Here is a 112,347-nt window from a genome sequence, read left to right on the forward strand (position 1 = left end):
ACGGTATGTTCCTCGTTAACTCCCGACCTGCATCTGTTTTGTTTGATTCTGGAGCTTCGTATTCTTTTATCACCATTCAGTATGTTGCAAAGCATGGATTACCTATGGTTATGATGAAGAATAATATGTTTATTAGCTCACCTGGAGGGAATTTGAAGGCAAAATATATATGTCTTAGGATGAGGCTTAGCATAAGGGGGGTAGAATTCCCCACGAACCTTATAGTTTTGGAAACCAATGGTATAGACGTAATCCTTGGAATGGATTGGTTAGGCAAGTTCAATGGAGTTATAGAATGTGCCAGGAGGGCAGTTCACCTAACCAATGGAGAAGGTACCAAGGTGGAGTTCGTAGCCACGGAACAAGCAACAGAGGATCGGTCTCTCTATTCACTTGAAGGAACAACCATTGAGCAGATCAAGATAGTTTGTGAGTTTCCCGATGTCTTCCCCGACGAATTGCCAGGTATGCCACCTGATCGAGAAGTCGAGTTTGTCATTGAGTTGGTACCTGGTATGGCCCCTATAGCAAAAAGGCCATATAGGATTTCGGCTAACGACCTAGTCGAATTAAAGAAGCAAATTCAAGAGCAGTTAAGCAAAGGTTTTATTAGACCCAGTGCATCACCTTGGGGAGCCCCAGTTCTCTTCATAGATAAGAAGGATGGTAGCCGAAGGATGTGTGTAGATTACAGGGCACTTAATGAGGTAACCATTAAGAACAAGTAAACGTTGCCCCGGATTGAGGATTTGTTTGATCAGATGAGAGGAGCCCAGGTGTTCTCCAAGATTGATCTAAGATCAGGATACTATCAGTTGAAGATTCGACCGTCGGATGTACCAAAGACGGCTTTCAGTACTCGATATGGGCTATACGAGTATACAGTTATGTCATTCGAATTAACTAATGCCCCAGCCTACTTCATGAATCTCATGAACAAGGTATTCATGGATTATTTGGATAAGTTTGTGGTGGTGTTCATTGACGATATTCTAATTTTCTCCAGAAGCAAAGAAGAACACGAAGGACATTTGAGAATTGTGCTACAGACACTCAGAGAACATCAGCTGTATGCTAAGCTTAGCAAGTGTGATTTTTGGTTAGATCAAGTCGCGTTCCTTGGCCATATCTTGACCGCCGGAGGTGTAGCGATAGACCCTAGTAAAGTGAAGGATGTACTGAATTGGTTACCACCGACCAACGTATCAGAAATCAGAAGTTTCCTTGGATTAGCAGGGTACTATCGCCGCTTCATAGAAGGGTTCTCTAGGATAGCCCGACCTCTTATCTCTTTGCTTCAGAAGAATGTGGTGTTTAAATGGAATCCTGCTTGTCAGGCAAGTTTTGAGGAGTTGAAGAAGACATTGACTACGGTCCCAGTGCTAGTACTACCTGATATTAGCAAGAACTTTGACATCTACTGTGATGCTTCGCGACAAGGACTTGGATGTGTTCTCATGCAAGAAGGTCGAGTCGTGGCCTATGCATCAAGACAATTAAGGAAGCATGAAGAGCACTACCCCACCCATGATTTAGAACTAGCAGCTGTGGTTCATGCTCTGAAGATTTGGAGGCATTACCTCATTGGAAAATGATGTGAAATATACACGGATCATAAGAGCTTGAAGTATATTTTCACTCAACCGGATCTAAACCTTTGTCAGCGCAGATGGTTGGAGTTAATTAAAGATTATGATGTGGGAATACACTATCACCCAGGAAAAGCAAATGTCGTGGCCGACGCCTTGAGCCGGAAAGGTTACTGTAATTCAATGATGGTTCAAGATAACCAACCTGGGTTATGGAAAGAGTTCAAAAAGCTCATCCTTGGATTTGTGGCAGACATGGAAACAACCACCATGGAATTAGATTGTACCCTTGAACAAGAAATTCGGAAAGGTCAATTGGAGGATGAGAAGCTCAAGGGAATTAGACAGCTTATTAAGGAGGATAAAGCTCCAGGTTTCACGGAAGATAGTCAAGGAACAATATGGTTCAAAAAGAGAGTTTGCGTACCTAACCGAGAGGATATTAAAAAGATGATTATGAGAGAAGCTCACGAATTAGCTTACTCCATTCACCCTAGGAGTACCAAGATGTACCATGATCTTAAGGATCGTTATTGGTGGTATGGAATGAAAAGAGAAGTTGCAGAATATGTAGCTCTGTGTGATACTTGTCAAAAGGTCAAAGCAGAGCATCAGAGACCAGCAGGTTTGCTGCAATCCTTGAAGATACCTGAGTGGAAGTGGGAAGAAATTGGAATGGATTTTATCGTTGGATTGCCCCGTACCCAGAGTGGATATGACTCTATTTGGGTGGTAATTGATCGCTTCACAAAGGTCGCCCATTTCATCCCAGTAAAAACCACGTATAGTGGAGCTAAACTAGCAGAGCTGTATATGTCAAGAATAGTATGTCTGTATGGAATACCAAAGAAGATTGTTTCGGATAGAGGAACTCAGTTTACCTCTAAGTTCTGGCAGAAGCTACATGAGTCTATGGACACGAAGTGGAATTTTAGTTCTGCCTATCACCCTCAAACAGATGGTCAAATAGAAAGGGTAAATCAAATATTGGAAGATATGCTGAGAGCATGTGCTCTTAAGTATGGAAAAAGTTTGGACAAAAGTTTACCTTATGCAGAGTTCTCGTATAACAACAGCTATCAGACAAGCCTCCAAATGTCTCCCTTTGAAGCCTTGTATGGGAGGAAATGTAGAACACCGCTGTTCTGGAATGAGACGGGAGAGAGTCAGGTTTTTGGCCCAGAAGTTCTACGAGATGCAGAAAGACAAGTTCAGGTGATTCGGGAAAATCTGAGGATTGCACAGTCCAGCCAGAAAAGCTATGCGGATAATAGACGAAGAGAATTGGTTTTCGAAATTAGGGATTTCGTCTATCTTAAGGTCTCGCCAATGAGGGGTCTCCGTAGATTTAAGGTTAAAGGAAAGTTGTCACCAAGATTCATCAGACCTTTCAAGATATTGGATAAAAGGGGAGAAGTGGCTTATCAGTTAGATTTACCACCTCAGCTGTCAGATGTGCATGATGTTTTTTCATGTCTCCTAGTTGAAGAAGTGTCTTCGAGTACGAGAAGAGCAATTACCTATGGAAGAATTAGACGTTCAGGAAGATCTCTCCTATATAGAATACCCTGAGAAGATTCTTGAAAGATCGGAAAGAGTAACCAGAACCAAGGTAATCCCAATGTGCAAAGTACAATGGAGTCACCACTCGGAAGACGAAGCAACTTGGGAAAGGGAAGAAGATCTGAAAGCGGAGTTTCCTCATCTCTTCTCTGTTCCAGGTGAATCTCGAGGGCGAGATTCATTCCAAGGGGGGTAGGTTTGTAACACCCTAATTTTTCTAATTCCAAATTGTTCTCAATATTTGTTAAAGTTCAAATGAGTTTAAATATTTTATTTTAAAAAGAGAAGAAAACCCTATTTTATATGAAAGAAAAAGAAAATGACATAGGATATAAGTGAATATCTTGCATTCATGCTGAATTAGGCAAATAAGATTTTTATTTGATTTTTGATGAATTTGTTTGAAGAGTTTTTGCCAGGATTTTGAATTTCAATTTGGATTTGAATTCATAGGAAAAAGAAAAAAAATAAAATCCCTTGTGGGCCGTCTTTTCTCTTTTTGGCCCGTTTTCCCCTCGGCTTCGGCCCAGCCGTCGCCGGTTTCTCCTCCCACCTAGGCCGCCTGCCTCGGCCCATCCCCGCGCGCCATCCCCGCATGCCGAACCGCCCACCCGAGTCGCTGACATGCGGGTCCCGCATGTCAGGACCTTCTTCCTCCTTCAGTCGGACTCCGACTCAGAGATGGGAACGCGCCGGCCGCTGATTTCCGTTCGAATCCGAGGCCAAACCGAACCCGAGAGCTTCTAGAGAGATGCCAAATCAAACCCCCGGGATCCCCTCTATCTCTAGCCGACCTTATCTCTAAGGAAATCGCGGATTTGAGCTCGGATGCATCTCCCCGCCGCCGTGTCCGAGTTGATCTCACTGCGCCGTCGCCCTGGACACCCCGAGCTGCCTATATAAGCAGAGACTCCCTCCCCGAACGCATCTCAACCAGAGTTCGCCAAAACCCGAGCCTTAGACGCTGAGTTCAGAGCTCGCCGCGCTGCCCTCGCCACCGCTTTGACCGAGCTTGCCGACACGCCGCTCCAGAGCATCGCAGCACATCCCGAGCCCACCATCGCGAGTGCCTGCCACCACAGAAGCTTTTCCCACCGTCGATTTGATCTCTGTGCCACCGGAGAGCCTTCTCCGACGAGCTCCCGAAGCAGCCGCCGCCCCCTTCCGTCGCCGACCACCTTCCCGTGACGCGCCGCCTCCGGTAAGCCCCAAAACGAGATCGCCGTTCCCTCCTGATGCTTTTCCGCCGCTTGTCGTCGTGGTCCGAGGCCGGCAACGAGGTTTGCGCTTGTCTCCGGTGAGACGCCGCCGTGCCCGAGCTCGGCTCCACCGAAGAACACCCTGCCGACCGCCTAAACCTTCCCCAGCCGTAGGATCCGAAGCCCTCGGCCCAGATTAGATCTGTTCTTACCCCTTCGGTCAACCAATCAGAAGCTGCCACGTGTTGCCACTTAACCCAGTCAGCAGCCATGCCATGTCACCCATCCACCTCAGCCGCCACCTCAACCTTTCTGCTGATGTGTCACCCCTGTCACCATGCCACGTCAGCCTGAGCTACCCAGTCAGTAATTCAAACCTTTTTCAGTATAAAAATAAATCTGATAATTCCTTTAATTGGTAATTTTTCAATTTAGCCCCTAAACTTTTCTGAAATAACAAAAAGAGCCCTATCTTTTTACAGTTAGGTCCCTATACTTTTTCATAATTACATTTTGGTCCCTCTATTTTTACAAAAAGGTCCCTGGACTTTCTGATAATTCAATTTAAGTCCTTTTCTTTTTTTCCAGATTTAACCCTAGACTTGTTTTAACCCTAACTTTTCCATCGTAACTTCGATTTAAGCGATTCTTGCGTCGATGGATTCGTTTTTCAGTGCTCTTTCTTTTTAGCCAGTTTTTATCTTGTTGTTCTTTTGTTTTGTGCTCTGTTCTTAGTGTATCTTGTTTGTTTGTTTGCCGGTAATTGTGCGATTAGCCGATAACGTCTCGGATCAATTTGAAGAACATCAAGACCAGGAGCAAGAATACACTGAGCAGCAGCAAGGAGAAGGCAAGTGTCCTTGATCATATTGAACCTACATTTTAAATGTTTTGTTTTACAAAACTGCATGCAATGTCTGTCAATATGATGGGTAGTCACCTATGTTAGGGTTTTTCCCGAGATATTCCCTTATCATCCCTTGGAACCTAGATGGTTTATGGTTAGGAGTCTTTTATGGGTAGATTGCTTAGCCTTGCTTTTGGGATATTGGGAAGTGTCATAATTTTGACTAATGAACATATGCAGTAATGATGGTTAATATGATAATATTTTAGCAACATGGAACCTTAGGTCTTGAGCATAGGGATGTTGGTGATAGTTATCATGGTTATGACGTTGGTTTAGTGTTTGCTCAAGTAACCTAAGTAAGGACCGGTTCGTGGAGCCACCAGCCAAGAAGTAACGTACCAACCACGAGGCTGATATGGGTAAGGTGTGACATACTGATTAGAGTCTGTCTAGTGTGCGTTGGGTCAGCACAAAAGGGGGCTTCTGGGTAGGAGCTTTGCTTGCGTAAAGCCTGGCGGTGAAACCTAGTGGGCAAACATGCACTGGATTAGTCTCTGGTTAGTGGAAAGTGTCATACAGTGATTCTTGACGGCACACCATTGGCGTGTGTTAAGTGTCTTGCAAACACGGCAACATGGAATTCTCTGACTCGTGGGTAAAGTTGGACAAACTCTGCAGAATGTAAAACTGTTATAACAGCCGTGCTCACGGATATGAGAGACTTGGATCCTCACATGATTAGATGGTGGTTTGGTTTTGGTTCTGGTACAGGGAGTACTAGATGTTGTGGTTTTGGTCTTAGTACAGGGAGTACTAGACGGTTGTGGTATGCAGGGTGGGGAACCTTGTATGCTAAATGATGGATAGTTGGGTTACATTCACTTAATACATGTCTAATGCTTTTGAGTCCAAATGAGTTTTCATTACTCGCATTTACGCAAATAATACCTTATGTTAGCCTACTCTTGATATAAGCCTGCATGTCATTATTTTCCCACACTTGCTGAGTACATTATGTGCTCACCCTTGCTTTCTCCTACCAAAAACATATGCTGCTCAGTGGAAGACTTTGAGGATTTCCAAGACGACGACCTGGTGTTCTAAGGAGCGTATCATCCAGTCGGTGCCTGTGGAGTTTTGGTCGCCAATGCTTTCATTCCGCTGCCGTCGTTTAGATGATGTCGTTTAGGTTAATTTTGAAGTTGCTTAGGTGAAGTATTTTATTGTAAGAGGTGAACGTTTAATTGAATAAAGTATTGCTTTTGTTATTTCACCTATGACATCCTTATGTGTGTTAAACTTCCTGGGCACACATAAGCCGCACTTGGTTTTGGCCGTTAAAACCGGGTGTGACATCTACTGTGACATGTTTCAAGTGTCATGAAGAAGGTCACATGTCCTTCCAATGCAAGAAAGTCAAGAAGGAGATCAAGGAGAAGAAGAAGATGATGAACTGTTCAAATAAGACCTCTAACATCTACACCAAACTCAACTACAAGATTAAAACCAAGAGCAACCACTATAAACTCAAGAAAAAGGAAAGTAGTAAAGTGGTTGCACATATGGTTGAGAGAAAGGACCAGAGGTGGAACCAAGCTATTTATGTGTCTAAGGAAGTCTTCACCAACATGAAGGGGTTCTAACCGGTTTGGGTTCCAAAGAAGACTTAAAGTCCACGGGTCGCCTTAGGGGATTTGGAGACTTGACGCACAAAATGAAGTGAATGTTCAAGCAACGAAGTCAAATGTACAGGATTGGACACATTGATAAAAATATTGATCATCATATACCCAAAATCCCTCATCAAAGGTAAAAAAGGTAATGTTAGCTAGATTTTTATTCATACGTTTTGTTTTGTATCTAGTACATTTGCCTTGTCTAGGATTGCATGTGCATATTTTATTTCTTTGCAATGCCTAGTGTAGTTTTTCATATGGTAGGTTGCTTGTACTTCTCTCTATCCTATAAGCAACCTACATAGTTTATTATTAGTTGTAGTCTCTTTTTATGACACTTATTTTCAAGTCTTTTATTTATGTGCCATGAGTCCAATCTATATGATAAATTCTCTATTATTATTAATGATAGGTGCATATCTCTCATAAGTATTTGACACTTATATGCACACATTTAGGGAGAGCATATCCTATAGGTTGTGATATTAAGACTAACATGTGTTACAAGTGGTATCTTTTGTAGTCTCACGGAGAAATCTACAAGTCCACATATGTATGCAATGCTTATTCATCAATTGATATTATTGTCAATTCATTTTATCTCTTAAGCTACCTCTATATATACTATGGCTTAAAATTCCTATCTCTACATATTATCTATGTTGTGAATATATTTCACTGGTATCATATGTATACACATAAATAGGAGGAGTTTATCATATTATGTGAGTTTCATGAACTGCGATCCATGTGTTTTCATTTCAAATGGTATCAATGTAGATCATTTCAATTGTATTCCTACAGTTAGCATGCATACATACGATTGGTATCATTTACCCTGCAGTTGATATCATTCCTTTTAATTGGATGTCTACAAGTGTTATCATCTTGTTGGAACGTAGTTCATGAAGATCTCTCCTATATTCTCTATCATTTTTCCTCGAGTTCAACATGTATTTGTAGCCTTTTTTAGATCGTTGATAAATGGAGAGAATTTTGATGAACAAATCAGGTTCAAGTTGCGTGATGCAAGATTGTTGACAAATGAAGAAGTATGATGCAAAAAATGCACATAGAAGGATTAAAGTGATATCAAGGCAAGAAGTGCACAAAACAAAGAGTTCTTGTATGGGTCGATCAAGGGAGACAATGATGATGGAGAAATTAGAGAATTGTCTCCATGACACTCACAACAAAAAAGAGATAAAAGTAAAGGTAAGAACAAGGTATTATAAAGATGAGATCTTTTTTTATAATTGATCCATCTTCAGTTGGTATTTTTGGTACACTTTCAATTGGTATTATTAGTTTCGGTACAATTAGTATCATTGGTTGTTCTTACCATGCATCCAAGCAAAGTGGTACGGTCTTATGCACTTTATAAATTGTTGTCATTCATTATTTATGCACTTAACATTTGATATCATTTATGTTTTGCCACTTGATTTGGTTGTGTTATCATCAATCATAAAAAAGGAGGAGGTTATAGCGAACATGACCCTTTTAGGCATGTACGCGATTTTGGTGATTAATGACAATATAGTCAATAGGAGTAACATGTTTGTCAAGTATATGCTTTAGTAGGTCTCACGGATGCAATACATGAAGAAGCCACCAAAGCCGAACTCAAGAAAATTTGAACCGGACGAGCTCAGAGAAAAATTGCACTCATCGGATGGTCTGGTGCTTAGATACAGAAGGAAAAGTTAAAGAACACAACAGATGGTCCGGTGCTTGTATACATGCCGGAGTGTTTTGATACAGAAGAAAAAGTTAAAGAACACAACAGATGGTCCGGTGTTGAGGTGATGTACACACATGAGTATTTTTTTTAAGAGGTGCATTCTCGTAGCAGAGTAGTTGTACACAACGGATGGTCCAGCGATGAAGAGGAGTATACATAAGAGGCTTCACCAGAGTATTTTTTAGAATATTTTTAATGAAGAGTGGAGTTGTACATACCGGATGGTCCGGTGATCAGAAGATTATATACACCAGACAAATATATAGTGAGAAGTGAGGCTCAAGTATACACATCGGGTAATCTAGTGATAGAGTTTAAGGTAACACCGGAATATCCAGTGTTCACAATGAGTTTGAGTGTGGGTCCAATGACTAGTTTCTATTGTTGTACATTCCGGATCATCTGGGGTTCACAATCTTTTTAGGCCATTAGAGCAATAGCTAGTTTGTGGGTTTGAGGCTATAAATACCCCTCACTCGGCCATTTGAGGGTGCTAGAGTTAAAGGAAGCTCATAGATACTTGAGAAGACATCAAAGATACCAAAGTACTAAAAGCGATCATTTAAGATAATTAAGCATAAGCTAGGTGTTGCTGCCTAGAGAGGGGATCAAGCAGTGATACGTCAGTACCTTGGAGTTTTGGTGACTCGATGGCACCGTGAGCCTTAGTAGCTCATGCTTATTAACACTTTGACTTAGTGTGGAGCAGCGGCAAGACGCTTTGTGTAGGGATGTGAAGACCATTGTCTTAGTGGCTCAAGCTTCGAAGTAAAGATAGCGACAAGTGACCGGAAGGGAGGTTTATAGTAAGACCTTGCCTTGGCAGCTTATTAGCTCAACCTACTTGAGGCTTAGGTGGCTCAAAGGTCGTGACCGGGTACTATCCGAGAGCTATAGCCTAAGTGACTGCTCTAACATAGACTAAGGGTGGCGTTTATACCATCGATACCATATGATAAAAATCTATTATGCCAAATTTGCTCTCTCTACTATCTTTATATTTTCGTATTTACATACTTGTAATCCATCTTTGCATGTTTAACTTTCTAAAATAGTTTACTAGGATTAGCTATAAGTTGTAAACCTTTTTAAACGGTAAAGTAGACACACTAGATGAACTTATAGCACGTTTAGATAAAATTGATATAGATTTATATTATAAAGGTTTTAAAACCGATTAGTTTTAAATGTTCTAATTCAACATCCTCTTACGAAATCACAGATCCCTTTATGTAGGGCCTGTTTGGTTCGTGTATAAATTTGCCATATCTAAGATTAATTAAGTATGGCTTAATAAATTCTTAGTCACAATTATGACAAAGTAAGTAAAAAAAACACTAAGTGTATGACTTAGAATCCACAAGCTAATAAAATATAACTTGTTATAATTGTGACAGTAAACTAAATAGTTATTTAAAAATCTATGATGTAACTAATCTTAAACTTCATCAACTTAGACCAGAAACAGTCATACTGTAAATTGTGCCCGTGCGAAAAATATAAAATGCTTTGTAAGCTGTGGAATTGCGCTTTCATCGCTTTCATCCGGTAACTAAAGTACACCTTCAGGTGTCAGACGCATTTGGCCCCTAGCCCCTACATGCAATCTACCCTACTTAAAAAAGTTGTAAAGCATGTTGTTCTGCCAGAATATTCCTCTACGATTCCTCTGCCACCCCGTCCACCGCTAGCCAGCATGATCTCCTCTCGATCCCTCCTCTGCCCATCTCCTCGACCGCACGATACCTCGCGGATCCTTCGCATCACCTATTCTCCTCTCGATCCGCCAAAATCCCCAACCCCGCCCCCGCCCTCTCGTCGTCGTCGCCTCTCCCGCCACGCAAGCGCCGCCTCTCCCCTTCCCCATCTGCAACGCGCTCCGCGTCCCGGTACCGCTCCCCTCGCGGTCGTCGCAGCAGGAGCAGAAGCCGCAACAGCAAAAGGGGATCGCTAGCACCGTGAAAAACCAACCAGCCCTAGTGTTGCACCGATCGCGCCGCGGCGGTGACCTCCCCCCCAATCCTCCCCGTCTCTCCCAGTCCAATTCCATCCTCATCCGCCGCCCACCGCCATGGACGACTGCTCCTCTAGCCTCCCCCTCTCCCTGCCACCGCCGCCGTAGGTCTACCTCCGCCACCCCGTGCCGCCGCCCACCCCTGCTCCTCCCAAGGTCCACTTCATCCGCTTCTAAGGTATTCTCCTTTGATCTGCTACAACCAGGGCCCCTTCATTTGATTCTGCTTCTTAAGTTCTTGATTACGATGACTGGTGCATAGTATATTACTTTCCACAATTATTCTTCTGAAAACTGTGTGTCGCTTAGTCCTTCGTCAAATTGATCTCCCCTGTAGATAAATCGCTTGCCCTCTGTTTTACTGCCGTTTCATAATTTCCTTATCCATGGGTACCTATCTTCTCAATCTACAAAGAGAACAAAGAAATTAGCAGTGTCATATTCTCTTAAGAAGAATTCTCTCCTCTGGTTTTAAAAAGTTAGAGAATACAGTTCACTTGAACTCCGCACCTTTCGCAATAGCTAAGTTTGCATGAGTGTGGTGTCTTTTGGAGCCGGGTGTCGATTTCTTTTGATTAGAAGCAGGGAGCTGAGGTGCCCATTTATGTGCATATGTTCTACTTACACTACTAAAAAGGATTAGATCTGACAATTGATTTGCGTCACTGCCCTTATGAAGGAACTGCTAGGTGGCTGACGATTAAATTAGAGCTTAGCTGGTTCGCATCTCGCTGAAGGAACTGCAGTTGCTGGAACTGCAATGAAGGCGAATTTTCTTGCTTGTGTATTACGAGTTCTCTAATTTAATCGTCATTGGTCCATTTCTGTTGGCTTTACATTTCTGTTGTGGAGATTTAGTCATTTGCATTGCAAATCCTCTGAACTGCATTATCTGTTATGCTGAAAATAAACATTGCTTTTAGCACCAGGTGCTTGAGTAGGGCCACTTCTTTACTTGCTTTTATAGCATATGAAGACTGTGGCATAAAGTCTCGAGTTCCATTGTAGATTTCCAAAGCTAGCATATATAGTCGCAGTCAGAGATCTAGAGCTATATTGTTAGTTTATTTACTGAAGTGTAATTTGTCAATGCGACAGTTTGGTTGGCTAATTGCCTTTGCTACCATAAAATCCTCTCTTTATCATATAATTGACATGCACAAAGGATATTGCAATTACTTAGTGTTCCGGTGGCACTGAACTGGTGTTAATTAGCCTATCTTGTTAAAGTACCAAGAATGATCTTGGCTTCAATTATTGAAGTTGCATTCTGTCAAAAAGGACTCAAAAGTAATTTTTTTCTTTACAGGAACGAATTTGCAGTTCAATATACTTTTGCTGTTTTGCAGGAATGGAATATGCTTATTCAATCACCGACGACTACAGATTGGTATTGTCTCAGCAGCCAAAGATGGTTGGAATATGAGACTTCAGTATTTTAGCCACTAAAGGTAGATCTACCACCCTTCAGCAGGACGGTACCAAACACAAGGAACAAACAAAAGGTAGTTCAAATACTCACAATGTTTGTCATGAAGCCCATTTTCGCTAAGAGCGTATATAACGTCTCTCGGCTTTCTTGATGAATTTGGAATTTGAGGCATTACTGATTTGGTATCGTATTCAAATCAATGATGGTGACAAGTGCATAATTCAATAACAGTAACCTCCAGTTCCCAGAATGTAGATAAGTCCTGGCTGTTAATAAGAACCCAAAAGCAACATATCCTTCTCCGTCCTGGACTAATAGGTCCATGTTCAGTTCCATGAGCATCTGCTATCATCACACACTTCCACTACCAAGTTTTCAAAGCTGCTAATAATGCTGTCGAAACGGTTTAGCTGTGTGAGCTGGTGAGTTAGCTATAAAAATGTAGTAGGACCTGCTGGTCTCAGTGAATCTGAGGGCAACTTTCCTCCTGGTACAAAAAAGCAAAGGGATTAAATTTACACATGAACTTCACCATTCTTTTTGGAAAAATTTATAATGGGCAAACATTTTTGTAAATGAAGCTAATTCTTTATTGTAATTTTTAGCTGTGATGAACTTATAGAATTGGTTGATTTTTTAGTCTTATCCTCAAGCTAGCTTGTTAGAGTTTGACTGTTATAGATAGGAACGTAATCTTTATTGTCAGTCTTTAAATCCATGTACATTATCTTAAAGCTTAGCCTATTCTATGAATTGTTTTGCTAATGTAGAATGGTTGGTGTGACCTTTATTTTGGTTGACTTGAAAATTTACAATATGATTGTACATACGCTAAGCTGATGCCTTGACATTGGTTTATTATCCTTAACAAAACAAGAGCATCTTGATTTCAGAAACTTTGATGACTGAGTGTATAATCACTGGTAGTCTGTCTCGCAGATGTCAACATCCAGCAAGTCCGGGGGGCGCACACCACTCGGAAACATAACCAACACTACTGGTACAAGTATTGCAAAACTACTTCTGCCTACTTCGAGTTCATTATATATATAAATAACATTTGATGCTCCGTGACTAAATACATGTTGTACCTTTTCAGATAGGGTTGGCAATAGCAATGTTGATCCACCAAAGACATCCAGTTCACTGACACCCCTTGCAGATCCTAAAGAAAGTAAGAGGCAACAGGACAGGGAACGGTATGCGCTGAAAAGGGATGAAATTCTAAAGAAGCAACGTGAAGCATATCATTATAAGAAAGCACAAGCCCATTTGAAAGATGCCGAACAGCATCAAACTCAGACAGCAAAGAACTCTATTCAATTTCCAGGTACTTTGAATTCTAACCAACAGACATTATTATTTATCGAGCTAAGTACATGTTGGGTTATTTTAATGATGATGCCATGTTCTTGCATGTGGATGCATCTTACAAATGCGACACACAATATTAGATTCCTGATGATAGCATGTGATTCCATTTTAGGAAATAAGCGTGCTCGCAATGCATCGCATCTTATTAGCATGCCAGAAGAGCCAATACAGCTACGATGTACCCCTGATAGCATCAAGACTGTAACCATTGATAATTGTGCCACTCACACTCCACCACCTAATAATTTGATGGGAGAGTTAACAATCGAGCAAATTGAAGCTAAACGAGTGAGAGAATGTGCACGATATGCAAATCTGACACCTGAACAAAAGCAAGTGATACATGATCGTCAAAAGGTCTCCGAGGTATTGCGACGTAGCACCCTAAGTGAGGAGCAGATTGAAGCAAGTCGTGAACGTCGGAGGGTGCATAATATGACACCCGAGGAGAAGCAGGCAAAGAGAGATCGCGAAAAAGCAAGAAGAGAGTTGCGGCGCAACACTTTGAGCCAAGATTCCATCGCCATGCAGAACCCAATGTATATCCCTGAGGTGGTTCCCCTTACTATGGATGCATCTGATCCTCATGGATCCAGAGTCACAAATGATTGGTCAATTCCTCCGGTCCAACCAACACCTGTTTACATCCAGTTAGCTTCAGATCAGATGCCAGACATGAAGAATGCCAATCAAATAACACGCAGACAACGTGTAACACCTGGAGAAAGGATAGCATTGCTAGCCCGTCGTAATGAGCACTTTGCAAGTAGACGGGACAAGAAAGCTTATGCCTCAATAGAAGAAAATCCAACTTTAACTATAGAAGATACCAATGGTTTAGATCCTCCACCGCAGTCAGGTGTCGTTAACAACGGTAATGTTTTCACTTGTATTGATCTTTCCTCAAATTCCATTAGAACATATACCCTGATGTATTGTACTCGTGTTGTTATTGACAGAAAATACCTCTTTAACCCCTCAAACTACCAACGTCAAGGCGCCAACAACACGTCCACCAATTAGCGATGATGGTAATTTCCTTGATTGTATTCATTTTGTAATTCAAAAAAAATACAATCAGGGCTATCATATATACTTATACAAATCTGTATGATGCGATAGGTGATGATGATGGCGTCGTATTCGATGAGGACTTTGAAGAGGAGGAGGGCTACATGTTCGCTGGTCAAGGTACATTTTTGGCATTGTTTCGCCTTACATCCATATCTTCTACGTCCTTATCTAACTCGTTCATGCTAAAAATCACTTCAGACGGGGATACCGATGATGAGGATATCGAATTCGATGAAGCTAAAGATGCCTCAGCTACTACCTCTAGCATACCCGATCCATATGACCACGTGTATGACAATATACCCCAAGCCACGCACATGTTGAAGCCTGTTGAAAACTGCAAGCATTGCAACGCGAAGAAGTTCGAGCATGAGACAAATGGGTTCTGCTGCCGTAATGGAAAGATTAAACTATGTACCCCAGAAACACCACCTGAGCTCATGAGGCTCTGGTTGAGTTCAGACGCTGATGCTAGGCACTACCGTGAAAGCATTAGGTTTTTCAATGGTCATTTCTCATTCACTTCACTATACTGTAACCTTGACGGTGAGACCACTGACATGAGAAAAAGTGGTATTTACACGTTTCGTGCCCACGGCCAAATGTACCACAACATACGGTCGTTTGGTATAGACGAGACCGAACCCAAGCACTTGGAGCTTTACTTCTACGATGATGATCCCAGTCTAGAGCACCGGTATCGCCGTTGCCGCGAAGAGCAGTACCAGCAAGACAAGGAACTTATCAGAAAGCTGGTTGACATACTTCGTGACAACCCGTACTCTGAACAACTCAGGAGTATGGGACAGGTTGAGGACCTTGATGACTACCGTGTGACACTGAACTTTGATCATAGGTTGGACCAGAGAACATATAACATGCCAGCCACTTCGGAGGTGGCCGCTGTTTGGGTTGAGGGGAGCGAACGCTGAAGGCACTTTGAGAATAGCGTTATCCTGCAAGGGAAGAACAAGCAAATATATGGCATCCGATCGTATCATGGATGCTATGATGCTCTGTCATACCCTCTCTTTTTCCCTAGAGGCGAACTCGGCTGGCATCCCGATATCCCAAAGGTCGGTGTGTCCATCAATGCGGTTACCGCGGCTCGTGCGGCTCGTATGGCTCGTGGTAATAATCATGAGGACCCAGGTTAGTGTTCTCAAAAGATGATGTTTGCACCGTCAATTCTTGGCATAGTACTCGTTGATGTCCAACACTAACTTTGAATGTCATATGCTCTGTGCAGATTTTAATGGTAGGCTATGCGTGTCTGTGCGGGATTACTATTGCTACAAATTCTAGATACGGCCAGGGATATTCAACCCAATACTGTTTGGCAAGTGTCTTTTTCAGCAGTTCGCGGTCGACACATACATCAAGATCGAAAGCTCGCGGCTGGACTACATATGGGCTCATCAGAAGGAGTTAAGGGCGGACCTGTACCAAGGCTTGGTGGACAGCGTGCATGCCGGGGAGGGTAGAGCGGACGTAGTTGGAAAATGGACCGTGCTGGCTACATCATTTATCAGTGAACCTCGGGATAATAGGCATCGATACATGGATGCTATGGCTTTAGTGCGAAAGTATGGGAAGCCGGATGTCTTCCTCACAATGACATGCAATCCAAGCTGGGATGAGATCACACGCGAGCTCTAACCTAGCCAAATACCCCAGGATCGTCCGGATCTCGTCGTGCGTGTTTTCAGGGCGAAGCTAGAGGAACTAAAAAAGCAGTTGCTTGATAAGCACATGCTTGGCAAGGTGAAGGCCTACGTCTATGTGGTTGAGTTCCAAAAGAGGGGTCTACCGCATGCCCACTTCCTGCTCATCATGAAGGGGCGGTACAAGCTCACATGTCCAGAGCAATATGATTGTATCATCTCTGCCGAGCTCCCGGACAAGCGTAACTACCCAGAGCTATACAAGATGGTTGTCAAGCATATGATGCATGGCCCTTGCGGTGTGCTGAACCATGATTGCCCGTGCACGAAGGACCGTCCGTCATGCAAGAATCATTACCCGCGGTCTTTCAACATGACTACCTTACAAGGAAAGGACTCCTACCCGGTGTATAGGAGACGTGATGATGGCCGGCATGCAATGGTTCGAAAACACGAGCTAGACAATAGGTGGGTTGTCCCATACAACCCTTACCTCCTACGGCTGTTCAACTGTCACATCAATGTTGAGGTATGCTCGAGCATAAAGGTCGTTAAATACCTATTCAAGTACATATACAAGGGCCATGACCGGGCGTCTGTGTCTGTGAACGAGGCTGACAAGGCTGACAGGAACGGCAATATCGATGAGATCAGGCAGTATAGGGACGCGAGATGGGTGACCCCCCCGGAAGCCTTGTGGAGGATATACGGCTTTGACCTGAGCAAGAACTCACCACCTGTGATGCAACTACAACTTCATCTCCCGAATATGCACATGGTTTCGTTTCAAGAGGGCCAAGATATCCAAGAAGTGCTCAATCGGGAAGATGCTGATAAGTCAATGCTGACAGAGTATTTCAAGGCGAACAAAGTACATGAGCATGCTCGGGGTATCTTGTACCGAGATTTTCCCGAGTGGTATACTTGGCAGAAAGGCAAAAATAAAAAATTCTAGCAACGAAGGAGACGAGAAGGTGGACAAGTTGGTAGGATCATGTCAGCTCTTCCAGTCGAGGGGGAACGCTACTATTTGCGGGTTCTCCTAAACCACGTGACTGGCACCACCTCCTTTGATGACCTAAGGAAGGTTTACGGCAAGATCCTACCTACCTTTCGTGAAGCCGCAGAGAGAAGGGGCCTGATCGAGGCAGACAACACATTGGATGAGTGTCTTACGGAAGCCGAGTTGTTTCAGATGCCACCATCGCTCCGAAGGCTCTTCGCAACAATATTGGTATTCTGTGAGCCTAGCGACGTGCGTGGACTCTGGAACAAGCACTTTGAGGCAATGTCTGAAGACTATCGCCGCAGCAATCCATGCACACTCGCGACCCAACAAATGGTTTTAATAGATATCAGAAACATGCTACAGTCAATGGGTAAAGATATACGATCATTCCCTCTTCCTGAGATCGACGAGGCACATGACACGGCAAACGGTGTGCCTAGGGAGATCTTTGAGGAGTCTACGATTGAGCTTGACCATGAGGACGCAACTCTGTTGGACTCCCTCAACACCGAGCAGAGGGCCGCCTATGATGAGATTCTATCTACTGTTGACAGTGACGAGGGCGGTGTGTTTTTTATGGATGGACCAGGAGGGACAGGGAAGACTTTTCTGTACAAGGCGTTGCTTGCAACGATACGAGGGTAGGGGAAGATTGCCGTGGCAACAGCTACATCCGGTGTTGCAGCTTCCATAATTCCTGGTGGAAGAACCGCGCACTCGTGCTTCAAGATACCACTGAGTGTTGACGATGGTGTGTTCTGTAGCTTCACTAAACAGAGTGGAACTGCCAAGCTTCTGCGAACAACTTCACTCATTATTTGGGACGAAGCCTCCATGACTAAGAGACAAGCGGTGGAGGCGTTGGACAACAGCATGCGTGAAATAATGAGCCGACCAGAATTGCCATTCGGTGGGAAGACGGTTGTGTTTGGTGGAGATTTCAGGCAGGTCCTCCCTGTTGTTCGAAAGGGGTCAAGGGCTCAGATAATTGATGCATCGCTGCGTAGGTCGTACCTATGGGATTGCATGCGTCACCTAAAGGTTGTACGCAACATGAGGACACAAACTGACCCGTGGTTTGCGGAATACCTACTGCGCATCGGTGGTGGCACTGAGGAGGTCGATGGTGATGGCGATGTATGTCTTCCTGATGATATATGCATGCCGTATACAGGGGAGGACACAGACCTTGATAAACTGATAGACAACGTTTTTCCAATGCTTGATGATAATATGTCGGATCCAAACTACATCACCTCGCGAGCCATCTTGTCCACACGAAACGATTGTGTGGACCAGGTTAATATGAAGATGACCGATCGCTTCCGAGGGGAGGAGGTGGTGTATCATAGCTTTGATCGTGCAGAAGATGATCCCCATAACTACTACCCCCTGAGTTTCTTAACTCGCTGACACCTAATGGGCTGCCTCCACACATTCTGAAGCTCAAGATGAACTGTCCTATCATATTACTTAGGAACATTGACCTCACGAAAGGACTTTGCAATGGGACGAGGTTGGTGGTCAGGGGGTTCCAGAGAAATGCCATCAATGCAGAGATTGTGCTAGGGCAACATGCTGGAAAGAGGGTTTTTCTACCTCGGATCCCCCTATGCCCCTCAGATGATGAGATGTTCCCTTTCCAATTTAAAAGGAAGCAGTTTCCTGTCAGGCCCAGCTTCACTATGACAGTCAACAAGGCACAGGGGCAGACCATCCCCAACGTCGATATTTACCTGCCCGAGCCGGTGTTCTCTCACGGTCAGTTATATGTTACGCTATCTAGGGCCATCGTGAGGGCGAACATCAGGATTCTCGCCGTTCCGGCTAATAACAAAAAAAAGAAGTGCTCAAAGCAAAGTGGGATATACACGAGGAACATCGTCTACAAAGAGGTCCTTACGGGATAGGCGAGGTTTATAAACTCATATAGTATATATAGTTAAATGCCCGTGCGTTGCAACGGGAATCGAAAATTTTCACGAGATAATACAAATGACCGAAACATGTTCTAAAATAACATAACCATGTCCTTGTTATTTTTGTTTGAATTAACATGAGTAAAATTCCTGCTATAGTTGAAGCAAGAGGCAGAGTGTTTGTTTCAAGCTAGAAACAAGATTTGCAGAGGATAAGTTGGAGGATCCAAGACTGGCAAGTGATAGTAGCAATGACCTAACACATTCGGTAAAAAACGAAAATTTGTCTAGCTTGCCCTCTGTTGCAACTTGCAAGTGAAACATCAAGCAGCCCAGGAAAGAAACGAAAGAAAGAAAGAACTGCAATTTTTTTTGACATGGCGATATACTTTGATGAATAGTAATTACAGTAGCGTCTTTTCCCTGTTTTGTGTTCTAGCGTCTTTTATTTCATACTAATTTCTTTAGTACAAACAACAAGCGGATGCAAACAGAAAAAAGAAAAATGATTCAGAGCATCCGCTGGAAGCCCATGTATCGATGATGCATACTTGTAGCACTTCTTGAATTAGTCTACAACTCTATATGTAGCACTGTTAGAGGTAGCATGTCTTGCTGCTCATCCAAATAAGCTTGCACGTGTCCAATTTCATCTACAAAGTCCTCCTGATTAACTTCAAAATGAAGATACACATTATGTTCTGGCTGTAGCAAGATCTCTCCTACTTAAAAAGCAGTAATGCATGTATGATCTGCCAGAATATTCCTCTGCCTCTACGAGATTCCCCTACGATTCCTTTGCCCCCCTCCTCTATGCGCCCATCACACGCATCGTCGTCCGATTCGTCCTCACAGTCCACTCACCGCAATGGATCGGACGCCGCGAATCTGCCTTCCACCCACCCAATGCCCGTCTCCCGCCGCCGCCGCCAGGGCGGGCCTCACTCCCGGACCCACAACCACCGAATGCTCCTCCGTCGTGTCGCCGCAGCAGCGAAGCGCTTCTCCTCTTTAACCCACGCGCGAGCCCTCCGGCACGAGCGCGCCACCCGACGTAGCCACGCCACCACCTCCTCCTCGTCCCCACGCCGCCGCGGACACCGCTGCGCGCCGCCGGCCTCCGCCAAGGAACTCACGACCACTGCCACGCCCCGCCTGTTCCCGGACTACAACCCGCCCCGCCCGGACTCGCCGGACGATGACGCCCTCACGAGTCACCTTGCAGCCACCGTGCTTGCCTCGCCGGACCCTGCCTCTCTCCCGCCCCTCCCCTTCCTCCCGCTCCTCCGCCCGATCCATCTCCTCCTCGCGCTCCCGCTCCTCACCTCCCACCCGCACCTCACCCTCCTCCTCCTCCTCTTCCCCTCCCACCCCCAGCAACACCCGCACCCTCACCTCCTCCTGTGCTTCACCGTTGCCGCCCACCTTGCCGTCCGCGACGCTGGTGCCGCGCACACCATCCTCGTGCGAGCCTTCCGCTTCCCGTCCCCTCACTGGTATTTCATCGAGCACTTCATCTCCACCTACAGGGCCTTCTCCTCCGACCCCGCCTGTGGTTATTGGCAGCGGTGTTGCTGCCCTAAGGTATGCACTAGAAGTTTCAAAGCACGGCTCTGTTGCTATTATTACCAAAGCAGAGCCTCATGAGAGCAACACAAACTATGCACAAGGTGGTGTTAGTGCTGTTCTATGCCCCTCTAATTCTGTAGAAAGTCACATGAAAGACACAATTGTTGCAGGAGCTTACCTGTGTGATGAAGAGACTGTCAGGATAAGTTTAGCATCCATGATCCCATCATCACTACAATAATTGCTTTTTCATTGCCTCACCATTTTTTTCAATGCATTTTCCCGTGAATCCTTGCTTGCAAACTATTTCTTTCACTGCATTGCACAGTTGTTAACTCATATTTCTTGATTACTAACCTTCATTTTGCCTTTCAGGTAGTATGCACAGAAGATGGTAGACTGCACTTTGCAAGGGAAGGTGGACATTCTCACAACAGAATTGTTCATTCTGCTGATACGACTGGAAGCGAGATCGAAAGAGCACTACTTCAAGCAGTTAACAATGATGATAGCATATCTTTGTTTGGTCACCACTTTTCCATCGATCTATTGACATGTCAGGTTAGCATTTGTTGTTCTTATGCCAATCACTTGTTACTTGGCATGTTATATATATCTTTACTGTCAATCAAGACATCTTTTGAACAGTAGTTTTATTTATTTGATGGATAATACTTTTGTTGATCTCTTTCTCTTGTATGTTTCTTTACCTGCACTTGTTGTATGCATGTACTTGCATGTGTTTTCCTTCTGAAAGCCGCCTGCTATTTAGGTGTTATCCTTCGTCGTCATATAAAGTGATAGCTACCAAATAGCCTTTGACTGTATGAAAAGTAGCGATGAACTGGTGATTGGCCAGAATAATGATTATCTCTTCATTTGTAGTGACTTTACAAGGAACAAAAAGGTGAAACTTGCTTATAATTAATGGCCCTAAGTTTAAAGTAGTCTAGGATGAATATAGTTGTTAAAGTCTCTTCATTTGTAGTGACTTTACAAGGAACAAAAAGGTGAAACTTATGTCTCTTCATTTGTAGTCTCTTCAGTGCTATTTTGGAAAATCGATTAATGTATTCTCAATAATATATAACGCATGGGCAGAAAACTATAAGTATAAATGTTCCATCTTAGTATATGTTTAAAGTTCTCTTTGTCGATGCAAGAATGATCAACCTTTGATATGCATGCTTTCATGGTAGCTGTTCAGTCATTTGACATTACCAGTGTACTCCAAATGAATTTTGTGTGCACCAAATTAGTCTTTTGCTTTTGATGCATTGATCACTTGAAGTATTAATTCTTAGTTGCAATTTCGTGGTAACATGCTGGTTTTAGGTGCCTTGTGAAAAGATCAACCTGTCGAATATAATTAATCTGATCCTTTTCATTACAAAAGTTGTTTCCTCCATTGAAAGTTTATCGATGGCGGTAATGGCATCGACGCTGCACTCTCTATTGGATCTCTTGTCAGGCTTCATACTCTGGTTTACAACACATGCTATGAAAAAGCCCAACAAGTACAGCTATCCAATTGGAAAGAGGCGCATGCAGCCAGTGGTAAGGGCCTTGTTTAGTAAACAGTGTCACTTTGGTAGAGTTCGCATTATGTGTTTAAGATGATCGTGTTTGTCTGTTTTGCATCACAAATGAAAGCCTATGTAGTTCTCAAAATTTGTCTTCATGTCCAGTCACAGAATCAACTTACTTACAAAAAGGCTTTATTTTTTTATACAATTGTCAACCCCCTACCTTACATAAGTGTGTTTCAGCCTGAAATGCTACACTGAATTTCACATTATAATCTGATCATTCAGAGTATCTACTTATGTCACATGACAATGTACACGCTAACTGTCTGAACAACTTGAAATTGTAGGGCATAATTGTTTTTGCATCGGTGATGGGCACACTTGGCTTCCAAGTGCTGATTGAATCAGGGCGCCAACTTATTACGCAGGTACACGATCTGCTGTTATGACAACAAACCTTTGCCCAAAACTTTGCCTTCTTTAGCTCTCTGTCTTTTTAAAAAAAGAATTAGTCACCGTTGGAAGAAAAACATAACGATTGATGCAAGCAAACATACTTTCACCTGTCATGACGCACACGAAAATATTCATTATCCGTCGCAATACATGTGAAAATATTCATCCCCTGCCGCGACGCACATGAAAATATTTATTCCCCGTTGCAACCCACTTGAAAATATCCGTTCCCCGTTGCAACGCACGGGCACGTAACTATTCAGGTCAAAAGCTGGTTGTCCCCCATTAACTGAAGCTTCAGATGAGGAATTTTGTAAAGAGAGAGAGGTACTGCTTTGACTTCCTTGATCTGCCTGTAAGTTAGGTTCCTTTCGAAGTGCATCATCATTCAAGTTGACCAGGCCGTCCTCAGCATCAATGACTTGATCTTCCTCTGAACAAGGTCATCCATTTGCATGTTAGCCACAGGTTAATTGAGATCAACACCTGGACTGTATTTAGAATAGCAAGAGAGTATAATCCTATATTCCATTTTCCTTGACACACTTCAAGAAATAATTTATGCTCAAGCATGTTCGATTAGATTTTCACCTTGGCAGTCATGAACTTTTTTTCTCTGTCCTTTTTATATCTATTTAGATTATTCCCTTTATTGGATTTGCGCTGGCAAAGTTCTTGTTCTACTCGACAGTAACTATTATACTTAAGGTAGAGGCCACTATCCTCTTGTGGGCAAACTCACGAACTTCCTGAAAAATATTACAAAACAGGGCCATTTTTGTCTGTTCCAGATATGCGGAGCAACCATGCTAAATCTCTCACTCTTGACCTCAGACATGTGGGCCGTTCTAATCCGTATCTTTGCTTAGCATGAGAAGGTATGAACACAAGACTTCCTTTCTCCATTTGTTTACTGCAGTAATCATTTATAAATTGATCTGAGGGACGCAAACTTTGCGCATCTGCAGGTTGATTGGATGTACTTCGTTGCTTTTGCCGGCACAGCAGCTGGCCTCGTGATATACTCATGCAAATACTGTCCCTTTTACCTATGTAATATGTGCTAAACCTCTGTTCTCTCTGGATTACAAACTAAGAAGCTTGACACTTTTTATCTGCAGCTGTGCCCCATTTGCATGTATAAATCGAAGGACCTCGCGTTTGGATGTGGACATCAGGTGCAGAAACCTTTCATCAACTATACACAATGTTTTCGCTACATATTTCCTGTTCTGCAATCTGCATGCTAGATTGATAATATATATGTGTCTGCAGACTTGCGATATGGAACGCTGCCCTCTATGCCGGCAGCACATAACACAAAGATCAGGCTCTACTGATGCCATGAAGCTTTTGGAAGAAACTCCTACGCAAAATGTTCAGACCAGCTTTAATTGTACTGATCTTTGTCTTGTAATTGGTGTCTTGGTCTTAAGTAGATAGTGCTGCTGTCACTGTCCCAGTAAGGCACAACTGCAGTTTAACTATAGAAGTTAGTGTTAAAAAAGCGCACCAAAAAATAATGTACATATTCCTCCCTTTCTTCTGTACATCATCCTGGATGAGACAATGAATATTGTCTGACCATGCATATTGTCTGTACATCATCCTGGATGAGACAATGAATATTGTCTGGAGGAGACAATGAGACAATGAATATTGTCTGTATATCATCCTGGATGAGACAATGAATATTGTCCCTTTTCAGTTGCAGTTATCTCCCCTACTTAAAAAAACGTAACAATCCTTCCTCCCACCTCAACGTTTTCTTCCGCTCTCAACTTTTTATGGCCCCCTTCCTTTTATTTCGCTCTACCACCCTCAAATGTGTTTATGATGTGGAATAAGCTTCAAGCTTTGGGAGGACGCTGCGCCATGCATCAGCAATATCTTTGGCTAGCTTAGCCTGACCTTTGGCAAATTCATGGAATGCGAGTCCAATATCAAGCTGTTTTTTGCTCCTGGAAACGAGCAAACTCTTCATTCATTATTCTAACTATGTGTTCAAACCTCTTTGTGGCCTCCTCGCTGCCTGCTTTCCACTGTACGCACAAGACATCATAGCTAAGCTGGATGTCAAGACCCTCTGTTTCCATCAGCCTGGTAAGATCATTGTTTACTTTCTCATGGTCCATTAAATGCATCATTCTTGAAGATATCATTCAGTTCAACTTACCAATAGCAACATAATGTAAAGTGTAAACACTAAAAGATGAGACATCAAACATGTAAATGCAATCTGATCAAATTAAACACTATAGGATTCCATGTCCACGAACAAGAAAGGAATATCACTTGAGTTTCTCATGCTTCGATGCTGGAGAAAATGGGGGCAATAGCCCCTTTCTGACTTTAGTAAGTTCTAAAGGGTGATGGGTGTAAATATTTACTATTTTCTTTCATAAGTATTGAAATTAAAATTATGCATGTAGAACCTCCTCTACATTCTTGCTGTAGCATACATACGGTCATCAAATTGTTGAAGAATCTCCTTAAAAAGGTCAAAATAGTTAGATGGTTCATTAGTTCAACTACCTTGACCATTTTCCTTTCATTTTGAAATGAAACCTCACCCACCTATAAAACCTAAATAAAAGGCAGGTAAATTTTATACAAAACAATCATGCTCATTTTCTAAAAAAAAAAGGCTCAACCCGCGAAAGGGTAGGGAGCCAAAGCTCAACCCACGCCAAATCAGCCTGTCGAGCTTTAGGGCAAGGAGAATTTGATGCCTTACAGGAGTTCAAGGAGGTTGTGTGGGCTCTGTTATTTAAGTATGCTAATGCCCTTGTTAATTCGCGAGGTGGTACAAAACTTATGCAGGAGCGTTGTGTGTTGCTCGCGGACGGTTCCGTGCGGCCCACGAAGCCCAAAGTCTCAGGTCCGTTGGATCCAATCGAATGGTCACAGTCACCCAACACGGAACAAAAACAATCTGTCATGAAACCCTAATCCATTCACCACCGTTCACTCCCGAAAAACACGCGACTGAAGTTGCACGGCGGCACGGTGGACCTTCTCACCGGCGTGCGCGTGCAGCGAAGATGCTGCGCGCGGCTCCGTCGAGGTGATCCACCGTGGCGCAAAACGCGCGCGATCAAAAGCATGGCGACTCAAGCAGTGGAGCGGAGTGGATGCGGGAGCTAAGGAGCGTCCGTGCCAACATCAAGGTGAGGGCGTTGCAGCGACGATGGCGTGCACTGCCGGAACAGTAAGAAGCAAAAGAAAATCCGTTTTTGTGCCCACTGATCAACTTCTAGGTTTTGGGATTTGGTGTTAATGGGGATTAGGGTTTCAGGAATTGGGAAATTTTCTTAGGGTTTTGCAATTTTTGGAACTCCCCTCCTTCTTAGGAATAATCGATGCAATCTCTGTTGGATAGGAAAATAAAGGTACGGTGTGGTAACAGAATCCGCATAAAAAGGAGGATAACCGATGCGTTCCCAAAGGTAAGGCATCCATATTTATCTTCTTCTTTTTTACTTTTTGATTCATCGGCCAAAATTACCCTAACAGACTGCGGACTAATTGCTATAACAACATTTTGGCGCCTGTTAGCCCGCAAAAAATTGTCTTTTGGTGCCACATGTGTCTATATTTATGGCTGATTCAGCTGGGTCATTTTTTCATCTCCACGCATCCAGCCAAGTGTCCAACTAAGCAGCGAGATGGTGGTGCCCTGTCGTCTGCATGCGAGCAGGAGGGTACAGGCCATGCCTCCATTTCCTGGAAGCTATTCCATGAGTAGGCAAGTAGAATCCTCCATACCTATACACATGCATAGCATTTTGTTATTAGTTTGATTCTGTTCTGGAGCTAATAGCTTTTCTCTTTGCACATATAGATCTCTGCAGTTCCATGAGGTGCAGATGGATCACATGTACCAGCGGTGCTAGATCGTGCGCGCAAAGGTCATCTGGAAAGCGCCGATGCGGGAGGGTTTTGATGGTCGTCCACTGCTAAGGGCCATTCTAATGGATCAATTGGTAAGTTAAATCTTCATATGACATTGTAATCATGTAAAAATGCTTTGCAAATTTTGAAGGAGAACAATTCATGATCAGCAATTTTAGGGGTTAAACTTTTGCAGTTCTCTGATTAGTTTAGACTGTTTGGTGCCCTTTGTTACTGATTTGTGTGCTAGGTCTTCGCTATAGGAGTTATACCTATTTCTTACTTGTGATTATTTGTAGGATTTACAATCTATATTCTTGGAGGTGCTGATATTCAGAATATTTGGCTTCTCCTGAACCATATAGACTGACTACTAAAGATATATTAATATATTAAACAAGACATTATGCTCATACTGAGGGGCTTTGATGAACTCGATGTTTTTTCAAAAGTAATAGCTAATTTTTCTGTGCTCACAACTTGATACTATAAAATAGTGCATTTTATTATCTAATATGTTGGTCCAGCTTCATCTTGATGTTTGTAATCTTACTTAGTGATGTTTCTTAGAAGTTTTGCACACAATGATTAATTCTTGGATTCTCTCCAGGGGTCAGATGTGTCTGTTTTTGAATCATGATGAGTAGTCGGGGAATAGCAACATGCAGGATACATATACTTGTTTGGATTGCTGCTGCCACACCAAGTCACCAACAATGTGATTGTAACATGAGTGCCTGTCCTGAAACCATTTAGTCTTAGTAGCAAGTAGCTTTAGCTATCAGGATGTATCTATGTGCATGTGGGTTAGTATTAAACTATGACATCTTGTGGATGAGTTGATCTTTGGTTATTCGGATGTGGGGGTGGAAAAAGTATATGCCGAGCAATTCTGGTCTATGTGGCAAAAATATGGAGCTGTATCCATAGTGCTTTATTTTTAGCCCTTAAAGAAATAGTCCGATATTCCTCCAATATATATGAACGTAGCTCGACAAAGTTGACCTTTTCTTTTTGTCTGCTAATTCTTGTGTTCTGTAAACAACCTATTAGATTAGCTGTTGCAATGCCTAAACAAACAAAATGGGCATAATACAGAAAGATATATGCTACAATGGGAACATAACCCAGCTCACTTGTTGCTGCTCAGTTGTGGCTGCTTTCTCAATCAATTGTTGCTGCTCAGTTTAGACTTCACTTTAGTTATTAAATGGTTTTCATTTTTTTATAAATGGACTAGAGGGCTGACTTGGCATTTGTTTTTGTGAATGAGTTAAGTATATAATTCAAACTGTTGGCTTGGTGAAATTGTGACATATATTCTTTGCAAATGTATTTTGCCTTATTAGTTTTCATGAAGCTTATTGTCCTTAATACAAATGTATTTGTGGCAGATTGGTGTTTCTGTTGTGGATAGGTTTACCTACTATTGTCCTTAATACTGTACGTACTGATCAATATAGGAAATTCTAGGCCACGTGACAATTTATCATCAGCTTCTGCATGTGTCATTTACTATTTATCATGTATGTTGTAATTTGAAAGTTCATATGCAGTGGTTTCATATGAAAGATCATCTAACATCTGATCAAATATATCCCTGATTAGGAGCATCATATTATATAGTGTATCAATTTTTATGCCTTGTATGGGACTAGAATGGAGGCCATCGTGTGTGGGTCTGATGCTGAAAGGTTCAATCAGGGACTCCGTGATAATCACATATATGACTTTGCCAACATCGGGTTTGAACCAACTGTGACGCCGTACAGATTTTTTTGGTACCTAGACTCTGAGTACTACATGTCTATGATCACTCATACTACTGTGAACAACCTGGCAAGGCGTATAGAGTTCCCAATATGTCCAAGTGTTTTCATGGACTTCAACAACGTCTACTCACGCCCCCACAGGACGATAGCAGGTATAAAGTCATAAATACATTGCACTGATTTTTTCTGATATAATACAATATATCCATAAATAACTCATTCCTTTTTACATTTTTGTGTGTATAGATGTTGTAGGTTTAGTGCTTCATGTGACGGATATTCAATATCGGTGGTCGTTCCCTAGAAACATTCCTGTTAAAGACATGGCGCTTATGAACACAAGGTTAGTTGTCTTCCAAAATTTCTTGCCTTTCGAATGCTGTAAATGTAGACAAGTTCAAGATCCTGTATTCACCATACGGGAAAGTGTTGTCTCCGATTTTAATTTTCATGTTTCTTGCTAGATATATTTTGATAATTAATGATGTGCATAGTAGTTCTGATGAATTTAGTTTTAAATTCATTACTTGCTTTTTCATTCAATAGTTCTAATTGGCTCTTTAGGATAAACATTGGATACGTTATATTAGTCTAACGTACAGCTGAGTTAAAAGCACTTGTACTGTTTTTCCTACCTCATTGTATCCAGAATTGCTTTAACTTGAGAAAACTTCCTACTGGTCATCTTTCATAGTGAGTACTAGAAACTTGTTTCCTCAAGTTTCATTCACCTTTATATTCACTTCAAGACTATAACAATTCTAATTCATTTCTTTCCTCGATTTAATATTAGTTGAAAACTGCACTTTGGATTCATCTAATGGATTATTCTGTGATTTGGTGCAGTTAGACTCGAGGCCAATCTAATAGTCTTTTATAAAGTCAGTGTTGAAGGGATTCTTGTGTTTGTCCATGTAGTAACATTCTATTTATTGTGTCCTTATGGTTTCCACCACTTTTGGGCGTTGTCAATTCCTTGTACCAGTTTCTTATCATGGTTCAAACATTTGTAAATGTAGAGAAGTTCAGGATCCTGTATTTCTTAGCTACAGTTAAATATTGATAACAGGTTTGAGGTTGTTTTTCTGCGCGTATGGGACATGCACATTGCACGCCATATCACACGTTTCAGAAGGGCCGAGGCCGAGCTCCATTGTTTGGCCGCCACATTTGTAAAGATAAACAGGAATATCGGTAAAATAGAATTCCAATTCATATTAGATTGGAAAAGTTTCATCTATATCAATATTCATTTCGATTTTATATAATTTTATCCATCCTCAGGTGGTGTGGCGACCACCTATGCGATCCATCTCATTTTCCAGCCTACTATTGCCCAAGCAAAGGAGCTAGAGGGTGAGGAATCCTACCATTCACATGACTCGATCTATAATGTGTTATTTTCTAATTTTTCTTGTAAATGTGTCATTGCAGATCTATGTGAGATTTTGATTAACAGGCAGCAGGTGTTGAGGCAGATTCGTCATCAAGTTCAAGTGATGTTGGTGAACAGAGAGAATGGTAATATCAACCAACACGTTCAAATCATGAACCAGTAGTCAGAATTGTTAGTGTTGGATCCACTAGGTAGAATAAACATTTTATTCATTCCCGTAGCTGCAACTTGTGAGTCAAAATAAGGGTCTTATGCTTGATGCCCCTCATGATACAGTAGAAGCTTAGTACGTTTGAGGAGTAAAGGGTTCTACTTGTTGGGAGTTGTCTAATGCACTTTGCTCTATTATAGTTAAGAACTGGGTGTCAAAGTTTGGAGTTTGCTTTATCTGGATACCTCTATTTCCTGTCAAATTTTGAATTATGGTACTATGTTATTCCTTTTTCCAATGAATGCTACATAACTGTCTCATGATCAATCTTTTTGCGAGAAAGTTTGAAATGGCTTGTCGTTCGTTGACAATGCAAGCTGGTTCTGGGCTTTCTGGCCCTGTCATGTGTATGGTGTGGCATGAATCTACAATGGTTGGATGGGGGTGAAGAAGTAGAGCCTTAATACCCACCTTTGTTCCAATCTAGATCCTGTCTACACCATACAGGAGCCATTGTAGATTCATGCCACACCATACACATGACAGGACCAGAAAGCCCAACGACGAGCCATTTCATGCCATACATATGGTGTGGCATGAATCTACAAGTGTGACAAAATAATGGGATCACAAGGTCCAGCTTCCAGAGGTATGAGATGGGATCCTGATACTAATAGTGATTATACTTTTTAACTGCAAGTGGAAAATTAATCATCTTTGCTAGCGCATTTTTGACTATAGGAATTTGTTTGTCTATCTGACATTCAAAAAACACCATCAGGTCCAAGTTAGATCTGGGGTCGATGTGTTTCGAATTGTGATTATGTCCCCTCCTTATGTGGGGATGGTTATTGGTTATAGGACTTGTTTCTATTTTACCAACAGAAAATGGGGATGTCCATAGGACTTGTTTCTGTTTTACTCCCCATCTGCTTGCAGATCCTTGTCTTTTGATCAGAGGGTTATAATGTTACTGTATGGATAAGTGATTCTTCATTTGCTACAATTGGGACAACTTCTAGGCAAAATCGTGGTGTACTGGTTTGGATAGCCTGTGGAGAATGATAGTTTCAACGGTTCATCACTGTTTAGTATTGTAGAATAGTACAAATTTGACGTGAGTAAATGTGAGACATCATGTATGACAAAAATTGAAGCAAATTTACTCACTTCACGTGCTCATCTGCATAGTGCAAAGTACATAGAAAGGGAAAGAGGCAACTTCCGGGTTTGATGAATGCTAGGGGATTTGTAAGATAAATGATAGCTGATAGGAATAACTATCCAGCCATGATAGAAAGTAGAAACTGATTTCATATGCAGCATGGAGCGCTTAAAGTTTCCTCCATGATTTACAGAAGTTGTTTCCATTGGAGTGCACACACAGCATCACTTGCTGAAATATAGTAGTCTGCTAGCACCTTTTGCTGCTTAGTGTTCTGAGGTGCATCATTTTGCTTATTCAGTACTACAATTTTTTGGAATTAGTTTGCTGTCCGTGATAATACTTGTGCATTCAGCTAAGTTTTCATTGTTGCGATTCGTGCAGGTTGCGATCCCTGTTGTTCCTACCGTGAGGGTGGTCATCACCTTCACCAAGTTCGCTCCTCTCATTGAGCCAAAGGATTTCTTCATGGCGATGTGAAGCCCCAGCCTCTTGGCGATCTTAGGGCCAGGAAGCATCATGGCGAAGCTCGACACCCACAAGAGCTCCTATCTGAAGTGGAGCTCCAAGAACTCCAGATCAAAGTTTCTGAATCTGTCGCAGGTCGCGGATAACGCCGACCCCTTCACGATCCCAAGCTGACTACACCTGGGTTAACAACACTGGGTCCAAGAGCCATGACAAGAAGTCATCCAAGTCTAAGAAGGGCAAAGGCAAAGAGACCTAAACAATGATCCAATGGTATTGACTTAGTGAAAGCTTATGTATAAGCCAGCGCCCAGAATCTGTAATTACCAAGCATATGGGATGTGCCTCTTAGGCTCTTAGAGTGTAATCCGAAAGGCGTGACAGTTTAGCTGCCAGGACAGGGATTAGAGTGTTAAACTAGGCCTGCCATTTTCCTTTCGCTTCTGTTCTTGTTTTCACTGATTGTTCAGCAATGTGTTGTAAAACTGGGCACTTCCAAGATGCAAGAATTCCTTTGTCGCCTGCACCAGAGTCATACTGCCTCCTCTGCTCCTCCTCTGCTCGAACAGGGGAATGCCTCCTCTGTTGCAAAACAAAATTTGATTTATATGTACTTTCATGGTTGTACGTGTGCTATATTACTTTTGTTTAACAAATTTTTCCTTCCTTGAGTCAAATCCCCTTTGCTTTTCCTTTTTTTCTTCCTTTTCCTTACGGCCTGTTTCTTTTCTCCTCTTGGGCCGAGCTCGCTCCCTCCTCCCTTCTCACCCCACCTCCCCGACTGGGCCGGCCGAAGGCCAGGCCCAGCTCCCGCGCGAGTGCCTGCTGCCGCCTCCGCCAGCCCACTCCGAAGGTGCCCGAGCTCCCTCCGCCTTTGCGTCACGCGTCGTTGCCGTGTGGGGCCCGTCCTCTTCCTCCATCTCCGACCCGAGCATGCCACGCCGCCTCTAGTCCGAGCCGGCCACGAACACTGCTGCCCTCCCCGAGCCCAAATCCCAACAAAACTGGCCTAATCCCAACTCCCCATGAGATATCCCCGCCTATATAGGTCCGGGCCCCCTCCCCTCGATCTGTTTTGCCCCAGACCGAGCCGCCGCAATTGCTGCTCGGCCGAGCTTCGACGCCGTGCCGAAGCAGCACCTTTTGCCATCGCCGAGCCATCCTTGAGCTTCTCCATCACGCTCCAAGCACGCTGGTGCGCTCTTCTTCACATCTCGGCCACCGGAGCACTGCTGTCGACGAGGAACTGAAAGCCACCGCCGCCTCTTCCGTCGCCAGCACGTTCTGCCGCCTTCCCGAAGTCGCCGACGCCCTAGGTGGTCTGCCACCCCTCCGTGATGCTTTTCTGCCGCTTCCCGTCGTCACCGGCAAGACAGAGCGCCGATCCGCCGAGCCTTCGGCCATGCGCCGCCGTGCCCGAGCACTCCGCCGCCGGTCATCTCCTTCTCCAGCCGCCCTCTCTCTCCTGGCCGTTGGATCTAAAACCCGCGGCCGAGATTAGATCTAACTACCCCTTCACCACCCAATCACGATATGACACGTGGATTCATAATCCAGTCAGCCGCCACCCAGCGTCACGTCATCGTCCACACCATCGCCACATCAGCTGCAATGTCGACGTGTCATGCCATGTCAGCAGAGTTTTTACCCAGTCAATTCAGATTTATTTTAAATCTGGAAATTTGGTATTTTTGCACTTTACCCCCTAATCTTTCATGTATTTACGAAAAAGTCCATGTCTTCTTACAGTTGAACCCTTATACTTTTGTTTATTTACAAATAGATCCCTATGTTTTTGAAAAAAGCCCCTGTCCTTGCTGTTTTAATCAAACTATGTCATTTTTCTTTTTCAGATTTAACCCTAAACTTGTTTTTAGCGTAACTTTCTCGTTCTAGCTCCGATTTAAGCGATTTTCGCGTTCATGACGGCGTGTATTATCTTTTAATGTCTTTTTCATAGATGTTAGCTATTGTTTGGTGCATTGTTCTTAGATAGTATTATTGTTTGATGTTAACTATTTTTGCCCGCTAATTTTCAAATTGAAGTTATCTCTGAACTTTCTGTTAGCTTACTTCTTGTAGAGGTGTTGAGACTTGAGAGTCACATGCAGACATTCTCCTATATAACTCTCATCTTATGCCTTTTCATGCATTTCATCGTCAAGGGCTTGTACAGGAAACGGGACTGTAACTAGAGTTATGTCGCTGCATAACAAACCCAAGAAGGCTCTATCGACTGGAATTATCCCGCAAGGTACTTATTTCCACTATATTTTGTGTCCTTTTTTATTTGCTACATTAGTCCCTTATGCATTTGATTTTTTGCAGATTATATTTGCACCCAAAATGATCTTGACATTATTCTACCCATTAAAAACACGCCTTCTTTACCTGGAAAAGAAGTACTTGTGCTCATCGATGATGCTCTCGTAGACAGGAGGCATTTGGAATGCCTTTTTCAGCCGAGTGCATTCTTGAATAACGAGGTAATAAGTACATCTATTAAAAGCAAATATATGTACAAATATTTACTTCTGTTATCTAATCGTTGTTGTTAACTTACAAGTACAGGTCATAAATGCGTACATTTGCTTATTAAGGACTCAAGAGCATCTGCAGCGTAGGTCCGGTGGTACGGTCTACCTGGAGACTACTTATGTCTCCACCCTTCTGAAGCGGGATGGTGATAATGACATTAAAATGGAGGATCTATATGCTACATATGACACCATTGAAAATAGCACCATCGAACGAAGGGTGGAAAGATACTTGGATTATGACATGGTAAAAATTAACTTCTAATTTACGATTTTTCTTGTTAACATATATATGTGCCTAATACTACAAGTGTAAAAATTATTTAGGTATTTATTCCAATAAACATCGAGGGAATCCACTGGTATCTTGTTGTGATTGACGCCAGAAAGTGTGAGATACAGGTGCTCGATTCGATGGGTCTTGTATATGACCGCGAAGACCTCAGTACTGTGAGTATTGTTACTAAAGTAATATTTCTCTATTAATATTTATATGGACGCATCTCAATTCCAAGCGGTCTTGAACATAAACATACAAATCGGTCTCAAACATAAACGTAAGCGCAAGCATATTTTTGTCTAGGGGTCACACAGAGAAACACGAGAACTCCAATACGGATACTCATAGCTGTCTGCACATGAGAGCTCATGAGCTCCTATACATATCTTTGCTAATATATTATATATATATATATATATATATATATATATATATATATATATATATATATATATATATATATAGCTGAAGGGATTGCAGAGGCAAATAGACCTTGTATCACAGCTGAAGGAGCTTAAAAACCACAAGTGGCAGAACCTTCAGGTTGCTTCATGGCCGGTTAGACAGATACAATTCGAAAAGATGATGCAGACGGACGGGTACATCTCAAAAATTTTGTTTACCCAAATTTTCCTTCCACTGTTGAAATGAACATGTGCATGACATTCTACTTTGATACTGTAGCTGTTCATGCGGTCTTTTCATGTTAAACTACATGGAATACTGGACAGGGGATGTGCTATCCGACAATGTAACTCAGGTATATCATACAGGGTCATGATAGTTTGTTACCTGTTTAATCATATATTCTGAAAAAAAAATTAACGATATTACTACTATGCAGGATGATATGATACAATTCAGGACAAAATTAGCTGCTATTTTGTTATCATCAGAACTAAATAAGAGGAAAGGACATCCATTAGTCGAAGAGAACGACGAAGAAAGTGGAAGTCCAGATGATGTTGTGATGCTAGAAAGTCCTCCTAATCTATACAAAAGGTCACACCAATCCATTCAATCTAAAGTCATGAATGCAAATGAGTATGCCGATGAATCTAGAGACCAGTATTCATTGTGTGCCCTTTCCATGGTGGACATGCCGATGGGCAAAGAAGAATTGACAGACGTCGTATGCAACTATATCATGTCAATTGATGATGCTGAGACATTGGAGTAAGCTTCTTATGCTCCTTTTATTAATAATATAATGTACTTTATTTTGATGCTCATATTCTTAGTCACAATTGATCTTTTTACAGGACATAATGGGTACAAAGTTTGAAGTCTTACCTGATTTCCTTAAGTGTCAAGCAACTCCAAGCATCATTAAAGATGGATCAACCCATGTCCAATGTTTGTTTCAATATGGGTGTTCAGATTCTCGCATACACAGAATACAAGATATTGAAAAGTTCCAAGAAAATGGTTTCAAAGCACTATATGGATCTACAATTTTGCGTGAGTTTTTATATTCTCGTAAGCACTCATTACCCATATTTTAAAAATCTTTGTTTTCTCCCCGACGTTGATTGATTTTGGACGAGACCCAAAGTATAGAAAAGAGCTCGATGTTCGAGAGTTGGCCAAATCGTTAGAAAGCTGGCCCTTTATGAACTATGATGTCTCACGTTGCAAATTTGTAAGGCTGCTTCCCTTTGTCCATTGGTGCCGTTGTCTTCGCTATCCTAATGCCTACATTTTTTGCAGATTCTTATGCCATTTGTACAACATGGCATGTTCTTGCTTTTTGTGTTCGACCAGGAGGACAGAACTATGACTGTACTTGACTCCAATCCTATTTTAGATTAGTGTAAAGATATGCCATACAAGCAGTACGCACATAAAATTATTCATATTACCAAGTACTATATGCTTGCCATGAGAGTAGCACGCCCTGGGTGGAACGACGATGTTTATAGATGGCAGCATATACTCCCAGTTGATACTCCAACGGATATATACGGGTAACTTGCTTTGAACGTCACTGGAAGCAATAACCAATAAATATATTTATCTAACACAGAGTTTACATTTCATTCTACGTAGGTATTTATTATCTGGTTATTTCATTTTGCAATTCATGTGCGCATGGAATGGTAAAAAGCTACACACGCCAATCTACACGGTGAGCATATTACTTTGTCGCACCGTCGTATGTACTTTTCAAGTTAAAATACTATACTTTACATATGAGATATATTTACATTTACATATATATGATGCATGTGCAGGATGACCAAGCACTGAGGAGACACTTTTTGATCAACCTATTAACGTATGATGGGAATTCGTGTCGATATGTAATACCTGCAGGTGTACGAGAATATCTTAGTCATATCGTGGACAAGACGATTTGAAAGAGATAGTTGTAGAAATAAATCTATTCCTATGGACTTATTTATTTGTATTCAAAGTTAATTCACAGTTATATTTGAAATCCAAGTTGCAAGCTCTATCTGAAAGCGATTTTGTTATTTATCATGAGGCTATGTACTTAGCTAGTCCTATATAAATTTAAGGTCATCTTATTCAATTTTAATTTCTGTTGTCACGTACGGACACTCAATTAGTCGACGTACAACAGAAAAAGAAATAGCATTGCAAACACAGAGGAAAAAGGAAACGGATATAAATTGATCCGCTGACTCGGTAAATCTCAGGACTCCGGTCAGGCAAATTCGGCTCAGGGTGGCGAGCCAAACAAGCCCGAGGGCCGGACGTCCCTGAGCGCCCCGGCCCCGACAACCCGCACGCCGATCGCCGACGCGCCGGTGCAGCCTTTACCATGGTCTCCCTCGAACCCTTCAATCGGTAAGCCCCGAGTCCCCGACCCCACTCCTCCCTCGAAACCCTAGCCGCTGCCGCAGCGCCCGCTGGCTCGTCGCTGACCTCCGCGGGCTTGATTGATTTTGTACCGAGGCAGGCTGGTGAGGCTGGCGGCGCGCGCCTTCTAGGACGACATCTCCATGAAGGGCGACAACCAGCCCAAGACCTCCCGGGGGCCGTGGTTGTCCTCGACGCCTCACCAGGTACCAGAGAGAACCGTTCTGCGCCTTCTATCTTCTGAATGAATTTGGTGTGCATGAGAAGCTTAATTACAGTATGGGTGGTGCGGTGGATGATTGTTTTGGTTGATTTGCAGTCTTCGAGGGGCTTGTTTGGTTGCTAGCCAGAGCCAACCGTACCAACTGTGGGTAATGCCCAAGCAAGTTGGCTATCAAATTTTGCAAAGTTTAGTTGTCATGCCTACAATTTGGCCAGGACGGAAAAAGAAAAAAATTGGTAGGGCAAGTTGGGGTACCATCGAGACAGCTCCTTGCATGTTCACCCTGCCTTCACCTGCAGTCAACGCACTTGGCATGCCCGTCCACTGAAGCAACGCTCTGATGCTTTCTCTTTCAGATACTTATTAATTCCCTTTGGTGTATACCTCTTTGTTTGTTGGACCTGTTGATTTATGCAAAAAAAATCTTCCTACACCCTCAGACGCCAGTGGGTCCGGGAGGAAGATTTGGCTAAAGCATTGAAGCTCCACTCAAAACAGCAGCGGTGTATTCTCCGTTTCTTTGAAGAAGAGAAACTAGTCACGAGAGATCACAGGAAGGAGGTTAGATTTATCTTTATTGATCTGTTATTGCAGTTACATTGCTGCCATTCTGAATTCTTGTGGTAGATATGATCAACTTTAAACACCAGCTGATGACAATATATTCTTGTTGTTTATTTACTTAGATGTCGCTAAGTTGTAAAGAAGATAGTTCAACACTTGCTTGAGAAATTTTCGTATGAGGCTGATCAAGTAACCACTGAATGTACGTGGCCAGAAAGTTGATGATTAACTGCAGGCTATGTAATACATGCCAAATATGTTTTCTAACACTTATTAAAATAATTATTTTTGTGAATATCTGAAAGCTTGCCTGCAACTATATTATGATTTTAAATGTTTTGTGTTGCCAGTTCTGTGGTTGGTTGTCTTATTTTGTGATTTTGTATTTTTCTTTGTTGCTGCAGTCAGCAAAAGGAGCAAAAGTATATAATGCTGCTGCCGCAGCTGCCAGTGATGGTCAACCAATCACTAAGGAGGGAGAAGAGAAAGTAAAGATGCACACACATTCGTACTGCTGCTTGGATTATGCTCAGGTTAGTTATCTGAAACCTATGGCATTAAGATATTATTGCTTGTTTAAATAAAAGAGCGAATTTTTAAAAAATAAGGAGATATTTCTATGGTGCCTTTATTTACTTAAAGGAAGTATATACTTTCTAAATACATTCATTTTCTAGACTGTTGATAACTCTTCAGGATTCTTTTTTTCGTTTCTTAACGAAACGTCATTCTGACTGGCCTTGATTTCAAAGACGGAGAAATTCTAGTGTTGCTATCATGAGTCGATCCTGCTTTCTGTTTAGCCTTGTAGAAAAATGTTTGACCTCTATTATTTTGTAAAGTTTTCTTTTAAAGGTAGCTTTAATTGGGACTAGTCAGGGGTGAGTGCAAAAGATATATAGAGGATCATGTGTAAAAAAGGTAGTGTGGTTTAACATATTTCATCATAGGGAGATTTTGCTACAGGACACTAATAAAAGTTGCCCTTTCTGTAGGACACAGTCAAAAAAAATTTATTTGCTGCAGGACACTAGGTACAGCAAAGGAGCGAGTGTCCTACAGCAAATTTCAAGAAAAATTAGTGTCCCCCAGCAAAATTTTCCTTCAGCGTTTATTGCTGTAGTTCACGCATGTATAATGTTCAGTTAATTATCCAAGTATGGGCCACATTTTTATTTTCTTTGTATTTTTTACTATCTTCTTTCATATATTAGAAATTTTAGAAAGTCATACTGCAGTAACCTATCCCTACCTGACCTCTGGTGCTTATGTGCTAACAATATATTAACGTTGTGAATACTGAATAGCTGAACTCAAGTTTGCGTCCTTCATTTTTCTTGTTGAACAATAATTAGAACTAGTGTGAGCAAAATGTCATGTTAACGAACCTTCTCATCTATACATACCCTTGATGACTTTAATATACTCTTTTTGGACATGTTCGCATGTATGCTGGTGATATTGATGATATTTCTTTCGTTTCTGTTCCTCTGAGCTTGAAACTCTTTGATCAAATACTAAAACTTATATTGGTTATTGCTGGAATGTAGTTACCATTCACATTCTCATTCATTGGTTGATATTTACTGTACATGAAGCTTACATAATATTAAGAACATTTTGTCCCCATTCGTCTTTGTTCTGTTTTTTGCTGTTCCATAGTCCAATGTAAATTATATTTGACTGATGTATGTCCTCCCAAAACACAGATCTGTGATGTTGTAAGGTACCGGATACACCGCATGAAGAAAAAAATGAAGGATGAATTGGACAGCAGAAATACAATTCAACACTATATGTGTCCTAGCTGTAATAAAAGGTAAGTAGGTGTTTGTCTAGTTTATTCATGCCGGATAGGAAACTGGGACGCTGAGTTAACTTTGTCTTCTGATCTGCAGGTACTCAGCCTTTGATGCACTACAGCTGGTAAGCTACACGGATGAGTACTTCCATTGTGAAACTTGCAATGGTGAACTGGTTCCAGAGAGTGACAAGCTTGCTTCTGAGTTAATGGGAGATGGCGATGACAATGCAAGAAAGCGTAGGCGTGAGAAATTGAAGGACATGCAGCAAATAATTGATGTTAGTAACTTAGTATTCAATTCTTTGTAGAACTCTTAACGCCCAAATTTATATACATAATCCAAATATTACGAAAGGAAACAAAAATGTTCTGAGTTTTCAACATGCTAGCATAACTGCTGCTGAGAAGAGGTGGCTGCATAGAAGAAAATATTTTTTTTTGAACTGTTGGTTGAATTTCTCAATGATACATGTGACTCTTCTCTTAGTTTTTGCCTAACAGATGCTTTTGCTTTGCTATAACCTCTAGAGGTTACACGTTCTTCAATATTGATATTAATAGTATATCATAACTAGCATATATCTTACCGTTATTTTAAGAGGTTTTGCTTTGTTGCTGTACTTATAAAACCTATCATATTATGTCCTTCACTGTCTGCTTACAGTTCAATGGAATTTGATTCATCTCTTGCAGTTCCAGTATAGTGAAGAAATATTTTGACCGGTATGAGTAGAAGTACTTGGATGAGAAATTCAGAATATTAGTCTCTTTGGTAAGAAGAACACTGTATTATGTCCTTTTTGGGAAAAGAATGTATCCTGTTCTATATGCAACTTTTTGAATGTGATTTGCCCTGTATATGATATCAACAGGTGTCTCAGAACCTTGGTGATCTTAGTGTTGGGGATGATCTCCCGCCCCTCCCTCCCTCTTCGGAGGGTATCACGAAGTTTACTGGAAATATTGCATATCATTGCAGCTTTGTTTCAGGGACTTCATCTGCAATCGGCGAAGATCATGAAGCGACGTCGGTCGAAGGGTGTAGGCGCGCCCGCATCTTCGATCTCCCGTACCGGCGAAGACGAGGGCGATCTTCGACCAACGAGCGAAGTCCATGCCCGCGGTCATGGGCGATCGCGGCAGGCGAAGATACGAGCTGACCCTCGCTCGAGGGATGAATGCCATCTGACGGACATCCGAGTGGAGAAGGCTTCGGTACATCTTCTGAGGCAGAGATCGCTGTGGGACAGTGGGCCCATTTTCGGTCGATCGGGGTAGGGTTGTAATTATGTAATTATGCTCATTTGTACCATAATGCCCCCGGATATTTCAAGAATATAGTAGGTGAGGGGGTAGGATTTGTAAACCGCACCTGTGGTGGCCGGGTACAGGCTATAAATAGGGCCACATTGTACCCGAAAAGGGCATCGAAAGGCTGTTTCACCTCTAACACGTGTCATTCTGAGGGCCCTTCGATATTCCCGTATCCGAAGGCTCATCTTGTTTGGGATTTTGGTCCCAACAGTTGGCGCTGTTCGTGGGAATCTGAACATTTCGACGACATGCCACCCAAGAAGAAATCGAAGCCAGCCGGAACAGTGGAAGCATTGCCAGAACCTCTAGCTGTAGCTTGACCTTCGACCGAAAGACCCCTTCGGCCATGCCAGGATCAAGTAATGCTTCGGCTGGTGGAGCTTCCGGCGGACGAGAGCAACGTTGCGGAGTTGAAGTAGCGCCACAAGGACCCGGTGATGGTCGCCATGGCGAAGCATTCCGGGTTAATGCGGAGCCGATGCGGGTCATGGAACCAATAGATCGTACACACTTCGAGCCTCCGGTAAAAGAAGGCGAAAGGGCGCGAAATGAAGAATGGGAAGACCTTGACGACTTCGCAGAGTATGAAAAATGAAACAAATGAAGAGAGAACAACCAGGCAAGAAGCCGAAGAGTTGGAAAGGCAGATAGCGCAGAAGAAGCGCATGTTAGATGGCCTGGCAGCAAGTCGAAAAGCCGTAGAATACCGCAGGCGGGCAGATGAAGCTAGGAAAACATTGAAAAAAAATCCAAGAGGAAATCGATATGCTGCACCAAGCGGAAGGCATGTCTCGCCACGTGACGTCGCCGGGAGACATGGCACGAACTTTGCAGGACCTTCGGCGGAGGTCATCCACGGGAGACCCAGAGTCCCCATTGGCCATGGATCTACAAAATCAGCCATGGTCGCCAGGGTTTAAGATGCCCAGAGTGGTTATGTTTGATGGAGAGTCAGACCCAAGGGAATTTGTAATGCGCTTCGAAGCGGCTGTGGAGTCTGCCGGAGGGGATGGTACAACATTGGCGAAAGCCTTTGTATTGGCCATAAAAGGGATAGCAAGATCTTGGTACTCCGCGTTGCCCCCGGGATCCATATATTCATGGGAGCAATTGCGTAGTGTACTGAACAGCAATTTCCAGGGAAATCGAGCAGACAAAATTACCGCAACCGACCTCTTCGCGCTGAAACAGCAACCAACAGAAACCTTGCAGAGCTACATGCGCCGCTTCGTGCACATACGTTGTCAAGTGAAGGGGCTGAGCGAAGATACAATCATCGATGCGGCAATACAGGGCATCAGAGGAGGGCTATTAGCAAGAAAGCTCACGAGAAAAAGACCCGGAAGCGTGCAAGAGCTGCTTAACAAGATGGAAGAGTACTCAAGATCTTAGCTCAATCATCTCCGAAGGAAAAACTGAAAGTGCATCTAGGCCCCCTAAGTGGGTTTTGGCTTATTGATGACAAAACGATTAAGGAACTAACATGCTTATCTAAGTTATGAACAGGTTTAAGCATTAGTGAAAAGATAAGTGACGTTTGACGCCCGTCGAAACAAATGGAGAATCAACGAAGAGTACTCAATAGGATTTAAATTCTTTTATTTTTGAAATTGAGTTTAGGATAGCCGCTCTATTAAGAGGGTTGCATTTGATTGCTTGGTTAGTGTCTCAATGCTCAAGATATCTCTTAGAACCAACTAGTTGAGAGACACAATCACTCACGGACACCGAGTTTATTCTGAAAAAATTCACTGCGTCCGTATACTCCGGTGTTCACCGGATACTCCGGTACTCAGTATTTAGCCCGGAGTCTCCGAGGTAGACTCCGGCAGAGAGTCTCGGTTACGGTTTATTTTTATTGGAAAAAGACCGGAGTCTCCGGAGTAAGTGATTTAGTGTTAACCGGAGTCTCCGAGGGAGACTCCGGCAGAGACTCTCAGTTAGCTTTTAATATTTTTGATAAAAAAGACCGGAGTCTCTGGTGTGCACCGGATACTCCGGTACCTGGAGAGGCCGGAGGGTCCGGCCAGTCTCCGGACTTAATGTTTTTGGAAGCCCTGTCAGGACCGGAGACTCCGGTGTTCACCGGAGACTCCGGTAATTTAACAGAACTGTAACGGCTAGTTCTGACACGTTCTATGGCCGTTCTGACGCTATTTTTTGATTTAGGGCCGGATACTCCGGTGTTCACCGGATACTCCGGTCAGTTCTGACAAAACAGTAACGGCTAGTTTTTGAGAGAGGGCTATAAATGCTCCCACATCCCATGACATTTAGTGCTTGCTGTTGCTGGTGAACTTTAGACCTCTTGAGTACCCTCCAACCACCTCTAGTGCAAAGTTTGCAAATTTTTAGAGAGTTTCTGTTTGGAGAGGGTTCAAGCCACTTGAGCATTGAGTTCTTCATCGAGCATTTGCTGCGATCATTTCTCTTGAAGCTTTGTGCTTCTAGATGGCAAGGCGTCGCCCGTAAAGCACCCAAACTTGTGGAGTGCCACGGGAAGTTTGTAAACATCTTCGAATTGAGTAAGAATTTCTAGCTTGATCTTGGTGGTCGCTAGAAGATGATAGGGTTGGAAAAGACCCGGCTCTTTGTGAGCTCCTCAATGGAGACGTAGGCACTTCTTTGTGAGGTGTTCGAACTCCGGGATAATCTCTCGTGTTCATATTTGTGCAATTTGCTTTATTGTGTGAAATTTGTGATTTGTCATACAAATTGCTTTAGTGATCATTTTGCTAGTGTTAAGTGTTATTCTAGCTCTGTGATATCCAGTAGACCTAGCTTCAACCTTAGATTCTAGCTATTAGCTTTAATTCGTAGTTGTTCTAAAATTCCTGTATAGACCGGAGACTCCGAACTAGACCGGATACTCCGGACCATACCGGAGTATCCGACCTTCACCGGAGTATCTGGCAGATTTAATCCGCTGTTTTAGTTTTAATTTTCAGAAAAGCCTATTCACCCCTCCTCAAGGCACTTTCAATTGGTATCAGAGCCTAACCTCCTACAAGGCTTCACCGCTTGGAGGAAATCATTATGTCGACATCCGGAAGTCCGAGGGGTTTTAAAGATGATCCATCAAGGAGTGACGATGGTAATGGTAAAGGAAAGGGAAGTGAAATTCCTTTCAATTATGACCGTTTGAATTCTTCAAGCAACTATATTTTCGTGCCTTCCGGGCGTGCACCATTCTTCAATGGTACACATTATGCCGCTTGGAGGCACAAAATGAAAATGCATTTAATCTCTCTTCATCCAAGTATTTGGAAGATTGTTTGCACAGGTTTTGAGTTACCGGAGGAAGATCAAGAGCTCACCTCAAGTGAAGAACAAAATATGCATCGCAATGCTCAAGCCACAAGTGTGTTGCTTAGTGCTTTGAGTCTGGAAGAATTTAATAAAGTGGATGGACTTGAAGAAGCTAAGCAAATTTGGGATACACTTCAAGTTGCTCATGAAGGGACTACAAGTGTGAGAGAATCCAAAATAGAGTTGCTTGAGGGAAAGCTAGGAAGATTTGTGATGGAGGATCATGAAACTCCTCAAGCAATGTATGATCGGATGATGGTGCTTGTGAACAAGCTAAGAGGGCTCGGAAGCGAGGACATTGATGATCACAAAGTGGTGAAGAGATTGCTTAGAGCATTTGCTCCTAGAAATCCCACTTTGGTGACGCTCCTCCGAGAGAAAAGGGACTACAAGAGGCTCACACCAAGCGATGTGCTTGGAAGGATTCTTGCTCATGAGCTCATGGAAGAAGAAGCAAATGAAGTAAAGATTCATGCAAAACAAAGCTCAACCTCAAAGAACAAGAAGGTTGGATTCAAGGCAAGCAAAAGCAAGCAAGTCCAAGAATCAAGTACAAGTGAAGATGAAAGTTCCGAAGATGAAGAAATGGCCTTCTTTGTGAAAAAGTTCAAAAAATTCATGAGAAAGGGAGGCTATTCAAAATACAAGAGAGACATGTCCAAGAAGAAAACATCAAGGAGGGCATGCTATGAATGTGACAAAGTTGATCACTTCATAGCCGATTGTCCAAACAAGAAGAAAGGAAAGGACAAAGAAGACAACAAAATCAAGCCATACAAGAAGGACAAGAACAAGATGTACAAGAAAAAGTATTCGGGCCAAGCACACATTAGAGAAGAGTGGGATTCAAACTCCGACTCCGACTTCGATGATGAAGGAGTCGCCACCATTGCCATTCATGAGCCTACACCAAGAAAATCACTCTTAATGAGTGATGATGATGACGACTCTCCGAAGTGCTTCATGGCTAAAAGCCGCAAGGTAAAATCTCAATCCAAGCTTTTAGATAGTGATAGTGAGTATGATAGTGATTATGATAACTTGTTCAAAGGTTTGAATAAAAATGTTATGGCTAAAATAAAGGAGCTAATGGATACAATAGATAGTCATGAAGAGACCCTCGAGAGACAAGAAGACTTACTCATCCTTGAAAAGGAGAGAAACCTTGAACTCGAAGGAGCTCTTTGCTAAAGAGAAGGAAAAAATTGAGAAATTATCTAAAGATTATGATTTAGCCAATTCCTCAATTGCCGACCTTAAGAGTAATAATTTCTTGCTTCAAGAGAAATTATCTTGTTTAGATGAAAATTATAAAACTCTTGAAACACAAATTGATATCCTTAAGAGAGGCTCATCCAACTCTAGTGAAGCAAATTTACTATCTAGTGCATCTACTAGCAATGGATGCTCTTGTTGTTTCAACTTTGATATAAATGCTTGTACAACTAATGTTGAATCCTTGCAAGCGTTACAAAAGGAAAATGAGAGGCTAAATGTCTTGGTCAAATATGGGTGCATCAAAACCTATAAATCAAAAGATGCACTTTACAAGACCATCCAAGCTAAAGACAACAAGCAAAAGAGAGGTCTTGGATTTGACCAATACACGAGCAAGCCAAATGGTCGTGTGCTATTGAATGGAGTGGAATGCCTCAAGTTTGTCAAAGGAGGCAATCAAGTTAATGACACAGCTCAAACAAGGCAACCGAAGGCTCATGCTTCCCGATGTTCATTTTATGCCTCATATATGCTTAAGAGCGACCACTGTGGTAAAGTGGTTGCTCTCTATATTGGTCCCCGCACAAGAGATAGAATTGTTAAAAGGAATGTGTGGGTGCCAAAAGTGCTTGTGACTAACGCTAAAGAACCCAAACAAATTTGGGTACCTAAAATAAAGGCATAATTTTGTTTTGTAGGCATACTCCTCCGGTGGATCAAGTTGGGTCATTGATAGTGGATGTATAAATCACATGACCGGAGAAAAGAGTATGTTTTCCTCCTTTGAAGAAAATGGAGGACCTCATGAAAACATCATTTTTGGCAATAATGGAAAAGGAGAGGTAATAGGCCTAGGTAAAATCGCCATCTTAAATGATCATTCTATTTCAAATATCTTGTTAGTCAAATCTCTTAATTACAATTTATTATCCGTATCCCAATTATGTGAGATAGGTTATAATTGTCTTTTTACAAATGAGGGTGTGATTGTCTCTAGAAGGGAAGACGCCTCAATAGCCTTCACCGGTAAGTTGAAAGGTAAACTTTATCTTGTTGATTTTTCAACGGATGAAGTGAAGCCTAAAACTTGCTTGATGGCTAAGTCTAGCATGGGTTGGCTTTGGCATCGCCGACTTGCTCATGTTGGCATGAGGAATTTGTCTAAACTTCAAAAGGGCGAACACATCCTAGGACTAACAAATGTGTCTTTTGAGAAAAATAGAATTTGTAGTGCTTGTCAAGCGGGAAAACAAGTTGGAGCATCTCATCCTGTGAAAAATGTGATGACAACTACAAGACCATTGGAACTCCTCCACATGGACTTATTTGGGCCAATCACCTACATAAGTATTGGAGGTAACAAATATGGTTTAGTTATTGTTGATGACTTTTCATGTTTCACTTGGGTATTCTTCTTGCATGATAAAAACAAAACACAAGCTATTTTCAAGAAGTTTGTAAGAAGAGCCCAAAATGAGTTCGAAGTGAAGATCAAGAGAGTGAGAAGCGACAATGGAAGCGAGTTCAAGAGCATACAAGTTGAAGAGTTTCTTGATGAAGAGGGAATCAAGCATGAATTCTCGGCTCCCTACTCCCCTCAACAAAATAGAATAGTCGAGAGAAAGAATATGACTCTAATTGAGTCCGCAAGAACAATGCTTGATGAATTCAAGGTATCGGATAAATTTTGGGCGGAAGCAATCAACACCGCATGCCACGTCATCAACCGGTTGTATTTACACAAGATATTGAACAAGACCGCATATGAGCTTCTAACCGGTAACAAACCAAACATTTCCTACTTTAAGGTCTTTGGTAACAAATGCTTTATTTTAAATAAGAAAGCTAGAAGTTCAAAATTTGCTCCAAAAGTAGATGAAGGCTTTATGCTTGGTTATGGATTAAATGCCTACGCCTACCATATTTTCAACAAAACCACCGAGTGCGTTGAAATTGTAAGAGACGTAACATTTGATGAATCTAATGGCTCCCAAGTGGAGCAAGTTGATCCTAATGTGCTAGGTGACGAAGAAATGCCAAGCGAAGCAATTAATAAGATGGCAATTGGCGAAATCAAGCTCTTAGAGCAACAAAAGATTCAAGAGGCTCAAAATGATCAAGATCAACCATCTTCATCAATGCAAGTAGAACCATCAACATCAACTCAAGATCAAGACGACAAAAGACCACAAGACCAACATCAAGACCTTGAAGACCCAAATAATTTTTTGGATGACGAAGTGGAAGACATTCAACATCAATCACAAGTGCCACACCCACGCGTTCATCAAAGCATCCAAAGAGATCACCCCGTGGATAACATACTTGGTGATATACAAAAGGGGGTAACTACTCGTTCAAAAATTGCAAATTTTTGTGAATTTTACTCTTTTGTTTCCTCTTTGGAGCCTTTGAAGGTAGAAGAAGCGCTTGATGATCCGGATTGGGTGATGGCTATGCAAGAAGAATTGAACAACTTCAAAAGAAATGAAGTTTGGTCTTTGGTGGAAAGGCCAAAGCAAAATATGATTGGGACAAAATGGGTCTTCCGCAACAAACAAGATGAAAATGGGATAGTAACAAGGAACAAAGCTCGCTTGGTTGCTCAAGGGTTCACTCAAATCGAAGATTTGGATTTTGGTGAGACATACGCTCCCGTAGCTAGGCTTGAGTCAATTCGTATTTTATTAGCCTATGCTACTCACCATGATTTCAAGCTATATCAAATGGATGTGAAGAGCGCATTTCTCAATGGACCAATCTCCGAATTGGTATATATGGAGCAACCGTCCGGCTTTGAAGATCCCAAGCATCCCGGACATATTTTCAAACTCCATAAGGCGCTCTATGGGCTAAAGCAAGCTCCTAGAGCATGGTATGAATGCCTTAGAAATTTTCTTGTAAAAAAGGGCTTTGAAATAGGCAAAGCCGACTCTACTCTTTTTACTAAGAATGTTGATAATGATTTATTTGTTTGCCAAATATATATCGATGACATTATATTTGGTTCTACTAATCAACAATTTTGTGAAGACTTTAGTAGGATCATGACAAGGAGATTTGAGATATCCATGATGGGAGAATTGAAGTTTTTTCTCGGATTTCAAATCAAACAACTCAAGAAAGGAACCTTCATTTGCCAAACCAAGTATATCAAAGACATGCTCAAGAAGTTTGGCATGGAGAATGCCAAACCAATCAAGACGCCCATGCAAACTAATGGACATCATGATCTCAATGGAGAAGGCAAAAGCGTGGATCAAAAGGTATATCGTTCCATGATATGCTATTTGCTTTATTTATGTGCATCTAGGCCCGATATCATGCTTAGTGTGTGCATGTGTGCAAGATTTCAAGCCGCTCCCAAAGAATGCCATTTAATGGCCGTTAAGAGAATTCTTCGATATTTAGTTCATACTCCATACCTTGGCTTATGGTATCCTAAAGGGTCATCCTTCGACCTTATCGGTTATTCGGACTCTGATTATACCGGTTGCAAAGTAGATAGAAAAAGCACTTCGGGAACCTGCCAATTCTTGGGTAGGTCCTTAGTGTCATGGTCATCCAAGAAATAAAATTCCGTAGCTCTATCTACCGCCGAAGCCGAATATGTTGCCGCGAGAGCTTGTTGTGCTCAACTCCTATGGATGAGGCAAACTCTAAGAGACTATGGCCACAAAACATCCAAAATTCCACTTTTGTGTGATAATGAGAGTGCCATCAAAATAGCCAACAATCCCGTACAATACTCAAGAACCAAGCACATAGACATTAGACATCATTTCTTGAGAGATCATGCAACAAAAGGGGATATCGATATTCGCCATGTGATAACCGAAAGACAATTAGCCGATATCCTCACTAAGCCACTAGACGAGCAAAGGTTTTGCGAGTTGAGAAGTGAATTAAATATCCTAGATTTTCGAAACGTGGCTTGAATTGTTGCATACATTTGCTTGTTATAGATTTATAGCTTTCTTAGCTAAGAGTTTGCGAAAACTGCATTTTTGAGTGATTTTCTCAAAATTATTTGGCTCTTTGATCTCTCGATCATGATTTGCAATTTGTGATCATAGTTATGTAATGATGCTTGTTGGCTGATCACATTTAGCAAATTAGTCCTCATGTTCAACAATTCTCACCCAAAAAACTCCTCCCTAAATCTCAGCTCTAAATCTATTTTGTCACAGTTCCAGGTTTCGGAATGTCCGATGTTCACCGGAGTATCCGGACCTGACACTGTTCACAGCTCAAGTTGATTCTAGTCCTGGTTCCAGTTACCGGATAGTCCGGTCTTCACCGGAGTCTCCGGTACAAGTGTCAAGACCGGAGTCTCCGGTACAAGTGTCAGGACCGGAGTCTCCGGTCTGCACTGGAGTCTCCGGTGTCTCTAGATTCCTACATAACTCCCCTACCCGAACAGTTCTTCCTTTTCATCTACTCTCAACTCCTCTCTCCCAAAAGCACCCTCTCCGGCGATTTTTGAGAAACAACCAAGGAGCTTCAAGATTTTCATAGTTTCTCACTTGGATTCAAGGCCGGAACCTCCGGAGATTCCTATTCATCAAGATCCCCAGAGGATTTGAGCTCAAAAGGGTTTTTGCAATAGCCGGAGATCATTTTGTGAAGGGTCATACTTTCGAAAGGAAAAAGAAACAAAAGAGTGACCCTCGCGCTCAAGAAGCAAGAGCACCGGCACATTCGGAAGATTGTGGAAGTGGACACGCAAGCGGTGAAAGAGTCCGCAAAGTGGCCTCAAGCAGAGGCATCCACATTGAAGAAGGAGGAGCCACTAAACAATATGAAAGGGACATTGTGACCGTATGCCGGACCAAAACTCAAGCTATGAGAGGCCGAGAAAGTGGAAGGGGAAATGGCTTAGCTAAAGTGACAGCGGGAAGAGGAAAAGGAGGAATGCCCTCTAGGGAAGAGAGAGGCAAAGGTGTTACTCAAGAACACTCGTCTGAGTTCGAGGATAATGAAGAAGAGCAGGCTGATGAAGTTATTGGACCATTGAAACTTCATAGACCTCGGAGAACTGCTAGCATCATTGACACTCCAAAACAGACAATGAACTACATGAAGCATGTATCCAGGGTTGTTAGTGAAAGGTTGAACAACCCATATGATTATGAGAAAAATGTTGCAGATCATCGGTTCTGGAATGATTTTCAAGCAGATTTCTATGAGACAGTGATTTTGGCCAAGAAGAAGCCGATTACTCCTATGCAATGGATTGACTGGAACTATATGGCTCAGAAAGATGACCCTGTGTTCAATGAGGTCATTGCAGCTTGTGAGAGCAAGAAGGTCAAAAATATTATGGCTTTCAGGTATGATTGGTGCGAGGAAGTTATCGCACAGTTCTATGCTACAGTGTGGTTTGAGGGATCTGAAAATCCCGTTATGCACTGGATGATAGAAGGAGTTAAGTACAGAATTAGCTTTAAAGGTTTCGCTCACTACTTCCATCTTGATGCTAGAGATACATCCAAAGATCAAATTCACAATGAGAATCAGCTGACTTTGGAAGAAATTGGGTTCATGTATCTAAATCATGGACGAGTTGAGTTCGGAAAGCTTACAGGGATGAGGCCTTTCTATCGTTGCTTAAACTCCATGTTTTGACTCACCTTGGCGCCTAAGAGTGGGGATGCAACAACAGTGCAGAGTATCTCCAGAAACCTCCTCGCCGCCATGTCCAATGACCATGCCCCCTTCAGTGTGGCGCACTTTCTTTGGGAAGAAATTGTATTTACATCCAAGTCGCCAATCAAAAGCTGTGGATATGCCCCTTACCTAATGTTTATCATTGAGAGGGTGTCCAAGAAGACCTTTGTGAAGGAAGTCAAGCATGAACCCTATCGGATGAGGCCCTTGAACATCCGAGCTCCTTCTCCATCACCATCACCTCCTCGTGCTCCTCCTAGCTCAAGACAGTTTGCCTCAAGACGTGCTCCTCCTCGAGGGTCATCATTCATCAAAAGCACTCTCAAAGCAATCTTCAAAGTTTGCACTCACAATGCTACTCAAATCAAGGAGCAAGGTGTTCGCTTAAAGAAAATGGAGAAGCGTCAGAAGGAGATGTACACCTCCATGAACCTTCAGCCACCTTGTTCACCCATTGCTTTGGATGAAGCGGAGAGTGCACCGGTTGAGTTTGAAAACCCTTGGGCATGGTATGATGAAGCACAAGCAGCTGCAGAGAGCTCTCAACAACAAGTGCAAGATGACTCCTCCGACGCCACTCCTGGCAACGACTCTGAAGGAAGTGATGAAGAAGAAGAAGACGATGATGATGATGAAGATGGCAGCAGCGATTAGGCTCTCTCTTTTTGGTGCTTGATGCCAAAGGGGGAGAGAAAGTTATCCATTCCTTAGTTCCCTTAGTTTTCTAGTTTTGGACTCTGTTTAATTCCTATCGTTGTTGGACAATTGGACTATTGTTTATGATGAACCTTGTGCTCGCTAAAATTTGTAAGACTTTTATGTTAGTGTGATGATTGTCGTACTTTCTTAAGTTAAGTGTGTTCCATGTCCTACCATAAAGCATTTTATTATCTTAAGATTGTATCCCACGGATTCTAGGATATAGGGGGAGCTCTTGCGAATTTAAATCTCAAATATGTGCATTTGTGTATAACTCGAGTTTAAACCAATGCACACATTTAGGGGGAGCTCACCATATCTTCTAGAATTCAAAATCCTATTTCATATATCTTTGTGTAAGCTTTAATCATGTTGTCATCAATCACCAAAAAGGGGGAGATTGAAAGTGCATCTAGACCACCTAAGAGGGATTTTGGCTTATTGATGACAAAACAATTAAGGAACTAACATCCTTATCTAAGTTATGAACAGGTTTAAGCATTAGTGAAAAGATAAGTGACGTTTGACGCCCGTCGAAACAAATGGAGAATCAACGAAGAGTACTTAATAGGATTTAAATTCTTTTATTTTTGAAATTGAGTCTTGGATAGCTGCTCTATTAAGAGGGTTGCATTTGATTGCTTGGTTAGTGTCTCAATGCTCAAGATATCCCTTAGAACCAACTAGTTGAGAGACACAATCACTCACGGACACCAAGTTTATTCTGAAAAAATTCACTGAGTCCGGATACTCCGGTGTTCACCGGATACTCTGGTACTCAGTATTTAGCCCGGAGTCTCTGAGGTAGACTACGGCAGAGAGTCTCGGTTACGGTTTATTTTTATTGGAAAAAGACCGGAGTCTCCGGTGTTCACCGGATACTCCGGTAATATATGGGTTAACAGACCGGAGTCTCCGAGGGAGACTCCGCCAGAGAGTCTCGGTTAAGGTGTTTATTTTAATTAAAAAGGACCGGAGTCTCCGGTGTTCACTGGATACTCCGGTATTGATTTAGTGTTAACCGGAGACTCCGAGGGAGACTCCGGCAGAGACTCTCGGTTAGCTTTTAACCTTTTTGATAAAAAAGATCGGAGTCTCCGGTGTGCACCGGATACTCCGGTACCTGGAGAGGCCGGAGGGTCCGGCCAGTCTCCGAACTTAATGTTTTTGGAAGCCCTGTCAGGACCGGAGACTCCGGTGTTCACCGGAGACTCCGGTAATTTAACAGAACTGTAACGGCTATGTCGGAGGATGAACTACTGTCGCAGGGATCCCGAGAGACCCCTTTTTAGAGATTCGGCCGGGGGGATGATCCTGGATAAGCTTGTTGGGAAATAAGCGGGAACGGAAACAAATGCAATGGCTGGTGGGAGATGATCGCCCTGATGCGAGAAAAATGGGTGCACTGGGGTTTAACAGGTTCGGGCCGCACGGAGGCGTAACACCCTACTCCTGTGTGAGTGTTATATCTGCCCTTGAAGGGAATTCTTCAAGGATGTATGTGATTACAAGAGAGAGACACTTACTGAGAGCTTGAGGCTCTCGTGTTCTAGCTTGGCTTGAGCGGGTTTGAGCGTCTGCGTCCTCTTCTTCACACACCACACCTTTTGGTCCCCTTTTTACGTGTTCTCCATCCTTTCCTTTTATAGGCGCGCCAACCTCAACATATCTTGAATGGGAAAGAGGGGATGCGAATGCCAAGGTGCCACGGAGAAAGGCGTAATCATTTCGTCTTGGCGAAGTGACAGGGGCGGTGGAGAAATGCGGCGCGCATCCGACCACCCGCCACTGTGGAAGCCCTCGGGCGCCATAAAGGGGGCCCACCGGGCAGCCTCAGAGGTGCCCGGTGCGCCCACCCTGTCTTGTTCTTCTGCCAGGGCAGGGTGGCAGGCGGAGCGCTTCGATTCTGGCAACGTTATCCCGAGGCACCCGGATGAAACGGGACGGGACCCGTGCATTTAATGGACCCACGCCCCCCTGCCAGTGCATGGCAGGATCTGACACTGGGGCGTGGGCAGCTGAGAATGTCAGGATGTCAGGATGTCAGGCCGCGCGTGCCTATTAAATGCGGCATTGGGCCTTTGACTGGATGACACCCTAACGACGGGACCCTTCGGGTCGTCGAATGATCTTGCGCGAACCTTCGGGGAACCGAGTCCTCGGGGGTTGCCACGTGCAGCCCCGAGCACTCTCTCCCGAGCACTTCGGTGGGACCTTCGGGGAACCGAGTCCTCGGGGGCTGCCACGTGCAGCCCCGAGCACTCTCTCCCGAGCACTTCGGTGGGACCTTCGGGGCACCGAGTCCTCGGGGGCTGCCACGTGCAGCCCCGAGCACTCTCTCCCGAGCACTTCGGTGGGACCTTCGGGGCACCGAGTCCTCGGGGGCTGCCACGTGCAGCCTCGAGCACTCTCTCCCGAGCACTTGGTGGGACCTTCGGGGAACCGAGTCCTCGGGGGCTGCCACGTGCAGTCCCGAGCACTCTCTCCCGAGCACTTGGTGGGACCTTCGGGGCACCGAGTCCTCGGGGGTTGCCATGTGCAGCCCCGCGCACTCTCTCCCGAGCACTTCCTTCCCGGTATTTGGGCTCTGCGGATCATCGGGGAACTAGGGTGCTCGGGAACCAGAGGCGGTGGCCCCGAGCACCTTCTCCCGGGAGTTAGCTTCTTCTTACCTTGCAGGGTGGTGACATGTGGCGGATGGCCGGCCTGGTCTCGGGAGTTAGGGACCCCTGGTTCTGAATACACCGACAGTAGCCCCCGGGCCCGTTGGTAGCCGACGGGACGGAGACTGCGAATGGGCCCTTCGTCGCGACCGAGGCCGAGGCTGGCGCGGACGCCATGTGGCAAGCTTTCGAGAGGTGGCCCTTGCGGACCTAGACCTCAAGTACGCTCCAACGGGAAAATGAGTGGACGCGTGTCTACACAACTTCCGAAGGGTATGATGACCATACGGGCGGCACGCGCGGTCGCCGCGCAGATCGAGGAAAATACGCCTGGCAGCCGCTGACATCGCGCGATCGGTGGGAGATTTGCCTGGCAGTTGCGTCGATCGAGGCGACGCTTCGCCGAGCGAACCGTTTTGGGCGGCAGTTTTTGAACTTTGAGATATAAAAGGGGGAATGGATCGGTCCGTTCCCCTCTTTACGCTCTCTCGCACTTGTGCTCCTGCCTTCTTTGTGCTCCGAAGCCCTCAGGAAACTCCCAGGCGACCGGAGCGTTCTCCCTTCTCTCTCTCTTCACCACCAAAAACACCCTCCATCCTGTCGAGATGACGAGGGTTGGAGGAGGACGCCGGGACAAGACTTCGGACAGCATCTTGCCGGAGTCTCGTCTGAGGAACGAGGAGGCGGCGGACAAGATTAGGAAGCTGCTGGTACCGGAGGGTCAGGAAGGTGCTGTGGTGGTGAGGCCGGCGACTCTGACGCCGGCGACGACCGTCCCTGGGCGGACCGTCCTATTCACTTCCTTCGTGGCGGCGGGGTTAGTGCCGCCGTTCTCCGCCTTCTTCCTGCAAGTGCTGGAGACGTACGGCATTCAAATGGTGCACCTAAGCCCCAATTCCGTCGTGGCGTTGGCGGTCTTCGCGCATCTCTGCGAAATGTTCGTGGGGGTGATGCTGTCGGCGACGCTGCTTCGCCATTTCTTCGTCCTTCGGCCGGTGGGGAAGAAGAGGGGGTTCTCCACGGCGGACGTCGCGGGGTGCTGCAACCTTCGGCTCCGGGAAGGCCTGGGGGACCATTACATTCCCCAGGTGCTGCGCAGCAAGTGGGAGGAATGGCGACGGGACTGGTTCTTCGTCGACATCGATCCCCACGAGCGCCTCGAATTGCCAGAGAAGGCGGCGGAACCTCGGCGATCGACGTGGGAGGCGCCGCCGCCAGAAGACGCGAGGCTGAAGCCGGTGCTGGAGCGCATCTTGGAGCTGCGCGAGTCCGGGCTGACCTCCGTCATGGTGGTGGCGGATTTTCTGCGCCATCGGTTGGCGCCTCTACGAGAACGGGCCCGGCCGAGCTGGTTCTACACCGGGCCGGAGGACATCACCAGGACCCAGATTGGCGCGAGCTGGGATCTGGGGCCGGCGGAACTGCGGGGGATGACAAGGGTAATCACCGGAACGGAGGACATGGGCCGGGCGGAACTCCCGTGGCCGGAGATGGCACTCTGTGCCAACCCCAACCGGGTGGCCATCATGAGGCGGCTGCCGGAGTTCGACGCCCAGGGGCCCGTGGACCGGCCAAGAAGCCGGAGTCCTGAGGCCTCCGAACTCCCCGGGCTGGAGGAACTACTTGGCGAGGAGGTCGCCGGCAGTTCGGCGCAGGCTGGCGAAGGGGTCGCCGCAGGCGGCAGCCGCCGCGCCAGAGAGGAGGGCGCCACTGAAGTCGTAGAGGAGGTGGCGCCGGGAGACCGGGGAAAGCGTCCCAGGGCCCTAATTCTAGTACCGGACTCTCCGCCGTCGCCGACGGCGGCGGCGGCGTTCCCGGTGGTGGCGCCGCGGCTGGTGCGGATGGGGGCGGCGCCGGCGCCAGAGACCCGCGCGGCTGATCCGGAGCCCCGCGCGGCGGCACCCGAGGCCCGCGCAGCGGCCACGCTGAACACCCAGCGGAAGAGGCGGCAGGAGGAGTCTGGACCGACGGCACCGGACCCGGACATTAGGCTCCCAGCGGCCAAGTGGCAGTATCGGTGAGCCTCCTTTCTTGCTTTTTCCTGGGCATTTCTGGCCCGAACTAAGTTTTTGACATTTTTCATCTGTCTCCCGTAGGCCGACCGCAGCCCGGAGGCCAGCGATGAGACCTTCATATTCCGCCATGTTGTTGGATGCACGGAACTGCAACTGTACGACGTACCGGAGCTCTTCACCTGTTGGGGAGGTGAGAACCACTCCGGCCCCTGCGCCTTTAAGCGAGAGGGAACCGTGGAAGTGCATGACCCAGTACCCGGGCGCGTCGCGCCCGGGATAGGTGGAGATCTCTTCTGGGACGACGCAGGGGACGGGCGTCCATTCTGCCAAGAAGTCGGAGAGTGCCTGGCTTTTGATTGCCTGGCGACAGACGAAGTGTAGGTCGAACTCCGCCAGCTCGACCGCCCATTTGACAACGCGCCCGGTGCCCTCCCGGTTCCGGAGAATGGGTCCCAGTGGATAAGTGGTAACCACCAAGACCTTGTGCGCCTGAAAGTAGTGGCGCAGCTTCCGGGAGGTGATGAGCACGGCATAGAGTAGCTTCTGCGCCTGGGGATACCTTGTCTTGGCTTCCCGGAGGACTTCACTGACGAAGTATACCGGTCGCTGCATCCGGCAGGCCCGGACGGTGGCCCTACTCGGGGGGCTGCCGCAGCCCCCAGGGTCGGCGGCATGGTCGAGGCTGGCCGGGTACTCGGGCTCGATTCCTTGACTGGGAAGAGCAGTGTGCTCGGGTTCGACCCCTTGCCCAGGGGGAGCCACAAGGACAAGTGAGTGGTCGGGGGCCTCTGGGAGCTGGGACCCAGCACCCGGCCCCGAACATTCGTCGCGCTCCACCACCAGCACTATGCTCACGACCTGTGGAGTGGCCGAAACATAAAGTAGTAGGGGCTCACCTTGGGAGGGAGCCACCAACACGGGTGGCGAAGTAAGGTACTTCTTTAAGTCACGGAAGGCCTGCTCGGCCTCCGGCGTCCAGTCAAAACATCCGGATTTCTTCAGAAGCTTGAAGAGGGGGAGCCCTCGCTCCCCGAGCTTGGAGATGAAGCGCCCGAGGGCTGCCATGCAGCCGGCGAGGCGCTGGACCTCCTTGAGTCGAACCGGGGGTCGCATCTGCTCGATGGCCCGGATCTTCTCTGGATTGACCTCGATCCCTCGGCCAGAGACCAAGAAACCAAGGAGCTTGCCCGCCAGCACCCCGAAGACACATTTCTCCGGGTTGAGCTTGAGGCGGGTAGAGCGGAGACTGTTGAAAGTCTCGGCAAGGTCCTCGAGCAGGGTGGCGCGGTCTCGGGTTTTGACCACGAGATCGTCGATGTAAGCCTCGACGTTGCGGCCAACCTGCGAGTTAAGAGTGATACGAATAGCGCGCTGGAAAGAGGATCCAGCGTTGCGCAGGCCGAAAGGCATTGACATGTAGCAATAAGTCCCCACCGGGGTGGTAAAAGCAGTTTTTTCCTCGTCCCCTATGGCCATGCGAATCTGGTGATACCCAGAGTTTGCATCTAGGAAGCATAAAAGATCACATCCCGCAGTTGAATCTATAATTTGATCAATGCGAGGTAAGGGGAAGGGATCTTTAGGGCAAGCCTTGTTAAGGTCGGTGTAGTCCACGCACATGCGAAGCTTGCCGTTGGCCTTTGGGACGATGACTGGGTTTGCTAGCCAGTCGGGGTGGAGGACTTCTCGGATGAATCCGGCGTCGAGGAGCCTGCTGACCTGCTCGCGGATAAACTCCTGGCACTCTGGCGCTCTGGCGCCTGCCGCCGGACCTTCTGCTTCACCGGGCGGGCATCCGGACGCACGGCCAAGTGATGCTCGATCACCTCCCTAGGGATCCCGGGCATGTCGGACGGTTGCCAGGCAAACACGTCTATGCTGGCCCGGAGGAAGGCGACGAGCGCGCTTTCCTATTTGCTGCCCAGGTCGCTGCCGATACGGACAACCTGGGTAGCGTCTTCGCCCACCACGACCTCCTTCGTTGGAACATGATGAGGACATCGACACCTATATATCAGCCCAGACGCCATCCACTCCAGCCCAGGTGCCATCTCCATCAGCCCAAGTCCACACGCCATCTCCATCAATCCAGGCGCCACCAGCTAGGCCAATGACTCGGGCCCGTGCACGAGAATTAAAGATTGTTTTGGTGCTGAAGAATGAAGGCCCAGAAGCTCAGTTTGACCAACAGAAGGCCTAAAGACTGATGTGGACCAACTTGGGCCAATCTGGCCAAGGCGGCCCAAAGGAGGGCGCCCCTAGGGGTGCGTGCCTCTCCCTCTCCTAGCTGGCCCTAGGGGCTGCGCCCCCTCTTTTCCACCCTATAAAACCAGGGGCTGCGCCCCCTATTTTACTTGAGTTTTGTTTAATTGATAGCCTAGCTACAATCCGTCCTTCGACGTGAATTCAGAACTCCACCTTCGTGCAATACATCAGATTGCTCGCCTCTAATTCTTGCTCGTTCTTCGATTGCTTGCAAGAATTGATCCTCGTGATCAGGTTGATCTTGTTTACCGCAAGGTTAATATCCATCGGAAGTTGGTTCAGCGATTGCATTGGCGCTTCGGGCTTGCTCGTCGTAGTCGGATCGTGAGGGTCGACGTCCACTAATCGAAATTATCATCACTCGCCGAAAGATCGGGCACTCTACACCTATCAGAACAGAGGTGTCGGCGGCGAGTCGGGGTTTGGATGAAGAGGGTCCCGGGCCCCCTGTAGAGCCATCGACCTCGGCCTGTGCTGAGACCAGAGCCATGTATGATTGTTCAGCGCAGGAGACGGCGCCGCCGGAGTCGGCGATCACAGAGATAGAGCCTGCGGGGCCGGGCATCTTAACCGTAAGGTATGCATAATGCACGGCCATCATAAACTTTGCAAGCGCCGGACGCCCGAGGATGGCGATGTAGGGGAGAGGGAGTTCCGCGACATCGAAGAGGATGCATTCCGTGCGGAAGTTGTCCCGGCTCCCGAACGTGACAGGCAACTCAACCTGCCCGAGGGGCAGGGAGTGCCCAGGGGTCACTCCACAGAAGGGGAGCGACGGCTTTAGGCGTCGGGAGGATACCTGCAGTTTCTCAAAAGCCTCTTTGGAAAGGAGGTTGAGGCCGGCACCACCGTCGATCAGCACTCTGCCGACCTTAACATTGCAGATAGTGGGAGACACTACCAGAGGTAGCCGTCCCACGGCTGCAGTACTGGCGGGGTGATCAGCCATGCTGAACGTGATCGGAGCATCCAACCACCTCAGGGGTCTTGTGGCCTCCTCGCTCGGGGTTGCCGAGCACACCTCGCGTCGCATGATCTTGATGCCACGACGCGAGCAGGGTGTGTAAGCGCCCCCGTCGATGAAGGCAACGGCATGCTCGGGCTCCTGGAAGCCGAGCTCGGCATTGTTGGGGGTGACCTCAATATCGCCTCCTCCGCGGGACTCGTCGCGCTCCCTCTGGCGCTGCTCCACGAGTCCTTTGACCGTAAGACACTCCGTGAGGTCGTGCCATCTGGTCTGGTGTATAGGACACCATTTACCTGGCTCGGGCCCCGCGGGAACGGGGGCCCTCGCTGGAACAGGAACTCGACCGGGGGCCGGGGCTCTTGCTGGAGCCGAGGCCCTGGTGGGTATGGAGGCCCGAGGAGGAGCCCGAGCAGGGGCCCTGGCGGGGCGTCGATCGACACCCGGCCGGCGCTCTTGCCGGTGGTCGGGCTCTTGCGGCACCCTATGAGCAGGGACCTGGGCTGGCTCAATGGGAGCGGCCTCACGCTTCCTCCTCTTCTTCTTTTCCCGCTTGTCGGAGCGGGAAGAACTTGGCTGGTCGGAGGTGGGGCGAGGAGCATGCCACGCCCTGGCCTCCGCAGCCTTGGCGCACTTATCGGCCAGTGCGAAGAGTTCCGCAGGGGTCTCGATCTCGTGCGTACCTAGCTTTTCGAGCATCCGCTCATCGCGGACGCCTGCCGGAAAGCAACAATAACAGCATGGGGGGGCCACTCGAGGAATGGTGTTGCGAACCTGGCTGAAGCGCTGTATAAAGCGCCGTAGCGTTTCCCCCTCCTGCTGTTGGACGGCATGAAGGTCGCACTCCAAACCGGAGCGCGTAAACGTGCCTTGAAAGTTGGCCACGAACTGGTGGCACAGGTCATCCCAGGAGCCGATAGACCCTGGGGGTAAGTTCATAAGCCAAGAGCGGGCGGAGCCCCTCAGGGCAACATGAAAGTAGTTTACCATCACCTTTTCGCTGCCTCCGGCCGCTTGGACGGCCGTCGTGTAGATTTGGAGGAACTCGACGGGGTCGATGGACCCGTCGTACTTCTCCGGCAGCTCGGGGCGGAACTTGGAAGGCCACCTGACCCGGCGGAGCTCGGCGGTGAAGGCACGGCAGCCGGTGCCGTATCCCGCAGCGCGAGCGGTGGTCCTTGGTGACGAGTGGCGGTGAACCGGGGATCCCAGGTGGCCTTGGGCCGAGAGAGAGGAAGCCTGGTCCTCTGCCCCGACCCCCTGCCGGGTCTCCCGCTGACGCTCGAGAGTAACTCGGGCATCCTCGTGGCCCCTCCGCTCGTCAAGGCGCAAGCGGAGGTCTCGGGCTTCAGACACGGCCAGGGGGACGGCACTCCGCCTGGAGATCCCTCGGCCCGTGCGGGTGTTGCCCGTTGAGTAGCCGGCTCTGGCGGCACCATGCTGAGAAGTGGTGCGAGGACTCCCGGCCTGCACCTGGCGACGAGCAGTGCCGACCAAAGCAACGACATCTTGGATCCACCGACCTTCCGGAGTGTTCGGCGTGGCCTGAACGGGCGGGTGCCTAAGGAGAGCATGTGCTGCAAGCAGCGCGCTCCCTGGGCTAGCCTCGCTGAAACCGAGCCCGCGTCGTGGTGGCACCCGACGCGGTCCAGAGGTGGACCGGGCGGCCGGGATCCCGACCACCTGCTGGGGGTTGGAAAGTGCGTCGGCAGCGGCGGCGGCGGCCCTGATGGGACCAGTGCCTTGATCCCCTTGAGCGGGAAAAACCGCGCACGTGGATGGCGGCTGCTGTTGGCATGCAGCAGCGACGGGGTTCCTTCTGACGTCGGGCAGCGCTCCGTCACTGGAAGTGGAGCCAGAACGCTGGAGACGGTGCCCACCGGCCATCTTCTCCTGTGGGAAAAAAGTGAAACAAACAATCCAGGGATACTCCCCCCTACCTGGCGCGCCTGCTGTCGGAGGATGAACTCCTGTCGCAGGGATCCCGAGAGACCCCTTTTTAGAGATTCGGCCGGGGGGATGATCCTGGATAAGCTTGTTGGGAAATAAGCGGGAACGGAAACAAATGCAATGGCTGGTGGGAGATGATCGCCCTGATGCGAGAAAAATGGGTGCACTGGGGTTTAGACAGGTTCGGGCCGCATGGAGGCGTAACACCCTACTCCTGTGTGAGTGTTATATCTGCCCTTGAAGGGAATTCTTCAAGGATGTATCTGATTACAAGAGAGAGACACTTACTGAGAGCTTGAGGCTCTCGTGTTCTAGCTTGGCTTGAGCGGGTTTGAGCGTCTGCGTCCTCTTCTTCACACACCACACCTTTTGGTCCCCTTTTTACGTGTTCTCCATCCTTTTCCTTTTATAGGCGCTCCGACCTCAACATATCCTGAATGGGAAAGAGGGGATGCGAATGCCAAGGTGCCACGGAGAAAGGCGTAATCATTTCGTCTTGGCGAAGTGACAGGGGCGGTGGAGAAATGCGGCGCGCATCCGACCACCCGCCACTGTGGAAGCCCTCGGGCGCCATAAAGGGGGCCCACCGGGTAGCCTCAGAGGTGCCCGGTGCGCCCACCCTGTCTTGTTCTTCTGCCAGGGCAGGGTGGCAGGCGGAGCGCTTCGATTCTAGCAACGTTATCCCGAGGCACCCGGATGAAACGGGACGGGACCCGTGCATTTAATGGACCCACGCCCCCCTGCCAGTGCATGGCAGGGTCTGACACTGGGGCGTGGGCAGCTGAGAATGTCAGGATGTCAGGATGTCAGGCCGCGCGTGCCTATTAAATGCGGCACTGGGCCTTTGACTGGATGACACCCTGACGACGGGACCCTTCGGGTCGTCGAATGATCTTGCGCGAACCTTCGGGGAACCGAGTCCTCGGGGGCTGCCACGTGCAGCCCCGAGCACTCTCTCCCGAGCACTTCGGTGGGACCTTCGGGGCACCGAGTCCTCGGGGGCTGCCACGTGCAGCCCCGAGCACTCTCTCCCGAGCACTTGGTGGGACCTTCGGGGAACCGAGTCCTCAGGGGTTGCCACGTGCAGCCCCGAGCACTCTCTCCCGAGCACTTGGTGGGACCTTCGGGGAACCGAGTCCTCGGGGGCTACCACGTGCAGCCCCGAGCACTCTCTCCCGAGCACTTCGGTGGGACCTTCGGGGCACCGAGTCCTCGGGGGCTGCCACGTGCAGCCCCGAGCACTCTCTCCCGAGCACTTGGTGGGACCTTCGGGGAACCGAGTCCTCGGGGGCTGCCACGTGCAACCCCGAGCACTCTCTCCCGAGCACTTGGTGGGACCTTCGGGGCACCGAGTCCTCGGGGGCTGCCATGTGCAGCCCCGAGCACTCTCTCCCGAGCACTTCCTTCCCGGTATTTGGGCTCTGCGGATCATCGGGGAACTAGGGTGCTCGGGAACCAGAGGCGGCGGCCCCGAGCACCTTCTCCCGGGACTTAGCTTCTTCTTACCTTGCAGGGTGGTGACATGTGGCGGATGGCCGGCCTGGTCTCGGGACTTAGGGACCCCTGGTTCTGAATACACCGACAGGCTAGTTCTAACACGTTCTGTGACCGTTCTGACGCTGTTTTTGGATTTAGGACCGGATACTCCGGTGTTCACCAGATACTCCGGTCAGTTCTGACAAAATAGTAACAGCTAGTTTTTGAGAGAAGGCTATAAATGCTCCCACACCCCATGACATTTAGTGTTTGCTATTGCTGGTGAACTTTAGACCTCTTGAGCACTTTAAGAGCATTCAAAGACCCTCCAACCACCTCTAGTGCAAAGTTTGCAAATTTTTAGAGAGTTTGTGTTTGGAGAGGGTTCAAGCCACTTGAGCATTGAGTTCTTCATCGAGCATTCGTTGCGATCATTTCTCTTGAAGCTTTGTGCTTCTAGACGGCAAGGCGTCGCCCGTAGAGCACCCAAACTTGTGGAGTGCAACGGGAAGTTTGTAAACATCTTCGAATTGAGTAAGAATTTCTAGCTTGATCTTGGTGGTCGCTAGAAGATGATAGGGTTGGAAAAGACCCAGCTCTTTGTGAGCTCCTCAACGGAGACGTAGGCACTTCTTTGTGAGGTGGCCGAACTCCGGGATAATCTCTTGTGTTCGTATTTGTGCAATTTGCTTTATTGTGTGAAATTTGTGATTTGTCATACAAATTGCTCTAGTGATCATCTTGCTAGTGTTAAGTGTTATTCTAGCTCTGTGATATCCAGTAGACCTAGCTTCAACCTTAGATTCTAGCTATTAGTTTTAATTCGTAGTTGTTCTAAAATTCTTGTATAGACCGGAGACTCCAGACTAGACCGGATACTCCGGACCATACCGGAGTATCCGACCTTCACCGGAGTATTCGGCAGATTTAATCCGCTGTTTTAGTTTTAATTTTCAGAAAAGCCTATTCACCCCCCCCCCCTCTAGGCACTTTCAAAAACGAAATGGCAGCCTCCAAAGTAAAACCACGTGCATCAGCCAGAGAGGCAGCCAGTAGCAATACTAGAGACTGATTGCATCATCCAAGAAAGCCCGAAGTTTCTGACTATCTAAGGCAAAAAGAAGTCAATCAGATTAACTCCAGCCTGTTTGAAGTCGCTCAGGGAGCAAGCGAAGCTCATAGTGCGGCCAATAGAGGAGGCTGAGCCGGTAGGGGATGAGGCCGCGGAGGCCGAGGAGGATGGGTTCCGCAGGACCCAACAACCTTTTACTATGAGCTGCATGGTGAAGGAGCTAGCCACTGGACCAAGCAGTGCCCGCAGGTTGTGGCTATGAAAGAGAGCTTGGCGAAGCAGTCTCTTGATCACGCGAGGACCGTACACCATGCAGCAAGTTTCGGGAGAAGCGAAGGGTGGCAAAACCACAATCAGAACATGGCGTTTGCAAACTGGTGGCGACAAATTCCTGCACCGCAGTATACACCTGCAGCCTTGGCTCAGTTGGATCAAACAAGGAAAATGAATCTCCAGGGGGAGCTACCTCCGCCGCCACCGAGGCCCACGATCGAAGCACCACCAGAGAGCAGCAAGTCCGTGAACATGGTAAATCATGGGTACAACGTGGTGCTGGCCATCTCAGGGGGATCTAACCAGCAGATAGAATATAAGAGACAACGAAAAGAATATGTGCGAAGAGTCAACCACGTCGGAGTGGGACCAACGTACATTCATTCAAGGTGGTCAAACGTTCCCATTACATTCTCGCAAGAGGATATGATGGTCTTAGACTACCCACACACAGATGCCTTCGCATTACAGCAAACATCTCAGAAATGAAGTGCACAAGATCTTAATAGATGGAGGAAGCTCAGCGGACATCATCTTCGCTGATGCTTTCGACAAAATGGGGCTGCGTCGAAGCGACTTAAAGCAAGCTGGATCACCATTGCTAGGCTTCGGTGGAAATACAATCAACACTCTGGGAAAGATAACAATCCCAGTGTCGTTTGGCGAAGGGACGAGGTTCCGCACGGAAGACATTACCTTTGATGTGGTCGACATTGATTACCCATACAATGCGATATTTGGTAGGGGAGTCCTCGATACATTTGGAGCAATACCGCACAATGCATACTTGTGCATGAAGATGCCTGGTCCTGAAGGAGTCATAACGGTATTGGGAGACCAACGAGTGGCCAGACGAATCGAAGTGGGAATAACTCCAGGAAGATGAAATGTCCACATGATAACAGAACCTTCGACAAATCGGGAGGAAAGTTACAACCTGTCGAAGATAAGCAAGGCAGCGAAGGCTGCACCAGAAGAAGCGAACAGAATAGTGCAGCTACATCAAGAAAAACAAGATAAAAAAGTCACCATAGGAGCGGAGGCACCAGCGGAGGACCAACAACAACTTATAATGTTCCTCTGCAGTAATGATGATGTCTTCGCTTGGTCCCCTAAGGACCTGCAAGGAGTAAGTCGGGAAATCATTCAGCATAGCTTAAATGTGGACCCCAAAGCGAAGCCAAGGAAGCAAAAGCTTAGAAAAGCTTCAAGTGAAAGAGAAGAAGCAGCGAAGGCTGAAGTGAAAAAACTGCTCGATGCCGGAGTCATACATGAAGTAATGCACTCAGAGTGGCTAGCTAACCCAGTGTTAGTAAAGAAAAGCAACGGAAAATGGAGAATGTGCATCGACTTCACAGACTTGAACAAGGCTTGTCCCAAGGATGACTTCCCATTGCCTAGAATTGATCAGCTGGTAGACTCCGCGGCTGGTTACGAAATGTTAAACTTCCTAGATGCATACGCAGGGTACCACCAGATATGGATGGCAAAGGAAGATGAGGACAAGACAAGTTTCAGAACTTCTTTCGGCATATACTACTTTATGAGGATGCCCTTCGGCCTCTGAAATGCTGGCGCAACCTTCACCAGGTTGGTGCAGACAGTACTAAGTTCACAGCTAGGACGAAATGTCTTGGCTTATGTTGATGACATAGTGGTCAAGAGTACCAGAAGGAGCTAACATCTCAAAGACCTGCGTGAAACCTTCGGAAGCTTGCGAAGAGCAGGGCTAAGGTTGAACCCAGAAAAATGCGTCTTTGGAGTACAATCCGGAAGGCTACTAGGGTTCTTGGTGTCGAAGAGAGGCATCGAAGTGGAACCTCAAAAGATACAGGCGATAATAGATATGAAACCCCCGCAGAACAGAAAGCAAGCTCAACGCTTGGCAGGAAGATTGGCGGCATTAAACAGGTTCATTGCAAAATCTGCAGAGCGAAGTCTACCGTTCTTCAAAGTGTTAAAAAGCTCCGACCCATTCAGATGGGATGCATAGCAGCAAGTAGCCTTCGATGAACTAAAAAGCTACCTGACGAAGCTTACAGCACTGTCCAGCCCTGATCCAGGCACGGATTTATTGTTATACATAGCGGCATCCCCTTCGGCAGTCAGCGCTGTACTTGTGCAGGAAAGACCCGAAGACAACAAATTATGCTAGTTCCCAATATATTATGTATCAGAAGCTCTGGCAGGCCCAAAAAAGACGTACACAGAATTGGAAAAAATAGCATATGCACTAGTGATGGCATCCCACAAGCTTCGCCGTTACTTCACGTCTCACAAGATTACAATACCAACTTCCTTGCCTCTTCGCGACATGTTTGAAAACAAAGAAGCCATTGGAAGAATAGCACAGTGGGCCGCGGAGGTCGCCCCATTCATGATTGTTTTTGTGGCAAGAACATCATTGAAATCGCAAGCATTGACAGACTTCATGGCGGAATGGACTCCACTAACCGAAGCCCCGGATGATGAACCGCTAGAACTTGTTTGGACCGCATATTGCGACGGAGCCTGGGGAGCTACATGAGCAGGAGTTGCGGCGATATTATTCTCACCTTCGGGCACAAAGCTGAGATATGCCGCCAGATTTGAGTTCCGTTCTACAAACAATACGGCGGAGTACGAAGCGGTCCTCCTCGGACTTTTTGCAAGGCAAAGGCTTTGGGCACCCGAAGAGTGCTGGTTAAAACAGACTCAAAGGTCATAGCAAGCCAAATTGACAAGACATTCCAGGAAAAAGACCCAGAGATGGTTAAGTACAGAGCAGCGGTGCGAAGAATAGAAAAATACTTCCTGGGATTCATAGTCAAGAGTATATCAAGAAATGATAACTTCGAAGCATATGAGCTAGCAAAAGCTGCTTCGCAAAACCTGCCTATGCCATCAGATGTTTTCTACCAGAAGCTGAGTGAACCAGCCGCTGAGGACACTTCGAAGCAATCACGTCACGTCACGATGATCGAAAGCGAAGACTGGCGCTCTCCAATACTGGCTTATCTTCGTGGTCAAGGCAACATCGAGGATCATGTCGGGGAAAAGCGTATGGCCCAGAGAGCTAGAAACTACAAAGTTGTGGGAAATAATTTGTACAAAACCGGAGTATGTGCACCATTCTTGCAATGCATATCTCAGAAAGAAGGACAGAACCTGCTAAAAGAAATTCATAGCGGGTTGTGTGGTTCTGATGTGGGTATAAGGGCTCTAGTCGGAAAAGCATATAGGCATGGCTTCTATTGGCCGACGACAGTGAATGATGCGGATCAAATGGTCCAAAGTTGTCAGCAGTGTCAGTTCTGGGCGAAGGGGTCAAACAGACCCTCGACGAAGACACAACTCATTCCGCCAATTTGGCCACTAAGACGGTGGGGAATCGACATTGTTGGCCAGTTGCCACCTGCTGCAGGAAATTTGCGATATGCTGTAGTTGCGGTCGAATACTTCTCCAAATAGGTGGAGGCAATGCCACTCGTAAGCATAACATCAAGAAACATACAGAAATTCCTTTGGCAGAGTATCATATGCCGCTTCGGAGTCCAGAGTGAAGTAACAGTAGACAATGGCACTCAATTTGATAGTGCCAGTTTCAGGGATTTTTGCAATAGCCTGGGGATCAAAGTAATTTTCGCATCCGTATACCACCCACAATCTAATGGGGCAGTTGACAGAGCGAACAGCATCGTCTTCGCTGGTGTCGCGAAGCGTCTGCAGGGGCTGCCAAAAGGGAAATGGGTCGAAGAATTGCCTAAAGTATTATGGTCATTAAGAACAACGGTTGCAAGATCAATTCACGCCATTTCGCCTCCTTTTCGGCGAAGAGGCCATGACCCCAAAGGAATGCAAAACCAAATCATTTAGGGTCGGAAACGAACCAGAGCAAGACAAAGAGTCATCGTCGAAGGATGCCCTCGAGGAAGTGAGATTGCAAGCCGCCGAAAATTTGGGAAGGTACCAACAGGAGACAAGGAAATGGAGAGATAGGAATATATCCGAAAAAACCTTCACCCCCGGAGATCTGGTGCTGCAAAGATTCGGTACAACAACATCGGTGGGAAAACTTCAGAGTAAATAGGATGGTCCTTTCTTAGTCAAAAGGTCGTTAAGACCCGGCTCATATCATCTAGCTAAAATGGAAGGTGAGGAGCTTCCACACACTTAGAATGCAGACAATCTTCGCAAGTTCTATGCCTGAAAGTCGGCGGCCAAGACGAAGACCTCTATGTAATTTTTCTTTATGCAATCTTTTCATGTAATCAAATTGTAAGGGAACTGCATTCTTTTCCTCACAGGGGGATCCCTTCGTTAGGGGGTGAGGTTTTTAACGAGGCAGGAACCCTTGTAAACATATTGATATAGTAGTACCCCCGGAAAATACTGCTTGTTTCGAGTACTAGTAGTTTATCGCCGAAGTGCGCCAACCTAAGGGTGGATTGGCGCACCAATCGAAAACTGGAGGGCCGCACATGGGCGGCGCGAAATGAGGTGCGAAGTGTCAACGAAAAAAGACGTACACTTTCGACCTCTAAGAAAAAGAGAGAGAAAACATCCGGGGGCTAAGAGTGTCTGCCCCCGCACCGAAGGAAAAACAAACCTTCGGAAGACAGGCTGAAGTGTCGTCTGAACTAAGAAAAGGCAACGCACTTTGGGTAGAAGTCAGGGGCTAAGAGTGCCTACCCCCGCACCGAAGGAAAAATAAACTTTCGGAAGACAAGCCGAATTGTCGTCCAACCTAAGAAAAGGCGACGCACTTCAGGAAGAAGTCAGGGGCTAAGAGTGCATGCCCCCGTACCGAAGGAAAAACAAACCTTCGGAAGACAAGCCGAAGTGTCGTCCGACCTAAGAAAAGGCGACGCACTTCAGGCAGAAGTCGGGGGCTAAGAGTGCCTGCCCTGCACCGAAGGAAAAACAAACCTTTGGAAGACAAGCTGAAGTGTCGTCCGACCTAAGAAAAGGCGACGCACTTCGAGCACAAGTCGGGGGCTAAGAGTGCCTACCCCCACACCGAAGGATAAACAAACCTTCGGAAGATAAGTCGAAGAGTCGTCCGACCTAAGAAAAGGCGACGCAAATAAAAGAGAGAGAGAGAGAGAAAAGTAAAACAAACGACTAATGCAAAAGCGTCCAATCAACAACATAAATTTCTATCAGCCGAAGTTACCTGCGACCAAAAATCGGGGGGGGGGGGGAGGGAGGGGACGGCGTTTAAAAGACTATTCCTTTGCAATCGCAGGTACCTGCGGCAAAAAATCAAGGGGACGACGTTGTTCGGTACATCGTGGCCGACATAAAGCCCCATATGAATGAATAATCGATGAGGCCCTCCTAAGACCTGGAAACGTCTTAAATCGCAAATGCCGCTTCGAGCGCGGTGCCACCAAAGTGCCCCAAAAGAAAACAAATGATAATGTAAATACAAAATTTATTTCGCAGAGCGGTCAACATCAGGATCAACGAAATCCTTATACCACCGACTGAAAGCAAACTGAAAAGTAATGCCTTTGCTTGCGTGAAAACGCATGGTTGGGGCCAGTGGGGCCCCAACATGAGTCGAATACGATGGAAGTGCTCAAAGACCATCTTCGCCGCCGTCGTGTTCTATTACTTGCGAAGAAGGGCCGCGGCGATAGCAAAGTTGCGGCCAGTGCAGGAGGGGCTCGTCGTCTTGAGGCTCAGCCTTCGGCTCATGGAGCATAGACGGACCTTCGACGTCTCCCCTCGCGGTACAATGCAAGATGCGCTCAGCTCGGCGATTAACTAGCGTCGAAGGGCTAAGAGATTTCCAAAAATGCCTTCGTTCTAGCATTCATAGCATCATACTGTCGGAGGATGAACTCCTGTCGCAGGGATCCCGAGAGACCCCTTTTTTAGAGATTCGGCCAGGGGGATGATCCTGAACGAGCTTGTCGGGGGAATAAATGGGAACGGAAATAAATGCAGTGGCTGGTGGTGGGAGATGATCGACCTAGTGCAAGAAAGATAGGTGCACCGGGGTTTAGACAGGTTCGGGCCGCACGGAGGCGTAACACCCTACTCCTGTGTGAGTGTTATATCCCTTCTTGAAGGGAATTCTTCAAGAATGTATCTGGTTACAGGGGTGAGCTGTCTACAGAGAGCTTGAGGCTCTCGTGTTCTAGCTTGGCTTGAGCTTGTTTGTGATGTTCTTCGCCTTTTGATCTGGGCTTCCTTGCCTTGTTCCCCTTGTTTTCCCGTCTGTCTCTTTCCTTTTATAGGCGCGCCGACCTCGACTTATCCTGAATGGGAAAGAGGGGGCGCACGTGCCAAGGTGCCACGGAGAAAGGCATCATCATTCCGTCTTGGCGAAGTGACAGGGGCGGTGGAAAATTGCGGCGTGCATCCGACCACCCGCCACTGTGGAGGTCCTCCGGCGCCATTAAGAGGGCCCACCGGGCAGCCGCAGAGGTGCCCGGTGCGCCCACCCTGTCTTGTCCTTCTGCCAGGGCAGGGTTGCAGGCGGAGCGCTTCGATTCTGGCAACGTTATCCCGAGGCACCCGGGTGAAACGGGACGAAACCCGTGCATTTAATGGACCCACGCCCCCCTGCCAGAGCATGGCAGGGTCTGACACCAGGGTGTGGGCAGCTGAGAATGTCAGGATGTCAGGCCGCGCGTGCCTATTAAATGCGGCATTCGTGTCTTTGACTGGCTGACACCCCGGCGAGGGGACCCTTTGGGTCATCGAACGATCTTGCGCGAACCTTCGGGGAACCGAGTCCTCAGGGGCTGCCACGTGCAGCCCCGAGCACTCTCTCCCGAGCACTCCGGTGAGACCTTCGGGGAACCGAGTCCTCGGGGGCTGCCACACGCAGCCCCGAGCACTTTCTCCCGAGCACTGGGGGAAACCTTCGGGGAACCGAGTCCTCGGGGGCTGCCACGTGCAGCCCCGAGCACTCTCTCCCGAGCACTCTGGTGAGACCTTCGGGGAACTGAGTCCTCGGGGGCTGCCACGTGCAGCCCCTAGCACTCTCTCCCGAGTACTGGGGGAAACCTTCGGGGAACCGAGTCCTCGGGGGCTGCCACGTGCAGCCCCGAGCACTCTCTCCCGAGTACTGGGGGAAACCTTCGAGGAACCGAGTCCTCGGGGGCTGCCACGTGCAGCCCCAAGCGCTCTCTCCCGAACACTTCCCTCCCGGTACTTGGACTCCGCGGATCATCGGGGAACTGGGGTGCTCGGGAATCAGAGGCGGCGGCCCCGAGCACCTTCTCCCGGGACTTAGCCTCTTCTTATCTCGCACGGCGGACCTCGCGGGATGGTGACGCGTGGCGGATGGCCGGCCCGGTCTCGGGACTCAGGGACCCCTGGTTCCTGATACACCGACACATACGCTCTACACTTCTCATGCCAATACCGCTCGAGCTCAACATCGGCATGACGGCGGCGAAAGGACTCCCAGCAAGACCAAGACACATAAAAATTGTCCCTCATCATGGTTAGGGGGACAACCTCTTCGGCTACCTGCGCAGTGCCCGAAGGGAGGACCTGCGCAGGGAGCACAACAAGTCAAAAACACTTCGTAACAAATGTAAAATACATTACGTCACCAATGTGCATTACATTGCCCAATCACAAAAGGAAAACTAAAAACGAAACGACGCTTCGCGCTGAATCATCCCACCTTTCCAGTATCTTTGGTCGTTGCAGTTGTTGCTTTAAACAAGGGATCATCCCTCGCCTTGGCCTGCAAAAGAGATATTTCATTAAAAAAAATATTTATGTGCTACAACCAAATAAGAGAGCAAGTAATATAAAGCAGCGTACCCGCTGCCGGTTCATCTCCGCTTCTCGAAGAGTGTTTGCACCAGTAGTTGGTGGTAAATGATCGAGCGGTGCTCTTCGATACCCTCGTAACGGCCGAAGTTGACAAGTCCATCGGATACTGGAAGGTAGGCTTCTGAAGAGCAGTATGATGTCACAGCCCATCATCTCAATCGATTGCACAAGACTTCGTGCAGCAACAATCATGCAGAAGTCGCCGTAAAGCTGAGCAGCAGGGAGAAGGCTTCCGCTGGTTTCACTGATCCAACCTATAAGTCCTCCCAGCCCGACAAGATCAATTGTTGGGGGAGTCACCGAGGCACTAATACCTTCGAATGTATGGCTGATGACTTCGCATGCGGCGACTATCTTCGGCTCGAGCTCCCCAATCACGTTAAGAGCATCCTTGGAGAAAGCCTTCGCCTCGCTCAATTCGACTTGCAGCTGCTGCGCCTTAGCTCTCTCCGACGCACAAAGCACCTGCAGGTCGCACACTTGCGCCTCGGAAGATTGCAGGTTTTGGCACAGGCAGTTCACTTCGTCTTCAGCGACTTGCTTCTCCGAGCGAAGGATGCTGAGTTCCTTTTCAAGTTGTTCCAAGCGCGATTTAGATCCCTCGCTCGACGCGATAACTCGCGCTTCTGGCCTTCGGCTTTTCGGCGCGCTTTTGCAACATATCAATTTGCGTGTGTGCGCTCCGAGCACGGGCTTCGGATTTCTCCGCTTGCTTGCGCTGAGCCTGCGATAAAAGCAAAGCCTGGAATGTCGCACACATGTGAGCAAAATACTAAGTACAATAATATCAGAAAATACTGGTATACCTTCGCAATCGCCACGTCGGAAGCGTCGAGGAGCTCGTTGGCGGGTTTCTAGCCGAGCGGGATTTCAAGCTCGGGGAGGACGAAGGTGCTGAAAATCTTCTTCGCGTCATCAACCTCCCCGGCACTTGGTTCGAAAGAGGAAGGCTTGAACGCCTCAGGCGATATGGCCTTCGCGTCAAGCAGCCCGCCAAGGCCCATCAATCCCTTTCCGCCGCGGCGAGGCGCGCTCGGGGTCGACACCTCAGTCCCAGAAGAGGAACTCGAGGGCAAAGACGGCGAAGATATGCTACCACTTCAACATTATCAGTTCCCTCAACTTTGGTTTCCCGAGTGGTAGCCTCAGGGACTATTCCCATCTCTGTCATCTCCTCGTCATCACTCAGGATTAGCATTGGAAGGTCCATGCGCCAACAGAACAATGACTTTGAAGCCCGGCCCTCCTGGGTGCCTTCGGGAGTTTCCCGCATGAGCACATCACGCAACGCGACGGAACCCTCCAGAGATGTTTCTGCATGGGCAACTTCGGGGGCAGCTTCGCGTGGCCTCTTCCGGAGGGCAAGGGCCTTCTTCGTCCGACCTCCCTTCGGCGATCGCTCAGGATGTTTCCTTTTCGTTGAAGGACCACCGGCAGCCTCTTCGCCTACATTTGCTGCCGGAGATCCTTCCCTACCACCCTGCAGCACGGTGGAGACCTTCGGCCTTTCAAGATAAGAAAGGCCTCAGTATTCAAAGACTCGATTGAGGCCTTGTTCGACGCACAACTGTGCTTCGCCCGGTGTAAACTTGCCGACAAGCATCACAGCTCTGGCCTCCACTTCGGCCACCGATAAATCTAGAAAATATCAAAACCAGTAACCAAATAAGGCCGAAGACAAAAAAAATATATATATGAATGTTTTACAGGCATACGAGTACCCATGAAGCCGTGCGTAGGAGGGTGGGGCCGGCAGAGCCCCTCGGACCCTTTTCCCCCAAATTCTGGGATAGTCCAATCCCGGCTGAGGGGCCAAACCCCAGCAGCTATGAACTCCTCCACCAGGTCACGAGTAGATAGATATTTATCTACTCGCGAAGGCCTCGAGGGCTGTCTGTTGCGACGCCTTCAATCGCACGTCTGGCACGTGGTTTCCCTTAACTTCTTCCCATTTCAATACGAGAAATTCTTCGGCGTCCACCTTGTGGTAGAACCACCATTGAGTCCAGTCACTGGGCCATTTATTCTTGTACACGACGACGAGTGTAGTTAGCCCAACGCGGTACGCGAAATTCAAGCAGCCGTAGTGAGCCTCGCTCTGAACTCCGCAGGCGAAAACCAGTTTGGGTTGACCATGAAGCCAGTGTGCGGCAGCGAAGGCCCTAGCGGATGCCTTCACTCCTTCCGACCGAGCGGCGCAGGCAAAGAGCCCCATCCTCACTATTGCGTTGGGCGTCAGCTGGTGGAGATAGACTTCAAATAACTTCAGTACTTTAATGACCATGTCATCGCATGGTAGGCGAAGATCCGCTCGGAAGTAATGGACAAACACAACCGCTTCGCCATCGGCAGGTTCCGGTGTCTCCTATCGACTGGGAAGCCGAACCTTCGAAACATCACTAATCAACCCTTCCTTCACAAGGCTGGCTAGGACTTCGCTATCCACCTTGGACTGCCCGATCCAATACATCTTCGGGCGAGAAGATCGGACCTTCGGTGCCATTTGGCTCAAAGAGGGTGACTCGAACAACAAATTACGCGAAGAGCTAAAAACCGGGGCTTCCTCCGAGAGGCTCGAAAAAACTCAGGAGGCTTCGTATGAGAGCGACAACTTCAGCAAAGGCGCGGTAAAAAATATTGACAGTGGCGTGATATTTATAGTGTAGGGCGATGGCAGTTAGAACTGCCCGTGTCGAAAATTGAACTGGCGGGAAAAACTATGCTTCAATGTACATCAAGAGCATTAAATGCAGGCAGTTACTAAGGAACCTTTTGGCAGTTACCAAGGAGCCGTCTGGTAACCTATGACAAAAAATAAAAAAAGACACAATAATAGTAATAATTTTCAACGACATGCATTTGCTCCATTAGACTTCGACAGGCTGAAGGGGGCGGCGTTGAGACTGAAAGTGCATCTAGCCCCTATGTGTGGTTTTGATAATTAATGACAATACCTATGGACTAACAATGGTGTTGAGTTTGTTAGTAGGTTGTTCCATAGGTGATGCATGGATGAGAGATATGCATGAGCTCTAGGTGAATGGAGAGAATGAAAATGCATCAAGATTAATGAGCTCTAGGTGATGCTCGGGTAAGTGATGACAATGCCTATGGACTAACAATCATATTGAGAATTGCTATTAGGTTATTCCATAGGAGATGCATAAATGATGAAGCATGGATTCTTTGAGAAATGCCATGAGTTCAAAGAATTGCATCAAAAGTCATTGAGATTCTAGTGATGCTCATAAGAAGAAGAAGAAGCTCAATAAGAGTGGCAATAAGCTTGAAGGCTAAGTTACTTGTGGAGGTCAAGTAACTAAAGGTATGACTTGTCAATAGAGTTCTATGGAGTAACTCGTGTGCTATGTGTTTAAGAATGAGTGGGGTTAGGTTCTATATGAAGATTGATAATATGCATGAAGGCTAATAAGTTACTTGTGGAGATCAAGTAACTTAAGGTATAAATGTTGTCATTTAGGTTTTATGGATTAACCCATGTGCTTTGTGCTTGAGAGTGAGTTAGGGTTAAGATCCATAAGAAGGCATAAGTTGAATTGAAATTATATATGCCAAGAGTGAAGAACAAGAGTGGACTCCATATATGAAAAAGTGAATTCTCTGAAGATGTCAAATACAAAGTGGTTTTCTATGGCAAGACGGTGAAGGGCAAGCAAGACTCGGCTGCGATGGACCATCCGGTGGTGAAGGGCAAGCAAATGGCTTGGCGTCGAAGGACCAAGGCGATGGTGAAGAGCGAGTGAAGCTTCGCGCCAATGGACCGTGCAAGGCTATGAGAAGCTATGAGTGATTCGCATCAATCACATGAGGAATCAAAAATAGATGGAGTGAATATTTTATGGAAGTTTGCAACCCTCAGAGGTTTGAAAGTAAAAAGCGGTACTTGAAAGGTTTCAAAAGGCTCAAATTGGTTCAAATGTGTTTTATCTTTGAAATTGAGTCTAGGTATGCCGCACTATTAAGAGGGATGCAACATGAGCTAATTGTCGTGTCTCAGTGCTCAAGAGTTTCCAACCAAACCCAAAGTGAGAGTTTCTTGTGAAGAGTCCGGAGCAGAAAGTGTGGAAGTGTCCAAAATAGGTTTTGGAGTGTTCCTAGTTTGATCCTATGTGTTTTAGGTCATAAATTTAGTTGGGATGTGTAGCCCTCTGAATAAGCTTTCCATAGAGTCCAAAATCGTCGAAATCGGACTCCGGGATCAAAAGTTATCGCCGTTTTTCGGAGGTTAGCTGTGCTGTACTCGGAGACTCCGGTGAAGACCGGATTCTTCGGGACCTGGAATGGCTGGAGACTCCGGTGAAGTCCGGATACTCCGGTACCTGGAATGGCCGGAGACTCCGGGAAGTCTCCGGGGCTGTTTTCTATGTTAAGCGCCGATCGGAGACTCCGGTGTAGGCTGGATACTCCGGTAAAAGTCCAGAAAAGAGCCTAACGGCTAGTTCTGACACGTTCTGTGACCGTTCTGACGCCGTTTTTGGAATTGAGACCGGATACTCCGGTATTCACCGGATACTCCGGAGTAGGTGTGTCAGAACAGTAACGGCTAGTTCTTTGGAGTGGGCTATTTATACCTCACTCACCCCATCCTTTGGGGCTGCTGCAAGGGGCACGAAAGAACACATTTTTAGAGCCAAAAGAACCTCTCCCACTCCATTCTAGTGTGTGATTTGAGAAGAAAAGTGAGTTGGGTTGAGAGATTGGAAGATTGAGTGCAAGTGAGCTAAATCCAATCTTGAGCACTTGAGTTCTTGACAAGAAGTTCTCGAAGCATTTGTTACTCTTGAAGGTGAAGCCTCCTAGCCGGTTAGGTGTCGCCGATGAGCTCCCGTGCTTGTGGTGAGCCGCGGGAAAGTTTGTGAAGGGCTCGATTTCGCCTCCGCAAGGGAAGAAATCAAGAGTGGATCGAGGAAAGCGGTTGAAAGAGACCCGGCTCGTTGGAGCTTCCTCAACGGAGACGTAGGATTCACAGTGGTGAATCCGAACTTCGGGAAACAAATCTTGTGTCTCCTCTCTTGTTTCTTTAATTTTGAGTTCTTGTTCAAATCTTTGTGCATATTGCTCGATCTACTTGTTTGTGTGTATTTGAGTGTAGGTTCTCCGTGGATCTACTTGGAATTATCTCCGGGAACACACGACATCACTTGGTTTGAGCTAGAACTCTCTACCCATCCTTTATATTCAGTTTCGGGCTCAGTTCTGTACAGAATCCGGATAATCCGGACTTTACCGGAGATTCCAGACCTGTACAACCCGGAGACTCCGGTATTCACCGGAGAACAGTAATTTCAGTCATATGAACAGTATTTTTGGCCTTTTTCAATTTAAGTTTTATTGCATATCTCTTGCTAGAGTTGAATAGTTTTAGTCACCTTAGGATTGTAACCACACTTATTTAGGGTGATTGTGCACTAGTTGAGCCTAGCATATTTAGGTTTTTTCACTTGTGAAAAATTCGTTAATTTATATTCCGCTGCAAGTTTAGACCAACGGTAAAAAGGGACGAATTTTTGTAAAACGCCTATTCACCCCCCCTCTAGGCGACATCATTGTCCTTTCAGAGACATCTTGAAGACTACAGGTTCGGCCTATCGAAGATAAACCTTACCAGTAGGGGGCTACTATTGGGGATGATCTCCCGCCCCCCTCTTCGGAGGGTACCACGAAGTCTACTAGAAATATTGCATGCTTGTCATTGCAGTTTTGTTTCAGGGACTTCATCTGCAAGCGGCGAAGATCACGAAGCGCCGTCGGTCGAAGGGTGTAGGCTCGCCCGCATCTTCGATCTCCCGTACCAGCGAAGACGAGGGCGATCTTCGACCGACGGGTGAAGTCCATGCCCGCGGTCCTAAGCGATCGCGGCGGGCGAAGATACGAGCTTACCTTCGCTCGAGGGACGAAGGCCATCTGACGGACATCCGAGTGGAGAAGGTTTCAGTACATCTTCGGAGGCAGAGATCGCTGCGGGACAGTGGGTCCGTTTTCGGTCGTTCGGGGTAGGGTTGTAATTATGTAATTATGCTCATTTGTACCATAATGCCTCCGGATATTTCAAGAATGTAGCAGGTGAGGGGGTAGGATTTGTAAACCGTACCTGTGGTGGCCAAGTACGGGCTATAAATAGGGCCACACTGTACTCGGAAAGGGCATCGAAAGACTGTTCCACCTCTAACACATGTTATTCTGAGGGCCCTTCAATATCCCTGTATCCGAAGGCCTACTTTGTCTGGGATTTCGGTCCCAACACTTAGGAGTTAGGAATCTGAGATTTGTTCTGTATATTGTTTTTCTAATTGTTTATATTTGTACCACTTTAGGAGTAATTGACGCCATTGGTTGCACAAGTTGACAGAGTGAAGAATCTGCCTGCACCTGAGTTTGGGAGTCTACAATCATGGGAAAGAGCAAATATTGGTGCTTTTGCAAATGGTTACCCTGGTGCAGTTGATTCATCTTGGAACTCACAACGGCAGTATGGTACGCCAATGCCATGCATTGGAGACCCAAAGTTAAGACTGTCATATAGCTTTTGAGTGCTACTGGATCTTCTTAGTTGAGTAATATGCACAGCCATAATTAAGTTTGATCTCAAATCCTTCTGGATATCCCAATAAACTTCTCAATCATGTTAGTCCATCCTCATCTGCACTGAAATCTAATGTTGTTTCCCCTACTATCAACCAAAATGAGAAAAACTCTTCGAATCCAATCAGAAGTTTTCACATCTTAACAGAGGTGTTATATTTTTTTGAGTAAATTTCATAAAACACCGAGTTTTATGGTCCAAGTGTCACAAAACCCCAACTATTTGGCATGTGCCACTTAACCCCAGGTTTTATGGTCTATTTGTTTCGCAAAACCACACCCTCAACCAAATCACTTGGATTATAAAAAATGGATCCCCCTTGCATCCTTAGGTGGCGCTCATGTTTGCTTCTGACTCCGCATTCCTATTCCACGTTGTGCTGAGTGTGGCTCGCACGAGAGACTTTGGTGCACAAGCCGCCGCCTTGATGGTCGTGGCCCCTCTCTTCTCCTCTCGATCGTGGCTCACTCGGCTCCAATAGTTCAATGCACACCCTTACGTTTGAGTGCATAAGATCGCCACCTAAGCCTGCAAGACAGACCCATATGTCATAATCCTAGTGATTTGGTTGAGGTGTGATTTTGTGAACAAGTAGAATAAAAAAACCTGGGGTTAAGTGGCACGTGCAAAAAAACCTGGGTTATGTGACACTTGGACCATAAAACCTGGGGCTTTGTAAAATTTACTCTTTTTTCTGAAAAAATATTTGTTCCTTTTGTTAAAACGATGTTACAATGTCTCCATCAAAATTTCCTCACTAGTGCATATATACAACAACAAAGCTTTTTAGTTCAAAGCAGGTGGGGTAGGTTAGAGATGAAATCCAACAAGATCCACCAATAAAGATGATGAAAGTAAGAAAATGCATTAGTGATAGTAAATATAGTAATAATATGCATATATTTAACATAAAGTCGTACGCACGTACTAGTTTGTGTAACTTATAGTCATTTTACTTACTTTCCAGACTACCTTTGCTTGATCAGTCAAGTATTTGTTTCGTTTTTCAGGTTGAAATTGAATTTGCATCTGGTAAAAAGGGTACAGATTTGAAAGTCATGCCTCCGTGGATGATTAGAGATGGCATGAATCTTACAAAGGAACAAAGAGGATAGAACAGTAGCACATTGAAGCTGGATGAAAAATCAGAAGTAGCACATTGAAGCTGGATGAAAAATCAGAAGCCAAGGATGACAAAAATCAGGACTCAAAAGATGAGAAGAGTATACAGGTCAGCTTGGGAATGAACATAAACATGATTCGGCAGTTAAACTGATGTACTGTTATGGAATGTTTTATATTTGTTCTTTTTTATCGTGTAGGATGAATACATAAAGGCTTATTACGAGGCATTGAGGAAAGTGCAGGAAGAGGAAGATGCAAAAAGGAGAATGCAGCAGGAAGGCGAGACATTTGTCTCAGATTCTCAATCTGAACGCCAGGTGGGCAAGAAATACAAACGGAAGGATGAGGGTATTGAATGGGAAGAGGAGCAACCTGCAGGTATCTATGGCTTATTTATTTTTCTTAGCTTCAATCATTTGATTTATTTGTAGATGAAGGTTTGTATGGATGGTAAATCGAATCTACTTCTATATTTTCCATCCTATCTTCAAACTATACCTGAATTAGTGTGTAACAAAGGGCAAATTGGTTATACGTTGGGAAATCCAGGTATTTGAAGAGTTAGAACATGGTACTCCCACCAATTCCAAAAATAAGTCCAACTAGCTTCTTTGACTTTTCTTCAAGTAGAAATCCCACCTATATATTCGAGCCAGTTTTTCTTCTTCTCTTCCTATTATAACATTGCTTAAATGCTGATCTAATCAATAGACAAACCATGTTTTCTCATAGCTTCTTATCTCTTCTCCCAACCATGTCTCCCTGTGACATCAAGCATCTTTTACCTTTAACTATAATAATTATTGAAGGGTCCCAAGGTCATTTCATCAGCTACCCTAATTATGTCGTTCTAAAAGCGTTTATCTTTGAAATCCGAGTATTTTTATGTCTTTAAGATGACACTGTTCAGATGTTATCTAATTCCATGACTTGGCTTTAGGAATGCCATAATTACTTGTGAGAATTTTTTTTGCCTTGCTTTGGAATTTTTGTCACATTAATCATTTGTTTTAGTTTAGGAACAATAAAATATAAAGACATTTTAAAGGTCCCGTGCTTAAGAAAACTATTTCTAAACTTCCTATAGACATCTGAATAACATTCAACCGGCTTGGTGATGTAGCAGTATTGGTTTTTATCTTGGCATGTATTTATATGGATAATTGGACATTCAAATTTTCAGATTTTGGCTAGCCGCGCTAGCAGGCCAGGGCAGCCTCGTGTGTGTGGGCGCGATGGGTGAACGAAGCGGCGAAGGCGGGAAATGGTGGTGAGCTCGCCGGAATCACGTTCCTGTCAAAATTCCGTCACGATATGCTAACGCTGTTCACCTATGTGCTACGGGGAACTTGGCTAGGGGTTCGCTAATGGCAAGCCGTGATCGGAGTAGCGCCAGACGGCGGCTGAAGAAGGTGGCGGCGGCGCATAATACTCGAGCAGCACCTTCCATGTTCTATGCACGATCTACCTGCAAGGAAAAAGAGCCCAGAGCTCCTAGGCTACACAGCATGATGGTCGGACCACACCCAGAGAGCATACACATGCCAGCGGCAACCATGGCACAGCGACAGAGGGAAAAAACACACTGTTGTACGTGTTCACGCGAAGAGAAAGCACTAGGACAGCGGCATTCTAGCTAGGAGGTTGTGTGAGGGGACGGGGATGCTTATTGAGATCAAAAATGGCAAGAAGCTAGACGGACGTCAGTGATGCGACGGAGTGGTGGAAGCGGAGTTGCTTGCCTTTCGGCCCAAGCGTGCTCCTGTCGGGCTTCTGGGCGATGAAGGGTAGCACAAGGACAATGGTGACCTCCTGGTGCTCCTCGGTAGCTCATGGGGACAAAACGATGACGACAAGGTTGCAGCGGCGAGGAATGGCGGCGCAGCAGTGCTATGGTTGCGGCTAGGTGAGGAAACAACGAAATGGAGGCCGGGCTGCCCTATTTATAAAGGGGGAGGGATGAGTAGAGAGGTAGTGTGACGCGCTATGTTGTCTACGGTGAACAAAATGCGCTATGCTATCTACGTCAGGCGCTCGGGCGGCATGCTATGAGGGCAGAGAGAGGGGAGAGAGCAAGAGCGCGGGCAAGTTGCCGGCGCATTCAATGCGGGGAGGCGATGATATTTCCCCAAGGGGATGGCGCACAGTATGACGGCGGTGCACTGGAGGAGGGAGACGGCTCGGGTGGGCGAGTAGGCGGTTGGGTGTCACGTAGACGGATACACGCGTGTGGGCGCGCGGTGGACTTACATCGGCCAGGCTGTGCAACACGATTGCTGGGCCGAGTGAGGCGCGTCGATGGGCCGAGCGCGGTGAGAAAATGGAGAAGGGGAAGCCAGGCCGGTGGGCTGGTTTGTGAGGCCACGCAAGGAGAGAGGGAGGAAAGATTAGGCTTAGGGAGAAAAAGAAAAAGGGAAAAAAGAAAAGGGTTTTGAGACATATTTAAAAGAGAGATTTGAATTTGGATTTGAGTCGGTTCTTAACATAAATTCAAATAGGGATATTTGAATTATGAGATGGGAGTAAAGCTCTGAGATTTGGAAGATGATCAGAATAAAGAAGATTTGAATTCAAATTAGATTTGAGCTGAATGAAATCTGAAAATAGATTTGAAATAAATCTCCACTTAAAGAACCATAAAAAACAATAAACCAAATGTATACGAATCAATTAATGCACAAAGAAGTTTAGAAATTAAGGTAGTGCATTTTGGAATCCTTAGCCAATTTAATATATATAAATATATGCATACTAGTGTGTGTATATATATATATATATATATTCTTGATTTAATTAATTACAATTTTTTTAATTTAGAGTAAAATTTGCTATTAATTAATATACTAAAATTCATAATGTTATACCTAGCGTCCAGAGTCTTGTATAGGGTAGATCTAGATTTAGAGTAGCTTTTAGTGTGTGTCCCAGATAGGTGTTCCCGCTCTCAATCGTTGTTCCCTCACTGCCGCAGTTGTCGTCGTCGGTCATCCGATGTCGGAGGTGGTGAGGTAGCAAATAAAATAAATCCTCTTTCTCGGCTAGATCAGTCACTACGTGAAAAATAGATAAAGTAGACACTACATAAGTGACGGGTCATACGATCCGTCACTTATAATAAAACTAACGGGTCGTAGTTGTGACCTGTCACTAATGCCAGTCATTGGTGACAGGTGAAAACTTGATCCGTCACTAATGGACTCATCACTCACAGGTCATCGTAGGCTAGTCATCAATGATGGATTAAATTTTGACCCATCACTAATGACTAACTCTTCGGTGACGGGTCTCATAGGCCTGTCATAAGTGACGGGTCAAGTTATGACCCGTTACTAATGATGTTATTCAGAAATATAGAAAATAATCCAAACATTGCCAAAAAATTTATTTTTATTTTATTTCTTTTATTTTTTTTCTCACTTCAGAAGCACTAGAATATGAACTATTGTACATTTCTACTCAAATTTGATGTAAGGGGTAACAGTTATGGACACAAATGCTCGTTACGAAAATGGTGCAGAAACTTTTGAAAGCGAGAATTCAATCTTCCAAGCCGTTTTAGGCCTTGAAAAATTCGCCGAACTCGACAAAGTGAGGGAGAAATGAATGTAACTTTTTTTTTAGATGTCTGTAAAATAAAAAAACGTCAAAATCGAAGTCCGTATGCAAAAGTTATGTCTATTTGACTGAAGGCACTCTAAGTCAACTGGTTTTTATGTCTATTGTAAAATTAACAATGGTGATGGGTCATAACTGAAGTGACGGGTTATAGTTGTGATCCGTCACTTATTACCCTCGGCAAAATAGCTAAAATGATCTTTTATCCGAGTCCTTTCAGGACGCACGCGAGGTTGAGGTGGTTAGGTAGCTACGCGCGTGAGGGGCCGTCGCGAGTTCGATTTCACGGAACGCATATTCTAAAAACAGCCTGAAAAATAGGTAGAGATGCGTGACGAGTGGTGATAGACCTGAGTTGGATTAACTTAGGTGAAAAATAATTTTTTTGACTTTTTTGCGTCCAAAAAGCGTGAAAACCGTATATCAGTCATAAACAAGTTATAAGCGCCACCAATGACATTAATAAGTGACAGGACAAGTTTTGATCTGTCACCAATAACCTTATTAGTGACGGATCCACTTATTATATGTCATCAGTGACACGTTCGAAATGACGGATGCAAGACCTATTATTCATGACGGTTATGACCCGTCACCTTTATCAATTTTTCATATAGTGAGTGGATCCAGCCATCCAACGCTCACCGGCGCCACCTCCTTCTCTGGGTCGCCGGAGGGAGTCTTGTGGCCCACCTCAGCTCCGCCCGGCCGCTGAGCACAAGATCTTCACCCAGCGACCAAGTGCCTTGACCAATGTTACAGTTCTTGCCGTGCGCCACCGAGCAGAGAGCCGTCCACCCGGGTGTCATCGCTGCTGCCCACTTACCCTCCGGCGCCTTCTTCATCACCATCTTCAGAGCGTCGGAGATGCGGTTCGTCATCGGCAGGACGCACCCATTTCAACCTCTGCAGCAGTTGCATGCGCGGCCCTGTCACCCGGACGCCTTCGGCGTTAGTCACCGGCACTCCACTCACCGACAACGGAGAGGACCACCTCAGCTTTCTGGGAGTTGACGCGTGCGCAGGTTCATCGTTGGTGTCTCCATGGATATCAGCAATGTTTGTACACGTGTTGTATGTCCTAGTCTGGATAGGCCTTGTGTCGTTTTTCACCTTGCAAGATGTCCATGTACTTGTGCTCTTGTTTAATATAGCTCTGCTTTTTATCAAAAAAAATTATGTAACACAAAATGCATGTACATGCTGCCTGGATCAGATTACAAATAGAGCACATATCAGTATTGACATTTAAAAGGTATAAGAACATACATATAACACATCTAATGCATGTATCATACGTAACATAATATCTGTTCAGATCAATATGGCAAGTTGTATGTACTATAGGGTTGGAATTTACTAGAAAGGAAGCAGAGTGTACTTCTGACAGAAGACATCATCAAAAGATATTAGTTGGAAGCATGTTAGGTGTTCGGGTCTGAATAATTTTAACGAAGAACTTGTTTTCTCCTGGTATGCACCGTTGTTGTTGAGGCACCCCCTCCCCCACTCAACAACCACACACAAAAAAAACACCATTATCACTTAGCTACTAATATTTTGTAGATTCTCCTTGTAGAAAACAAAATATCAATGAAAGGCATATAGATGTGCAAAGACCACAAGTGTACAAATAAAAAAGCTAACATCTGGTGAGAATTATTTGTATTCTTTCATTGATGGATAAAGTTCATTGTCCAATGAATATTGGTATTAACTTCTTCGATCGTGTAAATGTAGTACTACAATATTCATAGTTATTTAAGTGGTAAGGCGAGACGCCCCACCTATTTTGTACTGCTTAGCCGCCTCTTCCTCTATACATGAAGCTTAAGACCACTTAAAATTGCCAACAAAAAGTGTTGCACAACACGAGTTTGCATTTCTGGATTAAAGTACACAAGGAAGAGGGAAAATTTCATGATTCATTCCTTAAAGTGTTTCACAACACACGTTTACATTTCTGGATTGAAGTACACAAGGAAGAGGGAAAAATTCACGATTCATTCCTTCATATGTTGCCAGACAAGCAATAGACAAGCTGCAAAATCAATTAAGAACTTTGTGAGGCTAGAGAAGGGGATCAATCCTTAAAAAATATTACAATATTACTTACAAGAAAAGAAAATGGAAGAAGGTTGTAGCTCGGTGTGGAGTACCTCGGAATACAGTTTGATGACAAGTTTGATCTGTGCTCCAATAGGAGATTTCCTAATCAAATTAATGTGATGCACCTTTCTGATCATTTGGAAATTTAATAGGTTGTGATTGTATTGCTGGAGTAGATGGAGTGTTTATTGGTTGCCCACTCTGTTTTGGCTTCAAGGTGGAAGCTTTAATTTTGCAGCAATGCTATACAAAGATGACTGATAACTCTCCTTCTATTGATTAAATCTAGAGAACTATTCTTAAAAAGAGACCGAGGAAGCGGGCAACAGGCTTTACGAGGGTGTTTGCTTGTTCATATGGACGGGCTCGTCGTTATGTTGAGAAAAGTGAGATAAAAAGGGAAAGACAACCATGTGAAATAAGCTGATATAGCAGCTACATCACGTAACGTCCTATATGTCATAGTCAGCCCATCCACATAAACAAAAACCATTACAAAGGGTTGGAGGGATCATGTTTAAATAGTTTTGGGACTTTGATGGACTTTGAGAAATGGATAATTACTTTTTTATTAAATTATTTGGTGTGATATTTATAGAGGTTTTTCAAATTAGTTATGCTTTTTATCTGTTGACAGATTCGTTAGCTAAAGATCTGTCTAATTGTTGACCATTTGATGTACTTTGAGTTGTGTGCTGATTTGATTAACTTTTGTTGGATTTTTGAGCAACGGGTTTGTTTTTTGTCTCGCACCAACTACCCGCAACCCGCTAGAAATTGCCGCCATAACACTTTTTCAAATTTGACTCATCGGTTACCGTGCCTCTCTCACCCACTATTTTGAACATATCATACATCTTTCTCTCGCACTCTCTCACTTGCAACTGTTTGTCTTTTTTTCTTTCCTGCGACCCAGAGGCGACACACTCACTACCACCTTGTGCGCCTAAATCCCATCAGCACTGGTGAGTTCAAGTTTTGATTCGAGTATTTTGCACTGATTTGGAACTCGATCAAGTTTTGATCCGATTTTTCGCTAGCGTTTGATTTGCGAAGCAAAGAGGTGACGCACTCTTCTACCATGCTGTGCACCCAAACCTCCTTTAGCATCGGTGAATTCAAGGTTTGATTCGAGTTGTTTGCACCGATTTTGTACTAGATCTACCCATTTGTCTATCATTTCACTGATGTTACCGTCATTTGTTTCTATTTTTTCCTATCTGCTAGGGTTTGATTTGTGAAGCAACGAGGTGAGGCAGTTTCTACCACATCGTGCACCCGAACCCCTTCAGCACTGGTGAGTTCAAGGGGTTGATTCGAGTGATTTTACACCGATTTGGCACTGGATCTACTCATATTTGTATGTCATTTCACTGATGTTATTGTCGTTGTTTCGATTTTTCCTTTCTGCTAGGGTTTGATTTGCGAAGCAAAGAGGTGACACACTTCGTTGTACAATCGAACCCCTCAAGCACTGGTGAGTTCAAGGGGGGTTGATTGAGTGATTTACATCGATTTGGTACTAGATCTACTCATCTTGTATGTTATTTCACTGGATCTACTCATTTCTTTCAATTTTTGCTATCTGCTAGGGTTTGATTTGCGAAGGAGTTCGAGCTTTGTAAGAGGAATAAGGTTTGGCTTTTGCTCTTGTGATTTATATTCTACCGTGTCTGGTTTTGAGTTCAAATGTCTGCGTTTGATTTTTTTTTTAGTCATTTCTATTTGATTCAATGTATCATTTTGTTTTTGGTTATTTGTGTTTTCCAGTCTGTTTTGAAGTGCTGAAGCTGGGAGTGTAGGAAACATGCCCTTAGGTTGATTGCCTAAATTACATAAGGGCATGTATGTGATTTTGGTGATTAATGATAATATAGTCAATAAGACTAACATGTTTGTCAAGTATATGCTTTAGTAGGTCTCATGGATGCAACAAAAGAGAAGTCACCAAAGCCGGAATAAAGAAAGGAATGAATTGGACTTGTTCCATGAATTTTGATGTGATCAAATGGGTTGGATTTCTGTATAATTTTGTAGAGTTCTTCACAAGCTTTCAATAGAGCCCAAGATCATCAAAATCGGAGTTCGGAGCGAAAAGTTATGCCCAAAATACAAAACGCAGTTGTGCTGAAATTTGCCTCACCGGATTATCCGGTGCTCACAATGAATTTTGATGTGATCAAATGGGATGGATTTTTGTATAATCTTGTAGATCTATTCACAAGCTTTCAATAGAGCCCAAGATCATCAAAATCGGAGTTCGGAGCGAAAAGTTATGCCCAAAATACAGTTGTGCTGAAATTTGCCTCACAGGATAATCCCGTGATCAAAATCAACATAACTCCGGTGCTTCAGAGGAATATCCGGTGCTCAAATCAACATAACTCCGGTGCTCAAATCAACATAAGTCCGGTGCCTCACAGGATAATCCGGTGCTCACAAAATGAACTCACCGGACTAATTTTTGCAGAGAGCTCCAAAATGAACTTATGGGCATAGGATAATCCGGTGCTTTTGTCCGGTGTTAACTAACTCATCACAGGATAATCCGGTGCTCACAAAATGAACTCACCGGACTAATTTTTGCAGAGAGCTCCAAAATGAACTTATGGGCATAGGATAATCCGGTGATTTTGTCCGGTGTTAACTAACTCATCACAGGATAATCCGGTGCTCACAGTTGAGTTTGAGTGGGTTCCAATGGCTAGTTTCTCTGATGTACTCACAGGATAATCCGGTGCTTGTACTACTATCATCACAGGATTATCCGGTGCTCACAATTTTCTGAGCCGTTGGGGCAACGGCTAGTTGGCGGGTTTGAGGCTATAAATACTCCTCCACTCAGTCATTTGAAGGAGCTGGAGTCCAGAGAAGTTCATGTACACTTGAGAAGACATCCAAGCCACCAAAGTGCTTAAGTGATCAAATCCAAGGCGATTAAGCACACCATTAGAGAGTGATTAGTGCTTGTAGGCCTAGAGAGAGTGTAGCTAGTTGATAGCTGCATAAAGAGTGGATCAAGGAGTGATCCTAACTTGTACCAAGTGGTACGCCGGCACCTTGGAGTCTTGGTGACTCGCCGGTAAGCTTGTTGACCCTCCGACTTGGTGTGGAGAGGCGGCAAGGTATTTGTGCGGGGACGCGGAGACCCTTGCCTTTGTGGCTCAAGCTCCGAAGTGATCACGGCGGCGAGGAACCGGAAGAGAGGCTAGTGGTGAGACCTTGCCTTGGTGGTTTGGTGGCTCATCCGGGTAGAGGCCTTGTCTTTGTGACTTGGTGGCTCAAAGGCCGTGACCGGGTGCCGACCGGGAGCATATCCTTTGTGGAGCTCCAACGTGGACTAGGGGTGGCTTTCATGCCATCGAAACCACGGGATAAAAATCCTTGTGCCGGGTTTGTTCTCTCTACCCTCTTTACACTTCCGCATTTACATTCTTGCAATTTACCTTACTAGATAGGTTGCAAGTTTCCTTAATCGGTAGAGTAGACACGCTAGATAAACCTAGAGCACATTTAGATAGAAATTGATATAGGTTTATCTTGTGTTATTTTTTGAGCCAGTTTAGTTCTAAGTGTCCTAATTCACCCCCCCTCTTAGGACGTCACCGATCCTTACAGGGAGCCTTGTAGAGGAATCAAGCAGTCTCATTTTCCCATATATATTTGTTTTGAGGGGTGAGTTTTGTGCGTTCATTAAATTTAAATTTAGGCTTTAGCAAATCGTCTGTACGAGTCTTGTTGATATGCATTATTGTTATTTTTTATTTTGTCCTTTTGTGGGTTTAATTTTGTGATATGGATTTAATGGGGGTTGCTTTTTATCATGTGATCATTATGTATTGGGTTTTTGGGGTGTACTGAGTAATGTGATGTCCTTAGTTGTATTTTAATGTTATCAAGTTAGCTTAAAACGGTTAATGTGATGTCCCTTAAGTTAAAATTCCATCATAAGAAAAAAGGGTTTGGGTTAGAATCAGATTCAAAGGTGTTATATGTGTACTTTCATCGCCTGCTCAGAGAGGTATACTTTACTAAGTCCATTTGAAGAGTCCTGAACCCAAAATGTTCAGTAAACAGGTATACTTTACTAATCATTTATATGTTCAGAGCATAGTCCAAATAGAGCACTAAATATGTTTTATGTGATGTCATGTGAAGGGAGTTTCTAAAATCTGGAAAAAGTAAAATGATGATCTGTGTAAATTTTTTAGGATTGATCTTAATATTGTTGGTATGCTATTTTTTTATTAATTTATGTTTTTTTTGATATTTTTGTAGGTTTCTTATTTTACAATATTGTAATGTCTTTGTTTGCTGCTATTAAGCGCTGGAAGAATGGTGTTGTAATGTCTTTCCGCCGGCGGAGTTTTCGGAAAACATCCCCATTGCGGGGTTTTTTTGAAGTCTCTCCGTTTTGGTGGAGGTTTGGTAAAGCTCTCTGTCAATGATATGGGATCCGGGGGTTCCCGAGTCCCGAAGCCAGAACAGCGCGGTGCCACATGGCGCCTTCCCTTGGGGACCACCTCCCTGAGGGCCCGAGGGAAGCAAGGTCCGGGAGTGGGTGCTCGGGATCAATAAGGTGGTCCCCGAGTACCCAGAGAGCCCCGAGGACCCCGCAAGCCCCATGCCGGTAGACCCCGCAGGGACTCCATGATGAGATGTCTGTCGGTGGGAGGCTCGATGCCGCATTTAATGGGGAGCGTGGACGGTCACATCCAACCACTCTCCCCCACGCCTGCCGTACTAAATATGCTAGTCCCTGCCGTCGCTTAGCAGGAAGGCGTGGGCACAATTAATACAGCAGGTCCCATCGCATGTCCCCTCGCGGGACCCATGAAGAAAGACGGTTTGAAGATATCTTTGATAGGCACGAGGCTTAACGCCCTGTCACATTAGACCGCGTCAGACCTACTCTGTCCAAACGGTATGAGAGAGTACTCAAAAGCTAGCCGGTGGGCGCCCCTGTGCCTGCTAAAGCTAGAACGCGAAGACCAATGGAACCGTCCGATGGACGTATTCCCTCTGTAACATCAACTGTGGACCAATGATGGTCACTTTCCATTTATTATTTACGGGAACTTGTGCCTTCGTTCCGGGCATTCCCTGAATGGCCTCCTCCCCCGGTAGATAAAAGGAGGAGCACTTTGTAAAATATAGACATCCAGAAGAGATAGGAAAAAAGAAAAGAAAAGGAGCATTGATAACATACTGGACACACAGGAGTAGGGTATTACGCCTCCGTACGGCCTGAATCTGTCTAAATTCTTGGTGCATTCAGTTCTACTAGCCGACGATGATCCATCCTGCCTAAGTCCCACACGAATTAACCTCGCGTACGAGATAGTTCCAGGACCAGCCCCGCCGACCGAACCTCAAAAGGGGTCCCTCAGGATCCCTGCTCATGGTGTTCATCCACCGACACTCTCCGTTGTGCGGAGGTTTCGTAAGGCTCTCTGTCGGAGAACTAACTCCAGTCGCAGGGATCCTGAGAGACCCCTTTTTAGAGATTCGGCCGGAGGGATGATCCTGAATGAGTTCGTCGGAGAAATAAATGGGAATGAATGCAACGGCCGGTGGTGGGGGAGTTGACCTAGTGCAATAAGAAGTAAATGCACCGGAATTTAGACAGGTTCGGGCCGCACGGGGGCGTAATACCCTACTCCTGTATGGATGCTATAATTGTCCTTAGGAAGTCCCTCAAGGATGTTGCTGGTTACAAGAATGTTGGACTATCTAAGAGCTTGGGGCTCCTTGTTCTTCGGCTGGAACTAGGCTCAGCTTTCCTCACAGTGTTTCTCTTGCGCTGTGTTCTTCATGTCGGCTCTTGGTCTCTGTTTTGCTATTCTTCGTCTCTTGTTTTTTCGCCTCCTTCTTCTTTTTTTGCCTCTGTGCCGCCAGCTGCTTTAAATACTCACCGGCCGCGACATGCCCCGAACGAAAGGAGGGGGCTCGAGTTCCGAGGCGTCATAAATGGAAAGGACGTCATCATTTCCTCTGGGCAAAGTGACCGGGGGCGGAAAATGCGTCGCACGCCCGGTCATCCGTCACCATAAATGCCCTGGCAACGGGCGCCGTGGAGAGGGCCCACCGGGCAGCCGCAGAGCAACCCGGTGTGCCCGCCCTGTCTTGTTCCCCTGCCACAGCAGCGCGACAGACGGAACGCCTTGGTGCTTACGACGTTATCCCGAGACAAGACGGATGGCACGGGACGGGACCCGTGCAATTAATAACCCCACACCTCTCCGCCAAAACATGGCAGGGACTGACGCTGAGCGCGGCGGGAGCAGTTGGAGGTGACGGGCCACGCACGCTCATTAAATGCGGCCTCGAGCCTTTGACCGATTGACACCTCATCGGTGGCCCCTCGGGGGCCTTTCTGGGTCGTCGGGGTACCGAGTGCTCGGGGGTACTGTTTACATCCCTGATCACTCTCTCCTGAGAATGCCTTTCCTTGTCCTCGGAGTGTTGAGTGCTCGGGGGTACTGTTCACCTGACCGAGCACTTTCTCCCGAGCACTCTTGCACGGACCCTCGTGGAACCGAGTGCTCGGGGGCTGCCGCGTGTAGCCCCGAGCACTCTCTCCCGAGCACTCTTGTACGGATCCTCGGGGAACCGAGTGCTCGGGGGCCATCGCGCGCAGCCCCGAGCACTCTCTCCCAGAACTTAGCTCTTCAGGTCGTCAGGGAACTAGGGTGCTCGGGGGTGACCGTACACCTCCCCGAGCACTTTCTTCCCGGTACTTCTCCCGGGACTTGACCTTTTCTCATCCTACAGAAGAGACCTCGCGGGATGGCGCCATGTGGCGGATGGCTGGCCTGGCCTCGGGATTCGTGGACCCCTGATTCCTGAGACACCGACAGTAGCCCCCGGGCCCATTGGCAGGCAATGGCCCAGAGACTACGGATGGGCCCTTCGTTGCGAGCTTTCAGAAGGTGGTCCCTTCGGTCTGGGCCTTCGGTACGGCCCAACGGGGAGCTGAATGGACACGCGTCCACACAACTCTCGAAGGGCATGACAACAGGACGGGCGGTGCGTGATGACAGAGCAGGTGGCACGCGCGGCAGCCGCGCAGATCAAGGAAAATACGCCTGGCAACCGCTGACACCGCACGACCTGTGGGAGACTCACCTGGCGGTTACGTCGATCGAGGAAACTGTCCCGCCGAGTGTGCCGTGGCAGGAGACGTTTGAATTCCCCGAGGTATAAAAGGAGGAGGGGAGCGAACCGCCCTCCTCTTTACGCCATCTCGTGATCCAGCCCTTGCTTTCCTCACACTCTTGAGCCCTTAGAATCTCCCTAGGCGATCAGAGCACATCCCCTTCTCCCCCGTCCAGACCATCTCCCCCCCCCCCCGACGAAATGCCGAGAGCTGGAGGAAGCCGCCGCGACAGGACTCCCGACGGCGTGCTACCGGAGTCTCGCCTGTCGAATGAAGAGGCGGCGGGGAAGATCAGGAAGTTGTTGGTCCCCGAGGGCCAGCAGGGGGCCCTGGTGGTGACGCCGGCGAGCTTCCCACCGGCGATGACCCGCCTGGGGCGCATCGTCCTGTTCACCTCTTTTGTGGCGACCGGGCTGGTGCCGCTGTTTTCTACGTTCTTTCTTCAAATTCTCGACACCAACGGGATTCAGCTGGTGCACCTGAGCCCCAATTCGGTCATCATCCTGGCGGTCTTCGCCCACTTCTGCGAAATGTTCGTGGGAGTGCCGCCATCGGTGACACTCTTCCGGCATTTCTTCGCGCTGCGATCTGCTGGGAAGAAGAGGGGTTTCTCCACCGCGGACGTCGCGGGGTGCTGCAGCTTCCGGTTGCGGGACGGCCTGGGGGAGCAATACATCCCCCAGGTGCTGCGAAGCAAGTGGGAGGAATGGCGACACGATTGGTTCTACGTCGACGTCGACCCCCACGACCGTCTCACCCTGCCGGAGGTGGCGGCGGAGCCCCAGAAGGCGACCTGGGAGGTGCCGCCGCCGACGGACGCGCGGCTGGAGCCGATCTTGGAGAGCATCGGGTTCCTGCGCGACGCCGGGCTCACCTCGGTGATGGTGGTGGCGGACTTCCTGCGTCGCCGCTTGGCGCCCCTGCGGGAGCGGGCCCGGCCTTGCCGGCTCTACACCGGCCCTGAGGACATCACCCGGGCCCAGATCGGCGAGGACTGGGACCTGGGCACGGCGGAGTTGAGGGGCATGCTCCGGGTGGTGACCGGGGTGGATGAGATGAGCCGGGCGGAGCTCCCATGGAAAGAAATGGCGCTCTGCACCAATCCTGAGCGGGTGGCGATCCAGGCGAAGCTGCCGGAGTTCGACACCCAGGGGTTGGTCGACCGGCCGAGGCGCCGGAGTCCCGAGGCCGCTGAGATCCCCGGGTTGGATGAGGCGGCCGGCGAGGGGGCCGACGGACGTGGCGGCAGTGCCGGGGCCTACGGACGCGGCGGCGGAGCTGGGGCCGGCGGACACGGCAGCCGAGAAGGGGCCGGCGGATGCGGTGGCCAAGACAGAGACGCAGCCACCGCTCGAGCGTTCGGCGCCGTCCGAGCCCGCCCCAAGCGCGCCGAGCGCGGGGCTTGCAACCGCGTGGCAGTTTTCGAGGACCCCAAGCCCCCCGGGGGAGGCTCGTAGGGGACCCAGTGCCCAACTGCCACCTAGCCAACCCACCGAACCTCTCCCGGTCATGCTTGGGAGCGCCCGGGAGGTGATCGAACGGCTGGAGGCGGCCGTAGCGGAGGAGATGGCGCGGTGAGAGGCGGAGCGCACCGCTCTGGCCGCGGAAAGAGCGCAGCTCGCCGCGGCACGCGCCGCCAATGAGGACGAGCGGCACGCCACGGAGGAGGGCCGGAAGGTCTTGGAGGAGGCCCGCCCAGAGGTCGCACGGGAGCAGAAGGCTCTGGAGGACACCCGTGCGGAGGTTGCACGGGAGTGGGAAGACGCCGCCCGCCTGGCCAAGGCGTCGCCGCCGCAGGCTGCCGAGGCCCTTGCCAGGGAGAGGCAGGCGCAGGAGCGGGAGGAGGCGACGGGGAACCGCGAGAGGGCAGCAGAGACCCTCCAGGCTGACCTAGCTCGCCATAAAGGTGAAGTCGACCGGACCCGCGCCGAGCTCCAGCACTGGGCGGGGGAACTCCAGGACGTCGATGGGGATCTCCAACGCCAGGAGGAGGACGTTGCGATCCGTGAGACCGACGCCGAGATAACGGCGGCGGACTTGGGCGCCCGGGAGGACCTGCTGGCCCACTGGGAGGCGGAGGCTGCCGAGGCGACGGCGGCCGCTGCTGCTAGGGAGGAGCAGATCGCCAAGTCTGAGGCGGAGCTGGCCGCCCGCGAGCAGGCCCTGTCCGTCCTGGCGGGACAGGTAAAGCTGGCCGTGGGCCATGCACCCGATGCCAGCTCTTCTGGCGCGGTCGGGGGCCAGGGGCTCGAGGAACGGCTGCGGATCACGAAGGAGGAGCTCGAGGCCGCCTCAGTCGCACGGGCCAGCCTGCAGCTGATGCTGGAGGACACCCTCCGGCGGATGCAGCAGTCCGTGGCAGCGGCCGGACTCGGGCAACTCATCGTGGAGACGAAGGGGGGAGGCCCTGGCCGGTACGCCCTAGGCTTCCAGCAGGTCTGCGAGCGCCTCAAGGCGCTGCCCTGGGCCGTCCAGGAACTTGCCGCCCGGGAGGGGCGTGGCTTGGCCTAAGCAGTGGCCGAACATGTCCTGGCCTGCTACCGGAGCCGAGACCCAAACTTCCCGTTGGAGCCGGCTCAGGAAGGGGTGGTTGAAGCCGAGGAGGAGGCCGCTGGGAGGCAATTTGGAGCACCGCTGCCGCGGTGGTGGCCAGTTTCAAGCGAGAGGTGCCGCCGCCCCCAGTCCCGAGGAGTGGCCACGAAGGCTCCGACTCCGACTCCGACTAGGCTTTTGTAGTAGTTTTTTCTTCTTCTTTTCTTTTTGACTTGGTGTAAATATGGGAGTGATCCCTCAGAACAGCTATCCTTCTTTGTGAATATAATGGAAGCCTTTCTTTGGGGTCGCAACTCCAGTATTTTTTAGTGCTTAGCGTAGTTTCCGCTATTTTCACTTGATGCCCCGAGGAGTACTCAGTCGGATCGACCCCGACCTTTCCTTCCCCGAGAATGAAGTCGTCCCGATCGTCCTCCTTGGTGCGTTCAGCCCCCGAGCCCTCGCGAGTCCACAACGGCTAAGTCAAAAGACAAAGGCACGAACTTCCTTGCTCGGGAGATAGATCGATCCAGCACGAAGCACACCATGACCAGTGAACACTTTTCCACCTTGCGACCACTCAGTCAGCAGACTGGAGACGCGCGCGGGCGGGAATGCGACCAAGAGTCCCTATGGTTCGGTGGTGCCCGGGCTTAGGATGGACCGGACCGAGCACCAACAGCCCGCCCCTGAGGCCTAGGCTCCGGACTACTCGAGCAGCTCGAGCGATAGGATTACCCAGGGCGCCTAGGGACTCGGTAGTGCTCGGGGACCTAAAAGCAGGCCGAACACCATGAACACCATGAAAGACTTCGATCGGACATTCCCGCACGTACGGTACACCTTTCTACGGACCGTTCTGTCGTTCTAGGAAAAAGTGGACACGCGGTAGGGTTTTGTGCGCGAGGAGACCATCTCACTGAGCAGATTAGAATACGAGGGCCCCCGAGGACGACTCGGGAACAAAATATTATTGAATGTAAATTCGTCTAAATTTAACCACTCACCAGACAGCTGTCAGCCTTTCGGTCAACCGATCCAGGAGGGGCATGCGCTCCGAGCTCGGGGTGCCCGGGAACTTGGTTCCCACGGCCGGGGCACCCAAGCACCAGGGGGCGTGTGAGAAGCCCAGGGCCAGGCGATCTCGACCACTCACGCTTAAGCGGTAGGACCACCAGAGGACCCTTGGGGCTGAGCAGCGACCTAGGCACTGAGGCCCTCACGGTCGAGCTGCTCTTGGTTTTGATTGTCGATCTGTAACTTGAGAAAAAATAGAGAAATCCTTTGCTTGGTGCGCTCTGTTAGTGCGGTACTCATTATAGACTGCTCTCGTTTTCGACCCGAGACCTCTCGAATACCCAGACCGGTGGACAAGAGCAGACAGAGGCATAACCCAGAGGTCATATGGTTCGGTGGCGCCCAGGTATGACAGACCAGACCGAGCACCGACAGCCCGCCCCTGGGGTCTAGGCTCCGGACTACTCGAGCAGCTTGAGCGATAGGATTACCCGAGAACCCCAGGGGCTCGGTAGTGCCCGGTTGCCTGCCACGACACCGAACACCACAGCCTACCACAACGGACGTAAGCCAGCGGCAACTACCCGCGCGCATACCGATCGGGATTCTTTTATCAGCGGGGAAAAAGAGAGAGCGAACTTTTCTCGCACAATCGAGCATCTCACCAGACAGATTAAACATATGGAATCCAGAAAAATAAAATTGACACATAATTTCACATTAACATTCATACTATATTGACAATTTTTTACAAGGTTGGATGACTTACCCAGCTAGTGGTAGGCCCCGGTCAACTTGGTTGGGGGGGGAAGCTCCCGGCCTGGTTGACCTGAGCCGCGAGCATGGCCATCTACAGGTAGAACTTGCGTAGGTGCTCGATGTTCCATGGGTTGGGGAGCGGTTGCCCGTCTTCTGCAGCCAGCCGGAAGGAGCCTTCTCGCGGGACACCGATCACGGTGAAGGGGCCTTCCCACATAGGGGACAGCTTATTCCTTCCTTCGTGCGACTGGACACGTCGGAGAACTAGATCCCCCACCTCGAGAGACCGGGCTCGGACGTGGCACTAATGGTAGCGTCGTAGACTTTGCTGGTAGCAGGCTGCCTGGACGGCGGCACACCGTCGGCGCTCCTCCAAGTAGTCGACGTCGTCGCGCCTCTGTTGCTCCTGTTCGCCTTCAGAGTAGGCATGCACCCGAGGGGAGCCTAGAGTGAGCTCGGAGGGGAGGACCGCCTCAGCGCCGTACATGAGGAAGAAAGGAGTCTCCCTGGTAGCGCGGCTTGGCGTGGTCCGGTTGGCCCATAGCACCGCGGGCAGCTCGTCAACCCACCCCTTTCCGTGCTTTGCGAGCACGTCGTAGGTCCGGGTTTTGAGCCCCCTTAGTATCTCCGCGTTGGTGCGCTCAACCTGCCCGTTGCTCTGAGGATGAGTGACGGAGGCGAAGCAGAGCTTGATGCCGAGGTCCTCGCAGTAGTCCCCGAACAGGGCACTTGTGAACTGAGTGCCGTTGTCGGTGATGATCCGGTTCGCGACACCAAAGCAACTGGTGATGCCGCGGATGAACTGTAGCGCTGTGTTCTTGGTCACCTTAATGACCGGGACCGCCTCCGGCCACTTGGTGAATTTGTCGATGGCGACGTAGAGGTACTCATAGCCCCCGATTGCTCGGGGGAATGGACCCAGAATGTCCAGCCCCCAGACCGCGAAAGGCCACGACCGGGGGATGGTGTGAAGAGCCTGAGCTGGCTGGTCAATCTGCTTTGCATGGAACTGGCATGCTCTGCAGCACCGAACCAGCTCGGAAGCATCCTGGAGAGCTGTAGGCCAGTAGAAACCTTGCCGGAAGGCCTTCCCGATCAGCGTGCGGAACGATGCATGGCCACCGCACTCGCCCTCGTGGATCTCAGCGAGAAGCTCGCCGCCTTCTTCCCGGGAGATGCATTTCAGGAGAATACCGCATGCGCTACGCCGGTAGAGATCCCCATCTACTATGGCATAGCGTTTGGACTGCCGAGTAACTCTTTCGGTAGACGCCTCATCCCCGGGGAGGAACTTTTCCTTTAAGTACCCTTGGATGTTGTCCGTCCACGAGGCATCTTGAGAACATTCAAAAAGCGCAGCGCACTCGCTGGACGGCGGCACCCTGACGGGGCTTCCCACTGAGGGCGCCGTCGGGGTCCTCTGAATTGAGTTCGAGGTTTCCCCTTCGCCCTGTTTGGCAGGCAGGACGGAAGGCCGTGTGAGTCTTTCTTCAAAGACTCCGGCAGGGACGCGCGCACAGGAGGAGGCCAGGCGGGAGAGGTCGTCGACCAGAGCATTATCGCGGCAAGGGATGTACCGCAGCTCCAAGCCATCGAAGCGCTTCTCCAGCTTCCTGACTGCCGCCACATACGCCGCCATTTGAGGATCCGTGCACTGGTACTCTTTGGATACCTGGTTGACCACCAGCTGGGAGTCCCCCTTGACCAGGAGGCGATGAATCCCAAGGCCCACCGCGGCTCGGAGGCTAGCGATGAGACCTTCATATTCCGCCATGTTGTTGGATGCGCGGAACTGCAGCTGCACGACGTACCGGAGTTCTTCACCTATTGGGGAGGTGAGAACCACTCCGGCCCCCGCGCCTTTCAGCGAGAGGGAACCGTCAAAATGCATGATCCAGTACCCGGGCGCATCATGCCCGGGATATACAGAGATCTCTTCTGGGACGACCTCAGGGACGGGTGTCCACTCTGCCACGAAGTCAGAGAGTGCCTGGCTTTTGATCACCTGGCGACTGATAAAGTGTGGGTCGAACTCCGCCAGCTCCACCGCCCACTTGACTACATGCCCAGTGCCTTCTCAGTTCCGGAGGATGGGTCCCAGTGGGTATGTGGTAACCACCGAGACCTTGTGCGCTTGGAAGTAGTGGCGCAGCTTCCGGGAAGCGACGAGCACGGCGTAAAGCAGCTTCTGAGCCTGGGGTGCCTTGTTTTGGCCTCCCGGAGGACTTCACTGACAAAGTACACCAGTCGCTATACCCGGCAGGCCCGGACCGCGGCCTCACCCGAGGGGCTGTTACAGCTCCCAAGCTCGGCGACGTTGTCGAGGCTGACCGAGTGCTTCGGCTCTACTCCCTGGTCGGGAGGAGCCGAGTGCTCGGGCTCGACCTCCTGCTCGGGGGGAGCCAAGCACTCAGGCTCGACCCCCTGCTCGGGGGGAGCCGCGAGGACGGGGGAGTGCCCGGGGGTGGCCGGGAGCTGGGACCCAACACTTGGCCCCGCGCACTCGTCGCGCTCCACCACCAGCACCATGCTTACAACCTGAGGAGTGGCCGATACGTAGAGTAGCAGTGGCTCGCCTTCGGATGGAGCCACCAGCACGGGTGGTGAGGTGAGGTATTTCTTCAGATCGCGGAAGGCCTGCTCGGCCTCCGGCGTCCAGTCGAAATGACCGATCTTCTTCAGAAGCTTGAAGAGGGGGAGCCCCCGCTCCCCAAGTTTGGAGATGAAGCGCCCGAGGGCCGCCATGCAGCCGGCGAGACGCTGAACCTCCTTGAGTCGAGCCGGGGGTCGCATTTGCTCGATGGCCCGGATCTTCTCTAGATTGGCCTCGATCCCTCGGCTGGAAACCAAGAAACCGAGGAGCTTGCCCGTTGGTACCCCGAAGACACACTTCTCGAGGTTGAGCTTCAGGCGGGTAGTGCGGAGACTATTGAAAGTCTCAGCAAGGTCTTCGAGCAGGGTGGCGCGTCTCGAGATTTGACCACGAGATCATCGATGTAGGCCTCGACGTTGCGGCCTACGAACCTACGAATCAAGGGTGATGCGAATAGCGCGCTGGAAAAAAGACCCAGCGTTGCGCAAACCAAAAGGCATTGACATATAACAATAAGTCCCCACCGGGGTGGTAAAAGCAGTTTTTTCTTCATCCTCTATGGCTATGCGAATCTGGTGATAACCAGAGTTTGCATCTAAAAAATATAAAAGATCACATCCCGCAGTTGCATCTACAATTTGATCTATGCGGGGCAAAGGGAAAGGATCTTTAGGGCAAGCCTTGTTTAGATCGGTGTAGTCCACGCCCATGCGGAGCTTGCCGTTGGCCTTCGGGACGATAACTGAATTCGCCAGCCACTCAGCGTGGAGGACTTCTCGGATAAATTCAGCGTCAAGGAGCTTGCTGACCTGCTCCCGGATGAATTCCTGGCGCTCAGGTGCCTGCCGCCGGACCTTCTGCTTCACCGGGCGTGCGTCCGGGCGCACAGCCAAGTGGCGCTCGATCACCTCCCTAGGGATCCCGGGCATGTCGGACGGTTGCCATGCAAACACGTTGGCGTTAGCCCGGAGGAAGGTGACGAGCGCGCTTTCCTATTTGCCGTCCAGGTCACCGCCGATTCGGATGACCTGGGAGGCGTCTTCGCCCACCACGACCTCCTTTGTACGAACGAAGGCATCTGCGGCGAGTCGGGGTTTGGATGAAGAGGGTCCCGAGCCCCCTGGGCAGCCTTCGACCTTGGCCTGAGCTGAGACCAAGGCCAGGTATGACTGCTCGGCGCAGGAGACGGCGCCGCCGGAGTCGGCGGTCACGGAGATGGGGCCTGCTGGGCCCGGCATCTTGACCGTGAGATACGCATAATGCGCAGCCATAATGAACTTTGCGAGCGCCAGACGCCCGAGGATGGTGTTGTAGGGGAGGGGGAGCTCCACGACGTCGAAGAGGACGTTCTCCGTGCGGAAGTTGTCCCGACTCCCGAAGGTCACGGGTAGCTCGACCTGCCCGAGGGGCAGGGAGTGCCCGGGTGTCACTCCGCAGAACGGAAGCGACGGCTTTAAGCGCCTGGAGGGCACCTGCAGCTTCTCGAATGCCTCCTTGGAGAGGAGGTTGAGGCCTGCGCCCCCATCGATAAGCACTCTGCCGACCCTTACAACGCAGATGGTGGGGGACACCACCAAGGTTAGTCGCCCCAAGCCTGCAGTACTGGCGGGGTGATCGGCTATACTAAACGTGATCGGAACGTCCGACCATCTCAGGGGCCTTGTGGCCTCTTCGCTCCGGATTGCCAAGCATACCTCGCGCTGCATGGTCTTGATGCCGCGCCGCGAGGAAGGCGTATAGGCGCCTCCATCGATGAAGGCGACAGTATGCTCGGGCTCCCGAAAGCTGAGCTCTGCATTGCCGGGGGCGGCCTCAACGTCGCCTCCCCTGCGGGTCTCGTCGCACTCCCTCTGGCACTGCTCGACGAGGCCCTTGACCGTACGTCACTCCGTGAGGTCATGCCATCTGGTCTTGTGGATTGGGCACCGCAGGAGCGGGGGCCCTTGCTGGAGCGGGAGCCCGGGCGGGGGTCGGAGCCCTTGCGGGAGCCGGAGCCCTCGCGGGAGCTGGAACCCTAGGAGGGGCCCTGGCCGGGGCTCTCGCGGGCGCAGGCCGTCTGTCGGCGGCCGCCCGGCGTTCTTGCCGGCGGTCGGGCTCTTGGACCGGCCTATGGGCGGGGCCCTGGGCCGGCTCGACGGGAGCAGTTTCGTGCCTCCTTCTCTTTTTCTTTTCCCGCCTGTCGGAGCGGGAAAAACTTGGTTGGTCGGCGGCGGGGCGCTCGGGGCGCAAAGCGTGTCAAGCCCGCGCCTCCGCCGCCTTGGCGCACTTGTCGGCCAGCGTGAAGAGTTCCGCAGTGGTCTCGATCTCGTGCGTACCTAGCTTCTCGAGCATCCGCTCGTCGTGGACGCCCTGCCGGAAGGCGACGATAACAACGTGGGGGGCTATCCGTGGGATAGTGTTGCGGACCTGGCTGAAGCGCTAAATAAAGCGCCACAGCGTCTCCCCCTCCTGCTGCTTGACGGCGTGGAGGTCGCACTCCAAGCCAGGGCGCGTGAACGTGCCCTGAAAATTAGCCACGAACTGGTGGTAAAGATCATCCCATGAGCTTATAGACCCTGGGGGTAAGTTCATGAGCCAAGAACGGGCAGAACCTCTCAAGTCCACATGGAAATAATTAGCCATCACCTTTTCGCTGCCCCCGGCCGCTTGGACGGCCGTAGTGTATATCTGGAGGAACTCATCGGGGTCGATGGACCCGTCGTACTTCTCCGGCAGCTTGGGGCGGAACTTGGAGGGCCATTTGACCCGGCGGAGCTCGCTAGTGAAGGCACGGCAGCCGGTGCCGTACCCTGTGGCGCGGATGGCGTTCCCTGGCGGTGAACGCTGGCGAGCCGGGGAATCCTGGCGATCATAGGCCGGCAAAGAGGAAGCCTGGTCCTCAGCTTTGGCCTCCTGCCGGGTCTGCCGCTAGCACTCGAGGGTGACACGCGCGTCTTCGAGGCCCCTCTGCTCGTTGAGATGCAAGCGGAGGTCCTGGGCTCCGGACGCGGCCAGGGGGGCGCCGCTCCGCCTGTTGGCCCCCCGGCCAGTGCGAACGTTACCCGACGATGGGCCGGTTCTGGCGGCGCCACGCTGGGTGGTGGCGCGAGAACTCTTGGCCAACACCTGGCGGCGAGCTGTGCCGACCAGGGCAGCGATTTCTTGGAGCCAGCGGCCCTTCGGGGTTTCCGCCGTCGCCTGGACAGGCGGATGCCTAAGGAGAGCGTGCGCCGCAAGCAGCGCGCTCTCGGGGCTGGCCTCGCCGAAGGCGAGCCTACGTCGGAGAGGCGCCCGGCGCTGTCCGGACGCGGACCTGGCGGCAGGAGTTTCGACCACCGGCTGGGGGTCGGATGGTGCACCGGCGACGGTAGCGGCGGCCCTGCTGGGCCCAGCGCCTTGTTCCCCTTGCGAGGGGAACGCCGCGCGTGCAAATCGCGACTGCTGCTGGGACGCAGCAGCGACTAGGGCCTCATGTGCGAGGGGCTGCATTTCCCCGCTAGAACTGGAGCCGGAACGCTGGAGGCGGTGACCACCGGCCATTTTTTCTGTGGAAGAAAGCAAACAAACAGATTCATGGATGTTTCCCCCCTACCTGGCGTGCCAGCTGTCAGAGAACTAACTCCAGTCGCAGGGATCCTGAGAGACCCCTTTTTAGAGATTGGGCCTGGGGGATGATCCTGAATGAGTTCGTCGGAGAAATAAATGGGAATGAATGCAACGGCCGGTGGTGGGGGAGTTGACCTAGTGCAATAAGAAGTAATGCACTGGAATTTAGACAGGTTCGGGCCGCACGGGGGCGTAATACCCTACTCCTGTATGGATGCTATAATTGTCCTAAGGAAGTCCCTCAAGGATGTTGCTGGTTACAAGAATGTTGGACTATCTAAGAGCTTAGGGCTCCTTATTCTTCGGATGGAACTGGGCTCAGCTTTCCTCACAGTGTTTCTCTTGCGCTGTGTTCTTCATGTCGGCTCTTGGTCTCTGTTTTGCTATTCTTCGTCTCTTGTTTTTTCGCATCCTTCTTCTTTTTTTGCCTCTGTGCCGCCGGTTGCTTTAAATACTCGCCGGTCGCGACATGCCCCGAACGGAAGGAGGGGGCTCGAGTTCCGAAGCGCCATAAATGGAAAGGGCGTCATCATTTCCTCTGGGCGAAGTGACCGGGGGCGAAAAATGCATCGCACGCCCGGTCATCTGTCACCATAAATGCCCTAGCAACGGGCGCCGTGGAGAGGGCCCACCGGGCAGCCGCAGAGCAACCCAGCGTGCCCGCCCTGTCTTGTTCCCCTGCCACAACAGCGCGGCAGACGGAACGCCTTGGTCCTTACGACGTTATCCCGAGACAAGCCGGATGGCACGGGACGGGACCCGTGCAATTAATAACCCCACGCCTCTCTGCCAAAATATGGCAGGGACTGATGCTGAGCACGGCAGGAGCAGTTGGAGGCGACGGGCCACGCACGCTCATTAAATGCGGCCTCGGGCCTTCGACCGGTTGACACCTCATGGTGGCCCCTCGGGGGCCTTTCTGGGTCGTCGGGGTACCGAGTGCTCGGGGGTACTGTTTACATCCCCGAGCACTCTCTCCTGAGAATGCCTTTCCTTGTCCTCAGGGTGCCGAGTGCTCGGGGGTATTGTTCACCTGCCCGAGCACTTTCTCCCGAGCACTCTTGCACGGACCCTCGGGGAACCGAGTGCTCGGGGGCTGCCGCGTGCAGCCCCGAGCACTCTCTCCCGAGCACTCTTGTATGGATCCTCGGGGAACCGAGTGCTCGGGGCCACCGCGCGCAGCCCCGAGCACTCTCTCCCGGAACTTAGCTCTTCTGGTCGTCAGGGAACTAGGGTGCTCGGGGGTGACCGTACACCTCCCCGAGCACTTTGTTCCCGGTACTTCTCCCGGGACTTGATATTTTCTCATCCTACCGGAGAGACCTCGCGGGATGGCGCCATGTGGCGGATAGCTGGCCTGGCCTCGGGATTCGGGGACCCCTGGTTCCTGATACACCGACACTCTCCATTTTTACCGGAGGTTTGGTAAGGCTCTTCGTTTTTACCGGAGATTTGGTAAAGCTCTCCGTTGTGCGGAGGTTTGGTAAAGCTCTCCGTTTTTGCCGGAGGTTTTGTAAGACTCCATTTTTATCGGAGGTTTTGTAAGACTCTTCGTTTTTATCAGAGGTTTTGTAAAGTTCTTCGTTTTTGTCGGAGGTTTTGTAAGACTCTCCGTTTTTGTCGAAGGTTTTGTAAGACTCTCCATTTTTGTTGAAGGTTTTGTAAGGTTCTCCGTTTTTGCCGGAGGTTTTGTAAGGTTCTCCATTTTTGTTGGATGTTTTATAAAGTTCTCCATTTTTTACGGAGGTTTTGTAAGGTTCCTTGGAATTTATTAATGTTGAAGACCCTACACACTATTGGAGCTACGCAATACCTTTCAGGAAATCTAGACAGTCTTGCTTTCCAAGCGACCTAGGCATGCTACGTCTACGGTGTGTAGGTTTATCGTGCTCCCGAGGAAATGCCCGGGGTGCACCGCAACACTGTCCACCAAGGATGTGCCCTGGCGCGTGGCATTTATACGACCGAAGCTATGCAATACCTTCCAGGAAGTCTAGACTTGATGCCTTAGCGGTGACCTAGGTATGCTACGTCCGCGGTATATAAGCATGTTGTGCAAAGAGGATTCCTTGTGACAGCATTCCTTAGAGCACCACATCCTCACATCAGGGTTGTCCCCTAATATGCAGCGTCCACACACTATCGAGGCTACACAATACTTTTCAGGAAACCTAAGCATTTTTGCCTTCAAGGTGACCTAGGGACGCTATGCCCGCAGTGTGTGGGCTCCACTTCCTACCAGGGCAAAACCTACCCTCCGGGAAACCTTTTCATGTGACCTTGGGTTTACGCAAGCAATGCTTACTGGTGCGTGGGTTTGTCACGCCTCCGGAGAAATCCTCTTGGGGCACCGCAACTACATTACCAAGGAAGTCCCTTAATAACCGGTATTTACACACTGTCGAGGCTACATAATACCTTTTAGAAAACCTAGGCAGTCTTACCTTTCAGGTGACCTAGGCATGCTACACCTGCGGTGTGTAGGCATGTTATGCAACGAGGATTGCTTGCGACAGCATTCCTCAGAGCACCATAACTTCGCCACCGAGGACATCCCCCGGGACGTGGCTTCGACACCCAAGACTATGCAAATGTCTTCCAGGGCACCCTGGGTATAATCTGCCTTGCAAGTGACCTAGGTATAAGCGGCGCCCACGGTGTGTGGGCATCACTGTCTACCAAGACTATGCAATGCCTTCCAGAAAATCTAGGCAGTCTTGCCTTCCAGGTGACCTAGGCATGCTATGTCCGCAATACGTGGGCTTGTCACGCCACCCGAAGATGTCCTACGGGTGGCGCCGCAACACGGTCTATCAAGAAAATCCCTTGATATGTGGCAACTACATTTCTGAGGCCGCATAATGCCTTCCAGAAAACATGGGCAGACCCGCCCCCTAGGCGACCTAGGCACGATGTGTATGCGGGAATGTAGGGATTTTGCATGGTTATACTAGCTAAGTTTTACAGTCTACTGTTGGCAATAAAAAGCTAGTTGTAGCATAAAATATAGCTAGGTTATATAATTGTTCATGCTAAATGAGAATGTAACTTAAGTTCTACCGCTTCTACCTAGTGGCTATCTATTACAAAAAGATTTCTAGAAGTAAGGTTGGAGGCCTCCAACAGACTCTAATCTGGCTGTATGAAAAATGTATCACTAGGTAAACTACTTGGTGGTTAATAGTGGGCGGACCTTTGTAGGAATAAGGCCTATATTGCGAGGCTTGGTGGCCTCAAAGCTTGTGGCTAGGCTGAGAGAGGCAGTGCTTGACCCCCTCAGCCTTTAGCTGTTGCTCGACCCTGGAGGTAATCCATCCAGAGCCTGGCGATGGCATGCTGGAGGCGTAGTCGAAGGCTGGTCGGGAGAGGTGGTCCTTGATCACCTCGGCCCTTAGCCGCTGCCCTGCTCTGGAGGTACCCCGTTTGGAGCCTCGCGACGGTGTGTCCCCGACTCAGTTCTCGCTGCTGGATGTGGTACTGTTGGTAGTAGGGTCAGTAGCTACGGTGCAAGGTTGAGGGGCTGGGGATTTGTCCGAGAGTTTGCCCCAGGCCTCCGAATCCTTCGTCATCCCTCGCCCGTTCCTTCTGCGGCCAGGTATTCTACTTGCCTTCCGAGGTATTCCCCCCGAAAGGTCATGAGGTGTGGCAGTCGTTGTTGTTGTGGCCGCGCCCTGGTCCGTGCAGGATGCACCCGTGTGCCTCCCGGGTCATCGAAGCTTGGAGTTGTCGTTGGGGTCGCTGCCAAAGGCGGTGAGTCCTGGAGCCTGTAGTTTCCCTAGGGTCTCCTTCCCATTTGGGAGACCATCGAGGCTGCCCAATGAACCAACTTTTGGAGCCGAAGTGGTTCTAACTATGCCTCATCGGATGAGGTGGGCTTGGGGTTTCCTACGCGCGGTTGGCGTTGTGAGGGTGGCATCGGAGGCGTTGGCGGGGTCCACGCACCTTGGAGCCCTCCGTTTCCTTGGAACCCTCTTTGGCCTGACGGGCTAAGGAAGGCGCTGGGTGGACAGACTTTCCGAAAGATGTTGGCTCACTCAGGGTATCCCAGGTGTGGTCGAAGGTGATACCTAGGGACCAAGCCTAGGTGGGAGCACTCCTAGGTTGGACCTCCCAGAACCATTGGAAAGCGGCCTGCTTGGCTGTGGCTTCGGTCGCGTCCTCTCTTGAGGCGGTGAGGTCTTCGTCATGCAGATGCTGGAAGGCCTTCGCGCCGTCTGGAGTTCCTGTACCAACCCAGGATTCTGAGTTGGCCAAGGTCGGAGGAACACCGTCCCACACGACAGCGGGGCTGGAGCATGCATACGGTGCGTATGACTGGGACAACAATGCATATGGTTGCATGCTAGTAACGGTGGGTATGACGGTTTTAGCTAGCCCAGATGACCATGGCCTCCAATTTATAGGGTCGTGCGTTGCTTGGCGTACAAGTTATCATAATGTACAAATATCTAGGATCTGACCGAATTACTGGGTCTTATCCCAGATAACTACTTTTTACCCTATCGGGGAGATAAATATCTACCGTGGTAACTATCGTGGTGCCTGCCCTCTAGAGTGCGGCGAGCCGGTCATCAATTGCGACTCGACACCGCACTGTCAGGGGGTGTCAGGTGAAAGGATCGAATAGCCCAAGAGGGGGGGGGTGAATTGGGATATTAATTTTTTTTTTAATTAACTACTGCTTGACCAAATAAAACTTATAAGAAACGCAAGTAAGGAATTTTAACTAGCACAAGATAGCTAACCACGCAAGAATTAACTAAGAAAGATAATTCCTAAGAAGAACTTGCAATAATAACAAAGCTCAAAATAAGATGCAAGAAAGTAAAGAGTTGGAGAAGACAACACCGATTTTTTTTCCGAGGTTTCGAGAAGTTGGCACTTCCCCCTAGTCCTTGTTGGAGCATCCACCAAAGATGTCGCTCCCCCTTGAGTCACCAAGGCTCAAGTGCTCCCTCTTGATTACCCCTTCTCCATCTCCGGATTGGCGGGTATCAAACCAAGTACATCCTCTTTTTCCGGGGCTCCCACAATTGCTCCAAGAGCTCACCGAGAAATCCTCCGATCACCAAGACCGTCTAGGTGTTGCCAACCACTAAGAGTAACAAGCCTCAAGCTTCACTTGACAAAGACCAAGCCTAGACAATAGCTAGATGCACACTTGTTACTCTCCAAGCACTCAAAGAAGTCCTTAATCCTCAACTAAGAACTTAAAATGGACACAAGTGCTCCCTCTCTTGCCTCTAAATGACACACCAAGTGTATGAGCTGCTACAGGGTCGCAAGAGCAACTGTTGAAACCAACTGAGTGGGTATTTATAGCCTAGAGATCAAAAATTAGCCGTTGGCTAACCACTTTCATTTTACTGTAATCACCGGATAATCCGCTGGCTATATCCTTAAGATCACCGGATAGTCCGGTGGGTTCAAACCCAGAGCCAGCTGTCACTAGCCGTTGCACGGCAACATTTGTCCGGTGATAAACTCCGGTGAACAACAGTCAACACCGGATAATCCGATGAGTACAACTCACCCGACCCTTCGAATTTCAGAACCTTCTGCAAGAAATACTCCGGTGATATTTTTGCTACCACCGGATAATCCGGTGAGTTCAATTTGTCTAAGTTTCTTCACAACATTTCTCCGGTGGTCTGCCAGCTAAGTCACCGGATAATCCTGTGAACGTAATTTTCCACTGTGGCCCGAAGCAATGCTCTCTGCAAGAAATAGTCCGGTGTTCATATTATGCATTCACCGGATAATCCGGTGGGTACAAAATTGTTTTTCTCCGAAAATTTTCTCTGCTGGAAAAGCTCCGGTGGTCACCGGACTTTCATCACCGGATATTCCGGTGTAACACTTCTGAAATTTTTCATATAATTCGGATGCCTCAATTAGTGTTTATCCGGTGAGTATTAGACATCCATCAGAGGATAATCCGGTGAATAAATGTTTTGTGAGCTTGTCCAATTCAACTCTCTTTGAGCTCTAATTCCTTGACAGCTTCACCATGGACTTGTATGCTCTACCTAGTGCTAGAATTTAACAAGTGTGCATCATCTACGTCTAGACTCACTAAGTCAAGCTACTACTTTTAGCCCCCCTTTATAGTACGGTCAAAAGACAAAAAGAAAAGGAGACCTATACTACTCTAAGTATCCTCCATCTCCTTTGTGACACTTAGAACTAGAAGATCCTTAGTCTTAAAGCATATGTCCTTTGATTGTCCATATAAGCACTTTAGGGACCAAGATTAACCAAATGTCATTGTATACTGAATTTTTGATTCCCTTCAAAACAAATTGTTAGTCACAGTAATATGGTTGTCATTAATCACCGAAACACTTACCACTTACCTAGGGGCCTAGATGCTACAATCTCCCCCTTTTTGGTGATTGATGACAACACAAATAACAATAGAGATATGAATTTGAAGAGCAACCTATCATACTAGGCAAAAGAATGTATAAAGCAATAAAAGCGAGATAAAGCCTAGCGCTACAAAACTATCATGCTAGAATAGGTAGGAATTATGCGAGCATGAAAATAAACACAATGTGATGACATGCGAAACACATCCATATACAGAGCCAGATAGCCTGTCATAACATCAAAATCAATCCATAAGATCCAACATTTCAAAACTAGCTACCCAAAAATCTAACCTCCCCCTGAATCAAAATCTCACTAGACCCACCAGCTACTTTCTCTACCAACTCCCCCTATTACTAGACTCTCCCCCTTTGGCATCTAAGCACCAAAAAGAGAAAAACTAGGACATGACTAAGCAGCCGGAGCTGGAGAAGATGGAGGACCCGATGTTGTCGAAGAAGGTGCCACGACGAACTGAGAACCGTCGGCCTCGGAGTCGGAGCTGGACGAACTGTGACCCGCAGCTGCTGTCGCCTCAACGATCTGATCCTGCACTGACTGAAGAGTAGCATCTGGAGCGTCAAGTGCTGGCTCAGCGACTGAAGAGGGCACAACTGACAGCTGAGGGACATGAGGAGAGATGACTGGCTGCTGCTGCTCGGGGACTGTCGGCTGTGGAGTGTCCTCGAAGCTCAGAGGGCCAGTGGGTATAGGAGAAGTCAACGATGGTAACACTGGCCTCTGAGACATCCCAGCAGGCAGAGAGTACACTCCGGAGGCCAAGAGAGCTGACAGAGGGAAATCGGACCCTGGAGTACGCAAGAGTGCACTGACACTGCCTGGGAGATGACTCGGGGCAGGAGCCGAAGCAGGTGCTGGAGCTGGCAACTGAAGGCCCTGTGCCTGGAAAAGAACGGAGAATAATCTGGCGTTGTTCTCACGGTCTGCCTGAAGTGCTGCAAACATGGCCTGCTGCTGCTGCTGTAGTGACTGCATCAGTGCAAACTGCTGCTCCTCTCGGCGGCGAGCATCCTCTGCCTGAGCTGCCTGCTGCTGCTGCATCTGCCGAAGGATAAGAGTGATCTCCGAAGGCACTGCAGCAGAGGGCTCGGTGGTAGCTGTCTCAGTATCTGAGGAAGGAACTGAAGCCTGAGGCGCACCCTGAGTAGAACCACCAGCCTCAGCATCATGACGTCTCGGGAGTGGTGGAATGAACTCGATATCCTCCGAGTCACTATCGTCGTCATCCAAGTCTATGAAGGCATGAGGTAGCTCTGCCTCGGCCTCTGCAAGGGCCTGGTCCTCAGCGGCAACTCTGTCTCGCTCCTCTGCTGGGATTTGCCGCTGAGCCTGCGCCATAGCACGCTGTCCGCGACGTCTGTCCGTCGGAGCGCTAGGAATATAGTCCGGGAATCGCTTCGGGGATCGCTGGTAGACGCCAAGATGCTCTGGATAATGAATCGAGCGAGCCAACAAATATGAGATGAAATGCGCGAATGGCTGCTGTCTGCCCAGACCCTCTGCTATGTTATCCTCAATCTCACACAAGATGAGATCTAAAATGTCGAACTGCTGATGAGTGAGGATAGATAAGAGCAACCACTGCTGGATACTGGTGATAGCCTCTGCGTTCCCGATCCTAGGCAACAGGCTGCGTCTGAGTGCAAAGTGAACTGCCCTCGCCTCTGGAGTCAGCATCTCTGGCAGTCTCAGTGAACCTGGAGGAAAAGGCGACCTGAACAACAGACGGATCTCGTCATCCGTCGGGAAAACGCCACCGGTCAGAGGACGACGAGGAGGATGAGCGTTCGGATGAACGACCTCATGCAAGAATCTGGTACTCTCCTGAAGCCTCAGAGCCTCGAGCATATCTGCCCGGTACAATTTGTAGACCTCTCCCTGAAACATGAACTGAATGAACAACCTGTCGGGAGCGATCCATACTGTCGCATAGAATACTCTGACCCAATCCCCAACATATCTGTCCACCTGAGTAAGGAGAGCGGTGAGACCGGGGAATGCATCAAAGTGTCGTCTCACATCTGCTCCCCCTGCAGCTGACTGCAAGTACTCCCATCTCAGCGTCCTGTGCTGACTTAACTGAACGCTCTTCCTGCCAAATGAGCGATAGAAGCTCTCCTGTACCACTGTCCAGAAACGGGGATCAATCCCCTCCTCTCTGACCTCAGGGAACCACTCCTCGACTGGTACGAATCTCAGCCTCTTGATCCTCGGACCCTTGCAGGACGTGAGATCAAGCAAACGGACCTCTCCCTGAGCTGGAGGCTGCTGCTCAGACTGCTCGGACTGCTGCTGCTGTTCAGACTGCTCGGACTGCTCGGACTGCTGCTGCTGTGTCTCTACTGCCTCTAGCTCCTGGCGAACCCTCTTCCGGCCCCCTGACCGGCTGGAAGGCGTCGAACCTGACCTCCCGGAAGCACGAGTGCGGGTGGAACGACGTGT

At 48.0% G+C, this 112,347-nt stretch overlaps 4 protein-coding genes, 1 long non-coding RNA gene and 1 pseudogene across 5 annotated transcripts; all 6 read left to right on the forward strand.

The window, feature by feature from the left end:
• Positions 1-12,097: 12,097 nt before the first annotated feature.
• On the forward strand, positions 12,098-16,029 carry LOC133922198 (uncharacterized). Its single transcript, XM_062367414.1, has 6 exons — positions 12,098-12,140; positions 13,007-13,067; positions 13,171-13,397; positions 14,401-14,472; positions 14,564-14,632; positions 14,714-16,029. The coding sequence occupies exons 5-6, from the start codon at positions 14,617-14,619 to the stop codon at positions 15,445-15,447; spliced, it is 750 nt and encodes a 249-aa protein (XP_062223398.1). The 5' UTR covers positions 12,098-12,140; positions 13,007-13,067; positions 13,171-13,397; positions 14,401-14,472; positions 14,564-14,616; the 3' UTR covers positions 15,448-16,029.
• On the forward strand, positions 15,608-17,833 carry LOC133923112 (uncharacterized). Its single transcript, XM_062368558.1, has 5 exons — positions 15,608-15,667; positions 15,765-15,773; positions 15,872-16,101; positions 16,225-17,050; positions 17,135-17,833. Exons 1-5 carry the CDS (start codon positions 15,608-15,610, stop codon positions 17,831-17,833), a joined length of 1,824 nt encoding a protein of 607 aa, XP_062224542.1.
• Positions 17,834-18,022: 189 nt separating this feature from the next.
• Positions 18,023-19,098, forward strand: LOC133923113 (uncharacterized). Its single transcript, XM_062368559.1, has 2 exons — positions 18,023-18,531; positions 18,666-19,098. Exons 1-2 carry the CDS (start codon positions 18,023-18,025, stop codon positions 19,096-19,098), a joined length of 942 nt encoding a protein of 313 aa, XP_062224543.1.
• A 4,279-nt stretch (positions 19,099-23,377) lies between these two features.
• LOC133922199 (uncharacterized) lies at positions 23,378-24,216 on the forward strand. The gene is made up of 3 exons (XR_009910413.1): positions 23,378-23,539; positions 23,630-23,839; positions 23,937-24,216. It is a non-coding gene; the product is annotated as an uncharacterized LOC133922199 (long non-coding RNA).
• A 9,490-nt stretch (positions 24,217-33,706) lies between these two features.
• LOC133923114 (ubiquitin-like-specific protease ESD4) lies at positions 33,707-35,504 on the forward strand. The gene is made up of 7 exons (XM_062368560.1): positions 33,707-33,761; positions 33,836-33,993; positions 34,079-34,291; positions 34,372-34,494; positions 34,790-34,923; positions 35,009-35,084; positions 35,169-35,504. Exons 1-7 carry the CDS (start codon positions 33,707-33,709, stop codon positions 35,502-35,504), a joined length of 1,095 nt encoding a protein of 364 aa, XP_062224544.1.
• A 903-nt stretch (positions 35,505-36,407) lies between these two features.
• Positions 36,408-80,597, forward strand: LOC133923115 (transcription initiation factor IIE subunit alpha-like; annotated as a pseudogene).
• Positions 80,598-112,347: the final 31,750 nt, after the last annotated feature.

This window comes from Phragmites australis, chromosome 6 (assembly GCF_958298935.1).
Source record: "Phragmites australis chromosome 6, lpPhrAust1.1, whole genome shotgun sequence".
NCBI classification, from domain to species: domain Eukaryota; kingdom Viridiplantae; phylum Streptophyta; class Magnoliopsida; order Poales; family Poaceae; genus Phragmites; species Phragmites australis.

Bases quoted from the DNA above. Each gene is read 5' to 3' on its own strand.
- LOC133923112 (XM_062368558.1), top strand. From the start codon at position 15,608: ATGCGGTTACCGCGGCTCGTGCGGCTCGTATGGCTCGTGGTAATAATC. The intron at 16,102-16,224 runs GTATGGGAAGCC...GCGTGTTTTCAG, and splicing joins GCTATGGCTTTAGTGCGAAA to GGCGAAGCTAGAGGAACTAA. The intron at 17,051-17,134 runs GTACATGAGCAT...AAAAAATTCTAG, and splicing joins AGTATTTCAAGGCGAACAAA to CAACGAAGGAGACGAGAAGG.
- LOC133923113 (XM_062368559.1), top strand. From the start codon at position 18,023: ATGACTAAGAGACAAGCGGTGGAGGCGTTGGACAACAGCATGCGTGAA. The intron at 18,532-18,665 runs GTATCATAGCTT...CATATTACTTAG, and splicing joins TTCCGAGGGGAGGAGGTGGT to GAACATTGACCTCACGAAAG.
- LOC133923114 (XM_062368560.1), top strand. From the start codon at position 33,707: ATGTCGCTGCATAACAAACCCAAGAAGGCTCTATCGACTGGAATTATC. The intron at 33,762-33,835 runs GTACTTATTTCC...GATTTTTTGCAG, and splicing joins GACTGGAATTATCCCGCAAG to ATTATATTTGCACCCAAAAT. The intron at 34,292-34,371 runs GTAAAAATTAAC...AAAATTATTTAG, and splicing joins GATACTTGGATTATGACATG to GTATTTATTCCAATAAACAT.